The sequence below is a fragment of the Mytilus edulis genome, chromosome 2, assembly GCF_963676685.1.
Source record: "Mytilus edulis chromosome 2, xbMytEdul2.2, whole genome shotgun sequence".
Taxonomy (NCBI): Eukaryota; Metazoa; Mollusca; class Bivalvia; order Mytilida; family Mytilidae; genus Mytilus; species Mytilus edulis.
The window spans coordinates 93224853-93369031 of record NC_092345.1 but is presented as its reverse complement, the minus strand read 5'-3'; the positions used below and the strand labels follow the sequence as shown (position 1 = coordinate 93369031).

Below are 144179 nucleotides of genomic sequence, written 5' to 3'. Positions count from 1 at the left end.
TCTAATGTCAATTCCCTGTAAGATATATGCAGATATTCTTAACACACGTTTATCATCCTGGTTAGAAGAAAATAACATCTGAGCCGATGAACAAAATGGTTTTAGAAAAGATCGTGGTTGCATCGAACATTTATACGCTCTAACAAGTATTATAACTAATAGAAAAATTAAAAGACTTTCAACGTTTTCTTGTTTCATCGATGCCAAAAAAGCCTTTGATTCTGCAAATAGAGATATGATGTAGTTTAAACTGATGTCAATAGGCATAAATGGAAAGTTTCTGAAAGGACTACAGTTTCTATATGTAGATATTCGCTATGCTGTAAAATTAAACGGCCATATGACCGATATGTTTGGCGATAATATGGGTGTAAAACAAGGCTGCAAAATATCCCCTACATTATTCTCAGTGTATGTAAACGATCTTGTCGATGAAATAAACAATCTGAATCTTGGTATCCCGATCAATGAGTCGTACATTTTGTGTATCCTGTTATACGCTGATGACATTGTTTTACTAGCACCAGATGAAGAATCTCTTCAAATGATGTTAAATGTAATCAAAATTGGTGTTAAAAGTGGAGATTGAGTTTAAATTTAAAAAAAAACAAAAATAATACATTTTCGTTGTCCCGCAACCCCTCGTTCAAACTTAACTTTCTTTTTGGAGACACAACTATTGATTATTGCAGTAAATATCGATATTTAGGATTGTGGCTCGATGAACATCTAAATTGGAAATGTACAGTGAGGGAAATAAATAAGTCGGCAAGTAAAGCACTCTCCGCACTTTATACAAAGTTCATTTCCGTTGTGACATATTTACAAAACTATATGAAGCCTGTTTTATTATATGGGGCAAGTATTTGGGGCATATCAAAACACAAACAATAGAAACTGTTCAAAACAAATCGTGCCGATACTACCTAGGGGCTTTCAAGAACTCTTTAAACCTAGCTATACGTGGAGACATGGGATGGTCTACAATAAAGACTAAACAAAATATCGAAGTTTTGAGACTGTATCTGTTTATCTGATGTATAATATATTATGTACAATGTTAGATTGTGACACTGTTATAAACTAGTTACTTACTATTACTTACTGTAATACTGTATTTAGAATAGGTGGTCGTATTATACAGGAGGGAGCAGAAAATATTTACTTAAATGCTGTAACAATCGATATTTACGTAAAAATACATTTCACTCCATGGCCAGAGTTGTATTTCAGTATCAAAACGAATCGTCAAACGCCCACATGAGTTCCATAAAGGTTAAACGGGGACTAGAAAGATCTTTGACGTTGAATGATTCGAATACCAATCTTATGGCATGTTTACCTTTCGACAAGCCAACAAAACGGTTTGGGCCTTCTCGTTATTTCTTTGGAATTTCTGCGACTTCTTTCGAGACAAAACCTAGATTCGATTCCGTTTTCTGCAAATAGCACTGAACAAATTGTTCCTTTTTGGACCAGTTCTTATAAAAGGCTAAATCTGAAATTTCGTCTGTAGCCTATGGTCCGGTTATAAATGCCAAGCCTCGACATGGCAATAGTATTTACAACTATGAAACAATGTTTAGATATGTCAAAACGTGCTGGTCAACAATATGCTGTGCAAACAATTTATTGTATAATGTTGCCCAAATGTAAAATGGTCTATTCCAGACGTGTTCGAGGATGAACTTTGGTATATGTGGCTAGCTCTCATGACTCTTTTGTTTAATTTAAAAGCATTCTTCAATTGGTGTTAAGACGAAAATCGTTAATTAATATTGAACCAAATGTATGTCACAGTTCATTTGCTAAAACACCCAAAAGCGCTGAAGATATTGCACATTTCTTTTCTAATTTTCAAGAACATATGTTGCCATTGTTTGAGGAATTCAGAATAAATTCTTGTAAACTATCACCAGCCTTCGCATTTTGGGATTTGTTTCTTCGTGCAGTTGAGATATTGTTACAGAACATAAGGGCTGAACGGAATGGGTAGTGGCTTTAACATTTGTAGCTGAAATGTTGCGATGCTTTTTCATTACCAATAAACTCATCATAGATACCAGGACTAAATTTTATATATACGCCAGACGCGCGTTTCGTCTACAAAAGACTTATAAGTGACGCTCGAATCCAAAAAATTGAAAACAAAATCCCAATCGGACGAACTAAGCTAGGTGAACACCAGCCTACATATTGGATATGTTGAATATAACATGAGCAACACGACGGGTGCCACATGTGAAGCAGATCTGCCTACCCGTTCGGAGCACCTGAGATCACCCCTAGTTATTGGTAAGGTTCGTGTTGCTTATTCTTCAGTTTTCTATGTTGTGTCATGTGTACTATTGTTTGTCTGTTTGTCTTTTTCATTTTGAGCCATGGCGTTGTCAGTTTATTTTCCATTAATGAGTTTGACTGTCCCTCTGGTATCTTTCGTCCCTCTTTTTGAATCTGTCTATAACGGTAAAATCTGTCTTTATGTCAGGTGAGTTTTCAATCAGACATAAACATGGAGCTTTAAATAGTAGCTGGAGTGATATGGCTACAGAGAAAACTATTATTAAAGATTATAAAGGTTGTAGAGGCATCATATAGGACTGACAAGGAAAAAAACGCTGTACTTCGAAGGATGCTTACAAGAATCATCCTTGCGCATTTTAGTTCTGAAATGAGATCAAGATCGGGACTAGCCACAGATGCAGAAATTGAACACGAAGAAAACGAGCCAGTGGCAATACCACGAGACAAGAAGAATGTCTCTGATTTCATAGGGTACATACATTCAAATATGACCAATCCATTTAACGTTGCCGATCATCCTTAGCCATTGATACATACTAGTATTTCTACAGAAATGAAAGCCCAATAATATTCATGATTCTCTTCGTAAATCTCTTGAACGTGGCAACCAGATGGTAAAATATTTTTTGAAAGGCTGCTCTTATGAGTCTGAAACCCATGTCTTCTACAGTTCTGTGTCGAGGTCTCCTCTCTCAATACTTTCGATGATACGACCAAGACCTCAAAACTCAAGTGTAAATCAGGTGACTTTGACACAAAAATACTGATCTCCGAGGAAAATTCAATCGGAAAGTCCCTAATCACATGGCAAAGTCAAATGACAAAACACATCAGCAAACGAATGGACAACATTTGTCATATTCCTGACTTGGTACAGGCATTTTCATATGTAGAAAATGGTGAATTGAACCTTGTTTTATAGCGCTACACCTCTCACGTGTACTAACAATGTGATATAATTCATCTCCTTGAAGAGGAAATTTGTTCTTCTTTCAATCTTCCAAGTTATGATAATATTTATCAAAGGTATCAGGCTTATAACTTGATACAGTTATCAAAGGTACCAGGATTATAATTTAGTACGCCAGACGCGCGTTTCGTCTACATAAGACTCATCAGTGACGCTCATATCAAAATATTTATAAAAAATTCAAAGTTTTGTAAACAGGAAACTTATAAAAATGATCACATTATTGATATTCATGTCAACACCGAAGTGTTGACTACTGGGCTGGTGATTCCCTCGGGGACGAAACGTCCACCAGCAGTGGCATTGACCTAGTGGTGTAAACAGTTATCAAAGGTACCAGGATTATAATTTAGTACGCCAGACGCGCATTTCGTCTACATAAGACTCATCAGTGACGCTCATATCAAAATATTTATAAAGCCTAACAAGTACAAAGTTGAAGAGCATTGCGGATCAAAATTCCAAAAGGTTGTGCCAAATACGGCTAAGGTAATCTATGCCTGGGATAAGAAAATCCTTAGCTTTTCGAAAAATTCAAAGTTTTGTAAACAGGAAATTTATAAAAATGACCACATTATTGATATTCATGTCAACACCGAAGTGTTGACAACTGGGCTGGTGATAACCTCGGGGACGATACGCGAGACGCGCGTTTCGTCTACATAAGACTCACCAGTGACGCTCAGATGAAAATAGGTAGAAAGCCAAACAAGTACAAAGTTGAAGAGCATTGAGGATCCAAAATTCCAAAAGGTTGTGCCAAATACGGCTACGGTAATCTATGCCTGGGATAAGAAAATCCTTAGTTTTTCGAAAAATTCAAAGTTTTGTAAACAGGAAATTTATTAAAATGACCACATTATTGGTATTCATGTCAACACCGAAGTGTTGACTACTGGGCTGGTGATACCCTCGGGGACGAAACGTCCACCAGCAGTGGCATTGACCCAGTGGTGTAAACAGTTATCAAAGGTACCAGGATTATAATTTAGTACGCCAGACGTGCCTTTCGTCTACATAAGACTCATTAGTGACGCTCATATCAAAATATTTATAAAGCCAAACAAGTACAAAGTTGAAGAGCATTGAGGATCCAAAATTCCAAAAGGTTGTGCCAAATACGGCTAAGGTAATCTATGCCTGGGATAAGAAAATCCTTAGTTTTTCGAAAAATTCAAAGTTTTGTAAACAGGAAATTTATAAAAATGACCACATTATTGATATTCATGTCAATACCGAAGTTTTGACTACTGGGCTGGTGATACCCTCGGGGACGATACGCGAGACGCGCGTTTCGTCTACATAATACTCACCAGTGACGCTCAGATGAAAATAGTTAGAAAGCCAAACAAGTATAAAGTTGAAGAGCATTGATGATAAAATTCCAAAAAGTTGTGCCAAATCCGATAAGTTTTCAAACGGTAGATAAGGAATCGCCGTTAAAATTGGAAGTGCATTTATCGCCTCATTGTATGATGCAAAGGGAAAGTTCATGTATCTTCATGATGATCTAAAAAAGCTAAGGGTGAAGTTTGCCGCTAAAAAGGATGCCAGTCTTTTGAATATTCCCCCATGTGAAAACACGTTTTTACAGCACATTCCACGTGTAATGCTTCAAACGCAAGTTTGGATAAAATCTCATATTGCTTGACCAGTTATCATACTTTCCAAAGATTCTGGTTTGGTAATTGGGTAAAAATGGTTTGCTCTCTGTTTTCTTTGGGGGACCTATGTCAGTAGATTTCCTTCAAGACCTTGTTTGTACGTATACGGACAAGGGAAAACAGCTTGCAATAACAACTGTGTATGCAATCAACAGAAATCGGCGTATACCAATATTTGTTCATGTGAAGGGTGTGATGGTTGTAGAAATTATATAACTCACCGACCAATATTGGAAGAAGACGACGATGAAAACGATGACTGATGTCAGGTTTTCAAAAGTTGGCATGCTCATTGTTTGTTAAATTACCCCATACAACCACTCTTTCTAAGAGGTCCATGTGTGCTTTTGTAAAGCAAAGGCACATAAAAACTAAAAAGTTCATAGAGCTAGTATAAACGCTGAAACTTGAGTCCATCATTAAACTCATTTGATTTAATTGCCTTGTAAAATATCGTGATTGGCAATAAATATACATCAAACTAAACACATTTATTTAAAAAAAAAACAGTTGTTGGTATGACACGGGATATGTTCTTTTCGTATATTTTATGATAGAATGATACTAAACCCCTAACGGGAGGGATTGTGCATGATATGCATATGATTAAGATATAATCTTTTAATCAGTTTAATTGAGGACTTGGACTACTCTTGAACTGATTTTCATTGTGCGTATTGTTTAATATGCGTTTACTTTTCTACATTGGCTAGAGGTATATGGGGAGGGTTGAGATCACATAAACATGTTTAACCCCGCCGTAATTTTGCGCCTGTCCTAAGTTAGGAGCCTCTGGCCTTTGTTAGTCTTGTATGATTTTTAATTTTAGTATCTTGTGTATAATTCGGAGTTTAGTATGAGGTCCATTATCACTGGACTAGTATACATATTTTTAAGGGGCCAGCTGAAGGACGCCTCCGGGTGCGGAAGTTTCTCGTTACATTGCAGACCCATTGGCGTCCTTCGGCTGTTGTCTGCTCTATGGTCGGGTTGTTGTCGCTTCGACACATTCCCCATTTCCTTTCTCAATTTTATCAAAGCAAAAACCAAACTGACTTCGATTCTTTTTATAAATGCCGTAAAATTCAGAAATATATCTTTAGAAGTACATGCCATGTAAAAAAAATGAATTGAGATTCGGTTATTCCATCTTCTATTTTGTTGCTAGTCTGAATTCCCTTTATGTGCATTTGGTGGTTTCATCATTTCAAATTAAGTTGAAAATGAAGTGTCATAGTTTATTTCATTATGAATTTCTTGTTCAGTTTATTAAGGTTACCAATTGGATACGTGATATTTGGTTTTAACTATTTCGAGTCAGTTTTCTTGAATTTAACACAATATGCATGATATAAATTCATATAGCTGTAAGAAAAATCAGATATTCGTGTTTTGCTATCTATAATATAAGTAAAATTGAGAATGGAAATGGAGAATATGACAAATATCATACAACAGCCGAATGACAACAATGGGTCTTCAACGTAGAGAGAAAAACCTGCGTCCGGGGTGGTCCTCAGCTGGCCCCTTGTGCTAGTTCAGTGAAAATGGCCCGTCACACTAAAATCCAAAGCATATAAATTAATTTAGATTAAAAAAACCATTCAAGACAAACAAAGGCAAGAGGCTCCAGACTTGGGACAGGCGTAAACATGCGGCGGGATAAACATGTTTTGTTAGATCTTAACCCCCCCCCTTCTCTAGCCAAGTGTTTATAATTATTCTTTTGTATAGAATGAAATTCAAAACAGTGTAGCTGTGGCCATTGATTGACACATTAAAATCATCCATTGACTGGGACAATTTACGTGAACGTTTGTCTGTAACGACCAATATTCACGTACCTACGATAGATATTTAAACTGTGGGGTGACCAAAGGTTTCTTAACGCCTTTAATTATAAAATAATTCGAAAAATTAATCAGGAGTACCCTTTGTGTTTTGATTTATATAATTGATATAAATCAAAATATCGTGTTATTTCTGATTAATTTTTCGAATTACTTTATTTAGGTGTTGAGAACCTTTGGTGACCCCATAGTTTAAGTGTCTTTAAAAAGTACATAGTGATCATTGGTCGTTACATACAAACTTTCACCTAAATTGTCCCAGTCAATGGATGATTTTAATGTGTCAATCAATGGCCACAGCTACACTGTTTTGAATTTCATTCTATATGTTCCTTAAATGTTTTGATGAGTCGTGTATTGGTGTTTGGTGTGAACTGTTGCACCGTCCATGATTTGTTTTCCTGTTCCAGTTATCCTTTTGATGTCTTATGCATAAAATAAGAAGATGTGGTATGATTGCCAATGAGACAACTGTCCATCAGAGACTTTATTATTTATACCAGGGATATAAGTGATACATAGATTGCGTTCATGGAAATCTGTAACATCACTACACAGACAGGCATAGAAAACTAGTTGAAATAGATAAACATCGTAAGATAGCACCAAGGAACATAACTGTCCAAAAGAAATATACGCATAGAGAATGATAAATCGTCCTTTTGTCGTATTTTTTTGTGTGAAGTTTCCCGTTTAAAACTGAAGTATAAAATCTTGCTAAAGAGTAACTGCTTTTGTGTTTCCCATCAGCCACTAAGGTTGTGGGCAATTTTCACGAGACTGCTCGTTGGTTGTTCTTTTAATGATATATTTTCTAATCGATCTCATTATTGCACAGTTCACTGTCATCTATAAGAATTTATCAAGGATACAAGTTGTTTTTTTGGAAAAGCATTTGATCAAAATAACACTGATACTTATATAAGATATAACACGATATATCTGAGAAAGATAATAAGATAAATTAATATCTTTTAGTTATTTCACAAACTTCTAAGATTGTTTTAAAAGAGAAAACAAAAGTAAAAAGGGCCCACAACCCTCCCCAAAATGTTCTTCTCAAAAGTGGGGCGAAGGATACCAGAGAGACATTCAAATCTGTCCCTTTTATTTCGAATTCTGGTTGTTGAGTAAGTCAGTACTAGTGCCCTATACGGCTGACTAATCATAATGAAAGGTTAGATCTGTTTGTGATTTTGTTCCACCTTCTTCACACTTAATTTGACAAATTGCTTACATCACCTTATAAAATTGTCGTCATCCAATCTAGATGTCGGGACCGCAAATTCATTCAGTGTAAACTTTAGGAGATTTCGTATGTAAATAACACAAAATTCGTATATCTCTTTATGTTGACTGGGTCATAAATTATGTCAACGGATTTGAATTACTATTTGATATAGCTTTCCTGTATGGATGATGAATAGGAAAATATGTGCTAAATCGTGCATGTCAGTCTTAATATCACATTTATTTGTGTATTCGACGAGTTGTATCAACTGTAACCTATGCATAACAAGTTGACAATATATGCGTTTCATCTAATCTTAGAGTCATAAACTCCCGCCCTTTAAATGGGACGTTCATAAGATTGATTTGGGTGCATTCTATTTTATTTAGGACATTTTTCAATTCATGACTGTAACTGTCTGGAAAGAGGATTGACATTAAAAGGTTGACGACAAATTTAAAAAGGTAAGTTCCGGGATAACAAATAACGAATATTAACATGCATTTGCTGCTAACAAAGATTTCATGAAAATTTCCAATTAATTCACATTACATCGCTCTGTTAGCATTGCTTTTAAGTATTGTGGGGGTAATGTTTTAGTATTTTTATCCGGTCTTCATTTATAGTCTTTTTTGCTAGTTAGTATGCTACATCGACTTTTTATACACTGAGAAAAGGGAAAAAAAGGGGGGGGGGGGGGGTAATTCAGGTACTATGGATACCAGAAAAAGCATACACATAAAAGGTGGTGTAAATTTTCCATTACACGGGCTCGTTAGAAGCATAGTACCCGGTATGATATATGATATTATTTTAGAAAAGAACAATAAGGTACAATAGTTTGAACATCAATATGGTACAGTAAGTTATACAAGGCCCCGGGGATGACATGACTAGAGAGAAGAAACCCAGTAGCCTAAATTAAGCTCAATAGAACTTGATATGGTCGCCATACAAATAAGGACTATCACTAGAAACAGGATCCTGGCTTAGCACAGGCTCATTTAGGATGCGATGTGCTCTTTTAAGTATGTTTATGAGTGTGCAACCCTCTCCATAAATATAGGAGAGTGGGGCTTCACTACAAAATTGAAACAAACATCAGTTGAAAAGGGCTCGACTTATTAGATCGATACAATTAACAAAATGATTACGCATGCTCTTTTAGATGCAAATTAAAGCAGTTTGGTAACGGTAGTTCATCACTTCTTCAATCCAATATTTACATAAACATGCAGTTCTGAATAACATTTGATGATATGGACTTGTGTAAAAAAAAAGCTTATATATTATAGACTCTTCAACATATAAAGTTTATTATATTTCATCCAGTTAGTTTTGACCCAATGGGCCTCAGTAAAACAAATTCAGGGGAAGTTTGCATCTATGTCACTATTGATATTCTCATATGAAAAATATAATTACAGAAACTTGAGGTGACGGTTTAAATAATATATATATTTGTACTTTACATTGTTTTAATTAATGCACATGACTTTGTAAACTTACAGCTATTTCCAATTTGTCATTCTGTAGTCGGGGATGGCAACGCATTGTCTTCGGGACATAAACAAACGTAATTTATGTAATTTACTTGTTACGATAATTTATGTTTGGTTTATTTAGTGCAATAATGTTCTGAAAAAAATTTAAAGGTCATAATGCGCTATTTATAATGTCTAAAAAAGGAAAACATGAAACGCAAAAATACTATACAGTTACAATAACCACATCAGCCGCTGACATATAACTTCTCTGACTAAAACAGACACAGAAACAAGGTATCAAAACAACAATAAGACAAGTGTCCATCTTAATTAAGGTTCTGTGTAACCGCAAATGGTTCAGATAGCCCAATTCGGTACAGACACAAAAGTGTTGTGTTAAACCAGTTTTAAGTGATCACCGACGTAACCGTTTGCCTATCTAGACTTATAAGTTGTAAATCAAAGAAAGCAAAAGTATTCAAAGAATCTAAGAAATGTTGCTACAGTTAACTGTGGAGAAACAACAAACAGATAACAAAGTCTTTAGTTTAAATCGGAGATGAATATGCTATCATGAAACTCTCATGTAGGTCCTGAATATAGATTGGTATCTATTGAATTGTATCAATTTCTTAAATTTTATGTGATTTTCAAAAATGTATTCCAAACTTATGTTTAAGACCCCCTCACGGAACTTTTCAAGTAATTTGCGTACATGTTTTGGTTCTGCCCTTTCATTATACATATAAATGCAGAACACATATCTTCGAACTCTTTTTATTATTGTGTATTAATGGTATTTTATCGTTTCTATACGACAAGATAAAACTTACACCCATATTTTATTGCCGTTTTTAATACATGTATTGATTTTGACTATGTGTGCAATTCAGGTAGAAAGTTAAAATTTACTTTTAAATTAAAGTTTAGATCGGATTTAGCATTCCAACTACAACCAATTTCATTTTTTATCACGTGTTTAAATCTTCCTGATAATGTTATTTACTTTTATCAAATTAAACCTATAAATTTATAGTTTGACAAACATAGTAAGGCCATTGTGAAGTGATCAGTAAACAGCCAAATTAACCTGGAGACGCCCTCAACACGGAACCTAATTCAGGACGGAGATAGTCACTTGTCTTTGCAAAGACAAGAGTAAGGTCCGTTTTATGATCTTTTATTGAATAATTATATATGAATGATCTTAATACCGACGCCGGGTACTGACGTCACACGAAATTTGTCCTTAGGGAGCTACCATTTGATTTTTATGGGGGGGCTAGGATGAAAAATTTTGTCCTGCATTTTTTTTTAGTTGTAATCTCTGTCCTGCCTTTTTATTTTTCACTCTATTTGGTCCTGCCTTTTTTTTTATTAGTTTATCCTGACTTTTTTTACCTAAATTGTCATCCTGCCTTTTTTTTTTTGCAAAGTGTCTCATCCTGCCTTTTTTTTTACTCAAAACTCCTGTCCTGCCTATTTTTTTCAAATTTCATCCTAGCCCCCCCCCCCCCATAAAAATCAAATGGTAGCTCCCTTACCGTCTCGATTGGTTTTGTTTTAGTGTACACTTTTGTACTGACTTGTGAAGCTTTAAAGGTTTAAATTGAACATTGCTAAAAGTAAAATGTGTGCAAACGATTAAGTAAGGGTTATATGAGGCACATCTAATTTTTATCCAACTGAAAAGTAAAATAGATTAAAAAAAAAGTACTGAACTCCAAGAAACTCAAAACAAATGGCCGCAACATCTTAATTACACATCCAATGAATGAATGGACAACAACTGTCATGTTCTTGACATGGAACACACGGTACAGCCGAGGGGATTTAGGTTTGGGGGGGGGGGGGTAAACCCTGTTACATTTGTTTGACTGTATGTCTTTCTGTACGCACGAATGTCCCGAAATTTGTTGTACACAATTGTTATTACGTCAAACCACACATCAAATTTAAATTTTTGTCATTTTTACCGTTCTAGAGTTATAGATATTGTAAGCTTGCCGATGAGACAACGCTTCATCGTTTGTTTATGCGTTACATATTTGTTTTTCGTTCATTTTTTGTACATAAGGCCGTTAGTTTTCTTGTTTGAATTGTTTTACAAATTCATTTCGGGGCCTTTTATAGCTGACTATGAGATAAAGGCTTTGCTCGTTGATGATGGCCGTAATTTCTGTGTCATTTTGGTCTCTTGTGGAGAGTTGTCTCATTGGCAATCATATCACATCTTCTTTTTTATATGTAATATTTTGTACCTGTATAGCGTTATATGCAAGCGGGGCATCATCTGTGTCCCATGGACACATTCTTCATTCATTTATATACATGAGTGGCTCTTGTATGTTTTATGATGTTGTTTTATCAACTGTTTGTATGTTTTATATGATGAAGAGGTGCGACTTAAATAATAAAAAAAAAATATTGTCTATAAATATATATATATAAAGGAAATTTTTTAATTGCAATACAAATGTATACTAGTAACACTTTACTTGTATTGACCGTGTAAACGAATGATACATTATATCTTACTCATTGTTAATCGGTAATAAAAGATTTGTAAAATGTAAAATATTTGCCCGTGGTCTACTTTTTCGAATGACACATTTATTTATATATTTACATTTTTTTTTTATCTTCGTTTTGTTTTAGAATTAAATTCAATAATAGATGTACTATTCCATCTTTTTCAGAAGGGAGTTATCGATAACGTGTTACAAAGGTCATTGAATGTTATATTTAAAGAGTAAGTATTGAATACGGTGAAACAACTAAGAAATTCTTCAATTGCAAAAGTCGGTTATATTTCCTCAACACATTTCACTCACAGTGTTCAAGTTGGAAAGTTGGTAAGACCTACTAGTAGTAGAATTTATATATTCTATAAGAGTTTAAATTTAATACAGGCTGTGAGTAAAGGTGTACTAAAAATAAATTCATTAAATAAATACACTTATTCATAAAATGTTATTCAGTTTTACACGTTACATCTAATATTTTTGATAAACGCTTTGTGCAATCGAAGCACTTTTCTGGATATACCAACACCAGAAACGCTAAAACCAAAACTGTTAAAGCCGGGGTAAATATATTACTTCAAGTTGGATACTTGAAGAGCTTAGATCTGAAAAAAACCTACTTAGACAATAGCCAAATTCATCATAGGAAAATGCGGGTAAAATGGTTATACATGTAGCCTTAAAATACATCATTTGCTTTTTAATGTATTGATGTGTATGATGAACAAACCCGTTTTTTTTCTCGTTTAAATGTATTTACACTAGTAATTATTTGGGGCTCTTTATAGCTTGCTGTTCGGTGTATGCCAAGGCTCCGTGTTGAAGACCTTGACCTATAATGGTTTACTTTTATAAATTGTGACTTGGATGGAGAGTTGTCTCATTTGCAATCATACCACATCTTTCTATATCTATTGGGTACAATGGTCGATAAGTAAGCATACTTTTCTATGTATAATATATATTAGACGCATAAGTCTTTTCCTTTTGTTGGGTTGCTGCCTAATTTCATATCATGTACGACACATAAATAATCTTAAAATACGATTTTCAGAAAAAGCTCTATATTTAGAAGCCATGTACATACACTGACAAATGACGTGTCTAAAAAGTTGTCATTGACCCATCATCTATTAGCTGTAGTGACAGATTTTACTTTAGGTCATCTGAAGTTGTGTGTATCTTAAAGTTATATTTACTTAGTGTGTCAAGTTAAATGACTGGAACACCTGCGTTGTGACAACAAGTTTATATTTATTATAAAAAAGGGATTTGGTGTGTTAATAAATAATACACCTTTAATACACGAACTTGGCACGCAGTTAAAAGGGAACACTTCTTATTGCTAGGGTCATCGACATGAAACAAAACCTACACCTCACTACAGGTTGAAGATTACCCCCATGATAGATTGGAGCAAAATTCTCCTTATCTGCTCAATGCATCATGTTCATAGTGAAAGTCTATACAAGGGAAAATGGTAACAAATATTGTAAAAAGAATTGACTGACAATCTTATTGTAACATACAGTAATAAGACAGATCTGTAGAAAACATCTACAAGTGTCAGATTAAAAACCTTTTCATATTCAAGATTTAAAGTCATATTTTGTAAGGGTTTACGTGTACCTATACTTTTAATTAAGGTGTAATATATTCATTGTTTCTGGCTAATTAAAAAATCGAACATATAAAAGGATGTCCCTTGATCATTTATACATATTTATCTTATCTTATTCTTTACTTGGTGATGGGTCGCCTGCTATGATATGACATTGCTTTTTTGAGTCATTTCCCCCTTTTTTAAACCTGAGGATAAACAAAATACTATTTATACGTTTCCTGAAGAAGAAAAAAACTCTATCATCTAATTGATAATTGAATTTGATTGATGTTGTTTTAACTTTAATTTAAAAAGTTAGTTAAAATTAAATGCGAAATCTAGATATATGACACTTCCGCATTTATCTTTATTATGTATGCAGGACACGTTTTAATTTACAAAGCGGCTCCAGCTTACTGTAAATGTCACACTCCATCAACCCATATATGGTTTAAATAAAAATAAAAAGAAAATATTATATTTTCTTGACTATGTGTCATTTTTGAATAGGCGTCTGTATGTTGACTTAACTGATGGCATAATGAATTCGAATCTGTTGATTGTCAAAATCACCAAAAAACCTTGGTATTATAATCCATATAAGGATTTATAATCCATATGAAGATATGTAAGTAAGACTGCACTTTTTAATACTTGAGAACATAATAATAGAAACGACTTCAGTGATACATTTAGTGGTCTTTTTTTTTCATTCAAGCGGCAATCAATTCATTCATATTCTAACATTCCCCATTTTCATTTTCTATTTTAATACGTCTTTTTGGTTTAAATGAGATGGTGACGGTTCGCTTGAGTGGAGTGAATAACTTCAGTCAGGCAGAGTCGAGTTCGGGATGTAAAAACCCATACAAACATTTGTTAGGAAGTTTGAAGGTTGTTGTTTGCGATGTAAATTTGTTATATTCCTCATATTTCCCAGTGATAGTCCAACCTCATACAGTTCTTACCTAAGCCCACTTAAATTGCAGAAACTTCCTTTTTGATTTATTGTAAATTTGTTGTCGTCCTAATTATGTCTGAACTATTTGCCAACGGACGTTCAATGATTGACATATTGAAGTTAGTTTGCGTTTGAAAACGGTTTGATTAATTGATATTTTCTCATTTCTGTGTAAACTCATCAAAGAGTTGAAAAATTAGTCTTTCATAAAGTTATTGTTTTTCTTAGTAATATCTTATTATACTAACAATCTATATGCCTAATTACACATATCTTTTTCACGTGGTCTTGAAAACATATGAATCTGCAATTATTAGGCCTACTGGAAAAGTAATTATAGTTATGCAATTATATTTTCTAAATATTGCCAGGAGAAATTTGTAAACTAGTATTGTAGGGATTTTTATGTGGTAGAAACTTTCCAAAATGTCAGTAAGACGTCCAGAGAGGGTGAGTCTGTGAACTGTAATTTAGAAGAACTTACACTGACATTCAGTGTTTTGATTGAGACACTTAAGTTGAAATAGAATGACTTGCATGTTTTTTAACCAGAAATCCTTACACATGTGATAGAAACCTATGCTCTAATTAGATATGAAAATAATCTTTGTTGTCTGTTAGTCTTATGTCGTTATAATCAAGATATTTCACAGTTCTATATTAGCAGCCATTGGTGCCTATACAGAAATAAAGTTATCTACATAGGCGGATCCAAGGGACGGGGGTGGGGGAGGGCACCCACTTTTGTTGAAAAAATTTGGTTGATTCTATATGGAATCACTGAAGCATGACTGGAGTAGCCCCCTTAGGTCAGTCAGTGGACCCCCTTTATAAAAAGTTCTGGATCAGCCACTGATCTTTCAAAAGACGAAAGATCAAGGATGTAAATAGATATACACGTCACTGTACGGTATCAATTTCAACCTAATTAGAAGATACTTGAAGTAACCATATTTAAATTTTTGCATGTACAGCATATGTATGGTGAATTAAGTTATAGGATCAGAAATGGATAAAGGAACAAATTGACAATGCGGAACTCAATATGTTAAGCCTCAGAAGGACAAACACTAACTATTTGCAAACAAGAATGTGTCCATAGTACACCGATGCCCCATCCGCACTATAATTTTCTATGTTTAGTTGACCGTGAAAATGGGGTTCAATCTCTAATTTGGCATTAAAATGAGAAAGATCACATCATAGGGAACATGTGTAACAAGTTTCAAGTTGATTAGACTTCAACTTCATCAAAAACTACATCGACCAAAAACTTTAACCTGAAGCGAGACAGACGGACGGACGAACGGATGCACAGACCAGGAAACATAATGTCCATAAATGGGGCATAAATACAAGCATGTTATAAAATTCAAGGTGGTATTAATTGAAATTTCAGCATTTAACAGTACATATCCTCGAATAAAAGGTCTGTACCCGGTTAATCATCAAACGCCTTTAGGTTCATCATATGATATTCATCGGACGCCTTCATATTAAAATTTTCAATTCCGTAAATACAGTAGAGCAAAAATCATTGAAGTGTGGCTTCTGAATGATAAGTATATCCACGAGGAATCTGTGTCGTTGACCTGCTCGTGTAGATTTTCCCTTTTAAGCTCACCTGGCCCAATGGGCTAAGTAAGCTTTTCTCATCACTTGGCGCCCGTCGTCCGTCAACTTTTACATAAACCTTCTCCTCTGAAACTACTAGGCCAAATTAACCAAACTTGGCCACAAACATTATCGAGGCATATTCACTGATATAGGTAGTAGGTTGTCACCCTTTATGTGAGTGATTGATTATCCCCTGAAATACGGATTTAGTTTTATTGCCCTCTTTCGTGTTTTGAGCAAAAACCAATGAAAATAGAGAGAAACTAAACAGAATAAGTGATCAGGCTCAGCAATACAAAATCAACAAAACAGAAGGTTTGTATTGAATTCTATTCTTGTCTCCATTGGAGTGTGTCCTTTGATGAATATTAACATACAAAGTAGACCAAGGTGAGCGACACAGCCTCTAGTAGTTTGGTGCGCTATGATTGGTTCACAGCTAGAAAATTTGTGGAATCTCTTCATTTGATTTTCTGTCATCGTTACATACAATATGACATTAACTTGTGGCAAAGAAAAAAGATATTAATATCATTTTTTAGATGTTTTAAAATTCAAATTTGCATTTATAATAAATGATCCTTAATTGTTGCATTTTTAACATTTTCTAGAATAATTAATTAAAGGTAATATGCATTTCGATATATAATGGTGGTGATTTTATTCAGATTTGCAATACCTTCATGTAAATTATGTTTTTTTATAAATGATTACACTGCCGGAATGAATCATTTTAAAAACACATTAAAATTCAAATCACGCACAGTGTATCAAATTCTATTTGATTTAGGAAAATGTAGTTGTTGAAATTAACTGATCTTGTCAATAAAGAAATCTGGACATTTTGTCGTCTTGTCCTTTAAACAGAAAATGTGTCTATCTTCTTTATTATGTTTACAAATGCATTGGCTTTATTTAGAAATGACAAGAATAAAAACAAGTGTATTATAATTGATAATTTATAACTCCATATAGATATACGTCTAATAAAAGTCACTGAGAACATAAAACTGTCATTTATACCAGCCATGCAAAATACTTTAATATGAAGCTTTCCTGTCGTGTAAGAAACAATTCGTGTAAGAAACAATCTCCAGTGATAGAAACATGGGGCACGAATTTTAGATACAAGCGAATTACACGAGAATATAGAAAACGAGATTTTGTTATCTAATATCTGTTTTGTAAGATAACATTTTGTTTGTCTCTTAGATTAATCTCACTGCGAACATTCATTGCATACATACATTTTTTCACAATAATTTTATTTGTGATCAATGAAGTTCTGTAGTTAAAACCGTATCAGCCTCATTCAATTTGAGGTCATTTGTGTAAGTTCTTGGTTGTAGTCTGTTTCTTAGGTATATCTGATTTGGAATATCAGACCACTGGCTAATACAGTTATGGTTTAATATACCATAAGGAAGTGTTTTTTAATATAAAATACATTAGCAAAGTAGGAGTAACGTCTACACCATCTAAATAAAAACTGTACATACTATCACTATATATATATTCAATCTATAATTCCGAGTCAAAAATTGCTTCACTCTGCAAAACAATTTACCAACAACTAACTTTCCTCTCACAAATAATGAGTTTGTTAACAGTATATTATGAACGAAGAATGATATTTTTTTGAATTTTTATTTCAGATGTCTTCCTTCCGAGAAAAGAATCACACAACAATGGACACAAAGTCTAAATCTGACAATAAACACCTTGAAAATATCAGCAAGGGATTGAACAAAGCCAGACAATACATCATTATAGTGTTAACATATTTCTTCTACAAACTCACACAAACTATCGTTTTAACATTTCAAAAATTTACATGGGCTGTGACAGGGGTAGAGAAAACTCGAAAGGATGCAAAACATGGCCTGCAATTTAAGCAAAGCGTCCATGTTCAAAGTATATTTTGGCGCCGGAAGTTCATTAGTACGTCAATGGCAGATCCGTCAAATTTTATAACTACACACAAAGCGTTTAAACACCCAAATTATATACTAAAGCCAACAGTATCTTTATACTGTATGACGAAAGATGAAGTTATATTCGTAGAGGTTCCGGAAGGAGTTGACATTACTGGAACCCAGCAACCCAGAACGCCTATGTACATCCAGCAGTTTCAACGTGCTCATAGTTTAATAACAATGCCCTTGCCAGCTTTTCATAAAATTGCCCATGATCTCGGAAATCCGCGTGTTCCTATTATTTGGATCTCTAATACTGGACATTGTGGATCTACTATGCTTGTTCAAATGTTTGCCAAGCTTCCAGGTATGTTAGTAATGAATTCTCCTGATGTTTTAACAACGCTTGCTTTCCTAGAGAAAAATAATAATTTTGAAAAAGGAGAGTATGAACAGCTACTTCCAGGAGCAATTCGTATTTTGTGCAAACCGGACGAAAGAGCAAGAATGATTTGTGTAAAGACAAGACCTTGCTGTACAATTCAAATGGGAGACGTTTATAGGAATTTTCCGCATATCTACCAACTATATGTGTATCGAAACAGTTTAAAAACGATTGCATCATCTTTAAATATATTTGGTAACGAAGAATTCGATATGATATCTAGATATATATTAGACAGTGAAGTGTTGTCTACTGTATTCCCATGTTTTCGCAGGCTTTTGTATAACAAATACTGTTCTGTACTTGATAGAACACCGCCTATTGTAGACCAAAAGAATATGACAACAGTTTCAGCTTTCACAATAGCATGGGCTGCAAATATAGCTACATGCTTAGACTTTGTTGAAGCTGGCGTCCCACTCTTGCCACTACTGTTTGAAGATATGATGCGCAATCCACGACGCACGTGTTCAGTGTTATTTGATCATTTAGAAATTAGGCAGGATTTTGTTGACACTGCTATGGAAGGCTTTAAATTGGACACCTCTAAACATCCAAATAGCGGGCAAAGTTCGATATTACCAGAATCACGGAAAACTATTCCTCACGACTTTAGAACTGAAGCAGATGGTATTTTGAAAAAGTTTGGATTACCAAAACTCGGTGAAAGATATGAAATTCCCGGTTTAGCTGATTTTGAAACACCAAAATTTAACAGAGATCTTTCTCGTGACAGATTTTTATGAATAATAAAATAGTGTCTGCCAATATGTAATTATAGATTATCGTTGGTCATCTAAACGAGATTGATTTTCTCGCTTGAGCTGGTACAGCGAAAGTGAGAAAAGCAATCGAGTTGAGATGACCAATGATAATCTGTTTATCGCTATTTTACCTATGAGTACGTTGTTAATTTCATGTCAATTTCGTTAGCAACGCCACGTGGCCTCCTTAGTTTCTAGCGATAATTTTTCCATCTCAAGCGAGAAGCATGATATGAAAATTATCACAAAAAAAGATCAAAAGAAAAATGCACAAAATAGCGATAAATAACAATAACAAAACATTCTATACTCTATAGATAAGTACAATAAATATTTAAGATGAAGTATTCTATGAATTGATATATATAGGTATCATGAACCCACCTCTCTATTTTGCAATTGGACACAATCAAACGCAAATCCAAGGACGTATTTCTAACATTATATATCTAGTACCGTCTTTAAAACAAGCAAAAAAAAAAAAAACAACAATGGAAGTCAAAACTGTTTGGAAAAGATTAGATTTTTCATGCAATGCTAGTGTTATATCGAAAGAAGGTAAACAATTATAGGACAAAGCTTGTTTAAGTTGAGTATATCTAACCGTACCAACAAGAATAACATGTGTTACTAATAGGTTATATTTTGGTATACGTACTGTTATGACTGTAGAAACTCGGAATAGATGAAGCTGTTCCAGGATATAAGTTTAAATATATGAAATAATTCTTCTGAAAAATACATGACCAAGTTCTCGTGTTACAACCATGGTATATATTATAATATTCAAATATGTAACTGGGATTCTACCGTTTCTATGTTCAAGCTGCCCACTGTTCTATATCTAAGTTGATTATACTCACTACAAAATAAACGCTGCGGACTATTATACATCAAGAATTGTCTTTACAATGGTCTGGTTAGGTTGCTCATCCAATATAACAGATCTAAAAACAACTGTCGTATAAATAGGTTTAACTAGCTACAAAACCAGGTTTAACCCACCAATGTCTTCTGAAACTGTCTGTACCATGCCAGGAATATGATAGTTGTCTTCAATTTGTTCCGCTGGTTGATAAAGTCTAACGTTTGATTTTATTAGTTTGTATGGACTTCCCCCATATGAATCTGACTTGTAGTTCGGTATTTCTGTTATATGTTGTTTTTTTTTCAAAAAGAGTTAAGAGTAAAAGATAGAATGTAATAAATTAACAATTCATACATTTTTAAGATGAACAGGAAAATGAATAAGATATATGTTTCTTCAATGATTACAAGGAGGATCATGCTAGGTGACACAGGTTTCAGGCTTCAATGATTACAAGGAGGATTGTGCTAGGTTACACAGGTTTTAGGCTTCAATGTTTACAAGGAGGATTGTGTGCTAGGTTACACAGGTTTAAGGCTTCAATGATTACAAGGATGATCGTGCTAGGTTACACAGGTTTAAGGCTTCAATGATTACAAGGAGGATTGTGTGCTAGGTTACACAGGTTTAAGGCTTCAATGTTTACAAGGAGGATTGTGTGCTAGGTTACACAGGTTTAAGGCTTCAATGATTACAAGGATGATCGTGCTAGGTTACACAGGTTTTAGGCTTCAACGATTACAAGGAAGATTGTGCTATGTTACACAGGTTTTAGGCTTCAATGTTTACAAGGAGGATTGTGTGCTAGGTTACACAGGTTTAAGGCTTCAATGAATACAAGGATGATCGTGCTAGGTTACACAGGTTTTAGGCTTCAATGTTTACAAGGAGGATTGTGTGCTAGGTTACACAGGTTTAAGGCTTCAATGATTACAAGGATGATCGTGCTAGGTTACACAGGTTTAAGGCTTCAATGATTACAAGGAGGATTGTGTGCTAGGTTACACAAGTTTAAGGCTTCAATGTTTACAAGGAGGATTGTGTGCTAGGTTACACAGGTTTAAGGCTTCAATGATTACAAGGATGATCGTGCTAGGTTACACAGGTTTAAGGCTTCAATGATTACAAGGAATATTGTGCTAGGCTACACAGGGTTAAGGCTTCAATGATTACAAGGAGGATTGTGCTAGGTTATTCAGGTTTAAAGCTTCAATGATTACAAGGAGGATTGTGTGCTAGGTTACACAGGTTTAAGGCTTCAATGATTACAAGGAGGACTGTATGCTAGGTTACACAGGTTAAAGGCTTCAATGATTGCAAGGATGATTGTGCTAGGTTACACAGGTTTAAGGCTTCAATGATTACAAGGAGGATTGTGTGCTAGGTTACACAGGTTTAAGGCTTCAATGATTACAAGGAGGATTGTATTATTGGCAAATTAACGTAATTTCTTTAGATCTAAAGACAAGTTCTTAACAAATAATGTTTAAAAACATTCAAGTACCAATTGAAATATGGCGAGATGGTTCATAGTCAATACAATATTGGACACAACTGGTAAATGTCAATTGCTCGGTATGAAGTCAAATACGATAGAGATGAATCTGTAGATAAAAAAGAAAGGTAAATACTAATGACCAATAACAGATGAGCAACAATCAAAAGTAACACAGCACAAATAATAAGAATTGGGTATCATGAACCCACCTCTCTACACAGCTGATGTTGCATGTGTTCTTTATCAGTCAATCCACAAATCTATGGTTTATATGGAAAAAAGTAATATCACAAAAATACCGAACTCCGAGGAAAATTTAAAACGGAAAGTCCCTAATTCAAAAGCTCGACCACATCAAACGTCGAATGGATAACAACTGTCATATTTCTGACTTGGTACAGGAATGTTCTTCTATAGAAAAAAGGTGGATTAGACCACTTGTATGACAGTGGCATCAAATTCTATGATATTGACAACAATGTGTTAACAAAACATACACAATAGGTAAAAATGTCAAAAATTGGGTTACAGCAGTCAAAATTGTGTTATAATCTTCTTCTTCTTCTTCTTCGGAAGTCCACCCTATTTGCAGGGTCACCGCATTAAAAATATCCTAGTTTTAGGTAAATTTTTAAAAATGCGTAGTTATTTATAAAGCATTAAAATTGTTAGGTTTAAATATGTAGCTTAGTTTTAGTAAAACAAAATAAAAAGGATAAAAGGTAAAAAACTTGTATTTACACTGTACAAAGCATACTGTCACAAGATTAAAACACTGTTTAGATTTAAAATTTAAAAAATGGATAAAACCTAAAATTAATAAGTTTATAAGAGTCCACTTGTTAAAAGATAAAAATATGTTTAAGGTTCATCTATGGCAGTGATGATAAAGAGTTAAGATCAATCGGGGTTCCTCATTAGATCTAAAAAAGAACTATTAATTCATGTTATAAATTTATTTTAACATGTATTATAATTTTGTTACACTTATAACATTGAGGCTCATTTTAGATTTAATATTATCATCTAGCAACAGGTTTAATTCTCTATTTATTAAATTTATATGGTTGGAATGGAACAAATATATATGTCATTAATAAACCATGATGATGAGTTAAAATTTATACCCGTTCTCATGACCGACACTAGCTAATTTTTAGACGATGGGATGTACATCAGTAGGGAGTCAAGTACAATTGTGCATCATCCTTCACTGAATTCCTGAACTCTTACAGTTAATATGCAGAGTGTAATTGTTATGTATATTTCACAATAATTCTGCTCTCTTGGTGTGTAATGCAAATACCCAGTCTTTGCAGATTCTTTCTATATCTACTAATTGAGATTTTGGTATCCGAAGGTTGGTGGAACTGTCAATTAACAATTGGAGAAGATCCTCATCAGATTCAATGATGTAGTTGTAGTTGATTTGATTTCCAATCATCAAATTTTTGAGTCTGATATGGTGAATTTTCCTGACCGAGTTAAGGCTTTTGCAATTCACAAGAAAATGTTTATAGTCTTCTGTTTCTTCCGTACAAAGTTTGCACTGTGCAGATTTTGTTGAATCAAAGCGGTTATTTATACTTTGAGTTTTATACGTTCCAGTTAGTATTCTGGATTTATTTATGCCTTTAGCAACATCTCTCTTGTTGTCTCTGACACTACTCCAGCAATTATTAGGTCTTCGGAAATTCCATTTGCTTATTTCCATATGATTTAATGATGATTTGGTTTTAGCTATCTCAGACCATTTTGTTTTCCATGTTGAGTCTATCATATCATGGGTCAATCTTTTCCAATTTTTGTTTGGACTTAAGACTATCTCATGCGCAGAGGGTAATCCATATGACTTGAGAATATGATCCACTTTGATATACCAGCTGTTGGAGTTCTCATCTTTTGTTGCTAATTGTCTGATTCCTATTTTGTATTCAATGGAATTTGTATCTTTTGAAATTCTAAGGAATAGAGAAATCATTGCCTTGTGGATGAGTTGTTCGATGGCTTCTGCTCCAAGCAAAATATATATTGCAGCATCTGCAGTTCTTTGTGGTAGAGATAGCAGATGTTTAAATGTCTTTTTCTGGAAATTCTCTAATTTCAAAATATCAGTCTTAATAAAATTTCAAATTTCAAAACCGTACAGCATTCTTGGTATAACAAATGTTCTCCACAGTTTATATGATATCAACGGATTTACTCCATTTATTCCATGCAAGCCTGCTCCCATGAGAGAATACATGGTAGCTCTAGCAGTGGATATTCTGTTGACTACATTAGGGGTATTTCGGTCTTGTCTTTCAATACCCAGATGTTTTATGGTTTGTTTTTCACTAATTTTCTCGTTGAAAAGTTCAAGGTTTAATTCTTTGCTTTTTTTGTTGATCAATAAAATTTCGGTCTTTATACTATTGATTTTAACTCTATCATTCTTTGTACAGCTTTCAATTATACGGAGTTGAGTTGAAGCATCCTGTTCAGAAGTTGCACATAGCATAATATCGTCTGCACATGTTGGACAACCTAAGTAATTGGTTCCGATCTTAAATCCAATATTTGTCGCTTCAAGTGTATGTAGGATATTCTTATTGTATGATTTATAGAAGTTGGCAGATAAAATACCTCCCTGCTTTACTCCTTGCTCGTTTGTGAAAGCTTGCGAGATACATCCTTGAGATTTTACTTGGGTTGAAGTATTTTTATACAACTCTCTGATCAGTAACCAGGTAGGGCCTGTAATTCCTTGGTGATAAAGTTTCCAGAAAAGATGTATGTGATCTACCACATCAAAGGCTTTTTCTGCATCCAGAGTGATTAAAATTAATTTTTCATTATTATCCTTTGCTTCATTTATAGCTTCAGTGATTAAAAGGGCAATGTTTATTGAGGAAGCGCCTTTTGTGAAACCTTTCTGTAGTCTATTTTGTTGCTTATTTAAGGTACCTTCAATTCTAACTCGTAAACAGAGTTCTAAAACTTTGCAAATGACAGAGATGACAGTTATTCCTCTATAATTCGATGGATTTGATGGATCCTTGTCTTTTTTATGAACTGGAGTTAAAAGTCCCTTTTTTATAGCAGCAGGTACATGTTTTGTGTAGAATATGTTATTGATCAGGGTTGTCAAGTAGTCAATTAGAGCTATACCTCCGTATATAAGATGTTCTGAAGTTAGACCGTCTACATCTCCAGATTTCCGCTTCTTTAATTGTGAAATTAGTTTTGAAATTTCAGAGGAGGTAACCGGTTGAACAGTTATGTCATCATTTTCGCATAATTTAACAATTGTTTCTGCGTCTAATTTGACCAGGTTGTCATGTTCTTTATCGAAAAACGGATTCTCTTTTGTTTTAGCTAAACTTGCAAAATGTTCTTTAAAGAGTTCATTTATATCGTCCGGCGTAGAAGCTTCTTTATCTGGAGTTTGTAGCGTATGGGTGAATTGGGAGGAAGATGATCTTTGGGTTTTTATTAACCTAAAGAATAGTTCATTGTCTCTATCAGATGCATTCATGGTTTCTTCATGTAGCTGATTTCTTTTGTCAGCACTTTGTTGTCTTTGTATTGATCTTACTAACCGTTTAGAGTCAAGCCTGTGTATGGTATAGATGTTATCTTTTGATGGGGGAGATCCTGCTTTTTTCCAGAGGAAAAATGCTTTTTTGGATTTACTGACGGCATTGGCAAGTTTTGGTGACCAACTTATCTTTTTTCTTCTATTAAATTTTGATTTTCTTCTAGGGTAGCATGTATCCAAAGCGTTATTTAATCCAGTAAGTAATTGATTTGTAGCTTGGTCAATTCCATATGGTGTTCTAATGTTAAGGTATTTTCTATCTTTTAGTACTTCCTGAACTTTAAGAGCATAGTTATCCTTATTAACTTTTTCCCAGTTAATTTTTGTACGGACAACTTCTTTTTGCTGTTTCTGACTGGCACTTAGTTCTATACATAGATCGGCAGACACAGGATAATGGTCAGAGGTGTTGTGACCTTCACGTAGAATTTTAACCTGAATTAGTTCTTTTAAACGCATATTGTTCTCATTAACTTTTATCAATACGTAGTCAATCTGTGATCTAGATGTTCCTTGAAAATATGTGTGATCAGTAGGGTATTTTGCTGGAAGTTCTAATCCATTCTCTTTACAAAATTGTTTGAAGAGTTTATCTTGGGTGTCCTTGTAATGTCTAATAAATGAGGCGTTAAAGTCCCCTGCTATCATGATTGAGTGTGTATCTTGGTACTTGAGGATAATTTCTTTAAGAGTGTCTAAGGCTGCTCTATAAGCATCATGTCCACTATCAGTACCTCTAGAAGGAAGATATACATTAATAAGGCAAGTAGTATTTCCAGTTGTAGCTATTTCAATAGCTTGAACTCTATTGTTACCGTCAGGAAGTTGAGAAAACATTGAAGACATGGATTTTCTGTATAAGATTGCGATACCGCCATATCCCCTTGGACGACCTATTGGTGACATTGGTTCTTCATCGTCAACATGTCTTGAGAAGGTGAGAAAGTCTGTATGATGTTGTTTCAGATGTTCTTTTTCGTAATTAAAAATCCAATGTTCTTGCAAAAGTATGATGTCGTGTATATCTAGAAGTTCATTAAAGTAATTTTTGTTAGAATTGAAGCCTTTTATGTTGAATGTGACGATACGTAGTGGACTTGCTTTTTCCAAGATTACATCATTCGATTCACAGGGGGCGCTATATCCGGATCTAGGAGAATGATTTGTCCTTTGTCTAAAAAAGAGGTTCCATTTTTTATCCCACTGTGAACAGAATGATTTTGATGCGGTTGAACAGTCCTGGGACAATTGTCTGAAATCTTTATTTCGTTCATATGTTTAACAGCAAAACAGTTTTTACTATTAGTAGTAGCAGATGAGTCATTAATGGGATGAAATTTTGATGAGAATCATGCGGCAAGTTTGTAACTGTAGAGTGACGATCCTGTATAGAACTATTTGGTGCTTTCTCCATAGCATTTTCTATGCGGACAGCAAAACTGTTTTTACTATCCTTGTCCAATATGTTATATTTATCTTCATGAACATTAATTTCCAAGTCTTCTCTGACAGCAAAACTGTTTTTACTATCATTGCTGAGTGTGTTACTTTCATCTTCAGTAACTTTAAATTTCATATTTGATTCACCATTGCCTTTTCCTTGATTCCTGTGCAAAATTTGTTGAGACGATGTTTGGTCGACAGCAATACAGTTATTACTATCAGATGTTTGTAAATTAGTAACAACTATACTTGGTAGAGGATTGAACATTCTCTACCAAGTATAGTTGTTACTAATTTACAAACATCTTAATCACTATAGAAAACAAACAAATATGAAACAAAGAAACACAAAAAAAAGCTTATAAACAAAGCACATTAGCAACATGAAAGATAAGAATGCAAAAATTTACAATAACACAATGATGGAATGTTCAAGTGCAGAGTCACGTCATGTGAACAAAGAAACACAAAAAGGCACATCTAGACAAAGCACACAAACGAAAATGAAAGACAAAAATACAACAAATTTTCATAGCACAATAACACAATGACGACTGGATGTATAAGTACAGAACCACGTCAAACGGATATCACCAAAAGTAGTCTAAACAGTAAAATTAAAATATTAAAAAAACAAATAAAATAATACTAATAAAAAGGTCAGTGAACCGAATCTATTATTCAAGACCATCGTGTATAATTTGTGAAGTTTATACGGAATATTTATCAACTACATGTAGGTCTTGGTAAAAAATGTACCTTCCGATGAACCTTTTTAGAAAAAGGACGAGCGTTGACATAACCCTGGTTCATCAACTTTCTACTCAATCAATTGCCAGTGACGTTTTACAAAATCTGAGTAGCAGCTGCAAACTCTTGAATACCGAATAATTAGTACAGTAAACTAGTTTACCGGAAGCGCAAGTTTTGTGTTCTTTTGCGGCATGATTACACAACCGGGAAACAAATATAATACTCTACTTGTGGTTAAAAAGTGAATAGAAGTCGAAAAAAATGTCATCATTGCCAAAACAAAAAGAGACGAACAATAAAAAACATTATACAGAAAACTAAAAATTGAGCAACACGAACATGAAAGAAAATAAACTACAGTTGGATAGATGCGAATATATAGTATTCATAACACATTACAGTAACTTAACTTACCATAACCAGCCACGTAGTAATCACGGTGTTGACATGAATATCAATTTTTCGAAACGCTTCTGATTTTCTTATGATATCCCAGGCATAGATTACCTTAGCCGTTTTTTGCTCAATCTTTTCCGACCGTGCATGAGCTGTATAGTCATCATCATAAGGGAGCTACCATTTGATTTTTATGGGGGGCTAGGATGAAAAATTTTGTCCTGCATTTTTTTTTTAGCTGTAATCTCTGTCCTGCCTTTTTATTTTTTACTCTAATCGGTCCTGCCTTTTTTTTTTAGTTTATCCTGACTTTTTTTTACCTAAATTGTCGTCCTGACTTTTTTTTTTGCAAGTGTCACATCCTGCCTTTTTTTTTTACTAAAAACTCCTGCCCTGCCTATTTTTTTCAAATTTCATCCTAGCCCTCCCATAAAAATCAAATGGTAGCTCCCTAAATGATCTCTAAAAGAGGGACGAAAGATACCAGAGGGACAGTAAAACTCGAAAATAAACTGACAACGCCGTGGCTAAAAATGAAAAAGACAAACAGACAAACAACAGTACACATGACACAACATAGAAAAGTAAAGAATAAGCAACAAGAACCCCACCAAAAACTAGGGGTGATCTCAGGTGCTCCGGAAGGATAAGCAGATCTTGCTCCACATGTGGCACACCTCTAACTTTGTACTTGTTTGGCTTTATAACTATTTTGATCTGAGCGTCACCTGTGAGTCACAAGGAGACGAAACGTATGTCTGGCGTATTAAATTATAAGATCTTATAAGCCTGATACTTTTGATAACTATTTACACCACTGGGTCGATGTTACTGCTGGTGAACGTTTCGTCCCCGAGGGTATCACCAGCCCAGTAGTCAGCACTTCGGTGTTGACATGAATATCAATTATATGGTCATTGGTCATTTATATAAATCTACTAAGGCATACATGTAGATTACCGTAGTCGTATTTGGCACAACCTAAGGCTTTTGGATTTTGGGTCCTCACTGGATGATGTTCAACTTTGTACTTGTTTGGCTTTATAACTTTTTTTTATCTGAGAGTCACTGATGAGTCTTAGAGATGAAATGCGCTGGCATTTTAAATAATAAGCCTGGTACCTTTGATAACTATTCCATTAATTCGTGAAGGACATCAGGCTTTACAGAAAAAAGTTTTAAGGATATTTTTGTTTCACTTCCTTCTTCGTCAGAATCTCCTGTATAACTTTTTGTCTTTTATTATTCAAGGAATAAATCGGTGGTAAATTGTGCACACGTATACAAAAAAATAAAAATTATATCTAGATATATTTAAATAAAATCAATGGTTGAAACATCAAGTTCTTAATTTTGTAACAGGAACGATTCTGCTGGAGATTCGGGGATGCGCACCACAGCTAATGCTAACTTGTGAGCTGATTTATACAGAGACGATGTATGCCAAATGTAAAAGCGCTATAAAATATCTAAGTAAAAGAAAACCAAAAACCAAAAACAGTAAAAACAATATATTAAAATTTAATAAAAAAATATACAACTTTTATCATGTATAGCCAATAGTAGACATGGAGCTTTCATTAACTTCAACATTTCTAATTACAACAGAAAATAATGTGTTAGTTCTAATCTATAGCATTAAGGTATATAATTTTTTATTTCATATTTGATTTAATCAGGTAAAAAATAGTCTATATGGATTTTTTTTTATCAAAATGTAAATACGGGATCAAAACTGTATCGTATGCCCTTAAGCCCCTAATATACACAGGGAAAAGTCCCATAAAATCTAACTTAAGGAACAGTCAAAATCATCATTTTTAATTTCCTATGGAAATTAACATTGAAAGAGAAGATAACTCTTGCAAAAAATAGTTTTTTTCTTCTTTATTTTTTGGTTTATTTTCTTAAAACATTCATGAAAGCAATGATACTTTGATGGGGTTATAAGTTCAAATTTGACTATATTATGTCATATTCTGCTTATGAAATGTACAAAAACGAAGTGTTATGGTTAATTCTATTTTTTGGCGCATTTTTCATTTAAAAATTGCTAATTTGTGGCTTTGTGACCATTTTGAAAAAATAATGTGAAAATTTGAAAATTTGGTATTGTTTATATCTGTAAATTATATTTGTGTAGCATCTTTCTTGTTTAAATAAACACAAAAAGAAAAAAACTTGCTTAATTATTTTTTTTAAATTTAAGATTCTAAATTTGACATGTTGAAAAATTTAATAAATGGTCAACTAATGAATAACGAAATCTAGGTTGTAGCTTGATAAAAGATCTGAAAACACACGTAGAGTTGTTTGTTACGCTGCTGGATAACTCGGACTAAAACAAAATCGGCCTACAACAAAATCGGACTATAACAAGCTCGGCCTACCATTATTGATATGCAGAAATATATTAAACAAACTCGGACTACGATTAGTAGATCGATTTTTTTTACTTTAATAAAGAAAAAAAACTTAATATATTAAAATTATATACGAATTTAGGAGATTATAATAAATATTTTTGAAAAAAAAACAATATATAGAAATGTATTAAATATTTGTTATGTGAGTTGAATTTGATATGTTTAAATGAGGATAATTAACTTCTATTTGAACATGTTGAAATATTAGAACCTATTTGGTGTCTTCCCGATTGTCCCACTTTTTGAAATTGCAGGTAACAAGTAATGATGTTTTTGGTTGTGATAAATTTGTTTTTATAGTATGTTGAAGTTTATTAAAGGTTACTCATCAATGTAACTTATAAAAATGTATGATGGAAAAATTGAACAAATGATAATATTTACATATTCTATTTTGCACATAGTAAATTTAGAAATTATTGTGTATTGATTTTCTAGTTTTAGACTAAAATGGGATTTTATTTTTTGCAATATTGAGAAAAATCCTGTTTGCTTCTGTATAAAAACTTTCAAAAAACGAGTTTAAATTTTTGCTATTTTAACCCTGTCGCATTTTCGCAAAACTTTCTGAATTTTCCAGTATGTACTATTGAAGTAACATCAAACATGGAATATAATATAGTCATGCTGAAATTTATACTTCGGTGTATATTTTTTAACTAGCTGTCAGTAACTAAGAGTACGCTCAGAACTATCTTGTTGTGGTGAAGTATAAGTCCACTCTGTGTCAAGTTTTGTAAGATGTATTTCTGTATCCATCTGATGAGATAAAAGCCTTTTTCTACTCATTTTTATAGTTAATTCTTAAGTGTACTTTTTCAACACTGTCCCATGTTAATGGGAGGGTTGGCGACTTCAAATAAGTTTAACCTAGCCACGTTCTTTTGTGCCTGTCCCAAGTCAGGAGCCTGTAATTCAGTGGTTGTCTTAGTTGCTGAGTGACATATTTGTTTTTGTTCATTATTTTGTACATAAAATATGCCGTTAGTTTTCTCGTTTGAATTGTTTTATATTTGTCACGTTGGGCCTTTTATAGCTATGCATAATGGGCTTTGCTCATTGTTGAAGGTCGTATGGTGACCTATAGTGGTAAATGTTTTGGTCATTTCATCTCTTGAATAAGTTGTGAAATGATGCTTGTATGTTCAATACATCCTGAGAATCCTGGTATTCCGCCCTTCTGTACTGAAGTGTCTACATAGTTGTTATCTGTAGTATATGATGTCATCCTTCTAGCCATAATAGAGAAGAAGATCTTTCCTTCTACATTTAGGAGGGAAATTGTCCGAAATTGTGTGATGTCCTCCGATTTTTCTTCTTTTGGAATAAAACACCCCTCTGCTTTCTGCCAACATGATGGTATCTATATCATTATAAATTTGTGACGAAAAAAAGTTTGGTTGGTTAGTGTCTGAACGAAGTCTTGCAAGTTAACATAAACACAAAGTCGATTAAAAGTTCAATACTGTATTATTCAAAATCCAAAGTACATGTAACAGAAATACAAGTTTACAACATCTTAACTTAAAATCATGATGTTTTAGTCTTCCTGAAGTTATATTTTGTTGGACTTTTTTCTGTGTATACTTGAGGTATATAAATGCTAATGATTTAAACTTTATAATATTTTGTTGCAATTTCTTTAACGAAAGGGTCATATTTCAGCTAGAATGACTTGACTAAGGCATATGGCAAATGCACTAACCTCATGCAGTAATGGGTGGTTGGAAAGCAAGGCTTTCCTTGGTGGTGATTTTTGTTGCTTTCCTTGGTTGGACTGAATGTCAGACCTTAACGATTCTACTGAATAATTTCAAATCAGTTATCTAAAATATATGAGTTTTCCGAAGAAGGTAATCAAAGGTTTTGCGACGATGCAAATATTAAACTTTAGAATATAAATAAAAATCTTTAATAACTAATGAATTCAAAATACCAATATCTATTCATTTAACAGAATATGTACTGAATAAGCTTCATGTAAATTATTATATAAAGAAATATGAAATTTATAGTTTTAAACCAGGGAAATAACCATTACATAATAATCCTAACTGCCACAATTTATAGGAAGATTGAGACTTTTCTTGAACGTACTCTTATAACTATATATACCAATTTAAAATACTATGACAGACAGACAGAGTGCAAACCTAAATTCCCCATCGTTTTTATCGGAAGGGGAATTTAATACTAATAAGGCAATAATGATTTTCAATTTCATGAGAATGTATCAGGCTGAAGTCTTAAATCAAGGCAAGACATGAACAAAGAGAGACAACTCCACCATCATCATAACATGTTATGGTTTCATTTTTATAAATAAAATTGACAAACTTCAGCGTACAGTATCATGCAAATTTGTAATATAGAAACACGCTATATGCCTGAAGTACATCAAAATATTTAACTGAGACCAAGCATTTTTCTCCATTTTTAAATTTATTTAGTGTATTTGATAGGACGAGTTTTCAAAAGGGGCGATTTTTTCATATTTTATTTAACTCTTCTGTGTTGGAAATCAAAATAAGCCGCGGTAAATAAACAGGAAAAGTGGGAGTATGGAGCTCTGTCAATCAGTTTTAGACGGAGTTGCATTAGCAGGAGAGGCGACTCATATTCCTGATGTTTGCTTTCAACATTTTATCACAAAAACAATAGAGGGCGTTCTCGATAAATCGAGTAGAAACACGATAAAAGGTGAAAACGCCGAGTCGGTATTGTCAACATATTTTGTTCTGACAGCATGAAGTACTCAAATCACTACTTTCCTTTAAATTTCTGGACCCAAATTTTTTTACAGTGTGATTTCACCCCCTTACTTTAAGGACTATATTCAAATCAAGGGGCGATAATTGTGGTGGACAACAAAAATCAAGGGACGACAATTGTAGTCTCGGACTGGACAACGAAAATCAAGGGACGACAATTGTGGTCTCAGACCAGCACATATTGCTTTATTGGTGACTATTAAACATTGATTATTAAATAATATTGTATTATAAATGTATTTCATAACTTAAAAATGATATATAGAAAGCCGGTAAGTTCAAAAAGATCGTTAATATGAGGCAGGCATTACCTGTAAATGGGGACGAAGTCTGTATGAATTATTTTTATGTAACTTAAATATTTGTTAAAAAAAAGAAACGGAAATACCGTAACGTTTCCGAATTTGGTTCTGTTGTTAGGGATTTTAGTTATGATGTTATTTAAGTTATGACATCATATGCAATGTAAACAAAGAAACGCTATCATCAGGTAACATTTTTTCATATCAAGGAAATATTAAAAATGATATTGGTATTGCGTTCCTTCCTATTTTATACTAGACTGATAAATATATATTTTACTCAAAGTTTCATTTAAACGAGACCAGAAAAAGGAAGTACATTGTAGATTTCTGCGCAGATGCGGGAATTCAAAACATGACATCAAAAAAATTGAACGATTTTGAGTTCATTAGTCATGTAAGTACAATGAAAATTTTCCCGATTTTTTTTTTTTTTTTTTATTGATTTTTCTACTGTTATTGGGGACTTCGTCCCCATATAAATATTGTGTGTACATCCAACATGGCAACTAAAGAAATCACAATGGGCATATTTATAACACTCTTTGTGAACTTACCTGCTTTATGTAAATCATTTTCAAGTTATAAAATACATGTATATGTACACTTAAAATATAATGTTATTTAATAATAAATGTTTAGACGTCACCATATGTGCTAATATTAAAATTCCAAGTGTTATTCGGTCATTTTAGGTACCGGCTTACATCCACTTCATTTATTCATGTCTGACATTAAATATATGAAGTGGATGTAAGCCGGTACCTCAAATAAATGATGTGGATGTAAGCTGGTACCTCAAATGACCGAATAACACTTGAAATTTTTGAGTGTCGTCAGGAAATGCGGTCAATTTATTTCATCTCATTTCATTCATATATGCCTCTATATATTCTTTTAATTAAAAAAAATAGATGTCAATGTTGAAATCTTTGTTTATTTTGATCTTTCAAAGTCGCCATTTTGTAAAATTTATTAGACTGGTTCCGCGGAGTTACTTAAAACAACGGAAATAATTCATTCAGAAATAGTAAACCAGTCGATTGTCAATTTGTGTGATCTGAAGTGTGAAATAAGTGGGAAATTTGAAAAAATACGAAAAAAATATAGCGACCTGCTTGTGTTGGATTAGCACTGCAGTCAGTGCAATAGAACAGCGGGAAATTGTGATAGCGCTGAAAAGCGCAGCACTAAAACGGCCTGGGGAGAACATTGTATAAAATTTGCTGTATTGTTGTCTCAATGACAATCTTACCACATCACAATATTTTTTTTATATGGGAACAATAACTAATATCCATGATCACTAGTTTTCCATGTACATGTTAATGTAGCATAATAGTTAAAAATTTAGATGTAAATATTCCATAAACCCATGAGCAAATTATATTTTTATTATATTATATCTACAGGCACATGTTTCTATCCTAACGAAGGTCGACTATCCATATAAATAGAAGATGGATAGTCGACCTTCGTATGGATAGAAACAAGTGCCTGTGATTATAACCCAATCATCATGATCATAATCTACATGTACATGTATTGTATAGTGTGTGAAAAGCGTTTTTGATTTAAATTACAAAAGTAGTGTATGTAAATTTGTTGTTAATTTTTTTGCAGATGATAAAGTGTTCAACAAATTGGACAAATCCATTCTGAAAGAAGCGTATTCAGGTGTCCTTTCACTGTTATTAGAAGCAGCAAAATTTGATGCAGAGACAGCAACACTAAGGTTCTTAAAATCATTAATGTATGGGGGAAATCTTTTTATCAACATAAATTAATAAAATGTTTTGCCCACTAGTACAATGAACTTACAAATTCTTGTCAGAGTAAGGCCATAAAAAGAATATGTATGTTTGCCCTAACCCTACCTACCCAGAAAATAGAATATATATGTTTGCCCTAACCCTTCCTACCCAGAAAATAGCTGTCTACTCAAAATCTTTTAATACCTTGATTTGAAAAAGTTTTTTTTTTAATCAGACATGACTAAAAAACATCTGACACTCAAATTTCTCTTTGTCAATTTAAAAAAAAAATGCCTACCTACTAACCCACTGACTATACCTTTGGGTAGGGTTTGGGCAAACCAAAATATTTTTAAGTGTGGCCTGAAATGCTTAAATTCCTTATGCACCTATTATATAACATTCTTTAGACATTTATAAGACATTTGTTTCCCATACATGCATACCAGTAACTGGTAGTATTTTATATTTTGTAACTTTTTAAATACAATATTTTAACATTAAGTTAAAAACTGCTCAGATGAATGGAGTCTAATATGTTTTTTTGTCCAATGTACCCTTGTACTGATTAAACTTGAATAGACTGTCATGTCTTTTGTGTAAATACAAACTGTATCTATATTCATCAATTCCAAAACTTACTTCTTGAAGAGTTTGCTGCTTGAAAGGAAGACACTGTAACATTATTGAAAGATATTCCTTTCATAGCTGTATATATATATATAGACAGTGTATCTTTAGCTGTAAGGAGATTCTTAAGTGGAACCTGGTACTTGATAATGACTTTTTTTCAGTTGAAACACACTTTGGTATGTCATGTACATGTATGTCTAGCCAATACTTTATTTTTATTTTCCAGTGCAATATTAGAAGAATGTAAATTTACACAGGACAGGATAGATATTTTATTACAACTTTACCAGGTTTGTTGTGTAATTAAATTCTAATATGATGGGCTTCTTTCTCTTTGTGAATAAAGCCATGCTCTAAATCCAATAAAATTTGTTTGCACATGTGTATATTGACTACTGCAGAATAATGGGTAGGCACTACTGTAAACCAACTTATTTTCGCGAGCGATTTATTTTCGCGACTTTCGCGAGTAGAAAAATAACGCGAATTTTAATCGTGGCGAATATGTAATACTTGGATCATTTCTTATTGAACTTCAGAAAATCGCGAAATTAAATAGCCGCGAAATGGTATAAAAAGGGTAAAACGCGAAATTAAGTATCTGCGAAAATAAGTTGGTTTACAGTATCACTCTGGCAAAAATAATCACGAATATAATGCCTACCCATGTAAAAACTACAATAAAATATAGCTTGCATCAATTATTTCTTAAATTAACCACACTATATGTTTGAGCTTGAAAATTTAACAAGAAGTTATAAATTTTCTATTCCAACCTTAATCTCCTGTACTTGCATTCAATTTGTACTAGAATTCTAAGTTCAATTAAGAATTATAAAATGTATTTCAGTATGGCTTCTTCCAGTTAACATGGTTAATATATGTACAAACTAACAACTTTACAAATATGATGAATTACTGAATATTTAACAGTCCATAAGATCACAATAAAGTAAGGTATCTTGAACTAAATATTGCAATTGCCGGTAATTTAATTAAGCTCAAGATAAATTCAAAAAAGTAAATTGTACACATGACTGCATCCATAGTGAGCAAAATTCTATTTTTTATTTATTTTGTACTGCAATTTAAAGTTTGATACAGCATTTAAAAACCGAACAATTTCGTTCTGGGAAGTAATAGTTATTTATGTTTGGTACAATTTATTTGAAAATAGGACATAATTGCTACATTGTTGATAGATAGATGGGATTAAGTGTTCTTTAAATAGTTTTATTCTGTTTTTATAATGATTAATGATTGACTTCTTTATTTATAGGAGAAGAAGCTATTTATACAGATTTTATTAGGCAAGTAAGTACTTATTGTGTATAGTTAACAGCAGAGATAGACACTTTAGTTTAACAATAGAGAATCATGTAATTGCATGATTCTGAGTTGAGTTTTTTTTTTGAAATTTATACGCTATGTTTGGAGTTTTGTTATTGATAAGAAACATTACATAAAATGCCTATAATGAAAAACAAGGGGTGTTCCATTAAAATATACATTGCACTCACGAAAAGGCATTGTGTAAGTTTGGCAACCCGTTGTAGAATGGTAACGGACCTATCAGGGTTTTTTCTGTGTAATTATATAAACACAACCACTTACGACTTCTTATGGTTTACATTGCACATTGTGTGTCATGCTGTCTTGAATCAATACACCATAAGTTTGTTGCCTAACCAGACGTGCAGAAAAGCCAAAAACAACATGATAAATCTGTCACCATTCTACCTGGTGTATAAATTATAATATGTATAACATCTATAGATTTTAAGATTTTCTCTTTTTTCACTATACAAAATGGTCTTAACACCCATCCATAGTGGAGATTTCAAATTGCCTTTACTTGGTCCTGTGTACGATTTATGGAACTAAGTAAAAAATTTGCAAAAACATACTAAAAATATGAAAATTGATAAATTTATCATTTGTTGCTGATGTGAAATTTTCTGATATGACGTATATGAAAACCATTATTATAGAGAATAATACATGGCAAAATCCGTATCATATGCCGTATCATCCCGAGATATTACGGATATCAGCCAGAGGGCCTTTAGGCCTGAGTGATGATATTGGTCGAGGGTGATACGGCATGTGATACGGGTTTTGTCATGTTTAATACGCTTTATGATATATTTTAACAAGAAAGTATATATGAACTGCTTTCTGATCCATAGCACCTGGGTTACCTTCAGTTCTACTTTTGTCTTGTTTTAAAAGGTTTTATAGAACTGCTCGATTACTCATCCTAAGCACCTGGGTTACCTTACAATTTGCATGCTGTTGTTTTAAAAATATTTTGCTTATTGTATTTTTTTTGTGTGTTTTGTATGGTATTTCTTTGAGTTCTTTTTTTTAGTTTTTTTGGTAACCCATTTATCCTTTTCTATGCCAGGCAATGCATTACATTTTTTTTAGCAACCCTTTGTTGTCAAATTCTTATTATTTTTTACATATATTTATAATACAGTATTACATTACAGCTATTCATATATTACACTTAAAGATCTAGAGAAATAAGTTTGAACATATGCTTGTACATATATCTCATAAAAAAGCACATGCAAGTATCTTTATACACTTGTTGTATTACGGTTTAATTTTTGATTTATTAACATTATAAAATAATTATCTAATAAAGAAGGTGTCATTCTGGAACATTATTTATTTTTAATTTCTGTAGAAAACTTCTTTAATGATTTTTATTTTCAGTATTGGTACCTCCCCACCACATATAGTTGATGTTGACTGGAGATTAGATTATTATATCAAAGTAAGGTTTGATTTATGTCCTTCCTAATGAATACTATTATAATTAACTATAGTAACCACTGGTGAAAATGTCACCAAAATATTGTTTTTTTCCTGTAAGAATTTATAAAAATAAGATGATGTGGTATAATTGCCTATGAGACAATTATTCACCAAAATTTAAATCAAGTAGATGCCTTTTTATTCATCCCACATGAAAATATGTACATTTACAGACAGAATAAATTATCTTTAAGTAGAAACATTTAAAAATATGAGTATGCAATGACTAGGTCCAAGTGCAGCCTAAAATTGCTTGTTGGAATTTAGCAGAAGCTGAACGATTGGTCCTTTGTTATGTACTTATATTTGCTGGTATTTAAATTACGGCATGACTGTTTAGTGTTATTTTAGAACAAAATAAACAAGTGTTTTGGGAGATTTAAGACTCTGACTGTTTATCTATTTGAAATTATTACTGATTCCTTGTTATTTACAAGATGTTCTTAGTCATATACATGTTTAATGACCTTGACCTCCTATAAGGGCGTCACAAGGTCTGTCCAATCTCATACTACACAATAAAAGAGAAACCAAATATAAGATAATATTATAAATAAATTGTAAGGAAAGAGGAGGTATAATAATTCAGTACCAGAAATTGCAAATGAATCTTATTTGTTTTAGAGCAATCAGTTGGAAAAAGTCAACGAACCTGTTTATCTTATATCTTTGAAGACAGAGGTAATTTTATTTTACAACAGGGTGACTGTTTTATGTATTTATTCAAACCAATTTTTATACAACCGCAAAAAAAAATTTGCAGTCGTATATTGGTATGACGTTGGCGTTGTTGTCTGAAGACAAATTGGTTTTCGCACTATAACTTAAGTTTAAGTAAATAGAAATCTAAGAAATTTAAACACAAGGTTTATGACCACAAAAGGAAGGTTGGGGTTGATTTTGGGAGTTTTGGTCCCAATAGTTTAGGAATTAGGGGCCAAAAAAGGGCCAAAATAAGCATTTTTCTTGGTTTTCGCACAATAACTTTAGTATAAGTAAATAGAAATCTAAGAAATTTAAAAACAAGGTTTATGACCACAAAAGGAAGGTTGGGGTTGATTTTGGGAGTTTTGGTCCCAAAAGTTTAGGAATTGGGGGCCAAAGAAGGGCCAAAATAAGCATTTTTCTTGGTTTTCGCACAATAACTTTAGTATAAGTAAATAGAAATCTATGAAATTTAAACACAAGGTTTATGAACACAAAAGAAAGGTTGGGATTGATTTTTGGAGTTTTGGTCCCAACAGTTTAGGAATAAGGGGCCAAAAAGGGGCCCAAATAAGCATTTTTCTTGGTTTTCACACCATAACTTTAGTATAAGTAAATAGAAATCTATGGAATTTAAACACAAGGTTTATGACCATAAAAGGAAGGTTGGGATTGAATTGGGAGTTTTGGTCCCAACAGTTTAGGAATTAGGGGCCCAAAGGGTCCAAAATTAAACTTTGTTTGATTCCATCAAAAATTGAATAATTGGGGTTTTTTGATATGTGGAATCTAATTGTGTATGTAGATTCTTAATATTTGGTCCCGTTTTCAAATTTGTCTACATTAAGGTCCAAAGGGTCCAAAATTAAACTTAGTTTGATTTTAACAAAAACTGAATTCTTGGGGTTCTTTGATATGCTGAATCTAAACATGTGCTTAGATTTTTGATTATGGGCCCAGTTTTCAAGTTGGTCCAAATTGGGGTCCAAAATTAAACTTTGTTTGATATCAACAAAAATTGAATCCTTGGGGTTCTTTGATATGCTGAATCTAAACATGTATTTAGATTTTTGATTATAGGCCCAGTTTTCAAGTTGGTCCAAATCGTGGTCCAAAATTAAACTTTGTTTGATTTCAACAAAAATTGAATATATGGGGTTCTTTGATATATGCTGAATCTAACCATGTATTTGGATTTTTGATATTTGGGCCCGGTTATTAAATTGGTCCACATTGAAGTCTAAAGGGTCCAAAATTGAACTTTATTTGATTTCATCAAAAATTGAATACTTGGGGTTCTTTGATATGCTGAATCTAACCATGTATTTAAATTTTGGATATTGGACCATAATAGGTAAATGTCTAATTTAAAATTTTTAAGTTTTTAAGTTTAAGTTCTTAGACCACATTCATTCTGTTTCAGAAACCTATGTTGTGTCAACTATTTAATCACAGTCCAAATTCAGAGCTGTATCAAGCTTGAATGTTGTGTCCATACTTGCCCCAACTGTTCAGGCTTCAAACTCTGCGGTCGTATAAAGCTGCGCCCTGGGGAGCATCTGGTTTTGTTAAGTTAATAACTAGTAGAAGGAAATACAGTAAGATGTAAACGAGGAAATAATTTCCAAGGATATCCTAGTACTGTGGATTTTTTTTATTTTGGTGTTTATCAATTTTCATAGATTTAGGAAATTTGCGTTTTCGTGGGTATTTGACTATTGGTATTGCCAATTTCTGCACTCAAAGCCTATTTAAAGCGGGAAATTTATTGAACATTTGAATTTGTAATTCACCTGTACACACAAAAAACCACAAAATTGGTATCCAACGAATAATAATGAGTTTACATTAATTAATTATTGAAAGAGGTATAAGGTAATTATGTTTCTCAAGACTTTTGTTAATTATCTTTTTATAATGAAAAAAAGTCTCTATCATATTCAGAATTTGTGTGTGGGAAAACAGGTTTTCTCTATAACTGGTAGATTTGTATAAACAACAGAAACATAAAAATAGAATATTAACACAAACACTTTTTTGTACAGTTTGGGGTAATTTTTTAAGTTTAAGAAGCCTTAGTTGAATGCCACAGTTCTTGTGATTAGACTTATTAATATCACGTTTTGTGTGTTGTTCAACAATTCAATTAATCTACAGGCTAAGGCTAAATTATTTGTAACAATTTCATTTAGTATTTTCTATTTATTTGTACTACTGTAAATTTATAAATTGTTGCGAGGTTTTTCTTAATGCAAATAATGCGACTAGGTTAGGATCACAATAAATAGAACTCACATTCTGATACCTGATACACACATCTGTATGCAGATTTTCTAGAAATCACAATAATTAATTTCAATTAATTAATTTGTTTGTCTATTCATCAAAAATGGTGATAATAAATGTTTACAATTATTTCAAGGCTTAAAAAAAGGCTCTGTTAAAATGCTGTAAAAAGCAAAACTACAGACTTAAAAACTTTAGAAATTAATTTGTAATAATTTCGGCAGTCCCAGTTTTTAATTGAATTATTTCACTTTTTCTAGGTTCCTGGTAAGACTGATTTGGAAGAGGTGCAGTTTTCATGCTCTTTAGAACAATTACAGGTATATTTTGGGTTCATTTATTTATTTAATTCCATCATCCAAGGAGTTTTAATTTACTCTGTTTAATGATTTCCTGTGCATGAAGAAACATTATTATGTATAACTGAAAATGTTTCAAAAGAGATGTAAAAGATTCCAATGGAACATTCAAACTCATATAAGTTGAAAATGAACTTACAATGTCATGGCTAAAAAAGAAAAAGACAAACAGACAAACAAAAGCACACAAAAGGCACCATAGAAAACTAAAGACTGAGCAACAGAAACCCCACCAAAAGGTGTTGGTGATCTCAGGTGCTCCTCTCAGGTGCTCCTAAAGGGTTAGCATATCCTGCTCCACAGGTGGCTCATGTTAGCCATGGCTTTGCAAGTGTTCCAAAGTGAGGACTAATTATTTTGATGCCATCCTTAAAAGTAGATTAATGTCCTAGAAAAACCTGATTTTTTCCATAAAATGGATTAGGGCAAGGCACTCATAAAAACTATTTTAACCCTACTTGATGTGTAGTTCTTGTTGGCAGGAGATCTTGAGCAGTGTCTGTTAACTTCTTTTGAATCAATAGGAGCTTGACATATATATGGTATAGAAATTCTATATTTGTTTGAGGCTGCATGTGCTTGTCACAAGTGGGTAGCCTGTAGTCCTGTGATTATTGCTGTCTTATAATTAGGGCCCCGCCTTTAGGCGGGTCGCCCTATAGTGATCAGTCTGTCCGTCCGTCCGTCCGTAACACTTTAACTTTGTGTCTGCTCCATATCTAAAGAACCATTATGATTTCATACTTTATACTTTACATGTGTATTAACCAACACCAGATGGCGTGTCATGATGTATGTACAACTTATGACTAGGTCAAAGGTCAAGTTAAAAAAACTTTGGTTTCAGTTGACAACCCTGTGTCCTGTGGTGAAGATCGTGTCCGCTCTATATCTTGAGAACCGTTATGATTTCAAAGTTTATACTTGACATGTATATGAACCAACACCAGAAGGTGTGTCATAATTTATATGCAACTTCCTAGGTCAAGGGTCAAGGTCAAAAACTTTGGTTTCAGTTGACAACCCCATGTCCTATGGTAAAGATCGTGTCCGCTCTATATCTTGAGAACCGTTATCATTTCCAAGTTTATACTTGACATGTTTATAAACCAACACCAAAGGGTGTGTCATAATTTATTTACAACTTCCTAGGTCAAAGGTCAAGGTCAAAAACTTTGATTTCAGTTGACAAACCCATGTCCTTTGGTAAAGATACAATTTTTTAATGCACATTATTCACAGCGGGGCCCACAGAGATGGCTCCCATCTCAATGATATCTAGTTATTTTTCATTTTCTGTCATAAGGTTTCTAAATAAAAAAGTTTATCTCCTTGAATTCTTACACTTCTGGTATCCCTTTAGAGCAGTGTGAGCTACTGCTGTCATTTGATATGTCTCATCATAGTTGTTATTAGTAAAATTATTAAAATATCATCATCTCTGAAACCAATGTGCCAATCTGGTTTATACTTTGTCATAATCATCTTTAAGGTGCCTAGTTGTAAAATTACAAATGACTGGATAAAATGTAAACAACTCTTTAAAAATTTCACCAGATTTAAGTTCTCTTCTGGATTTCATTCCTCAGGAACACTCATAACAGAATATTTGAAAGCCAAGGATTTTAAAGTATTCAATCAAACCCTTAAAGGAGTTTATTACATAAATATCTACAAATAGGCCCCCCTTATGCAAATAACCCCATTTTCTGAATTCAATGATGCTTTTATTAAAGCATGGCTTCTATGTTTATTTGACAATTCTTATTTTATGTATATTTATGTATATTTTAAAGAATTTTATTTTTTTTAAATTTTAGGATTTTGTTGGGAAGCTTAAAGATGCCACAAAATGTTTAGAAAAGATTGGCCAAGTGTAGGCTGAAAAAAGTGATAGACTATTGTTATTTATTTGTAAATTGTTGATAATAAAAATTCTTCATTATTTTATGTATTTAAGTTTTTATTGTGATAGTAAGATCCTGCATTATGTCCACATCAGCGTTTAGGTCTGTATTTTTTTTTTTATAGAATTGTGTTAAAAGAGTAATCAACTATTTTTGGTATAATATGTATGAGAGTTTTTTTAGCACCGTTTTGATATATACCATCCTGATATACCGACTATAGGGTACAGTTTTCTTTCTCATTTCTGAGCGACTGGTTCATTGGGGCCTCTATTTCACTCTTAAGCTATTTCAAATTCCTCAAAACCATATAACTTTTTGAGAACATGAGCTATTAACACCTTGTCGGTTGTCATATTCATAAGAAAAGACCCCTAAAACCTCACACCAGTCAACATAATATTACGTATTTAGCTATATACTGAGCAAAATGAAATCGGATGCTTCAGAAAGTTAACCGCAAATCTTCACTAGTTGCATCAAGTTTCAGTCTTTTATCCCTTTGAGTGAAAGTTATCAATTTTAATCCGAAGCTATAGTTACACAGAACTAAATAATGTCCAGATTATGAAACGAGTCATGACTAATGTAGGATTTTATTATTAATGTTAAACATACATATACATAATATATCTGACAAATATATATGTGATAAATGCTGTAATGCGAAAACATGTAAAAAAAAAATACCCGTTTGATGAACATTAAATGAAATATCAATGTGATGATATAACACTTAATAATGTCATGTCTGCTTAATCCCTTGTTCTTTTCTTTTTCTATTTAATTTCTTTAAAGTTTGCATTTTTCGAATTTTCACTTTCTCAATTGGTTTTTCTAATTCAGCAGCAGGTTTTGACACACTTCCGTCAGTATTGTTCGGAGGGAACGGATCTTCTATGCTTTTCCTGAAAAAAGCCTTGTAACGACTTTCTATATTTTTGTTCAAATCTGGCTTCAGTTTAACCTTAGTTTTCACCATATCAAAGTTTTTATTAACATTGTCAGCGGGGACAGATACCTTTCCTTCATCAATTGTAGAAGTGGAATGTGTCTTTTTGTTTCGAGTTATTGACGACTTAGTCTTTCTTTTTTCTTTAATAGATGTGTTGCCCTCTTTTTCGTAGCTAATTGAATCCATTTTTGATAAGCCTGCATTTGTTGTTGACTCTACCTGTTCATTTTGACATTCTTTGTTGGTCTTTTCTGATGCAAATTGTCCTGACTTTTGTAATGCAAAGTTACTTGAAATATCATCTTCAATTATACTGTTTTGTAAAATTTCTTTGTGTTTATCTTGATTTCTTTTTATCAATTTTGTATATGAAGCAGCTATTGTTGTATCCTTCTCGTTTATTGCTTTCAACGTGGTTTTCCGAGCCTCTGATAATTTGCTGTGTATAATGTCATTTGATGTATACTGTGTTTGAGCAGTAGCTATTGGAGGTCTTGAAATTATGGAGTCTTCTTCCATCTTAAGAAAAATATTTTTTTGCTTCTTGTTTACAAATTTCGGAATAAAGATATGTCGAAAACTAGGTTTCTTTTGTACAGACGATACTTTTACAGTTTTCGGAACAGCATACATCTTACCGACGAAACACATAACGCAGCAAGCTATGACAGCGATAAGAATAACTCCTCCAACGGCTAACAGTACAGGCAAGATAACACAATTATTGAAATAACAGGAGTCGTCATCAGATGAGGTTTTTGAAGAACCTATGGAACAATATAAAAATAAACTTTGATAAGAATTGTATCACCCTATTGTTTTAATTGTTTTACATATACTGTGATTTATTTATTTGCGAAGAATAAAAAAAAAACAGTTTCGTACATTGAGTTGTAAATTGTAAAAGCATCTTATCAACAAATTTTGAATGCAAACCTATTCATATGCTTGTTGCTGGCTTAACGTCCAGAGGCTAATATTTCATGCATGTCCATGATGGAACAAATTAACAAAGAAAAAAATAAGTAGGCCGTGTAATAGAGTCGGGGAGACTAGAACTGGAAAATAAGGTTATATCTGATATGAACAGAAATTTAGCCTGACAATATGTTACAAACGAACCCCTTAAAGAGTTGTCACAAGAGTTCTTAAAGTGCACTGAATGTTTGCACCCTCTTTTCACGAGGCATCGGATTTGTACTTTATCGGGAGAGTGTAAATGAAATAATGTTTTACTATACTGCATATCAACTACAAGCACTTTTTGTTGTCCTTGTCATATTTATTAGTTTGTTGATTTGAAATTTTCAGTAAGTTGTTTTATATGTCTTATGTATATTTACACAGTTTTTGCTGCTGGATCCCAATAATTGGGAAAGTGTATATGTCTTTGTTTAAAATATTGTATATACTAACAACTACAAAACGTGATTTAGTTACAGGAAAGACCGGTTAATAATGGCTTTAAACATACTTTTCTTTATAAATATATTAATCTTCCTAGTCTTTTGTCAAAAACACCTTTATAGAATTTAAAGACTGGAATTTATAAGGTTAATATGTGAGGGCATCTTGCTGGCCAATTACATTTCATTCTTTGAAAAGAAATAGTTTGGAATGATTTGGTGCAAAGATTTGTTTGATATGAATGTAGACGAAAATTAGAGAAATACATCGATATATATATGGACATAAAAAATGCACAGATTCTTGACATTTATTGCAATTACATGCAGTTATTTTCACGTCCAAAATCACAATACGTTTTTACTCATCGTATTATTATAACTTTAACATTACAATTAAGATTGAGTTTTCTACAATAAAGCAATACACCGATTTTTTGTTTATAAGTATCTTACTTTGTATCTGATAAGCCAGTAAAAATCCTCTATGTTCTGAACTGATGTCACTATGGAACATCACAGTAACGTTTCCTTTTGTAGTGTATTTCTGACTTGGAAACCACTCATCTCTGCCACATGATGTTATAATTGTTGTTCCCGTTGCATCTATTTAATAGATATCACAGCAAATGAGCTCTAGTATAAATTTAAAGTATTCTGTTATGATGCATATTTTTTGTTGTTCATTTATTCTTAATTTAAATATGTTTAGATATTTAAGAATTCATTCTAATTTTCTGAGAAATAAAATTATTTCCCCAAGTTTTATTCATGCGACTAGGGATGATTACTTGTGGTAATGAGTTGTCTGATTTAGTAGGAGAAAATCAAAACATGTATGACTGCAGTATTATTATTCTGATAATTTCACGCTGCAAGTTAATGAATATATTGAATACATTGTAAAATTGTAAAAAAAAATGAGTACCCAAATTGTACCGGTCTTTGAAAAGCATCCAAGATATTGTTTTGATGAATATGTTTTTTTTTATCTGCCATATTACTATTTAATCCAACGTTACGTAGCGTACGTAACATTATATATGTCTAATAAATATTAAACCACAAAATACATTTACATCAAAAATTTAATACAATGTATAAGGGAGAATTAAAGAAAAGGAAAAAAAGGCGAGCCCGGATTTAATTTTTCAAACATCTGTTAAAAGTCATCTTTTGTAAACCGTACTGAATGTATCACCTTGATATATACACTAAGAATCATTACGTACAACGATTTATATGGTATACAATGTAGTTGTTGGAGACTCTCTTGTTTATATGTAATCAAATTGTTTTACGGCAGAATTTGAATTTGTAAACATAATTGTGTAGGTATTAATATAAATATTATCATATATGAACACAAACATACCATCAATAATTTTGACATAATCATATCGACACATTTTATCATCAGCCTCTATATCTATAAATCTAAAAGACAATTCTAATGGCTCTTGGTCTCCTATTCTCTCTATCCTCCATGAACACTCGCTATTTCTGTAAAATAAATAGCAAATAATTGCTTTGTTTATTTCTATTATTCAATCGAAGATTTATATTTATGGTTAAGTCTCGATGACATTTTGTTTATAATCCCTTTTACGTCAGTCTTGTCCACTTATTTTGAACTGTTGAGTATTGTACTAAGCAATTGAATCCAAGGTATTTTGCATTTCATAGATACTTTGTTATGCATGATGTCAAATTGATATAAATACTGTCAATTTAAGTCGGTTTCTTTGCTTTACGAAACCGCTTTCGACAAATTTTATCAAGAATTATTTTGTATTATTATATATATCTCGAAACGTTTAGTCTTAGTGATATCATATGAATGTTGTTCGTATACAAACTCTTGCTTGAATAAAAATTAGCAGTTAACTAAAAGAAAATTACTATGTCAAGGCATTTCATGCCGACATAAATTTGTTGATTTCTATGATATTTTGATATCCTGCGGATCGAAAGCACACCAGCAGTTGCTCGAACACAGTAGTTCAAGGATCTAATCAAGATATCGGAATAGGACAATTAAAAATTAATTAAGTTATGTTTAAAAACAGTTTCTTAAACAGTTGTTCTAAAGCCATAGGCTATCTATGTATAGAGGTCAAAATGACTTGGTCAGTCAATTTATTCAGTAGATTTATGAGCGGTATTTATACAGAAAATGAACGTAAATATGATATTTCTTGCTAGCAAAATAATGCTAAGCTTATGAGAAATAAAGGCGACAGTAGTTCGAAAGTCTTAAATCGATTGAGAGAAAACAAATCCGGGTTACAAACTAAAACCGAGAGAAACACATCAACTATAAGAGGAAAACAACGAAATAACAGAAACACTGAAGTGTAACAAAAAACAAACGACAATGCAACACATACAGAAACGATCTATACGATAACAACTGCAATTTCCTGACTTGGTACAGGAATTTAAAAACAAATTTGGTGAATTGAAACTAGTTTTTTTTAGGCTAGCCAAAACCACGCGCTTTTATGGCAATGTTTAATATTACACTAAAATAACAACATTACATGACAGGACTACATGATAATTTTTGGATGAAAAGTGGCAGCGATTCAATGGTTGTAAAAACTCATCTAAAACACCAAGTGAATAATTCAACATGTATCGACAGAAGACTTATCGTCAAATCTGGATAAGACTTTATATGCCTGGGTGGAAGCCTTGCATCTCTAGGGTGACTTTGTGTTTAAAATGATTTAGGTATTTTATAATCATGAAAGAAACGACTCTTAAATTGGAAAATATTTCACTTGGGTAATTGTAAAGTATTTGATTCTATTGACTTGCAAAAATTAGAATCACAAAAATACTGACCTTCGTGGAAATATCAAAAAGGAAAGTCCCTAATCAAATGGCAAAATCAAAAGCTCGAATGCATCAGACGAATAGATAACAACCCTCATATTCCTGACTTTGTACAGGCATTATCTTATTTAAATACTCTGTGAAAGGTTTTCGAAATGAGCTAGTTTGAGATATTTTTATTATTTCAGGAAAACTAACCGAGGTGCTTGCGCTGTAATGAATTTAAAATCATAAACAGATATGACTGCGCATGAATCTTATATAACTAAACACAGTGTTTTTAAATGTTCTGTTAATATAGCTGAATTAAAAAAAGATGAAGATTTTGTTTTACTAGAATACCTACGCTGGATAATCGTTAGGAAACATTGGACTACTGATATATTGTACTGTAGTGGACGCCACTATTGTTTGAATAGAAGAACATGCAGAATCAGCTGAAATTTAAATAATTAAATAAATATATGTGTGTTTTATAAAAAGGAAACTCAGAGAGAAAACAATATTTTTGCATTAGCCCACTGAAAATGGAAAAAAATGGTGGATATATTACGATATTGTAAGTAGTTTATTTCGATAGATACAACATCTCCTTTTGTACATGCATTAATCATTCTAAACATGGACGTGAAAAGTTCTCGAAGAGTAAACATATTTAGTAAAAATAGAATGGAGCCAGTCAAATGTTAATAGTCTTAATATTGGCATTGTGACATTTGACTTACTGACTATAATTCAGGAATTCTTCTTTCAAAATTGCATTCTCTTGCTAATTATTGTGAAAGTTTGACTTTTGATTCAGATAAATGAGAAAAGCCAATGTTGCCATTCTTTTAGTTTTTGACCTAGTGACATCAAAACAAAAAGGTGTGTGTCGTCTGATTGGATAAATATGGTAACGGTTGTACATACGATTCAAAAGACAACATGTGGAAACGATATAGCTGGTATAACCTTGAAATTTTAGCTATTGATCCAAAATCAAAAGGGCTAAAAAAAATGTATCCTGAGCAAATCAGATTTTGTTAAATTTAGACAAATCGCCAAAAGATAACAAGTAGAAACTTAAATTTTCAATTTAAGTATCAAGTCGAAGATGGTACGATATGGCTAGGAAGATATGTCTACGAGAACCGTAAACCTGGACCAAAATTATTATATCATAAGCTGACTTCCAGCTCGTCCCAACTCGGTTCAAAACAAAGTATTTGCAACGATCTTTATTCACTAATCAATTGATTTCTCGATTATACAATGTTAAGTTTTGTGACATCGGTGGAAGTGGAAATAAGATTTATTTCGTCAGATCAACACCACATCTCTGCAAATACAAGCACAATACCATTTAATGTTATAAAAAATTGCACATATTCAATAAGGCATTAATTTAAAATCTAATATTAATTGAGGATCATACAAAAGTACATACAAAAATCTTTAGCTGATATAACGTTGTATGAAAATCCCTTTTCCTCTGCATTGGACATGCTGTCAGTGATGAACGATGTATATATATAACCAGTCGAAGCTATGAAATATCTAGGATATCCCTTTGTTAAGCAAGTGTGCAAATTTAAACCAGTGGTGTTTGTGCCTAAAAATATAAATATCAATGTAATTAGTAATGTAACAGTTACCAATTCAAACTTTAACGATGCGACTAAGGTTACCATTTTATTGTTTATGCATGTGTTAAGATGAATTAAAATATTACATTGTATTTTAAACCATGGGAATATTAGCCGTGAATAATATCACATCATTGTGCAGACAGGTTCAATAAACCAGAGTAATTTGACAAACAACAGTTTTCAAACTACGGATAAACACATAATTCTAACCGATGTTCTTGAGATATTTTAAAACTGCACTCAACTCAACCTGTCACATTTCGAAAGTCCAGTTTGATATATAGCTTCTAACATTTCTTTGCATTTAAACATCATTGGCTTAGAGCGTTCCCGATGAAGGTAAATCAAGAAAAAGCGTTTCGGAAATACCAAATTTATAAATATAAGTCAGTAAATTCATTACAACTGTTTAAGATATAAAAAGTTTACAAATTAAACATATTCAGACACTTTATGGAAGTGGTATTTGGTCTATTCGTAACAGCTTGTAACATTTAGGATTCTTTTTATTTGTATTCTTTGACATGTATTTAAACAAAGACAAACGACAGTTTAACTAGTCTTAGTTTTTTATCTGCTGTAAGAAACAAAATACTTGATTCACTTTCTACTATTCTTCTACTATCATTTTTTTTGTAACTTATATCTTTCAACAAAATTCTCCAAACTTGTGGGTAAATGTTAATCCGTTGGAGAAATAATCACCTTGTAATTTCTAGGTATAGACAAACTTACACATTAATGCAAAAGTGTTAAAAGCACAAAATCAACATGTATCAACAAAAATTGATTTATTCCAAAACTCAAGAATTCAATAAAATGTATAAAATCTAGGAGACACTAGTAAAATACTTCATTAAAACACACCAAGCTTTGGCACATTTTATATTTTCCTGACTATTCAACATAAAACAGTCTGATTTCAGGCAAAATATCTGCATTTATAGATAAAAACGTAACCATAACACCAGTCCTTACCCTAACAAGAAATATTTTCGTAGCACAATCGCGGTGGCAAGATAGAATTATATGCATTACTACAGGAATAAGTCGTATCAAATTTGATCATTAGATGAATAATACAGAGGTTTTAAAAGCTTAAGTATCTGAAAGATGTTGTCTTAGAAATCCTTTAGTGTCTAAATATATGTTATAGTTTATTTTCGATAAACATAGATTACTTAGTAAATAAACTCATCATAGATACCAGGACTAAATTTGTATATACGCCAGACGCTCGTTTCGTCTACAAAAGACTCATCAGTGACGCTCGAATCCAAAAAAGTTTAAAAGGGCCAAATAAAGTACGAAGTTGAAAAGCATTGAGGACCAAAATTCCTCAACGTTTTGCCAATTACAGCCAAGGTAATCTATGCCTGAGGTAGAAAAGCCTTAGTATTTCAAAATTCAAAATTTTGTAAACAGTTAATTTATAAATATAACCATACCAATGATAATTCATGTCAGTAATACGTACAATGTATATAGGCATATTGATAATTATATATAACACTTTTATCATAAAACCATGGTAATGGATGATAAAAGATATCTAGAAGGAAAAAAAACACATAAACTCGCTATCATAAACTAAAACACTTTACTGAGGACAATATATGTTACATACCGTCATATATGTTAATTGTATCCCCCGTGCAGTCTATAGATGCATTGATTTGGACCAAAAGTGATGATCCTCTTATTGATGTGGAGTGTTTCCACGAACATGTTATGTCACTGTAAATGTGATGAAAATTTACGTATTAAAAACTTAGGTTTGCTTTTTTTAATATGAACACATAACATATTTGTTTATTTTACCATTTCAAATTCGGTTTATTAAAACAACTTTAACGATAATTCTCTTACTTTTAAAGTTTTAATTATATATCAAATTTGATTTCAAGAAGGCTTTTATCAAAAGAATAACATTAATTGAAGATGTACACATAAAAGATTCACTGGTACATAAAATGGTTCGTTAATTGCATGCATAAAAATATAAAATTATCTGTACAGGCAGAATTATATGATAACATTAGATGAGATATATGACATTTAATTTTAGATAAAAAAAAAAACCCATCTAGAAAACCTTAAAATGATACGGCAGTGAAAGATGTTCGAAAAATGTTTCCTATATCATATATTGTAATATGAACACATGCACTATGGTTTAACTAAAAAACATCATATCAGTGCAATGTGATAAAAATATTTGAAATTTGAAATAATAAATGACGACGATTTTCAGAATTGTTAAAGTTGGCGTTATTGCTTGTCCTTTAATCCCATGTTGACAAATTAAACAAAAAGTAAGGCTGCCTCTAGTATATTAAATGATGCTTACGTTGAGTATCCATTGTCATAGTTAGGACTCTGTACAGTGGCGGCCGAATATCCAACTGGTAAAACACTAGTTCGTCCACTACACTGACAACATACTACAACAATAAAATATTATACTCTAAATGCCAGTATATATATGCTAAACTTTTGAAATTTTCTTATGCACTAGAAGCTTAGAAATAACTTAAATCAAGAATTTCATAAATATACTTTTAGAATCGTTGATATCGAAATCATTTTTTTGAATCATTCAACTGTTAATCCGCTGTATTGGGTGTTTATTTTGTTGATAAAAAGTTAGAATGCAAGAAACCTTTCTTCCAGAAATTCCTTGCCAAAGTTATGATTAAAACAACACACTAAAATTACAAAATTCTTACCTTTCGAAATGCACATCAAAAGACATATCCACCAAAAAATGTACATTACTCGTATAGACAACAAATCTGCATCTGGACTTTTCTTGAAATCAATTCCAAAGTGAATTGAGTCACAGACAAAAACTTGAACTTCATTCAAAATTCCAGTGGTCTACATTGAAAGTAACGCCAAATATTTTGATGAATCTTCGCTGTCAATTAAAAATCAAAATTGTTTATAACAAGTCATTTGCAAGATCAGATAAACTTTCCCTATATGTAAAATATTTAGAGCAAACCTAAAACAAAAGATTAATATACGTAAATCATAAAACTGTTCTTTAATAGGCGCGTTTAAATTTCAGCTAGTATAGGCCACGAATGAATAACATGCACAGTAGCGAAATTAAGTTTATGTACTTGACAGAAACAAATGTTTTTATCTATTTAATTATAAAAAAATAATCATCGATGTGTTTGTGCCATAAGAAATGAAGATGATTGATTAATATATATGAAGCGATGAAATCGATATTATTGAAATTTGAATTAAATTGTTACAATCACTGAATTGAGTAATTGTTTCAAATAACAAGATTGATTGATTGCTGCGATGTTTTACGCCCCGTTTCCAAGATTGTATGTACAGATAATTTGTAGTTATACATTAAAGACGTATTAAACAAAGAAAATAAACCATTTTAAGTAACAGGATTGTTCATTAACTGAAAACCCGAGTTGAACAAATCACAAACATAACTTCGGCCTGAACATTTAACAATGAAGTATCAGCATATCACAACAAAACGGCAGCTCGAATCCGAACAAAGTAAGTGATATTTAATGTATCGAACCGGAAATAATGCATTGTAGCATGGGTAGATAACTATCTTTAAAGTAACTTCCGACTATTTTATAAAATATCAGCTGACAATGCATTTCTTTGTCAAAAGGCGTGGTCAAATATTTGAAGGATGATTATCATGTAGATAACATTACAATAGATGATTCAATAAACAATCAATTCCACAATCAATTTATTAAGGCATTTGGTGCGTTTGTTACCAGTATATACATAAAACACTTTAAAACAAACTCACATGTTAAACCAAAACAACTTGTAGTCTAAAACAATACTGTCACGATGAAGTAACAACTAATTTCCATGATTTGTAATATTTTTAATTAGTATAAGTTTAAAGTCAATCTTTCCGAAAAACAAAAGGTAACCCAAATAAGATAAAGTTAACGGCTACCGACATTCACATGACAGCCATACTGGTAAATGATGTGAATTTGAATTTGAATGCAAATTATCATATAAATATTCTTGTGTACAAAAACTAACTAATTTTTTGTATATGGCATAAGCAACACTTTTGGTACCGTTACTGAAGCAGGAACAGCTGACCTTCCAGATCCAGATTTTCGTGGGTTTTTTGTTGCTCAAATCGCAGTTTTCTGTGTATTGTATTTTGGACTTATTTATTGCCTATTTTGGTCTATTAATCCAATGTGTTGTCTATTTAATTCGACTATTCTTTGTCTTAGTTACTTGTAAGCTTTTCTGTTTCATAATATTTACGTACCTATAAATGAACAGTTGTGGTTAGGTAGAACTTTTTTTATATTACCTTATTCTCTTTTATTTTTGTGTTCTTCTTTACCAGATAACAGATGAAAAATTTAAAATCACAAAAATACAGAACTCCGAGAAAAATTGAAAGACGGAAAGTCCCTAATCAAATGGCAAAATCAAAGGCTCAAACAAACGAATGGACAGCAACTGTCATATTCCTGACTTGGTACAGACATTTATTTATGTACAAAATGGTGGATTGCACCAAGTTTTGAAGCTAGCTAAACCTTATCACTTGTTTGACAGTCGCATACAATTCCATTATATTGACTACAATGTGTGAACAAAACAAACAGACATAATATATAAAATTGTCAATAATAAGGGTACAGGAGTCGACATTGTGCTTTTTTATAAAACCAATTTTATTTGCTAATTAAGAAGCGGAATAAAATAATTTAAGACAGCAGGGAAGATTAACATTGTAGTTTTATAGCTTTAACTGATAAAAAGAATGAGAACTTTATATTGTAAATTTTACGATGTCTCTGAAGTGACCAGTGGGTCAGATTTGTTTAACATTGCTATTTGATTAATTGTCTAAATTGTATAACACTTTTTCACGTGTAGAAAACCATGTGAGGGGATTCCTTACTTCTTATTGGTCAATGATCTTGCGGGGTCAACACAAGTTTACGTGCCATGTGTGCACTTCCTTTTATCATTAAATTTCGTCTTGATAACTTGTGATTCTAAAACATTGCGTGAAATTTAAATTTCCCACCCGCAAACCTCCCTTTATTTATCTTTACAAGTAGTTTTGTAAATAGATTTTTTTAGTTGGGCAGATTTTTCTCCCCACCTTTGCTATTATTTGTCATTTATTCAATTGATATGATTTTAGTTGATGTAATTTCGTATTAATTATGTATTATAATTGCATATTAATTATGAACTTTTATGTCAAATGTTTTATTTGCAAATTGTATTTTTTTGCATTTTATGATTTTGAATAAATGACCTTTTTTCGTCAATCTTGTTTTTATAGATATAGCAAAACAAGCTCAAACTCTGGCTGACATATTTATATGTCAATAAGTTTATGGTATCTGTCTGTCTGTCTTAAATCACTATACAACAAAAAAGCATACATTTTCCATGGCAAAATAACAGAATGACCGGATGTATAAGTACAGAGCTCCGTCATATGTATGAAAGAAACACAAAAAGGCATATAGACAAAGCGTATAAGCAAAAATGAAAGACAAGAATACAAATGAAAAGATAGAAAGAATTTGCAGAATACCGTAAATATAGATGTTTTACGTATTTTTTTTTAAATAACAAAATGTTTAGGAAATTTTAAGAACTTTGTTGCGACTCCTCGTCTTTTTTGACGGCTCAAGGCTTACATAAATCCTGGTATACCACTCTGACATTATTCATTTATTTATTCATCTATTTGATTTTGTTACGTTAGGTGTAATGATATCGCCTACCCCACGCCTCATTTGTGTTTGTTACTACATACACCTTTTTCAAAACCAACATTTCTGTTTTAAGTTATTGCGCTTTGATCGGCAACAAGAAAGAAAGAAAATGGTTAAAGTTTAAAAGTAATCCAATTTCCGTTGTTAAATCTCTAAAAATGCCAACATGATGACATATCGATATACAACCACTCGCATCATTTTTCTTAATCTTTTGTAGTAGTGAGCATTATTTTTAAAACTACAATGTATAGAAGAACACATTTCTAACTCATGTGTTAATAATTACACTGCATGTTTCATTATGATACTTTATGTTGATTGGCTACCAGCAATCTCGTGTCCTTCTGGAATTAACATTCATTACACAGTGAAATGTAACATTCATATTGACACGAGCTCCAACAATAAAGTGCACAGGTAAATTGAAGAAAAACTTGATAGAAATCGCTGTTTGTAATTTCATAGGGTTGTAAAAGCGTTGACCGTGCGCACATTTTTAGAATTTACAAAAAGAGGCATTCAATTCTTTTTTTTCAAGTCAGTTGTGGAAAAAATGCTACATTAAAAAAATAGAAGACTCCAAAAGAAGCAACCATTCCAAAACTTGAAAACATTGCCAGAACAACCGCACTTGAATTCTGAAATGTTAAAATACACAAGACTTATAGGCAGTTTTATAAAAAAAAGTCGCATAAAATTCCATTATATTGACACCAGTGTGTGAACAAAACAAATAGAAATAACAGGTAAAAATGTCAAAAATAAGGGGTACAACAGCCGACATGGTGTTATAATCTTAATAGCTATAACACAAACTATTCTGTAACAAAGAAACACAAAAAGGCATATAGAAAACAAACCATAACAAAACTCCATCAAGAAGAATTAGTTAACAAAAATTTATTTCCCGCTCCTAAATAATTCCAAAAAAAAGAAAGAAAGAAAAATCACTGTACGTATGTGTTGTCTGGAGAGGCTTTTTATAAAGTTTCATTTCAAAACAGGTACCAAAATCTAGAGAAGCAATGTTAAAAAGGGGATGTTGGGTTAGTTTAGCTTGGAAAATTAACGAAATTAGAGATATATATATATATATAAAGTAAAATACTCCAATGATAACGCAAATCGGACGGCCCTTACTCGAATGGCAACATTGTTTAACCTTTAAACAAATGACATGACAACAACTTTAGTTGATGAAAAATTGTCTTATTCATAACTAAAAAAATGTTGTCTAAAGGAGGGACAAAAGATACCAGAGGGACAGTCAAACTCATAAATCGAAAATAAACTGACAACACCATGGCTAAAAATGAACATCTGGTTTATCATTACTTAAAATATTGCTCATAACATTTATTTCCAGTAATTAACTGAACGTCTAAATAAAGGCAACAGTAGTATACCGCTGTTCAAAACTCATAAATCCATGGACAAAAAACAAAATCGGGGTAACAAACTAAAACCGAGGGAAACGCATTAAATATACGAGGAGAACAACGACATAACACTAAAATGTAACACACATAGACAAAATCCCACGAGAATAACAAATATAACATATATATATAACATCAAAACCAAATACACGAATTTGGGATAGACAAGTAAAATGGTAGGATTTTTAATTGTCTGTAAAATAAAGGCAACAGTAGTATACCGCTCTTCGAAATTCATAAATCGATAGAGAAAAAACAAATCCGGGTTACAAACTAAAACTGAGGGAAACGTATCAACTATAAGAGAACCACGACACAACAGAAACTCAACATTAAAATGTAACACACACAGAAACGAACAATAATATAACAATGGCCATTTTCCTGACTTGGTACAGGGCATTTTAAGAAAAATTATTAATTATAAGTAACTTATACTAGCTTAATGGTTAATTTCGTTTATTATCCCAACTTATATTATTCTGATGTGTACAGACATTTATATCTAATTCTCTAAATTTGCAACTTCTTACCTTAAACGTGCACATTATCATATAAACAATATTTTACATTAAATTGACATGCAACGAATGGTTTATTTCTCAGAGCTCTATAATTCTAATTATTTAGAAAATTCATTCCCAAAAGCTTATTTTTAGTGTTTGGTTTTTTAACTAACTGTTATTTATGATGCCCGAGGTTTAAAATAATGATTACATTTTGTGTGTATTCATACACGTATAACTATAGTTGATTTATCTATTTCAGAATAGAATTAATCATAATTTATCGATGAGAATAGAGTTAAGTATAATTTAAACTGTTTAAAAATAAGCTGATGTTGTATGATATATATAATGAGGCAATTGTCATTCCGAGTCCAAATGACGAAAATGCAATCAATTATAGTCTTTCAACAATTAAAAAAAAAATGTAATTAACTATCAAGAAGACCCGACATGAAGAATGTGAAATAATTCACTTTTAAAAAATAGCAACCTATATTATATCAATACAATTTACGAAAATACAAACATGTCATGGGTGCAATTCTGTAAATATAGACAATGCAATTTCCTTTAGGAATCCCCTTTTCGGCTAAATCGGTGTCACTTTTACTATGAAATTTCGCGAAAAATTATATCCCAGATCGGAAAGTTGATATGTACTACTATTTTATTCAAAGGTCAAATTTAGGGCTGTGCAGCATATTTTCAACATGTATATGAACCTGAACCTCTAAGAATTTTAAACTTATACTAACATACCATACTACCCCTACCTCCACTATTGGACTACCTAAGAATTAAATTAGCTTGTTTTTCTTTACTGGTAACATTCCCAAGGTATATCTCTAAGAGATAAAATACAGAAATCATATTTGGAACCAGTACGTTAAAAAATTAACATATTCTATGAATATTATATATCTCCCCAAATGAGGCGTGGCTTGTGCAACAGCTATTTACAAAGTGCAACCTAAACAAGGATTTACCGTTTTGAATTTCCTTTGGTAGTTTTTATCCAACTTTTTGACCCTACGACAACATTGAGTTAAAGTCTCCTGACTTGCGGTACATAGAGTATGTGGCGCGGTTGATAAGATATGTAAGTGAACGCTCATACCCTCCTTATGTTGGTGTGACAGCACAACAAAAGACAACTGTAAAAAACATTTACAAATGGTTCAGCTTGATATATAGGTATGAACCACAAAACATCTAACATGACAACAAAAGATGAGCAGCACTGACATAAAATCACTTGCAGTGACTGAAAGCCACTACTTACCCTTCCGGTGCACCTGAAATTACCCCCAGTTTTTGGTAGAGTTCGTGTTGTTTAGTCTTTAGTTTTCTATGTTGTGTCTTGTGTACTATTATTTGTCTGTTTGTCTTTGTTAGCCATGACGTTGTATTTTTGATCTATGAGTTTGACTGTCCCTTTAATATTTTTTGCCCCTCTTTTGCAATTAGTGAATCATATTTTTTCCAACAATCAAGTATCAATCAATACACAATAGCATATCAAGTGAAAATACATAATAGAAACACACGATCCTGTGCAATTGTAAATTATAAGTTACCATTATCGACAGAGTTCTTATAACTGTACATATATGGCAATATATAGTTAGTAAGTTTTCCAAAACAGAATAAATATGGGTCCGATAAAATCAACATTTAAAGACTTTACTACGTTGATAATCTTGGATAAACTTCATTTAAGGATCTATGAGTTTACATTGACCGTATTTAAATTAACATACTCTGTTAACCACATCACTATAAAATTCATGGTTTTGATGTCTTAGTTTTAATAAGTACTCTACATGTACTGCCAGACTTTTAAATTGAATTCGTTGTATTCATTAAATAAAACTTTTTAATGTTAGTTTGTGATATTAAAATTGTGATGAAATTATTTGTAGAAAATATATGAAGTTTTTTCTTTTAAATCATTGGATCGATATACCGCTGCTGTTAGAGTATCAGTCCCCGAGTGTATTTTTAGCACAGTGGTCAGCATTTCTGTACTGGGATGATTTATTAAAAAAAATCTGCAATTGTTTGTTTATGAATTAAGAAATTTATTACAAAACTTAGATTTCAACTTCCTCAGTCAAAGGTGACCTAAAATGGGTTTTGGCTATCATTTTTATGTCTTTTGTATTTATATTGCTCTTCAAATGTTTCTGTTCTATACAGTCTTTGCTATTCTATATTCGACTTGGACTGTTCCTAGTGATTGTTAATCCAAGAGAGAAAAGCTTGAGATGCAAGAAATATTAAAAGTTTTGTTTTAATAATTTATACCACTAGGTTGATACTGCTGCTGTTGGACTATCAGTCCCCGCGGGTATCAGTAGTCAGTACTTCGGAACTGGCAGGATTTATAACAAACTTTATAAAATTTACTGTAAATGAATTTAGAAATAATTACAAAACTTAATTATGATTCACATCCTTTAGGCAATTGAAAGTTGACCAAAGATAGATTTGACTATTACTATTTATTGAAGGTAAATCCAATAAAAAGCTTCAGCCGGATGCAATTTACTGTGGATTCATTTTTTTTCGTGGGTATTAATATCGTGGATTGTTGAAAACTTGCGTGGCTATTTAACTTCGTGGTTTTGCCAAAGTCAGTATACGTTCCTTTTAAAAATATGAAATTCATTGAACGTTTAAATTCGTGGTTCACCTGTACCAACGAATTCTACGAAAATTAGTGTCCAACAAATATAAATGAATCCATACCTTGATCTTTCCCTCAACATTGACACAGATGGACGACATCGCACGAAAATCTATGATAAACGGGACGATTTCAACTCCCTAATTATCAATTCCCCATTTCTCAGCAGTAACATACCCTCTGCCCCTTCACTTCATATGGTGTTTACATATCTCAATTAATACGTTATTCTCGTGTATGTTCACACTATACTTCATATACAGGAGTGTGCTCCTAACGCAGAAACTGCTCCAACAAAGTTATGAGTAGGACAGATTTAAATGACACTCCGTAAATTTTACGGACAACATCATGAATTGGTTGATCCATACGATGTGTCTTTGTCCAAACTAACTAAGAACATTTTTACCTCGTGTTAGATTGTGGTTTGTCATCACGTCGTCTGATCTTTTTACTACCATATGTGACTTATTCCCGATTGTGACTGTTTTGCTGAGTGTGAATTCGCTTTGCTATAAGACGTATCACGGTACTTTTCCATCCAAAATTGATGTATTTAGTTTTGATGTTATATGTTATTCTTATCGGATTTTGTCAAATGTCTTAACGTTTGAAGTTGTCAATCTTATTTTTTTCTGTTGTATTCGTGTGTTATGGTAAAGATAATTCATCATCCAGTTCATTTATTAGATTTAAGTTTGGAGCTACGAAATTTATACGATATATTTGGTTTACAGTTTGATTCAGAAGAAACACCGACATAGCTAGATAATACAATTAATTATCTAATTACTTCCACAATTTGATATAATAAAATTAACGGTACCAATTTTCTTGCACCAGATGCGCATTTCGACAATACATGTCTCTTCAGTGATGCTCGTGACCAAAATATTTGAAATTCAAAGCTTATATAAAAGATGAAGAGCTATAATCCAAAAGGTCCAAAAAGTATAGCCAAATCCGTGAAAGGAATCAGAGCTTTTCATAAGGGAGATACATTCCTTAATTTATAATAATTTCTAATATTTTGTAACAGCAAATTTTAACAACACAAAACATCCGTATTTTCATGCCAGTACCGAAGTACTGGCTACTGGGCTGGTGATACCCTCGGGGACTAATAGTCCACCAGCAGAGGCATCGACCCAGTGGTAGTAATAAAATTAACGGTACCAATTTTCTTACACCAGATGCGCATTTCGACAATACATGTCTCTTCAGTGATGCTCGTGGCCAAAATATTTGAAATCCAAATCTTATATAAAAGATGAAGAGCTATATTAGTAGTGTAATTTGCATTGTTATTAATAAATGTTATATAAGTCTTACAAATCTAATCTTGAATTCTATCCAAATTCTTTCTTATCGTTTTAGAAATTCGAATGTGACGTCACTTTGTTCGTTGAACTGGCTTTGCCTAACTCGGCTGTTTATTTTTATTTGCTGGTATTTAGGCTGATTTATATAATGTATAAGTTTTTATTCTGTAGTTAGTCACCACTTTGATATTATCATGTATATCTATTATATAGTCATTTTATAAAATTTACTATTTGCAAAAGTATGAATTATTCTAAATAATAAGGATGATCTTATCCCAGGCAAATAACACTGGCCGTATTAATGGTCACAACTTTTTGGAACTTTTGGTCTTCGATGCTCTTCAACTTTGTACTTGTTTTGGCTTTCAAACGTTTTTCATCCAAGCGTCACTGGTTTGTCTTGCACAGACAAAACGCACATGCGGCATATCCAATTTTCAACCTTGTACCTTTTGCTGGCTATTATTCGTGTGTTTTTCTATCCTATCTTTTCTCCCATTTATTTGTATTGTAGTCCTGGTATGTTATATTGTCATTTCAATGTTATATATAACATTGCAATTAAAGCGGGAGGTTTGACATGCCACAAAACCAGGTTCAACCCACGATTTGTTTTCTTAGAATGTCCTGTACCAAGTCAGGAAAATGGCTATTGTTATATTATAGTTCGTTTCTGTGTGTGTTACATTTTAATGTTGTGTTTCTGTTGTGTCGTAGTTCTCTTATATTTGATGCGTTTTCCTCGGTTTTAGTTTGTATTCAGGATTTGTTTTTTCTCCTCAATCGATTTATGAATTTCGAACAGCGGTATACTACTGTTGCCTTTATTTACAGAAATGTTAGCCAATCGACAATCTATAAATACGTTCAAATGAACACTATCGTCAAGCATGGATTGCTTATAGGAATTATTGTTTTGGAAAAAGGTTATTAATTTTGTCAACAGGTGGTTTTGGTTAGTCTTGAGTTTCACAAAGGATAAACAAGTTTATGCATTAATACAGTTTTTTGTAACCATATACGATTCTGCTGTTTTGTTTCCGGCAGATCGGATTCCATTTTTGTCCTAAAAACAAATATAAATATCGCTGGTACTTTATATTTCTTTACATAACGACCTAGAGAAATCAAGTAAGTAAAAACATATAATAATTTTCTGTTGCATCCATGGAATGTATTTTGTTGTTGATAATTGTAAGTAATACTATGATACTCAGGTGTGTTTCAACACTGCTTTTGTACGATTCTAATTTCTTTATAAAAATACATATTTTATTGCAACTTGTTAACAAAACACACCTGCACCTTATAAGATATAACTTTTAGATTTATTATGTAATGCTCAATAAATCTTAAAAAATTGAAGGAGCTTTCAAAGCAATAAGATTTAATGTTTTTTGACTGCAAAGAAACATATTTTGACATAACAAATAGCTCAAATAACTACAATAATGTCGTAATTGATATTGTTGACATATATTCTTAGTATTAAATGTTATGCGAAAATTACCAAAAAAATATAAATGACGTCGCTGAAAAGTTCAATGACTCTGTAATTGGGGTTTCGAGGTAGTGTACTAGCCCCGATTACTGTTCCACGGCGACAGGATCCGACCAAAGACTTCGAGCTGTTATTTCTTGCTTCTAACGAGAACATGATTATTTAGAACAATGAACAACGGCTTGAAAGCAGAACTATTTATTCCGTTTATATGAATGATTTTAATCCGAGGTAATACTTTGTGAGCTGACATGTACAATTGTCTTTGCGTATATGTCTTAGACAACTTATGATATACTCATGTCACAATCACTTGTTATATTTCCTATGCAGCATGCAGTAGATGACGATGGATTTAAAGCGTCCATAATAACTCAATATAAAACATGGTTGAAAATAGCAACAATATAGCCATTTGATTCAAAATGAGGTTTTGAATCTAAAAATGCTTCTCACAATTATGTTGTAAACGTCAGCTTTGGTCTATTAGAATCTTAAAGTTGAGAAAAATATGCAATGCTGTAGTTGATAATCACATATTTTATTGATATTTTGTACCCACCGTGACTTGCTAAATTTTTTTCCGGTTTGATTAAGAGTAAGGAATAATGGTTGTACTACTGTTAGAAAAGGCAAACACTATATTGTAATTGTTTGCATGATGAATTGAACTTTGATGTATATTTTATTAGCACTCAGGTATTCACACATACAAAAACATATAATTTGACAAGGATGAGATTTTGGCGAATCATAAGTCCCTCATGGCTTCAATGAGCATAACAACAACAAATCGCATGACTAACCTTGTTTGTATTAGATACTTAAACTTCAAAGCATTCCTTGCAAACAACACTGTATTGCCTCATCTGCATGTTCGACTAAAGAATTGTCCATTAGATTGACTAAAATTCTGTCCGCTGTGGATGAGGGTCTTCAGAAATTCCGTGAAACTGTTAACTCGAGAAGTATTATTATATGTATGTGGATTCTAAAAAAACTGTGTAAAGAACATCTGTAAAATTTTTAATCTTGATCTTGTTCTGCGATTAGCTTTATCAAAACTTTAGATTTTTAAACCCTGTAAACCACATTCCAAATGTTAAATTGAAAATCGTTTGAAAGAAATAATCCACAATGCTTTTCCATATATAAATAGTAGCTTACGGCATAGTTTGTTAAAAGTGAACAAAAAGTTAAAACAGGATCCACAGCGGAACAAGTGATCAGTATGCTGGAGTTTCTTATTAAAAACATATTTGTTGAATTTAGAGGTAAACTTTTCAATAAATTGTCTTTCCTGGCCCACCTCATCTTATTTTCATATGGATTGGAGTTCCTTCAGGAATTGTAAAAAAAACAACAAAATCAAAAAGCTGTAATTTAATTTCACATTCTAAGATATTAATGATGTTCTTTCCATTAACAGTCCAATATTTTCTGATTGGGTTGCATTAAAATATTCCCCTGAAACAACAAATACGGCTTCCTGTGCCTCATTTTAATCTTATACCTCGAATTTGTTATACACGGTCATTTCACTACCAGAATCTATGACAACGCAGCGATTTTAATTTTGAGATTATCAACTTCCCCCTCCTTAGTAGTAATATAAACTTCACCTGCATATGGGATAAATATTTACCAACTAAATCGATTTCAAGAGCTGAGACTTTGTAAAACGTCACCAGTATCTGAGCAGAAAGTTGATGAACCAGGGGTATGTCAAAGAAGGTCTTGTCCTTTTTGTACAAAAGTTCTTCAGAAGGACCAATATTTTGTTGATACATATTTCGTATCAACTTCACAAAAAATACAGGATGGAGTAAATGAAGTATAGATTCTGGGTACTGATGTTGTTTATGATCTTAAAACTTAATAACGTGTTGTAGTATTCCTCTACTGCCTTTAACAATATTACTTTTACTGTTTGGTCTGTTTTTTTGTGGTATCAATTTGACGTGACTCTGTACTGATACATCCCGTTATTGCTCTATGATACATTTTGTATTCGTGTCTTTCGTTTTTGCTAATGTGCTTTGTCTGTATGCCCTTTTGTGTTTCTTTGATACATATGACGTGAATCTGTACTTATACATTTCATCATTGTGTAGTTGTGCTATCGTAAATTTTTGTATTATTGTCTTTTCATTTTTGCTAATGTGCTTTAACTACTGTACCCCTATTTTTGACATTTTTACCTATTATGTATGTTTGTTTTGGTCACACATCGTTGTCAATATAATGGTATTTGTTGCGACTGTCATACAAGTGAGAGGTTTAGTGAGCTATAAAACCAGGTTTTGATTTTGTCATTTGATTAGGAACTTTCTGTTTTCAGTTCAGTATTTCTGTGATTTAATTTTTTATGGATATTTCAAGAATCAAAACATCAGTAACAGCTAAACCTATAACATATGCAAGTTTCTTAAAGTTCAATATGAATATAATCATTCCAGTACTTGTATCGTTTTTTGATAACAGTACATTTGGAATTATGAAACAAGTGTTTAGGCATACAAATAAATTTGAAGAAGTATATTGATTGAAATAACAAATGTAAATTATAACTAACATCCTAAAAATAAGCATAACAATTATAGAATGATCTGAGGCAAAGTATAGAATCAGCAGATCATGTGAAATATATAATTTTAGTCTATAACTATAGTTAACGGGTGGTCCTGCCGGATTGAGATGATTTATGTACCTTCGTATTATAAGTAATTTACATGGATCTATTAAAAGTTTATTATCCATAACGTATGAGTTAATTGTAGTCAGTCAGTCTGGGTATTCTTTCTTTCCAAGGGTAACGTTTTTATTTATCAAAATTTATTATAGATAATGCTGTTTGACTATAGCATGTCCGGTATTGGTCAAATGTGTTACCTTTTGTTCAACAATACTTATTCAGATGTACAACATGCAACTTTTATAATAGTTGCCAATGAATACATTATACTACTTACTAGTAATACTATTAAAAAGCAATGTTTGCGAAAATTAAATAGTCGCTCTTGTAAAAAATATCCACAAACTAGCTAGTGCCTCCCCGTGCTTAAGGTTTATGCTCTTATATTATACTAGATTATGGAGTGTGTGTCCGAGCGAGAACTTCTCTATGTTCACTACTTTAGGATTATTTATCAAAAAGTAGTATTTTAATATTCAGCCCCATTTATCTATTTAGTCAGACGTCAGTCGCTACCTTATATACCCTATCTTTTGTTAAATTTGTCGGGTTATTTATGACAAAAAGCGTTTGACGTCTTTAGCCGAACAGTTTTTTCATTTTTACACAATTCAATTTATTGTGTGCTGGTTCATATTCTGGACGCCCGTCTTTGCTCCTTTGTAATAAAATCTACATACCAAAATCAAATATGAAGCTTAAAAATGGAAAAATATTAAATACTAAACTCGTTCAAAGGGTATCTACACGTCTAAATCTTCAAAATCGCTTATCTAAAAATACTACCATCGCTAACATTTTTAACAATAAAAATCGTGGTTACCCTTCTATCGATAAGTGTCATGCCAAAAAATGACTTACATGTCCCCGTCTTTCCACCAACAATACGGTAAGGTCCACGTTTAATGGTCGCACATTTTCTTTAAATTTTGAAAATGATACTACTTGAAAAACAAACAGTATTATTTATTTACTCACATGAAACAAACCGGGATGTGGTATTCAGTACGTAGGAGAAACTGGACGATATTTATCTAAGCGCACTCAAGAACATCTGTTTCGTTTTAAAAGACCCAATAAATTCAAAAGTATCATTTACCAACACCTTAAGAAGCACAACTATCCTTTTAAATATTTAACAGTTCAACCTTTAGAAGTAGTAAATAAGCAGCCTGGTGAATCTCATTCAAAGTTTGTACGATCACGACAATAATTGAATTAAATTGGATTAAAAAATTACAGACAGTCTATCCTCTCGGTCTTAATGATACTATCATGGGAATTGGCAAAATATCAAGTACCGATTCTGTTAACATTTTGGACATAGTTTCTAAAACTGCTAGTTATAATCGTTCTCATGGACGCAGAAAAAATCGCAATCAAAGAAAATTTCGAACCAACCATAAAAATATTTCGGACCTAATTTCTATTTCAAAAAACAACGGCAGACATTATCTGTTAACCAAGCTTTGTTCTTTACCTATAAATAAATTAAATAAAACTTTAGATGATTGCAACACAATTTCATATTACAGTCCTAAGTATGAAATTGTTCAAATTGTAATGGCATATTGATTCCAAAAATTGACCGCCCTGAAGATCATAAAAAACATTTTATTGAAATAAAGTATGTCAATAAAGGTTTTGATTTTGTAAATATTGCCGGTATTTTTAACGACCATTCTGTTAAAGACCAAATTTCTGGATATTTTGATAATACTGAACTCCCTCTTTTTTGTTATATTTACAGGAAATCTACCCGGAAATATGTGTTTAATTATAGCCAATTGTGTAAAGATATAAATATCATTGAAAATACACCTATGTCATGTAATTGCAGAAATTCCGAATACACCTATGGCCCCATTTCCCATGTCATAACAGGAGACTTTAACATCGTTCGCGACCGAGAGTTAAAATCATTCCTCAGTAAAGGACCTAAATATTGTCCCCCGTCAATTATTTATTTGAATGAGTGTCGTAATATCATCAACGACTCACTCCATACCTACTGTTTGAAATGGGTAAAACGGGAAAAAGCTGACAAAAAATCTTTGGACTCTTTTTTTAATTCAGTAATGAAGATAGTTGATATTCGAATACAACATTTTAAAGAACATTTAACTCTTAACAACAACCAAAAAACCCTATTTCGCGTATCAAACATAAACTAAAAGAACTAGCCAAGGAATTTGTTTTTGTCCCGGCTGATAAAGCTGCTAATAATATCATTATTGTTTGACGTAAATTTTATATAGAGGTTCTGCAAAAGGAAATCACGAATTCACCAACATTCCAACTGACTTCATTTTCAAAAACGACATCTGTAACAAACACAAACTTTTAGCTACTTCTTTACAAGCAGAACCAATTACAATGGAAGTCCCAACTATGTACTGGCTTCCGAAGCTACACAAAAAAACCTTACAGATATAGATTTATTTCATCTTCAAGCCATTGTTCCATTACTAAATTGTCTGTTTTACTTACAAGTACACTTGGTACAATAAAAAACCTGATCATAAATTGTTCAAATAAAGCCTTTAAAAATAGTGGAATTAATTACTTTTGGAGTTTCAAAAACTCGTTGGAAGTACTTGATAATTTGCATGCATATATTGGTGATTTTGAATCTGTTCAAAGTTTGGATTTTTCTACCCTTTATACCACTTTGCCTCATATTCTTATTAAGAAAAATTCACATTTCTTATTAACTGGGCATTTAAAAAGTCAGAATGCGAGTATATATGTTCAAATATATTCAGTTGTTGTCGTTTGTTTATGTGTTACATATTTGATTTTCGTTCATTTTTTTACATAAATAAGGCCGTTAGTTTTCTCGTTTGAATTGTTTTACATTGTCTTATCGGGGCCTTTTATAGCTGACTATGCGGTATGGGCTTTGCTCATTGTTGAAGGCCGTACGGCGACCTATAGTTGTTAATGTCTGTGTCATTTTGTGGATAGTTGTCTCATTGGCAATCATACCACATCTTCTTTTTTATAAACTCTTTTAGGTCATTTTTAAGTAGTAATAAACAAAAGAACTATGTCCATTGGATATGCTTTGATACTATATATGCGCTTGAATTTTTACTTGATAACATTTTTGTTTGCTTTGGAGATTCCGTTTATCGTCAAGTTATTGGAATTCCAATGGGGACTAACTGTGCACCACTTATTGCGGACCTGTTTTTGTATTGTTATGAGTTATTATTTATGACTAAAATTAACAAAGACCCATCGAAACAACATTTGATACAAAAATTTAACAATACTTTTAGATATTTGGATGATATATTGGCTCTTTCAGTCAGTTTAATTGAAGTCTGGAGCTGGCATGTCAGTTAACTGCTAGTAGTCTGTTGTTATTTATGTATTATTGTCATTTTGTTTATTTTCTTTTGTTACATCTTTTGACATCAGACTCGGACTTCTCTTGAACTGAATTTTAATGTGCGTATTGTTATGCGTTTACTTTTCTACATTGGCTAGAGGTATAGGGGAAGGGTTGAGATCTCACAAACATGTTTAACCCCGCCGCATTTTTGCGCCTGTCCCAAGTCAGGAACCTCTGGCCTCTGTTAGTCTTGAATTATTTTAATTTTAGTTTCTTGTGTACAATTTGGAAATTAGTATGGCGTTCATTATCACTGAACTAGTATATATTTGTTTAGGGGCCAGTTGAAGGACGCCTCCGGGTGCGGAAATTTCTCGCTACATTGAAGACCTTTAGGTGGCCTTCTGCTGTTGTTTTTTTCTGTGGTCGAGTTGTTGTCTCTTTGACACATTCCCCATGTCCATTCCCAATACTATTTTTTACAGAGTTTGTCTTTAGTGCCGTGTGGAGGCAGTAAAGTGCCTCCCCGTGCTTCAGGTTTATGCTCTTATAATATACTAGATTATGGAGTGTGTGTCCGAGCGAGAACTGCTCTAGTTCATTACTTTAGGAATATTTATCAAAAAGTAGTATTTCAATATTCAGCCCCATTCTACTATTTAGTCAGCCATCAGTCCTACCCTGATATACCCTATCTTTTTCGGGTAATTAATACTGATAACGTTTGACATTTTTAGCCGAACAGATTTATCAATTTTACATAACTTAAATGATTGTATGCTGGTTCATATTCTGGACGCCAGTCTTTGCTCCTTTATAATGTAATTCACTAACAAAAAACAATTATGAAGCTTAGAAATGGAAAATTATTACATACTCAACTTGTTCAAAGGGTATCCACACGTCTCAATCTTCAAAATCGGTTATCTAAAAATATTACCATCGCTAACATTTTTAACAATAAAAATCGTGGTTACCCTTCTATCGATAAGTGTCATGCCAAAAAATGACTTACATGTCCCCGTCTTTCCACCAACAATACGGTTAGGTCCACGTTTAATGGTCGCACATTTTCTTTGAATTTTGAAACTGATATAACTTGAATAACAAACAGTATTATTTATTTACTCACATGAAACAAACCGGGATGTGGTATTCAGTACGTAGGAGAAACTGGACGATATTTATCTAAACGCACTCAAGAACATCTGTATCGTTTTAAAAGACCCAATAAATTCAAAAGTATCATTTACCAACACCATAAGAAGCACAACCATCCTTTTAAATATTTAGCAGTTCAACCTTTAGAAGTAGTAAATAAGCAGCCTGGTGAATCTCATTCAAAGTTTGTCAAAAAGCTGACAAAAAATCTTTGGACTCTTTTTTTAATTCAGTAATGAAGATAGTTGATATACGTATTCAACATTTTAAAGAACATTTTACTATAAACAATAACCACAAAAAACCTATTTCTCGGATCAAACATAAACTAAAAGAACTAGCCAAGAAATTTGTTTTTGTCCCGGCCGATAAAGCTGCTAATAATATTATTATTGTTTGACGTAAATTTTACATTGAGGTTCTGAAAAAAGAAATCACCAATTCACCAACATTCCAGCTGACTCCATTTTCAGAAAACGACATCTGTAACAAACATAAACTTTTAGCTACCGCTTTACAAGCAGAGCCAAATACAATGAAAGTCCCAACTATGTACTGGCTTCCGAAGCTACACAAAACACATTACAAATATAGATTTATTTCGTCTTCAAGCCATTGTTCCACTACTAAATTGTCTATTTTTCTTACCAGCACACTTGGTACAATTCAAAACCAGATAATAAATTGTTCAAAAAAGGCCTTCGAAAATAGTGGAATTAATTACTTTTGGAGTGTCAAGAACTCGTTGGAAGTACTTGATAAATTGCATGCTTATATTGGTGATTTTAAATCTGTTCAAAGTTTTGATTTTTCTACCCTGTGTACCCCATTGCCTAACATTCTCATTAAGAAAAAATTCACACACCTAATTAAATGGGCATTTAAAAAGTCAGAATGTGAATATATATGTTCAAACTCTTTGAGGTCATTTTTTAGTAGCAATAAACAAAAAAACTATGTCAATTGGACATGCTTTGATACTATATTTGCCCTTGAATTCTTACTAGATAACATTTTTGTTCGCTTTGGGGATTCCGTATATCGTCAGATTATCGGAATTCCAATGGGGACTAACTGTGCACCACTTATTGCGGACCTGATTTTGTATTGCTATGAGTTACAATTTATGACAAAAATAAGCAAAGACCCATCGAAAAAACATCTGATAAACAAATTTAATAATACTTTTAGATATTTGGATGATATTTTGGCTCTTTCAGTCAGTTTAATTGAAGTCTGGAGCTGGCATGTCAGTTAACTGCTAGTAGTCTGTTGTTATTTATGTATTATTGTCATTTTGTTTATTTTCTTTTGTTACATCTTTTGACATCAGACTCGGACTTCTCTTGAACTGAATTTTAATGTGCGTATTGTTATGCGTTTACTTTTCTACATTGGCTAGAGGTAGTTGGGAGGGAGGGTTGAGATCTCATAAACATGTTTAACCCCGCCGCAATTTTGCGCCTGTCCCAAGTCAGGAGCCTCGGGCCTTTGTTAGTCTTGTATGATTTTTAATTTTAGTTTCTTGTGTATATTCGGAGTTTAGTATGACGTCCATTATCACTTTACTAGTATACATATTTTTAGGGGCCAGCTGAAGGACACCTACGGGTGCGGGAATTCTCGCTACATTGAAGACCCATTGGTGGCCTTCGGCTGTTGTCAGCTCTATGGTCGGGCATATACATATCCTACTGTACAAATAATACATGATTATCAATATCCTTAAATGCACTGTATAAATAATAGCTGTCAACCATAATCATTCACAAACAAAATTATTTTGAGCAATCATACTAATTGTTAAAAAGCACTTATGGTTCTTCTTTATACAAAGATTTAATAGTTTTACACCAAATGATAAAAACAGTTTAGTCATAGTATCATAATGTTCAAAAAAGAAACTAAAAAAATGTAGACGCTAGTATACATCAATAATGTTAAATTGGCTATCTAATGGTACCGTTTCATCAGTCAAGCAGGTCTACCAAAAGAAAGTATCCTGCAATGATTAAAACCAAATTACAGTTTAAATGTATAAACTTCCAACGTATACAAAGATATTATGAATTCAATAGTGAATTTCAAATTGCAATTAAGCGTAATAACTTATAGAAATTAAGGGTCGTGCCTTTTGGAGTGCCAATTGGGACTAACTGTGCACCACTTATTGCGGACCTGATTTTGTATTGCTATGAGTTACAATTTATGACAAAAATAAGCAAAGACCCATCGAAACAACATCTGATAAACAAATTTAATAATACTTTTATATATTTGGATGATATTTTGGCTCTCAATAATGACGACTTCAGTATGTATATTAAAGAAATTTATCCTGTTGAACTTACTTTAAATAAAGCTACAACTAACAATGACCACTGCCCTTTCCTCGATCTTGATATCTATATCATTAACGGGAAGCTTAATACAAACATTTATGATAAAAAAGATGATTTTTCATTTCCTATCGTTAATTATCCATTTTTAGATGGTGACGTTCCCTTGTCACCATCTTATGGTGTATATATATCTCAACTTGTACGATTCGCTCGTGTATGTAACAACGTATTAGATTTTAGCGAGAGAATTTTTGTATTACTGAAAAATTATTACACCAGGGTTTTTTATATCACAAACTGGTCAAAGCATTTACTAAATTTTATCACCGGTATAAAGAAATAATTCGTAAATATCACTCAACATGCAGACATCTTAAACGTTCAGGTATTTCACATCCAATCTTTTATGGTAATATTCTTTACAAAGCACAAAAATGTCAGTATTCACCTCAAAAGCTTATAAAACCTTTAAACAGACTTATTAAGAAGGGATATAGTTACGATACTGTTGTCAGGTCATTAAAGATTGCATATTTTGGCTTTAATATTGATTCACTTATAGGGTCTTTGCATCGGAACTTAACACATTTTTTTATTTTTAAACAGTTATTGGCATGACACGGGTTATGTTCTTCTCATATACTTTATGATAGTATGATACTAAACCCCTAACGGGAGGGATTGTGCCTGATATTCATATGATGAAGACATAATCTTTCAATCAGTTTAATTGAGGTCTGTAACTGGCATGTCAGTTAACTGCTAGTAGTCTGTTGTTATGTTTGTATTATTGTCATTTTATTTATTTTCTTTTGTTACATCTTTTGACATCGGACTCGGACTTCTCTTGAACTGAATTTTAATGTGCGTATTGTTATGCGTTTACTTTACTACATTGGCTAGAGGTATAAGGGAGGGAGGGTTGAGATCTCATAAACATGTTTAACCCCGCTGCAATTTTGCGCCTGTCCCAAGTCAGGAGCCTCGGGCCTTTGTTAGTCTTGTATGATTTTTAATTTTAGTTTCTTGTGTATAATTCGAAGTTTAGTATGACGTCCATTATCACTTTACTGGTATACATATTTTTAGGGGCCAGCTGAAGGACACCTACGGGTGCGGGAATTCTCGCTACATTGAAGACCCATTGGTGGCCTTCGGCTGTTGTCAGCTCTATGGTCGGGCATATACATATCCTACTGTACAAATAATACATGATTATCAATGTCCTTATATGCACTGTATAAATAATAGCTGTCAACCATAATCATTCACAAACAAAATTATTTTGAGCAATCATACTAATTGTTAAAAAGCACTTATGGTTCTTCTTTATACAAAGATTTAATAGTTTTACACCAAATGATAAAAACAGTTTAGTCATAGTATCATAATGTTCAAAAAAGAAACTAAAAAAATGAGACGCTAGTATACATCAATAATGTTAAATTGACTATCTAATGGTATCGTTTCATCAGTCAAGCAGGTCTACCAAAAGAAAGTATCCTGCTATGATTAAAACCAAATTACAGTTTAAATGTATAAACTTCCAACGTTTACAAAGATATTATGAATTCAATAGTGAATTTCAAATTGCAATTAAGTGTAATAACTTATAGAAATTAAGGGTCGTGCCTTTTGGAGTGCCTTCATAATTTTAAATGTTTAAATGGAAGCTCATAATAAATGTTTAATGCTGCATTTTATATATGTATGTAATTGTCAAACAAACTTAGGAAAATATTCGACTTTTTTATGTTCGTTATAAGACACATTTTTACATATATATTGAAATTGCACGAAAGTAATACAACATTACACGGAATTTTTTGTCGTTTGAAGGTAGGGTCTAAATTCATGTTATACTTTTATAATAACACAAATATTTTGACTCATAAAATGTGGTATATTTATCGGCATAATTAAAAATTACTATTACTATTAATTAAAAGGGAAAACGATTAAATTCTCCCAGAACACTTGCACTGGTGTTCTCCTTTGTTTTGGTGAGTTCTTGCTGATCAACTTTTAGTTTTTAGTGAAGCGATTTGTGTGGTATCTGATGTCTTTTCGTTTTTGAGCAGATGTTAAAGAAAAGAGATTTGACTTTGTACTTGTTTGATTTTATAAATATTTTGAAATGAGCGTCACTGATGAGTCTTATGTAGACGAAACGCGCGTCTGACGTACTAAATTATAATCCTGGTAACTATTGACCTTAGTTTATACCGTTAATCATTTCGATAGACAAATGTAAATTGCATAAAATGAAGCTATGGAAATATGGTATGACTTCCAATCATACCCTTACGTACTCCTTATTTTCTTAAATAATCACTTTAAGTTAATGTGACACAGATGCTACAGAAACTGATCCTGTCTTAAGGCCAGTATTATACGCTCTAAGACAATTCATGACAAAGACAAGTTTGGAGGGACGCGCGACAGGGTCTTGGTAAAAAAAAATATGCAATAAAGTTTACTTTTGTCTAAATGATATAATTTTTGTCTAATCGTTTTTTGTTTTATTTTATCATGAACTAACATTAAACCATTCAAACTGTTTGTTTCTAATCTTGAACATTTAAATGTTCGTCAATGCATTGACAATCAGACACACCAATTACAGGCAAAACATAACAATGATAACAATAATAAACATAACATTTGATTATCATAACATGAATAACAAAAAAAAAGTAAGGAAAATACAAATAAATGTATAACATACAAGTATAATTAGGTCTTTCCACTTTTCGTGGAAAGACCTTTTGTTTTTCTTCTGCCGTCTGAGATGCTTTTTTTATTTTACAAAATATCGAACGGATTTTTAGCCAATGATGTTGTACGGTAATAGGGGTTTAAAACTCACCCTGTGAGACCGAACACTTATTCTTATAGGAGTTATCTCCCAGCTACCATTTTTCTTGTTATCTTTATATCTCTGAAACCGTAAAAGATTTCAACAAAATGTTTTCACCAAATTGTTTGTCTACTGTTAAGAATGATTCGGTTAGTTTTAACTGGAGTGAGGAGTGATCGGATGACATCTTATGGGAGTTATTTCCCTTTCCAAATTAAGATAGGTGATATGTTGGATAAATTCATACATTATAAGTCGTAGAGGCCTAAAGTCTTTTGATATGGAGTCCTTGGTCCATTTGGAGGAAATTGAGGTCAAGATCAAAGGTCAAGGTCATGTTCTAAAATTTGAAATTTGCTTGTTATCCTTATTCAAAAGAAACCGTAACAGTTAATGATATGATATGTTTGCCAAATAACTGTTTACGATAGGGCGCAACTTCAACCCATTTAAGTCGAAGTGTTTTGGTCAACCCTTATAGGAGTTTTCTCCCCTTATGTATTTGAAATTAGTATTATACCACAACCATACAAATGATTGACCTGGGTTCTTATGATTTGAGATCACTGACCTATGACCTTGAAATGGAGTTAAAGGTCAAAGGTCAATTTGACGTTCTAGATTTTGACCTTGGCTATAAAATTCTTACTGGTTCATTATAAAACAATTAAGTTTTCTGCATTTGATTGTAGACATTTCATCATGTACCATGTCAACCGGAAATGACCGTATTTTAACTGGAAGTAGCCTATTTCAGACTATTCATATGAAAAAGTACATATAATTATATTTTTTTTTTATATCAGTTTGAAGTAACAAATAACATGAACCAGGAGTGACATTTTCCAACACTGTTTTTTAAATTGCATTCTTATTATCGAGGTGGAAAGACCTTCAATTGTTCTCTGAAGAATTGGTTTTTAATATTATATTTGATATTATGATCACTGGCTTTGTCAATGTCAACACATATATATACATATTATATATACAAAATCGATGTTTTGACATTGACAAAGGCAGTGATCCAAAAAATAAAAATAAACTGAATACTGAATTAAATATTCTGTGTTTTCGAAGGCTTGAATATACATTAACTCATAATCGCATTTGTCAATAAATAAATCAATCAAATTAATGTGGCTGTATATGGTATTAACTCGTACGCAGGAAAAAGTAGAATTAAAAAAAAACACGACATTCGAAATGAGAATCAATCTCAACATTATTCATATGGTCCAAGAAAATTGAATATAATTTAAACCCAATTCCGATGTTCGGTATCCTTCTTGAATTGTGACTTGTTTAAAGCTAACATTATATTTGATCCAACATGTAAATGTGGTTTGGATATTGAGGACATGCATCATTTTTCTTTGATTGTCCTTTCTATCTAAATAAAAGGGTTGTTCTGTTTAATAGTCTCAGCTGGTTTACCGAAGGCTGTCATTTGGACTTACAACTATTGGTTTTCGGAAAAGAAACCGTTTTCTAAAATCAAAATGTGCAAATTGATAATCAAGTATTCAATTTCATAAAGAGAACAAAAAGATTCCTCGTTTTATAGTATCACCATAGGTAAAACGCAACTCACCATCATCATCATCATCCTAATCTCTGTCGTTCTTTCTTCATTCCATCTCCTTTTTTCAATATAGTTTAGTAATGTTTATGATATTTATATTATATAATGCATGATCACGTTCATTTTGTATTGGTATGTATATTGTATTTTAGAGAAGACTTTATAAGTATGTATTACTTGTGTCTGATCCTTTTTGCTTTGAGCAAATAAGATATTTTTAAATTAAGCAGAAAAGTTTCCTGTTGGTTTACCACAGATATATATACCAATAAATAAAATAAATAAAAGGTAATGATCATACAGTTGTTGTTAAACTATTCGGTACCTTAACGGAATTATTACTTGCGGCTTTACACTGATCTCGTCTTTCCTGATTTTTCATGACAAATTGTTTTTCTAACACAGTGCGATAACTGTTAATTGTAAATTATCTGCATTAATCCGTTATAGATTATCTGTTACACATATGAAGATGTGAACGTAAGCACAATCCCGCCCCCTTTCCAAAAATGTTACAACACCAAATTAGTCTTGTCAATGAATATGTACATACATTATTACACAAAGCGAATGCCGAATGTACATTCGTATCCATGGTTTGTATAGTATAGTCTTTATTTTTTTTTAATTAGCTATCTGTACACTTAAAAGAGTCACTAAATCCTGGCATGTGTTTTAGTTGATTACGTTTATGATACATGATTTTAACTAGCTCTCAATAATTGCGAGTACTCTTAAATCGTACTTTAGTGTCAATTTGACCTGTTGACACAATTGATAATGCATTTTTTATTCAATGTTTACTAATTTTGTGTTTTATATCGTTTCACTATTTTTAATATTTACTTTAAAGAATTTAGTATGTCGATTTCAATTCTGTCCTCGTACTATCAATATAAAATTTTAATATATATGAAATATTTCCGTACTTCATGCACCCATGGCAGAAACAATATTTACCCGTGTACATTCCTTTATTCAACGCCATTTTGTACAAGGTTAAAGTTGTCTATCTGAGATTGTCTTACTTATCCCTTTTTTCAGTAATACTGTATTCATATTGATCTATAGACCAAATTTATTCGTTCCGTGTATGTTTACTTGTTGTGTTAATGTTAATTTTAATTGATATTTTATAGCTGGTAATTCTGTGTTGTAATGTTCCGTTACAACTTCATATTAGGTTGACGGTTGGTGCTTATGAAATCATTCAAACCCGCTGCATTTGTTTGCACATGTTAAGGAATTTGTTGTGAGTGGTTGTCGTTTTTTTTAATTTGGTTTATATGTGTTTCTCGTTTCCTTTTTTATATATAGATTATACCGTTGGTTTTCCTGTTTGAAAGGTTTTACACTAGTCTTTTTTTGCCCTTTATAGCTTGCTGTTTGGTGTGAGACAAGGCTCCGTGTTAAAGGCTTTTTTTCCCCACCTATAACTGTTTACTTTTTACACATTGTGACTTATATCAAATGTTGTCTCATTGGTACTCATGTCACATCTTCTTATTACTATAAATAAAAACAAAGAAGATGTGGTATGATAAAAGTATTAAACAGAGACACAATAACGTGAATTTAAGCAATGAAAGGTTTGGCATTTTACAAATAATATAATCCATACCGTAATCAGTTATGAAAGGTTTGATAAAAGACTTGGAATAGGCACATACAATAAATGTTTCTAAACAAATATGCTCAACTCCTTGCTTACCTTGGTAAATAATGTATTAGTTCATATAGGCACATAACGAACGGCAAAGGGTACTAAAGATATATTCAAACCTGTAAATAGCAAAGCCGTGGTTAGAAAAGAAAAAGATCACAATACAAATATCAGAATAAAAAATACAACAGAGAAAACTCAATACTGGACAACTCAAACACGTCCAAAAGCCAGAGATGATCTCATGTGCTCCACCAGGGTAATATTAAGCAGATTCTGTCCTACATCTGCTCCACCAGGGTAATATTAAGCAGATTCTGCCCTACATCTGCTCCACCAGGGTAATATTAAGCAGATTCTGTCCTACATCTGCTCCACCAGGGTAATAATAGGCAGATCCTGCCCTACATCTGCTCCACCAGGGTAATATTAAGCAGATTCTGTCCTACATCTGCTCCACCAGGGTAATAATAGGCAGATCCTGCCCTACATCTGCTCCACCAATGTAATATTATTAAACAGATTCTGCCCTACATCTGCTCCACCAGGGTAATATAAAGCAGATTCTGCCCTACATCTGGAAACCGGCGTGTTGCTCATGTAAGTACAAATCCAATGATAATTTCAATTCAGTAAGTCACTTTTGAGAAGAGGATTGGATTGTTGTTATCACTCTTTGAACATACCTGCATCATGTGTGAACATATAAACCATGTTATGTTATGATGGCGTCAGTGTCATTTTTAGAAGTGGTGTCTTCAAAATCACCACTTGGAACTCTTGGTTTAATATCTTCCTTGTAAGCAGCAAACCTCTATCAAGGAAAATATGAAAGGAAATGCAACCTCTGAATTATCGTTATAACTAGGAGATATGCATATGCATGCCCTGCTAAAATGTTGCTACTTCACACTTAGAATCCTGAAATCATATCTTTTGTCGTGAAGCTGTGTTGGGAACAGGTTTACTCACAATATCGACACGAAGCAGAAAAACAACTGACATAAACACATATAGAACCGATGTAAGAATACTCCCAGACACTAGAAGTTTATTCAGAGACAATACACACTAATAGATAAATAATGTTTAAATTTTCTTGATGATATCATCAATCGGTACACAATCAACGTATTTAAAGACGCCAAACACATTTACAGATAATAAGTATAAGCTTATTTCAAAGTAATTCCCTTTCGGTAAATTTTTGAAGTAAAATAAGAGAATTATTACTATTTACAGCAAAAATAGTATTAAGGTAACGGATATCGTCAGAAATATAGACGGATAATACTGAGTTTTGTAATAAACTGTGATTCAAAGCAATACAGCACCGATTACACAACAAATGGGAGTTTTTAGCGACCTTGACTGGCTATACGGCCCTTGCAAGGTCGGTCCAGCACCGAATATGACATGCAATGGCGCTATTGGTACCAATCGGAACACATAATCCTTTCGATGAACGTTCTAATCATAAATTTGACGAAACCAGCTTGCCATATTGGAGCAAATTTTATTTCAGGCTTGCTACTTAACCATTCTAAAAAATTCTAAAAATGAAATTCACCAAGCATTGAACCTAATAGAAATATTTGGAACGCTTTCTGTTTTAAAACTGAATAAATCTAAAACAGAAGGTATATGGTTGGGTAGACTTAAACATTGTAAAGAAAAAATTGAAAATATACACTGGAGCAAGGAACCAATTAAAAGTCTAGGTGTTTACTTTGGATTAAATAAAAGTGAATGTGACAAATTAAATATTGAAAAAAACAATGAAACAGTCAAAAAAATTAATACTTGATTGGGAAAAAAGAAATTTAACAATGATAGGTCGAATAACAGTTGTTAAGTCGCTTATTTTACCTAATCTTACTTTTTTAGCTTCGGTTGTTTCAATACCCCAAATATACATAAAAGATTTTTAAAAACTCATATACAATTTTATATGGAATAATAAACAAGAAAAGGTAAAACGTTCAACACTTACCAAAGATTACACAAATGGAGGTCTAAAAATGACAGACATTGATTACTTTTTGAATGCATTACAAATTTCATGGGTTAAACGATTAACCGCAAAAGAATTTGCTAATTGGAAAGTCATTCCAACATATTATTTCAATAAATTTGGTAAAAACAACCTTATATTTCATATGATGCCTGACAACATAAAATCATTACCTAATTTAAGTAATATACTACCCTCATTTTACTTGAACATGTTAAAGAGCTGGTACGAAGCAAATAATACACTATCAAGTAATACACCTATCATAAATTTTAGAAATATTAGTCAGCAAATGTTGTGGGGTAATAAAAACATAAAATTTAAAGGAAAATGTTTAGTTTATCTAAATTGGATAAAAGATGGTATTATTTTCATTAATGATATAATTTATCAAAAAGGTCACATATCACAAAAAGTTATATTGGAGAAACTAACCTCACAAACTAATTGGATCTCCGAACTTTTAAAATTGAAAAATTGTATTCCAAAAGAATGGGTTAGTACATTAAAATCTGACAAATTTTTGAAAACTTCTATAAAAACAAAATTAAACTTGTCCTTGACTGTTAACAAAAAATCAAAATTAATTGAAAATATGTCATCCAAAGATATTTACAACCATTTAAATAACAAAAATGATGAGAGACCACTAGGATTTTCCAAATGGAAAAACATCTTCAATCTAGAATCAATCACTCCAATAAATAATGTGCTTCAATTTACTTTTACCTATTTAATAAATAACAAATATAAAATGTTAAGATGGAAATTACTCCATTACATCCTCCCATGTAAACAATTATTACTACAATGGCACATACAAGAAACAAGTATGTGTGACTTGTGTAACTTGACTGAAGATTACGAACACTTTTTTCTCAAATGTCAATTCATTCATGAATTTTGGAAGAAAATATATGTACTTGTAAGCAAAATCAAAATTGGGTCACATGTTTTTAATTTTAAAACTTTAGTACTGGGCTATAAAATACATGATCCTATGTATAATGATATAAATCTCTTCCTAACTGTCTTAATATATTCAGTTCATAAAAGTACTCATATATCAAATTATAAACAAAAAGGCATAGACACTTATGCAGTTTTTAGAAATGAATTTTTAAACACATACGAAATTAACAAATATATTAATGCTAAAAACAGCAAATTTTTAAATGATGTAAAAAGATACATATGATCATGAATAGCTAGATTTAATATATATTTTCATGTATAAAATTTGTGTAGCAAAAGTTGACAATATATCTGAACACGTGGTAATAAACCGAAACAGCATGCTTCGTGAAAATGTACAGAATTTTGTCTCAAAACGCATTTATTACACACTTTATCACTTAATCAAATGAATTACATTTACAATGTCGAAACTTACCACATATAATTTTTAACTTAAGTTTAAGTTGTTCGTGAGTATCAATAGAGAATTTTAGGTTTTTGACGTACTTAGACGTAACACACCTTAACATTTCAACAAAAAATGGTCTTTGTTATCTCCCGTTGACCATTTAACTTGTGAATTAAACACAAATCGTATATTTTAACGTATGAAGTACACCTTAACTTGGTCGTTGTGAAATTGTGTTTGTCTCCCTTTCTCCATTTAGTTCAAATCTATTTGAAATAGCGTATTCCAAGAGCGAGAGTTTACACTTGTCTTATATCTGAACATACGAAAAGGCAAATATTGTTCGCAATGAACACAGATATATTTTGAATTATATCCATGTACAGTTAACATTTGTCCTATTTTCATACAAAAAGAGTTTCTTTTAAACTAATATGTAAATATGCGTGCCGAGTTCAAAGAGTATACGGGATAATGAGTTTTTGAAATCTATATAAAATCTAATAGGGTAAAGTCCATCGAAGATTAAGGACCTTGTACAAGTTTAGTAATCTAGGTAAATATATACATGAAGGTTTTAATGTTTTTCTAATATTTAGGCATATCAAAATACCTGGATTATTTAGGAGTTCTTTTATTTTATTGGCTTTAACATAAGTAAGGCCTTTTGTTAATATATGTCAGATTACCATATCTTATTGATAACTCAAGTTTTCTTTTTTTAAATGAGTGATCCGTGTCGTGTGTTCAATGATCTATCAAGAAAAGCAGTTTGAAAACTTTTATCTGGAAAATTCATTATGGCAAGTGAAAAAAAAACATATCGCGGTTTGATAAATTTTCCATGTATAGAATCCCTTCATGCAGATTCAAGAGTGTCAACAGAGGTCTTATACGAACGGACGGTCCGACGGACAGGCAAAGGGATTGACGGTACTATTGTGTTACTATTACCCTTCGAATCATCGCTGGGGAAAGGTAATTACTCTGAAAAAAATGCTGTCACGGGGAGAAAAAATTTCGGCATGTCGACAAAAAACTCCAAGGCGACATGTAAGTTATCCAAGGCGAGATACGGTACGCAGAATGGGAAATAATATCTTACCATTGATGTCAACGAAACATGATTTGATTCTAAGATTATTGGACACTTGTACCACGATCAGCGTATTAATTTTAGAAATTGACTGTCACATGGCTATGTTGTTCTAAAAAAATGTAGATAAGCTGTCAATCAAACCAATACATTACCATAACAGGTGAGCCATGCCGACTAGGGTTTTTCGGAAAATAATGCTTTTTTTTCATGTTGCATTGCCTTAAATATTGCAGCCAAATTTGGCATAAGCGACAATCAAAGCTGATAAAGCAGCATATTTGATTTGTTTAAAATTCGTGTATATGCTCAAAGGAGGTCCTATAGTAAAGACTTAGTATACCAATCTCTGAAATTACTTTTTGTATTGATTTCTGACAAATGCATTTGTATTTCTATCAATCAAAGGAAAACATATGATAGTATTTTTAAATCAAGAGTAATACATCAATAGCAAGAAATCAATATTTAAAGTATGTAAAATAACTTTTAAAAAGATTTATCCATTTGTAAATATACGACATAAATTTCTAACGTTTCCTATAGTGAGAATTTAATTTATATTGTTTAATTCGGGTAGTTACCAGACTATATCTGCTTCATGATAATCAAGACTACAACAAACTCGCATATATAGCAAACCCGTGGTTCTAAAGTGGTAAAGTAGTAACAGGGGCGGATCAAGACATTTCAAAGAGAGTGGTTCTAGAATAAAAGAAAAAAAAAACAATTGTTGTCTCCTGTTTCGTAATATTCACGTAATTTTCTAATTTTCCGAGAAAAAAAAGGTAGGATCCAATCACAGACCCCACCCCTGGTACAGCTACTGAGTAAATTTTTTGTAACTTTTCACTGTAGTACATGGTAAGCTTGCATGGTCTGCAGGGAAACATCGAATATTACCAATTGCAACGATATTGGACTTGCATGTGATCAACTGAAATTGATGCGCAGAATTCAATAAATGATGACCTGACATTTGACATAAATTTTAATTTGTTTGTATAGTTTGTAAAGTTCATTTTATTTTCCGAGTCCTCTGTGTTTTTTAATAAATAATATAGCATTATTGTTCAGTGTATCTCTTTTACTCGATATATTTGAAAATTATTGTGTTTCAAATCATATAATCATGAGACAAACGTTTAGGTTATTTAATTTTTTTTTTAAATTAAACTTGATGAGAAAAATGTTTTCGTAGTGACGACGTAACACTCAATAATCAGACTGAAATGGCCAAATCGAACTAAAAAGTTAATTTTAAATGACTGAGAAAAAATGTTTTGATTTTTCAGTTTTTACAGTCAAATTTTCAGATCACAGTCCTTGCTGTAATGTATATCAGTTGAGTTTGTTTTTAAAAGTCTCAATCACCAACACGACTTGGTATGATAAAATGAAAAGAACTCATCCAATCTTAATTGACCGCAAGGACTGGAATTTAAAAAATGGACTGAAAAGGTTTTTAAATCTTGATAATTTTATCTTGTAAGAACGAGGAAAAAAATGTATCTTGCATCGCCTTATTCTGGAACTGTACTTAATCAATATAAAAAAAAGAAGATGTGGTATAATTGTCAATGAGATAACTATCCACAATAGACCAAAATGACACAGAAACTAACAACTAACAACTATAGGTCACTGTACGGTTTTCAACAACGAGCAAAGCCAATACCGCACAGTCAGCTATAAAAGGCCCCGAAATGCGGAATATTTGTTTTGAAAATTATCAAATGGGTAAAATGTAGACCTTTTTTAACTCAAGGTGCTGGCCAACTGTGAAATCAATTTCATTCAGTCAAAATCAGGGCCAGAAATATCTTCATTTTAAATTCACACGCCCCCCCCCCCCCGAAAATCGAATGGTCTGTGCATGTTACATGAATGTTATTTTAGCATTAAAACAATATAATAACTATCCGACTGAAGTGCTGAAACCGGCGAAGGGAGACAACCACAATTTATATTATGTCTTATAAGTCCATATAATTATAAGCCTAAGATACTTGCGTTAAGGTACGTAAGTTTCGGTGGAAACTTAAAATTCTCTAATAAAACGTATAAATTAATCCGCACAATTGATCAACCAGCTTCAGATTGAAATAAACAATTAATTTCCCCATAGGCGACAATGGTAGCCTTTTTCGAGATACAGACTTTAGAAAGTTGATTTTTTTTAACAAAACCTTGCTAGAAACAAAGAAAAGTTATTAGGACAGTATTTTTTGGTCCAAAAAATATAGGTTCGCGTTGCTTTTCTTAGCGTATTTTGTACTTATGTCCCATGCCTATCAATTTTGCCCTTAAAAATACGTGTCTTGTCCTAGCGTTGAAAAGTCATCTCAGTGCCTTTAGGGCTACGGATTAATTTTTATTCTGCCTGTTGTATAAAGCAGAGTGCACGAAGTCTCTAATGATAAAAAATAACGGGCGCACATATCGACCAATCAGGATTCGCCATACCCTTAATTCTGAATACCATGTTATGCTCATACAATGGCTGCGCCCATAAAATCTAATGGTGTATTGTAACCTTCAACGGTTTTCATCAATAAGGTTAAAGGTCAATGATCATAAAGTTTTAATCTTTAGAAACAAAACCGGACAAAACTGTACACTTTCCGTAATCATGAAACAATATAGTTTGTAAAATGTTTGTAATAACCATGAACTGTAAAACTAACAAACTATCTATAAATATGAATTCACTGCATATATTCCCTGGTTATCCAGTGACTAATTTACAGGGATACTCTGTCAACTGCTGTAGGTCGAGTAATTTGTAACAACAGCAAAGAAAAGTGCAATAAAGATATTGTTTTATAAAAAAAAAAAAAAAAAAAAAAAATAACAGTCATGTGATACATTAATCATTTCAAGTAATCGAATATGTCGTATGGACCTATTGATGACAGATGTTAACATAAACCTAATTCGATCTCTGGTGCAATTGAAAAATCTGACCCAATCACTTTAAATTATATTGATCAATATAATATATTTTGACAAATACAGATACATGTTTTTATGGCCCCGCAACGAAGTTGTCGGTGCCATATAGTTTTACCCTTGTTCGAAATTCCGTCATTCCGTCATTCCGCAACAAACCATTATACGGAGGGTTTTTTTTCTAAATGCCTTCAGATAATGGACTGAATTTTGGTATATGAGTTTACCATGATGAGTTACAGATCAAGGTTTAAGTTTTGTTCCGCTCTGCTAATTTTTACCGAAATGACGGCATTTGTACTTTGATAAATTGTTGAAAATCACAGTTATACGGACTTTTTTCTAAATGCTTTCAGATTTTGGGCTGATATTTGGTATGTGAGTTATCCATGATGAGTTACAGATCAAGTTTATGTTTTGTTCCGCTCGGCTAATTTTTGCTGTAGTTTTGGGGTTTTTGACTTTTATAAATATTTGAAAATCACTGTTATACGGACCTTTTTTTCTAAATGCTTTCAGATATTGTGCTGATTTTTGGTATGTGAGCTAACCATAATGAGATACAGATCAAGTTTAAGATTGGTTCCGCTCCGCTAATTTTTACCAAAATTTAGGGTGTACAATTATAAAAAAATTGTAGAAATCACAGTTATACAGACTTTTTTTCTATATGCCTTCAGATTTTGAGCAGATTTTTTATATTCGAGACTACCATCATGTCTGTGTCCACATGTGTTATTGAAATTGCAGATTTTTCAAATTTTTGAGACGGGGCCATTCGTGTCGCTTTGACACATCTAGTTATTAATATTTATCTAATTTTAATATAGTATTTTCTACTTTCAATTCTCCTATACCACTGAACGTTAAGCAATCAATCAATCAATCAATCAATCAATTAATTATCATATATGTATGTGTTGTATCTACCGGTTTCAGTTTTATCTATCCATTGTCTTGAATAATCATGTTTTCATGCATTCGACGGTACCTCATAAATTTTGTGATGTCTGATAGTTAAAATAGAGGCATATACAAATATGCTCAGGTATGATGTCTTAAGTAATTTACCTGCGTAACACAGCAAATTAAACTATAGAAGAGTAGGACATGTTAATCGAACCGGAGAACGTAAATCTACCTCAAGTATTTAATGCCATGTGCATTGCGCATTCTTTGTTGTATGTGGAGTGTTTTGTGGTCTATTGTTTATATTTCGCCATTTTCTGGGTTTTCTCGAAACAAAAACGCTCTTTATTTCAGAAAATATACATTAGAAAATAGAAAAGTGTTCTGAGCTAAATTGAATCGTCGGATGAGTGGGTTTCTTCATAGTGAAGAATTAAAGTAAAACATGCTCTTAGTAAGGGATGTTCCTATCGTTAAAGCCTATTTACAGCTTTATAAATGAGTTGCAAATGACGAAGCACATTTGTTAGCTTTAAAGCCCTTATAATTGATTGGACTAAAAGATTTTTTTAAATTTTAAAACAAATATAATTTCAATTTTACAAAAAAAAAAATTATGTCAAAGCGATGCAAAAAAAAAAGAAAAAAAGAATAAAGTTTTAAATTAAATTAAATTTGAATCTTTAGCTAATACGCATACTACAAAACTCAGATTACTGGACCACCTGTTGGTAAGAACAGTAGTTTCCTAGTTCATTTATATGAATTTTACTTAAAGCAACTATATGCACAGGAATTATTTCACAGTTTGATTTAGAAGATAAACTGACATGGTTATGAAATACAAATAATTAAACCATTACTTACACAATTCTATATTAAAATCATAATTTCTTAATGTTAAAAAGTACATCAATTAACACCTGTACAAACCTAATACCAATTTCATATTCTATTCAGAGAAATTAACCTTTGAAGTCACCGTTTTAGCGTCGATACATTCTTGTGACGCATAGTTCATCATTATAGTTATATTGTGCTGTATTGGTGTACTGTCGTGAATTAATTTTAGTTGTTCTTTGGTATTCTGTGGTTTACATTTTGAAATGTACTATTATATTATTTATTTGTGTATTTCTCTGTCCTCAGTGTTCTTGCGTTTATTTGTACTGTATTCCTGTCACGTAAAGTCGTAATGTTAGCATTACAATTTAGGCGGGAGGTTTGACAAACAACAAGTTCAGGTTAACCCCACTATATTTTTAAAAATGTCCTGTACTATTTCAGGAATATGGCAGTTGTTATCAAATAGTCCGTTTCGATGTATGATGGCGTTTGATTTTGAAGCAGCACAGATTTTCTGGTGGTCCCTTTCCCCCCTCTTATAGTTGATAGGTGTCCATCAGGTTCGGTGTGTGATCCGGATTTGTTTCAGTAATAATGATTTATGACTACTAGACCTCGGTGTACTGAAACTGTCGTTATATACTAGAACATTACTCACGTGCATCGATTGAAAATGCTTTTGGTGTCACACCACCAATTACTCCCTCCAATTCAGAACGTATGTGAGAGTAGCCCTACTCTGACACAAAAAAGTGCCTTTGATGTCCTTGTTTACATAAACTAACCAACAAATTTGCAGAAATGAAACTTTTGGTGAAAGAGAATCAAATATATCTTGACCATTTTGAGCCAAAATTTACTTGTCAATGAGTTTGCATTAAAAATTGAGGATTAATACGCTCCATAGTATCCAAATTAAGATTTCCAGAAAACCAGGGGTTATTTTTGGGGTACCTCTGTATGAAGGTCAGTTATTTTGTTAGAAGGCTTTAAAGGTATGGTGAAAATTGGCATGTAGAAAGCTGATACATGTTCAATTCAGGATATACCGGTTTCTATGAAGTTAAACTTAAGGTAAAATATTTAGAAAGCTGTGAAAATTGGCAAAATTTGGTTGAACAGATAGGGACTTTTAATTGGTGGTATGACACCTTTATATCAGTAGAATAGTGGATAATTAGTATCACTACTTTTATTATATCATACAGAGAAATGCCATTAGGTAATATAAATGGAGTCCCATGATAAAGCTTTTGATATGTCAAGCAAATTATAGTTTAAAAGGTTAACACTTCCAACTTATAAAACGTATTCATATTACAATTGAGTGTAAGAAGATATAGAAATTAAGGGTTGTCCCGTTCCGAGTGTCATTTTTTAAGTGTTTAAATGGAAGCTCATGATACATGTTTAATGCTGCATTTTATATAATGTTTATTATTGTCAAGCAATTATGGGAGAGGAGTCGACGCTATTTATATTCGTTATACAAGACAAATTATACGTATTTATTGATATTACATTATTAACAAAATAGTATACCACGGAAGTTAAGTCGTTTTGAAGGTAAGATCTAAATTCATGTTATACTTCTAAAATAACAAAAAATAATTTTACTTATAAAATAAAGATTATTTCTGAGTTCTTGTTGGTCAATCTTTTTGCAGTGATTTTTAAACAGGTTTTTGTTTCCTTTATTTGATTGTGTTTTGTGCTTATCATTTCTTTTGTCTATTTTGTCTGCTTTAACAGTTTTTATTTATTTCTTGTCCCAAAAAAATCTGTTGTCATTCCAAACTTTCTATCTCCAGAAAGTGTAAGAACCAGAGACTATATAGTTCATAAATGTGGTGATGCTGTACGGTTAGAGAAAAGACGTCTACAAACCTACTTTATGTATGTATTATGACATATACCTGGATGTGACTCACGCATTTTACATGAGTAACACAGTGTGTGTAACTATAGAAGTACAGGACATTTTGATCATTTCGGAGAACCTAAATTTAACGCCAGTTTTAATGCGATTTGAACTGCTCAATCTTCGTTTTCAGTGAATTGTTGTGGTCTAGTATTCATATTTTCCGCTTATATCCGTAATTAAGAACTCTTTATTTCAGAAAACACTCATTAAACGTAACCCTCAGATTGTTAATAAATGGATAATTTATATATTTGTTATCAGTATCACATTAGCCATTTGTTCTACAGTGAGTGAAGTTCAAAGTTAAAGCTCTTTTATATTTCACATGTTCATTTTACGAGTAAAAAAATAAAGATTGGCAACAACGCTTGCCTTCTGTGATTCACAACGCACGCAATACAATTATTTTTTATTCGGGATCCTTTATACGTATTTCTCCTGAGACGACGTACAAAGGAGATATAGACCACTTATTGGTACATGTACTATGAGCTAATATCCTCTTTGAATACCGAATAACATTTATAGCATACAGGATGTCCAGATTTCAACACTCATTACCATTTCCCCCTTTAGGTAACCAATCAAATTACAGGATTAACCGAGATGTATTTAATGCATGTATAATATAAGAATATATAGGATGGTGATCCTTAATTGGGCAATGCTTATTATGAAATACGCATGATGTATCTTTTATGAAAAATGACATATCCCTGTCTTAATAAATATACCAGGCATGTTTTACATGATTTAATTCCTTATTTAATTAGAAAAAAAAACCAAAGATTCATTAATTAAAATGTATATGTTATTTGTTTGAAAAACAGGCGGAGTTAAAACAGTTTCCCTCTTATTTATAAGTTGCTTATTTGCGTACATACATTGTATAAACAACGCATTTATTAATTTACGCAATATAAGAAAAAAGTTCTTCAAATTTTAATGTAATTAGAAGGCGTTTTAACATTAGAATAACATTAAGGGAAAATTGCATATCATTCATTCAAAAGTGTTCAATATGCTGTAATTCGTAAACCCAGCAGGACCTCGTCTCATTTTGTCCCGTGTTTTATATACAATTCAATTTTAAAATTTACGCTGTTTTAAGTTTTAATGCAACAGTTACTTTCAACCCATCTTTATCATTAGTTTTCATTTGACGGATATTTGAATTTATCCAAACATTGGGCAAACCGCAATCATATACAAATAAATTAATAAAGCGTTGGAGCATCAATGCGACTGTATGTATGTCTGCTTTATTCGTACATATTCTTGTTGTAATTTGAATAAAAGTAACATTTTTCAAAAAGTTTGTTTAAAAGTGAATGTATGGTATCAGTCAAAAAATTGTGATACGTCCGTGTTATCTTCATTGGTTAATTAAGACATCGTAGAACAATTCAGTTTGGATCGGATTCCTAAACACGGTTATAGTTTGACTTTAACATCATATTGAAGTGTAAAGATGTAAGCATATGGTAACTGATAACGAAGCAGTGTTCAAGACATGATAGAACAACACACTGAATGAAATAGATCGTTATTACAATGTATCAAAATATTTAATAGTTTATTACCATGTGCATATGGTCCAACAATTCATCCTTTATTGTAGGAATTCGAAACTAGTGAAATTTAAGTGCATATCATAACAGACGTTAGACGATATATTTAATAGATGAACAAAAAATCACAGTTAATGGTTGCCGCCTTGTAAACGTACTAAGAACTGAAGATGATATCAGTACGATATCTGCTGCTTTGTGTGCTTCTTTCACTTACCATATATCAAGGTAAATGAAGGAACTATATATTTTTTCTAATCTTAAAAATATTTTTTGCACTGATCAAGTATTGGCATTTTGTACACTTTTACTTTTTGAGTCCATATCAAGTAATTTTTTTTTTTTAAGTATGCCTTATGTTCTCTTTCAATGTACTATAATAGGCGATTATGTTTTGTTATAGATGTTTTCGTATTGTATAATTACCTGTGATTTTATTTGTTGTTTGATGCATTCTAAGTACACATTCTCTATTTCCCTATGTTTGCATCAGAATAAACAATTCAGTTGTCATCTGTCAGACGCTTTGCTACAACAAGTAATGCAAAATGATGTATTAGAATAACGATGTGTAAACAATTTATAGTTCGCTATGATAATAAATAAAACTGAAATTGGTTTTCCATTCTCCTTATAAATAGTAAATTTTATTGATGATTTGTTTGCAATAAACAATTAATGTATATAAAAAACCACCATATTCAGTTTTCAATTGAACAGTGTTTTGAAAAATTTGAAGCACAGCAGATGTGCAAAATTTCAATAACTTTTATTATTTATCATGACAAGATTGAACTTTAATTTTATTTCTCTACCTACCTTTTTAAATTGATATCCGAACATTGAATATGATCAATGTTAGAAATATAAACATTATAATTTATTCTACACATTACAGTAGCAGCACAATGTAGTGGTACACCAGCTGAAATGATTGTAGGATATAGCATTACTAGCATCACACCTCCTGGATATCCTAACGGATATGCTGGGTGAGTATCATAAAATAGTATATTAGTTTAAACATTTTTTATTCACTCAAAGCAAAAAGGGTCAGACACTTATAAAAAGGTATAAGAAGATGAGGTATGAGTGAGAATGAGACAACTCTCCATCCAAGTCACAATTTGTACAAGTGCACCATTATAGGTCAAATTACAGAAAACACGAAGCCTTGGCTCACACCGAATAGTGACATGTTTAAGAAGTCTTATCTACAATACAATATCGTCTCCACAATACAATACGTTTAACAAATCAAATTGAATGTGAGCATGCATTACATAATATAAACAACATAAAAATTACTAAACTATACTGAAAAGGGAATAAAGGATAAAGAGAGAACGACACAACAAATCAGGATACTGATGATACATATTGAATATAATGCTAGACCCTAACGTGTAGGCTGGGTGAGTATATAATGCTATAGATAACGAGTATGGATTGCATTATTTTCGATCTGGTTTAGCATTAATCTCTCGAACAATGTTTAATTGAAACGACGCATAGTCCTGACTTAATAAAATTGCATATTAAAGATTATAAATGGTGATTATGACTATAGTTTTACACACAATGTTATCATTGCCATACTTCGTATTGCAGAGATCTAAATTGTTCTTGGATTGCTAGAACTCAAGTACAAGGTGATGTTCTGTTAATAATGAGCACAGAGAACACTGTTTCATGTAGTGGTGACACAGTCAACGTTCATGACGGTAACTATTGTTTAAATATATACAAGTTTATATATAAACATAAAAAGTGTAGAGTATTTTTAATTTTACAATTTGTTTTATAAAATAAAATCAAAAGAAAAAAAAATATAAAGCGTGGATTTTTTTTTCTTTTTTAAAGGAACATTTCATATTTATTTGTGATTGTTCTATAAGCTGTACACGTTGTTCTCTTCTAATTCCTCCTCCATTCACGAAAAGTGCTCCAATTTTCTTTTTATATATAATAGTTTTACTGATTTAGAATGTGTGCTACTGGTGTATTCCCCTTGATTGTTTTTCTATCTTTTAGCATGGTATATGTGGCTTTGATAAAACTCTCAACTCTTGTTTCCTTTACTAGGACATGCTTAAATAGATATAAGAAGTAAGAAGATGTGGTATGAGTGCCAATGAAACAACTCTCCATCCAAGTCACAATTTGTAAAAGAAAAACCATTGTAGGTCAAAGTACGGCCTTCATCACGGCGCATTTGCACTCACCGAACAGCAAGCTATAACGGGCCCCCAAAAATGACTATTGTAAGACCATACAAAGGTTTGAATTACTTGACTATATTCTCATCCAAACTGATTATTTTGATAGTTTACTAAATGGTACCTAGTTTAAGAGAGAACCGCAAAAAAAATTGATGGAGTTATAATATATATATAAAAAAAAACACAGTAATTCACTGCATTAATATTAAAAAAAACTGAAAATGGTTTCTCATGCTCAATGGTTTTCGTTTACCGATGAGAAGTAGATAAACCAATAGAGAAAATCAATACGATTTACTCAATTTATATCTTTCTCTTTACACATTCACATATGCAAACTCTTTGTCATTTAAGGTCAGAACAGTTCCGCTAATACTCTGGGAGATAACCATTGTTCAGATAATGGAAATGTCAAAACAAGTGGATTCATGGTAACAACAGCGGAATCGGCATATATTGAATTTGTATCAGACGGTATATCAGCAGCTACTGAAAAAGGGTTTGATATGAAAATAATCAGTGGTCATGATTTTGGTAAGCATAATTAATTTCTTGATATTCTTATGTTAAAATAAAATATGCAATGTATCGCGCAATTTTGCTGCATAACGATATTTGATTTCTGATCATGAGTATTATTTGTCTCTGTTTAGGTCCTTTACCGTTTGTCCAGAAAATGCAGTAAAAACAAAATACTTTGATTAATTAAACCCTGTAAAGTTTAAACTTAAAGCATGCAGTCAACATATCAACAGACTTTTTTCTTTTTACAATTTTTTTTAATCTGAATTATCTCAACATTCATTGTTATCTTTTTACAGCAGGATCAGCATGTAGCTCACCGGTCACTCTCTCTGCAACCAGCAATCTACAATATATTACTTCCCCTTCTTTCCCTGAATCGTATACTACGTAAGTTTCAATATATATGCACGACATGAAACATACTAGACATTACTAAAATAAATGTGGACAGTTATTTTAATATGAGGATTCGAGCTTCGCTATCACCTCATATGGAATTAACTGACCACATATATTTTGTATTAGGTCTCTAGCACACTATGTAAATAATAACATTGACAGTATATATCTTTTTTTTTCTTTATGAATATTCCGTATTCAAATGAATGTCAACCGAGAATTAAAGCATTAACGAGTAGACAGAAGCTGTTAAATTTTTTTGGCATGATCTGTAGGATAGTATTTTATATAAGAAATGAAGTATGCATTATTGTGAACGATACAGCTTTTTAATGGACGAAATAAAAAGATTAACTTATCTTTGATTTCTAAAAAAATATACTAGCATTTTTGCTTGAAGATGAGGATCAGAGTTTAACTTCTAGATTTTAAATGACCATTACTCTCATATGACCAATCGTAATTTTATATTCCATTGAATGAATGATTGGTTTCCTACACGCGTGTGTACATTCACCTGTAACACGCTATTCAAATACTTAGAGACGAAATATAAAAAAGCTACAAACTAAGAAGATCATAGGTAGGATTATTTGCCATGGTATTTTCGATATACAAACAAGGAGATGGGGTATGATTTCCAATTAGACAACTGTCAGCCGAAGTTGGAATGAAATGTATCTAAGCAATTAAAGGCACCTGTACAGCCTTAAAAACCACGAAAACCCTATTCTTTATAGTTGGCTATAATAAGCCCCGAAATAAAAATATATAAAACAATTAGATTACAAATACTAACGACCTAATTTATAGCAAAACAATTTAAGAAAAAATCCTATGAAAGACACGAACCAACAACAACCACTAAAATACAAGCTCTTGCATTGAGGTAGGCACATATATAATATGGCGGGTTCAACATGTTTGTGATCGCTCAACCCCCTCACTTACTTATTATGTTTTGCTTCCACACCACAAAGGAACTTTTTATATGTAAATTATTTGATACTATTATACCAAAGGATTCCTTATTGAATAGATTTTTCTGTCGTTCTCTGTATTTCATCCTGATAATTTTACCTCATTTTTTGAGTTGACAATGTAATATATATGTACGTATCATGGTGACATATTGCAACATACGCAATGGCCCCATGTGACAGGAATGTTCCAGATACCACGTCAGAATCCTGTCCTGTACAATATAGTCGATCGCCATACTATGCACTTAATCATTATATTACTCAATTGTTTACTTAATTTGATCATTCAGTTGGAGGTATGGTACTGACCTTCTTTGGTCTACTTAGTACTATAATGATCCCTTGTGACACTAACTTTTCTTCTTAATAGAATTGATTGTCCCTAATATTTAGTTGATCTATACACAGTGACTAGGAACCTTAATATGGGTTAAGTAGTGTTTCAAGCACCTCCGGGTGTGGGAATTTGTCGCTACATTGAAGACCTGTTGGTGACCCTCTGCTGTTGTTTTTTATTTGGTCGGGTTGTTGTCTCTTTGACACATTCCCCATTTCCATTCTCAATTTTATTTCAAAACACAGTAGGTTGGTGTATCGATTTTAATTCCCACAAAGAGGAACAGTTATCCTAACCTCTATCGATAAGTCCGTCATGCCAATTAACTAAAAGATCATTCTTATACAAATAATATAAACATAATATCTTCGATTTTCAATACCACTTCAACACATATTTGGAGTGTAATCAAACATGGGGGTTAACGGGTTTATATATAAGACCACTGGATGACACCCTACAAAAATAAGCAAGAAAAATGTTGCCGAGATCTGACATCACCATTACCTAATGTAAACGTTTCGGGTTGATGCAGGTTTTATTATTTTATTATGTAGCATCCTCAGTGTTTACAGGCTTTTGGGATGTTAATGTAGCTTTAGTGATTGTTGTTACCAAACGCTTCCTCTATTATTCTGATGTTGAAAAACGTTCAATTTTCTAGTAGTATTAAAGGCATTCATTCCTCAATGGATATATTATAGGAACCACGAATACTTTGACAATAAAACAGCAGTCTTCTAAATTAATTAATATTTATATAATAATGTTGTGTTTAACATTGACTATGCGAAAATAGTAGCCAGGGTGAGAGACAGTAGTGCACGACCCGAAGGGGAGTGCACTATTGTCTCAAACCCTGGCTACTATTTTCCATAGTCAATGTTAAACACAACATTAATATCATTATTATACTGACTGTTTACTATTTTGAATAGTGACAGTAGTGTATTTCAGTGTTAAAAAAATGCGCTTTATGTAACTCTGCATATAGATGTATTTATACTGCAACTAGTTGTGTTAATTTCCTAAATATAGAACCATAGCTTTATTTTGTATAATGTCAATTTCATCATGGAACACTTTCTCCACAATCAGAGATCAATTAAGGGATACAAAAGGGTTTTTTACGATTAAAAAAGCTATGATTTTATAAATTTAAGTTGCAGTATAAAAACAATACTCATATAACTCAATAACTTACAAAAAAAAACAATGATAGCAGATCATAACTATTTATCTGTAAACAAATTACTTCTAAAGTATTCAAACAATTTTGGCTTCAACGGCAGTAAGCAGAAGTAAACAAAGAACAAAAACGTTCTAACAGAAACTACAGTAATTTAAAGTCTCTTAAAATGTCAGAGCAATTTAAATGAATATATCTTCTATTTCCCCCTGATTGTTCAATTGTAATAGTTTATTAATTGCCATGCTTATAAATCCAACCCACTTGTCTGTCAAAGCAACTAAGCTCCGCCTTTGCACGTGTAATTGACAATGATTGACATGAAAATCAATAGTCTGTTGCAACAGCAAGGCATACTATTTTCGCATAGTGCAGTTAACGCTATATATTTCTTTAAAAAACTATGCAAAAATGGAGCAATTTTTCTATAGAAGGACATTCTTACAGGAAGTATAATAATAAATTATAATTCGACGATGGTGGTAATATAAAATATTTGACCTCTACATATATATAAACTCATAATACACCAATATTGTTCTTATATTCAGAGATAAAGACTGCCAATGGGTAATACAGACTACATTAGGAAGAGTTATATTAAACCTTATGTTCATGGACATTGAATTTGATGCATCTTGTCAGTATGATCACCTTAAAGTTACAGATGGTTAGCTATTTAATTTTATTTCCTCTTCCTCCTCCTCGTCCTTGTCATCATCATCATCATCATCATCATCATCATCATCATCATCATCATCATCATCATCATCATCATCATCATCATCATCATCATCATCATCATCATCATCATCATCATCATCATCATCATCATCATCATCATCATCATCATCATCATCATCATCATCATCATCATCATCATCATCATCATCATCATCATCATCATCATCATCATCATCATCATCATCGTCATCATCGTCATCGTCATCGTCGTCATCGTCATCGTCATCGTCATCATCGTCATCGTCATCATCATCATCATCATCATCATCATCATCGTCATCATCATCATCGTCATCATCATCATCATCATCATCATCATCGTCGTCGTCGTCATCGTCGTCGTCGTCGTCGTCATCATCGTCATCGTCGTCATCATCATCATCGTCATCGCCATTATATCATCAACATCATCATCGTCAAAGTCATCATCAAAATCATCATCATCATCATCGTCATCATCATTATCATCACCAGTTACCGTCACTGTCACCGTGTCACCGTCACCATCATCGTCATCACCATTTCAGTTACCGTCACCGTCACTGTGTCACCGTCATCATCCTCATCTGTTTAATCTTATGTGGGTTTTTTCCTGAATTAGACTTTAACCGACAATATAGGTTTAACAGCACCATTTCCAATTGCAAATGACTGAAATATCAGAAGTGTCAGTTGCTATTCAATATTGTTGGTGGCCTCTGTTGTTTCTTCTTGCAAATATCTTAACTATTAGAAAAGTGTCAGTTGCTTTTCATTAGTTTTTGAAGCCTCATATGTTAAATTTTCAAGTGTTATGGTTCATTTGACTGCAGTTAATGTTTAATCTCATTTTTAAAAAGTAAAATCCTAAAAAAGTCTCTTATCAAATGACAAAATCAAAAGCTCAAACACTTCAAACGAATGGATAGCAACTGTCATATTCCTGACTTGGTGCAAGCATTTATATGTGACATATGATGTATAAATAAACAAATGATATAATGTTAATTCATAAGGGATGAGTCCATAAAAACTAACAAAATCAAATGCACGACTGTATAAACCAACGGCAATAGAAATAAACTATCATGTTTTTGACTCGGTTAATATAAATGCATTTATCTGGTGGATAAATTCTGGTTTTATAGTTAGCTTAGCATTCAACTTGTATGACAGTTGTTTATAATCCGTTATATTGACAAAGTTGGGTGAACAACAACAACTTTTTTTATGTTTCAGCTATTTTGATTTGTTTTACCATTCAGTACACTTGAGAACGATTTTACTACCTCTAAACTACCGGTACAAAATATGGGGCGTTGCTTATAGTATATATGCTGTGTACAAGATGTAAGTTTATACAAATGGTTTTTCGAAGTGTAAACTTAGAGAAAAATTCTAATTGACCAATCCAATTCAAGTATTGAAAGATATGCAAATCATATAAGAATTATTATAGGATTAAACACATTTTTTCTAGAGGTTATTGATATGTAAACCGCGGCGATTAACTTACAAACTGAATAAAAGTCCTTATGTTGAGTTTGTGAGTATGAGCCCCGGTTTACACATCAATAACCTCTAGAAAAAATGTGTTTAATCCTTATAATTCTTCAGCCAAACATTTTTTTTGTTGATGGCTACTATATATATTTACCAATCAAAAGCACAATGGCAAGTCGTAACTAAGGAGTACGCCGCCATCTTGACTTTCTAAAAACCATAAATGTCCGATAAATACAACGGAATCTTAAATGAAATAGCACCTACCTCAAAAACTTCATTTTAATTAAATTTTATCCGAATTTGAAACGTGCACCTAACGAAATAATCTTTCCCTTGAAAATTTTCATTCGTATGACGTCGTGTTTTACCATGACGTAAATTCGCCAAATCCTTCATGAAATTTCGCGGAATTTTATTAAATTTAATTTTTGTACATTTTCGAAGCTTTAGTGCAACAAATTTATTTATTTTTTTGTTATTTATGCACTAGAATAGTCACAACTGTTATGCAATTGTTTTTTAATCTCAATTTGCTGAAAATCCCGGGATCACTGCAAGATTGTGTATCGCGCATGAATAGATTACAAAAGTAGTTTCGGAAACATGGTTTATCGAAGTGTAAACTTAGAGAAAAATTCTAATTGACCAATCCAATTCAAGTATTTATAGATATGCAAATCATATAAGAATTATTCTTTTATATTCACATTTATATACTTCAGCCTAACATTAAGTGCTATTCTTTGTTCTCAAACTGGAAATTAGAACACCTGAATGGTTTAAATTCTAATTTTATTTTTGTCCGTTTTCCAAAATCATATCCATAAAAAAATCTTTTTGTGTTCTTATAATGTTTTTTTTTAATCAATGCTCAGTATAAGACTATATCACTTAGTTGTGAAAATATTGACAGAAATATATGTAACAAAAATCTGTGCTTGCATCATCCATTTGTGTTAAGCTGTTCATAAAACACTGATTACTTGTACAAAAATATGTACAAATTATAATTTGTACAACATTACAACTTGTACACAACATATATATCCATATTCGATATCCTCGAGTCAGTTGTATTCATACTATCAAAGTTAATTCCATTTTTTTGGTATTTGATACATTGTTTTACTCTTTGTTAGAGGGATATAGTCTAATGTTATGTAAGGAAAAATTTTGGTCAGAGATAACATATATCTCGAATGGGACGTCCATAACAGTCGATTTCCACAGCGATAATGAGCAAACAAAACATGGATTTATATTATCGTACCAACAAACAGGTAAGTATAGTGGCGTTTTAAAAATAATTCTTTTATGAATCGCTTAAAATTTACAATTTTAAACTACGCGTATGTGCTGTAATATTAAAACAAACTAACCTTTTTTAAAACTATAAATACACAATAATGATTTTAAATAGTTTTTTATCAAGAAAAGAATATTCAGCGTAAGCCAAAAACCAAAAATGCTAGGAAATAGCAATTGTATTGTTGTTTTCAAAGTCACGATGAGGACTTAAACACGTAGCAATGATTTTTGTCTCACTGCAAGTTTAAGACGGCTTCTAGTTGCGGTATGAGCGGAATCCTTTGCTAGCTGACAATCACGCCACAATTTTGAATTGAAGAATAAAATCATTGAATAATATCAATAAAACAAATTTGACAAAGAAATAATATATACCACCTTCATTTTATAATAGAACGGTTACATGCTTAGTTTTGTGATTAGATTGTCTATGCAAATATTATAATTTAATTATGAATATAATAAAGGCAACAGTAGTATACTGCTGTTCGAAAGTCATAAATCGATTGAAAGAAAACAAATCCAGATTACAAACTAAAACTGAGAGAAACACTTCAAATATAACAGTAAAACAACAACACTATAGAAACACGAAAGCGCAACAAAAAAACTACAATGCAACACACACAGAAACAAACTATAAGATAGCAATTGCCATTTTCCTGACTTGGTACAGAACATTTTAAGTAAAAAATTGGTGGGTTGAACCTGGTTTTGTGGCTATCCAAACCTCCCACATTTATGGCAATGTTAAATATAACACTAACATGACAACATTACTTGACAGGACTACAATACAAATAAATGACAGAACATTCAGGACAGAGAAATACACAATTAAACAATTGATAGAACATAACGACATGCTAATAGTTAAAGGTACCAGGCTTATCATTTAATAGCATTTTCCATTAATTTATTAGTGAAATAAAATTTGTATATATTCTATAAAATCAAAATACTGTGTTAGCAACTCATTTTGAATGTATCAGTTTAGACACTTACTGAATGCGTAATCTGAACAAAAACATGAGAACTAATAATTCCTTGGAAAGTATTGTGAAAAAAGATGGGAGTTATTTATTCTGCACTAAAAAGCAGATACAAGCAAATGTACAAATTGTAGACCAGGCAAATATGTGCTTCAAAATACGTTCATAACTCGGAAAAAAAGTCACTCAGACTTTAAAACAGCTTTCAGTTATGAAAACACGAACAAAAATATAATAATCCAAAAGCGAAATCATAATATAAAAAAAAGGAAAGTAAAAAGAACCATGACAAATACAGTTTAAAAAAAAAAAGAAAAAAAGCTACGAACGATCACGACTACACCTGAGCAACTTTATTAACAACGTATTTGATTTCAGCGAAAGACTTCTCTGTATGACTGAAAAAAATTACACCAGCTTTTTGATATCACAAACTAGTCGAAACATTTACTAAATTTTGTCATCGGTACAAGGACATAATTCGTAAATATAAATCAACATCGAACATATGATACATTCAGGTATTTTACATCCAATATTGTATGGTAATAGTCTTTAAAAAGCACAAAACTGTCGGCATTCACTTCAAAAGCTAACCAAACTTTTTAGCAGACTTATTCGGAAGGGACATAGTTACGGTACTGTTGTCAGGTTATGAAGGATTGCGTATTTTGGTATTGATATTTATCTTTTGATTCGAAAATAAAACATTTATGAAACATACTCTTCCCATCTGTTTAATAGTAGTTCTTTGTTGATTTAAGTATCATTGTCATTTTGCTTAGTTTCTTTTTTTCTATTTCAGATTTGCCATGCTCATATTGCTCAGCAAATATTACAAAACCATTTTATATTTTAACATTCATCTTGTCATTTTGTCTCAGCTGAAAATATAACAAACTATGATCATACCTTCAATTAAAAAATATATTTGAATTTCATATATAATTCATTTTCTGTCATGGCCAGAATTAATGTATGATGCGAAAGAATTTTAGTATAGAATCAAAAGGAGAACACATGTTGAGTTGAGAGTCTAGATGTCTGATATTTTTTTTCCATTAATGTTATTTCCACCATCTTAAAATCAAATCTAGTCACTTTACAAACAAACAAAATCAGATGTTCAACAACAGCGTTCCTTTGAAACATCAGTTGGGAATGTTTTAATCGACCAAATCCGTAGACGTTTTACTTACCTATCAACAATAGGGTTCATCGGGAGTTCAATGCAATCCCTATATTGCATCATTAGAACTTTTTAATCAAAATTGATTCTCTGATGTAGGAATATACCATTCTTTGAACACGTCACAAAAATACAATTGCTCAAAATACCTTTAAAATTACTTAACAATAAAAAAAAATATATAACGCCGAAATAAATTGTTAGAGAATTTGTTTGAAATGGTTTTTCCAGATGTAAACTTCTTTTGACACTGTGGGTCAAAGAAAAATCAAAATTTGGTACTAACATTTCCACAATGCTTCCTATAACAGACATAAAGCGTTACTTTCTTACAATCAAATTAAAGACATAGAAATATGTTACTGCAGCCAAATCAGAAACAGTAGTTTGGTAAACTGTCATACTTCTTACAAAAGGGATAGTCTTTGTTAGTATTTAAACAATTTAATTCATTAGCAGCTTGTAATTTTAGATGGGTGGATGAAGAAAGAATTGCATATTAAAGTGTTTTTAATATTATATATGTTGATATGAATTGGACAGCTAGGAACATTTGACATTAAGTGATATCCAATGACCTACTAAAAAATCAAACCCCAAAACACATAGAGTGTAGATAACAACTGTCATATTCCTGACTTGGTATGGGACATTTTTAGAAAAAATGTTGTGTTTAACTTGGTTTTAGGGCTAGCCAAACCTCCCGTTTTAAACGAAACGTAATCCTTCTATCTCAAAAAAGCTATACAGAGTAACTCGGTCAAAATATACAAATATCAATATCAAACACAATATAATTATCAAGAACTGAAAAAGTTTAAACAATTAATCAAGTTGGTAGGGCAAGTCGACGAGCCAATTATAATAAGAGGATATGTGGAGGTAGAGTCATCAATCTGGCACTACAACAAGACACGTAAAATGTAAAATACTCCAGTAATTGCTGCAAAAATTCCATTACATGCAAACTATCATCATTATGATATGTCGATGAAAAACTGACAACGACATTGCAAAAACAGAGACAAAAACACAAACACCAGTCTAGAAACAAAACACTACATAGAAAGATAAATACTTATCAATGACATACAAAAATGATTGATTGATGATTACACAAATGGACAAGATGTCTTGATGAATTACTGTAACTTATGAAATTACTCTCAGTAGCCATTTTGTTTTGTTAAGCGAATACGACACAGCATCGTTGTTAAATATTGGAATCTGAGAACGGATTGACCTTATGTTTCGTGTATTGTTGTTTTCTTGAATTTGTTTTCTGGGTTTTTGTCATGACACTTGTCAGTTTGTTTTCGAGTCATGAGTTTGACTTTCCCTATGAGATCCAACCAAATACTCTCTTTACGTACTTGTAAATAATCATGGAGTTTATTCCCCTCTATAGTAAATAATAAGAATACAAGAATTATTCAATATTGAATAGTTTAGCATGTTTCTCTATTGTCATAAAAATTCATAATATCTAATAAAATTAATAGATTTAGCTAACAAAGTCCTTATATTTCAATAAGGTAACTTTTTTTGTAAATGGAAAATTGTTTTAATGTTAATTAGGCTTAAATTAAAAATTGTTTGCTTTCCCCTCTCTGTGATTAAAGTAAGATAACTCTGGTCAATTTTCCTAACATTCAATCATTATAGGAAGATGATATAGTTCTGTTTTCATTTATAGTCTTTTTTCAGAAAAGTTCTAATTGTTTTGGGTAGGTCCCAATTACAATTTTACACTCTAGCATTCGGCATCAGTTAGAAGCTTCTGGAATAAAATGGTGGCTATGGTGTACTGTTTTGTGTTTGTGTTAGGCGTTATTACACTACTTTCATGTATTTGTCTTAAGGGATCGAGTAAAGCAGATAAGTTACATCAGCTTTCTGCTTCATTTGAGTTCTGGCATAATGGTATACACCATACCGATCTTAGAAACAAATGCCTTTACGAGTAGAATGACGAATGCTGTTGGACAGTTTTTGATGCATACCACAACTTGAAACAGTGTATTCTTGACAGCACAATTAATGTTTTTCACCGGCATATTGTACCTCAAAAAGTAGGAAAAACGTGGGTTTTTTAATAATTAAATTTACAGGATATGGCTTTAATAGAGAGCAATTTCATGAATAACGGGAAGATGCTTTTTCTGTGACATATTGACTTGTTTCAGAATATTTCCCCCTATATACCTTAATGGTATATTAAGGTTATAACAAAGGAAAGTTTTCTTCTGTGATCTGTGATTGACATCAGTTTCTCATCGCTCTAAGAAAGTTAGTGATGATGAAGGCAGATTTGACCTTGTTTATTTATTTACGTATAAACACGATATGAATACTTACAGATAACAAAAAAAAATATTTATAAGATAACAAAATAATTCTTTATATTGGTATATATTAATTTTAAACATTTCAAAACAAATAAAAGAAATTATAGATATACATAAATGTCTTTGATAAACTATTGAAAAATACGAGTATCCAGTACATTACAGATTTTGTAATGATTTTAAATTCAATAAAAAAAACTATATTTATAAGATATAATTATAACCCTGTTTAAGGTAGACAATCAACATATTGACGTTATGAAATTAAACATAGACTCATAGTTCAAAGGAATATAACTCTTGTATACAAATGACACATCAATCGAGTTATTTAGCTGAGAATTCGTGCACCACCTTCAAGGAAGATTCTAAATTATCTTTTTTTTTTTTTTTTTTTTTTTTTTTTTTTTTTTTTTCAACTTCAGATACTTTATTTTACTATAATAGTTGTTAACAAATCTCCTTAATGTTACAACAATGGCATTAAGGTTCTGCCCTGTATGGTTAATTACCAATAAAACCAGGGGATTTTATTGGTAAACTTTTTATAATTTTACATACATGTAGTATTGCGTGTTAGTTACAATTAACAGAGTAATAGCTGTCTACAACATGTACTTTACTTCACAATGAAAAGAAAAACGGAACTTTGACCGTCTTTTGTTTAGCTTTTAGTTTTGGATTAATCGAAAGTGAAAGAGCATGGTTTCGATCGGATTAAGAGGTCAGTATAATTGAATTATGGTAGTTTTTAGATAGTGTCTTATCTTTCAAGTACGCTGAACATTGAATGATATACTATATATGATAATCAAACAAAAAAAAATAAAAAGCAATTTCGTTAGAAATTTGTCTTCTTTTTATTTCAATGACATTTTTGTGATTCTCAAAAATGTAGGTCAATCAACTATAAATATGACAGCCAAAGAATCAATTTTCTAAAATTTTTCTTTGAAATTTTCTCAAAAAGGAATTTTCCGGATGATATAAAATTTGTGTATCAATTTCGTTTTTTAGGACTGACATTATATTCACATATTTGGTTCTCTTTTCGGATAAATAAAAACATTTATAAATCACAAAGCAAACAATTGTTATAATATGATTAAGTACATGATAATCCACATCTTCAATTTTGTACCCTACTACAAGATTTTGTAGACAAAAAACATGTTGCCCAATATTAAGATACATAAATATTTTGTGTAGAAATGTCCAATAATTTTTTACCCATGTGCATTCAAAGAAAAAATGATTATAGCTATCAGATTTAGAACATAGTTCACAGTTTTCACTATTAACTACCTTCCAGCGATACAAATTATGGTTAATAGCTAAAATATTATGCAGTAATTTCCATCTAAACATTTTTAATCTATTATCTTTTAAAAAAAGAAAGGTGAAAGATAAATTTTTCTTAATGAAATATATAACATTTTCACCTGATAGTTGGTTTTTCCATGAGCAAAAACCTACTGGAAGCTCTTTATTTGACCTGATAATAATATTATAAATTTCTTTAAACTTAATTTTGTCTAGATCGTAATACAATCCATTACTTAACATTTTAATGTCTTGTGTAATGTTGATTTTAGTATGTTTTGATATATTGCTCTTTAATTTTTGGATCCAACTTTTGGGTAAAGCTTTCCGAAGGGAACATATTTCGGAAATCCAATTTTGTTTCTTTTTAAGTTTATCTAATATTTTATGAGAAATTTCTCCTTTATCATCAATTACATCATTTACAAAAATTATGTTTTCCTTTACCCAATTACTATAATATAAACTTTTACCACCTGTTTTTATATATTGGTTTCCCCAAATAACTTGCTTTCTTATATCTCTATAATTATCAGGTACTTTCGTCTTTCCACCTCCATTTTTAATCCAGCATTTCAAAATTTCAAAGTAAAATGTAGGTAAGTTTTTAAGGTTTTCTAGTGACTTATGAGTATTAAGATTCATTTTAAATATTAAATTATTTTCCCCAAACTCTCTAAAATAAAAAGTAGGTATGATTTTCCAGTTAGCACAAGTTTCATCAGTTAATCTTTTAACCCAATTTATTTTAATAGCCTCAATGTATGCGTCAATATCTGTCATTTTTAATCCCCCTTCAATATAATCTTTTCTTAACACTGAGCGTTTAACTTTCTCGCTACCACCCTCCCATAAAAAATTAAATAAGATTTTCTGAAAACGTCTTGTATTTTGTAAACATTAGCATTGTCATTTACTGTAATTTTGATAGCGCGGGTGGTTCTTTTGTATTTACAACTTTTATATTTTTTTACAGATATGGAATTAATCGTGTCACAGAATGTTGTTAGCCAAATGACTTTACTAGAAGTGCTTAATTCTGGAAATATGTGCACAACAAAGAAGTGTGTGATATCTAAGTTCAAGAACAGTTGGATATTTTTGGCTGTTTCGTTAATGTTAATTCTAAATTATCAATATAACCACAAGTTGTTAATCTATAGATACTGACGACTAAGTAATGCTAACCACAGTAAAGAATATTTGTTTCACTTACTCAGAAAAATGCTCGAACTACTTGACTTTCAAAGCTCATAATTAACGTGTTTACACACTGATATAATATGGTTGTTAAACATTACAAACCTGTAATCGTATAAGACACTATACACCTCGTGTGCTTGCATTAACTTATCCAAAAATATATTTATTTCAAACCTAAATATTTCGACATGTTGTTGACATTTGATAAATTTTAGAATCACAATTTCCGGTTAAGATTTGACCAAATAACAAATTCTTGATATCGTCAGGTAATTATTCAAAATAGTTCAACAAACCACCGATACCACAAAATATGGTTGAACAATGAGACACAATGTAGTCCCTAGTGTAAACAGTGTTTAACTTGCCATTTTTCTTTTTTATACCGTTACTCAATTCATTTCTTGATATTTCATGCATAAAATATTAAGTAAGGGGATGAAACTACATGTTAAAAAACTTTGAGTGCTGAATCTCTATGTTAAGTAGTGGTTTTGTCTAGTTTGAAAAAGTAAGAAATTATCATGTCTGAAACTGTAAACCTGAATTTTAAACCCCATTAATATAACATCGTCCATATTTTGAGTTAACTATGGTAGACTTTTCAATAATTTGACAGTTCTTGTCCATTCGTTTTTCATGCGTTTTGTTTGATTTTGCCATGTGATTATGGACTTTCCCAATTGATCTTCCTCTAAGTTCAGTATTTTTGTGATTTTACTTTTTGATATTATTTGCCCCAATAGTAAAACACTACTGTAACACTGAAAAACTCTTTTTGAGTTATCAGGTGCGTTTTTTGTTTAATTTAAATTCATTGTCCAAAAGAAATACACTGCGAAATAATTGTGTTTTCGGGCCACATGATCCATGGCCTAGTTATACACTATGTTGTAAACACTATAACAACCAGCAATGTCCAGCCACTGATTGGTCAGATTTTTATATAGCAGCTGAAATTTGTTTTATCGATAAAATTTGTACGTTGTTGTTGTAAGATTCTTTAAAAATTGTTCGGTTGGAATTTGGACACAATGACAGCCACTGAGACAAATATCCAAAAAGTTATCAAAGAACAATGGTGTTATTAACTACAGGTTACCCACAAACCTTTTAACAATGAGCAAATACCATACCATATAGAAAGATAAAAAATGGTAGTTAAACAAATGTAAAAATAAATCAAAGGTCATAAAGGTCATAAAGCATATCTAAGGATAACATTTTAGACATTTTCATTTTACAGGCTTCTGTTTTTATCTTTTCCTTTAGATAAATTACAACTGATAGTTATCTCGATCAACATACAAATTGTATTTTTTATACCTTTAAATGTCAATCAATAAAATCTACAGACACATACTGACCGTTATTGATTGTAGATATGTCACTCGAATATTTTTAACAACAGGGGTAGTGTCTGACTAATATAAGTTCAGCCATTCTTTGACGACGTTGTGGTTTTTTTTTAAAGAAAATATTTAGGAACAAAAGATTCATGTAAGTAAAGTTTTGTTTCACAATTGACGCCTATCTGTTAAATTGTGTACTTAAATATATGAATGTTTTTAGCTTTACATGTATTTTATATATTTTTTCACACACACAAAACTAAATAAGACAAAACTGTTCTAAATTAATATGAATTGAAAAATTAAATGTTTTCAATCAATTACATGATGATACATCAATCTTGTCAAATTTCGGGATTTGTACAAGTATTTGCCATCTACTACTTGATTTTGATTTATTTTTTATAGTATGAAATTGAGAATGGAAATGGGAAATGTGTCAAAGAGACAACAGCCCGACAAAAAAAGCGGAAAACAGCCGAAGGATACCAATAGGTCTTCAATACAGCGAAAAAAATCCCGCACCGGAGGCGTGCTTCAGCTAGCCCCTAAACAAAATGGATACTTGTTCAGTGATATTGGACGTCATACTAGTTTCCGAAATTTTTAATATATAAATGAACTAAAATTAAAAATCATATATAATTGAAAAAGGCCAGAGGCTCCTGACTTGGGATAGGCGCAAAAATGCAGTGGGATTAAAAAAAAGTTTTGTTTTTGATGAAAAATACATGTCTATTTAGTTTGGCAGTTTATTTGATTTAGATTGATGACTCAATGACTTATGATTTGTGATAAAATAAGATTTTGAAATATCTTTCCAAACTTAACTTGTAGTTTAATCAACTGTGTGTTTTTTTAAGTCCTTATTGAAATAAATTTCTAGACAAAGCACGAAATATGATACCCCATTCAATTCTTCGCTACTTTGAACAATATAGTTCATCGGTCTAGCATGAATGCTTAATGATTATATAAATTATAACTTACAAGTTGTATAGCGTTAAAAAAAACAATCAAAAATATCAGTCATATCATTATTAAAATTTTGATTAGAAATACTATTGATAGGGGCCAGCTGAAGGACGCCACCGAGCGCGGGAGTTTCTCGCTGCATTGAAAACCTATTGGTTACCTTCTGCTGTTGTCTGTTCTATGGTCGGATTGTTGTCTCTTTGGCACATTCCCCATTTCCATTCTCAATTTCAAATCCTTGGTCTCATATTCAACGTTGAAACATATAATACTGTCTAGAATAAATACTTCAACGATTTATAAAGGACAAAACAATGTCTTTAAATTTGTTATATATGAGATACATTTATTCTTTTTTTCAAAATGCATTTCTCACAATCAACATCATCGACAAATTTAAGAAAGGAAAATTAGTAGAAATGTGCCCGTCTACTTTGCAGAACAAGTTGTTCGCTATATGCTTATCTAAAACAAAGAGTTCGGTATAACATTGAAAAATAAAGGAAAGGTAGATGCATGAGATGAGGGGTAGGATTTAAAATCTGACGAAAATAAATCCTATATGCATAACATTTCAGACCAATTCAAAAAAACAAAAGTAAATCACAAAAATACTGAACTCCGAGGAAAATTCAAAAAGGAAAGTCCCTAATCAAATGCCAAAATCAAAAGCCTTAAACACGAATGGGAAACAACTGTCATAGTTCTGACTTGGTACAGGCATTTTCTTATGTAGATTAAGGTGGATTAAACCTGGTTTAGGCAAGTATAAAATAAAATTGGCAAGGCAACTATTTTGTCATTATATCGCTCCTGTATTGGTAAAAGAGAGGGAAAAGATACCAAAGGGTTATTCACTCTCATAAGCCGAAAATAACTGACAACGCCATGGCTAAAAACAAAAAAGACAACTCACAGACAAACAGCAGAACACAAAACATAGCAGAATATAAAACTACAGACTGAACAACACGAACCCCACTAAAACTTTGGTCTATCCAAGGTACACCGAAAAGGTAAGCAGATCCCGCTAATAATTCTTGTTTTTGATTGTACATTTGCTAATGGCTGTATGCAAATGCTTGAAATTCAAGAATTCTAATATGACTGATTGTTCAAAATATATTTAATTTAACTCAAATACACCTTCATATGCATGTTCCATATCATAAATCTCACTTATATCGTTAATTTGCTACCGCATTGACGTCACTCCTTAATGCTTAATGTATTTGAATTTGTAATTGACTTGGACCTTTTGGTCAAACTTAGGATCCAATTTTGGTAAATATTTTGCACTAAAATTACAGGAATTTCTAGTTTTCCTAATTACGGTTCTTCAACTGCTTTTATGATTCTAAGTATAAATGATTCCAATTCCACTGATGATGAAAAGATATTATCGTACTTGCACTATTAACAGTTGAACTCATATAAGACTTTTTAAGAAAATTGTAAAACTCAATCCAAATCTAGCGGGAGGAAAATACAAAACAAAATCAGGTTATATATAAATCAACACTTATAATTGAACCCTAGCAGTGCGGTATCTGATCAGATCGGATCCGTGAAGAAATGGTATATGCTGTTCAGAAATCTCACAGCAATTAAAAACTTAAAGATATACATTTCCATCCTGTGAGCGTATCGTACTGTAAAAAGACATATTGACAGGTAAAAAAAGTAACGTAATGTAATACTTCCTGCGATATATCCTCCTCTTTCAAAAGCGAAATTTGGTAATTAGAAATTATTACTTTCTATGCTAATAAAGCAGTTTAGATAGTGCTAAATACTTTTCCCTAGTCGTTTAAGCATCAAAATGTGCATTTTAAATTCAGAGAATGATTTATTTGAGATCACCCCTAGTTTATGGTGGGGTTCGTGTTGTTTATTCTTTAGTTTTCTACGTTGTGCCATGTGTACTATTGTTTGTCTTTTTGTCTTTTTCATTTTTAGCCATGGCGTTGTCAGTTTATTTTCGATTTATGAGTTGGACTGTACCTCTGGTATCTTTCGTCCCTCTTTTATTAAAATAATGTTATTGCATATATTGAAAATGCACCAGAAATAAGGCCATTTAGTATTTTTTTGATATAAAGAATTTGAAGATAACATTCCTCGAAATGCAAAATAATAAATCATGACAGACGTGATTAATAATGGAAATCAAATGTCCTATTGGCAAATGTAAATAAGCTTAGGATTACAGAAGTATTTAAATTACAAACTTCTGAACGGTTCAATAAAAGATAAGTATCCCTTTATGTAAATACTTAGTGTCAGTATTTATTTTCCCGTGACTTGAGACAAATGAGTTTGAACAACCACATATAATTATACCACAAATTACATTTACATTTTCTAATTGAAGAAGTATTTCGTCTCTTCTTTATTGTAAATATTGAAGGTTACGGCACTAAATATAGTATCAAATAGCACTTCAGATTATACAAACACGAATGTATATTCATAAGTCGACAACATACATGAAGTACATGCCAAGATCACATGATTGTCTCGATCAAAGTTACGGATGCCAAATGGTTCTATCTACCGGCTGAACATTCCTGTCCACATTACATATTTTTCCTCAAATATGTTGTCCAATATGTTGAATAGGATCTTTGTAATGTCCGGAGCATTTAAAATCAAACTCAGTTTTTGTGGATGAGGCTTCTATGTAGTGTTTTGCATTTGTTTTCGTAGCTTTTAATTTTTTTTGGCATTGCTTTGTCAGTGTTTTTTTTTCAATTTTCAATTTTGAATGTCCAGTTGGTATCTTTTGTCTCTTCTATATAAAAAGAGTGGCGAAAGATACCAGAGCGGCATTCAACCTCATAAATCAAAAAACTGACAACGTCTTGGCTAAAAAAAAAAAAAAACCAAACTGACAGACAGACAGACAAATAATACTACACGAGACACAACATATAAAACTACAGACTAAGTAATACGAATCACATATTAAGTTATATCAAGTTTGTCTTATGTAATGAGAAGTTACGGACACAGTCGGACAAAGGTACCATACGAATGTATAAAATCAAAGTTGTAAACACCGTCTAAAAGATGTGTCACTGCAAAAACTCTGAATCTGTAATTGGATAACCTGTCCTTCTTTTTATGCCAAGAATATCGTTTGTAAGTATCTTTAAAATTTACTTCATAACAGCCTGTAATTCAGATGGGTGGATGTTGAAAGAATTGCATATAAAGTGTTATACACTTACTTTACTTTATTTCTCGGTCTCATGTATTGAACTATGTTTTATTGGGGTTATTTGTTATTTCATATAATTTATGTGAGTCGTTATTGGAGAAAAAAAAAGTAATGTTATGTGATGAATTAGAAATAGAAATTTAAATAAAATCAGTCTTTTACACTTATATGTTGAATGAATTTTTTATTCGTTGTTTCTTTTAAACCAACCTTTAAAAATACTAAATTATACTTAAATTATTTTTATTGTAAATATTTAGGTGTTCTCAAACACTTGAATACTCGTAAAGCGTATATTTATATTCATTTATTTTGAAGTATTTACATTGAAAGGTAATTGACTATTTTATCAAATAACAACAAATAGAATTGTCCCAAATGTTTTCAAATAAGAAGTCAATTGGTGTGTCAACTACATTCGCGTGATAACAAGTTAGATCGTATGTGATGGTAACTGTCACTACTTATTATAGTTTTAAGTAGTTACCAATTGCGCGATTTAAATGCACAGACTTTAATTTTAAGGTGTTGAAATAAAAAGAAATTTTACAGCACTTGTAACTTTGACGTCATATATAAGACTCGTAACCACAAGTATCAACTGAGATACTTAGAAAAGAATTAGGGTGAAGTAAAATTGCATTGTAAATTTAGAAGAAAAGATAGAAGTTGTCACAAAAACCAGAGCTATCCAGTAATTCGTTGCCCTTCAATTGTTTAATGGAAACTTTTTTGGATTCGAGCGTCACTGATGAGTCTTTTATAGACGAAACGCGCGTCTGGCGTATATATAAAAGTTATTCCTGGTATCTATGATGATCTATGATGAGTTTATTTATATTCAAAGGCAATAAATTGACGTTCAATGATAAAATAAGTATGATTATTTTACTCTTATCAGCTCAATATATTGTTTGTTTTCGCTAAAGAGTTAAGGGAAGAGACCCAAACAAATATATGGTCCATTTTAAAATCATGAATTAAAAAAATAAATAAAATAAAGTAGCATATAGTTTAAACAGATCAGCTGTGACGGCAAGGTTAAAATAGTTCAGTTAATTAACCGTCCAGACAACGACTTTTCTGATATCTTAAGTTATAAGAATTTGTACATTTTCCCTTAGATCTTACTGACTAATATTTTTCAGATCATGAAGAAGACTTGATACTTGAAAATATTAGGCAATGCCATCATGTAAAAGTATAGCGACGTCGCGTACTCAAGCCTCAATTCCGTCTGGGTCAATTTATTAATGAAATGCAGATACAGGCTCGCATGATATTCTTTCCGATAAAGTCAGTATCAAAAACAAAAATGCTATGATTCTACATGTATATATCTAAGACAGCAATAACCTGTAAATCGTGAGTTCATGGTAATCGTAAATCTTGTGTAAAGTCGATTTCAATCAGTCGATCGGTATCGCTCGTGGTTAATCTTTAAGACGAAGATTGTGATATTCTTTCGTGTACATAGTTATCTCAAATAACACGTTAATTAATAATTAATCATGCGCTTATGTAAAGTTTTCTTTGATAACATTTTAATGGATTTTAGATTATTTGTACTGCATCAAGACATCAGGTAATATGTACATGATACTGATAAAACCTTTGTGTACACATGTATTTTTTTATTTGTCCCCACTGTACATTATTAAAAATACATTATCACAAACTAGCCAAAACATTTACTTAATTTTATCATCGGTACAAGGACATCCTTCGTAAATATAACTCAACATGTAGACATCTTATACGATATATTTCCCTTTTAGTTTTTTTTCTTCAATTATTCAAGTTCATTGGTGTGTTATTTTAAAAAAAAGTGTCTTTCATGATGGTTTATATATCATTCCAGTACTGTTCAACGTCTTACTTCGTTTTGCATGCTGATGTACTATCTGAGTTGCATAAAATTCTGTTTTTCAAGTACCAGAAAGCTTTCTGAAATTTGTCTTGAATTGCTGATAATATAGAAAACTTTCAAAATGCTTTAAAGTATTAGGAATTCTCATTTTCCATTTGTTTTCTTATATACTTATTTGTATTTACTTTCTGTCGTGTTAGAATTTGCCCTCATAATTAAGAAAAATAATTGTGTTCCTGATCCAAGAAAACTTTAATCGAAGCCGGTAATAATGTAATGTTATTTCATATGATGATTTTAACTTTCTGGCATCGATTTCAATAAAGATGCAGAGTTAAATTAAGTTATAATACATCTGATTTGAAAAATAACATGTTGTGATCTTTTTATCATATGCTTCAACAATGGAAAAAATTACAGTTTTTTTTTTTAAATATATTAATCCTTTTTAGTGGTTTTCACGTAGAAATTCAAAAAGTGAAAAGTTTACGGACGTCGGACGCCAATTGTAGTACATTCGATATGAAATCTTTCTGTCATATGCCTCGACAGAGGAAAAGAACAACAGCATGATATAGTTTTATATTGACGATAAAAAAAATCATAAAAAGCGCAATGAACACTGTTTGGAAAAGTTAACATTTGTAAAGTAACTTTCTAAATTATGCCGGAAACTTTTTAAAAGGCATTTATGTATCATTTTTTTAAATATTGTTTTTTGCATTTTACAAATATACATTATCCTGTATCGCAATAATTGTTTTGTATCCTACTTAATTGAAATGTTTTCACTGAAAACGTACCGTCCAAGTGTATTTTTATGAATTTGCCGAGTATCGCCGGAATGATATGTGATGCATGTGATACTATTTAAAGCATGTGATAAATATTTCATATCAGCCCGCTAAACGCCATTTCGGAAAAATATGGAATTCACGTAAATTTTATACTATTATCATACTGTAAATATTAGGTTATTATCATATTAATTGACAACTTTCTTTGGTGGAGGTGTGCAATTGCGAATTACGTGATAAACAGTTTGGAAATAAAATGGGCGTGAGACACGTGTAGGTGAATAGATAATTTAATAAATAGCGGTATTATATTGAAAGGTCTTAATGCAATAACTCTAGATCTATTAACCAGGATAATCCATATTTTTACAAGGTTAGTTGTTATACGTTCTTTAATACTGTAAATGTGAAGTGTTTTTTTGTTTGTTTTTTAAACATCCAAAAATTACGAAAAAAATATTCTTGAATATCTTTTTATGTTAACATTTTTTCTTCAGTTTTTGTTCTTGTAATTTCTTTTTTGATTTACCAACGAATAGATAATCAATTGTTTGCCTTTATAATTTTCTGATAACTTCATAAAATTGGGAATATATACAGTTTTTGTTCATTTAGTGATACTATTTTGATCAGAGCGTCACTCATGAGTCTAATATAGACGAAACGCGCGTCTGGCGTATTAAATTATATAAGCCTGGTACCTTTGATAACTATTTATTTATTTAATGGTAGGGCCGAGCAACTCAGATATGTCTTGGAATGGTCCTATATGTTATGATTTTTATACAATTTGACGTAAAATTGGGAAAGATACAAATGTGTTTTGTGATGGCCTTGGTAGAAAACTTAAGATGTCCTACGTCAAAATATGAAAATAAAGTATGGCATATGTGTAATTTAAACACTGATACAGTCAAAATAATTTGAAGATGCTTATAATATACGTTAATGAACTGATTCTATACCAACGGACCTTGGTAGACGATGTAACTGTTATAGAAAGAGTATATGTTGCGTGTATCTCTGAACAGAAATACTTTCCCGTGTTTTCATTTTAGCATTGTCCGTTGTTTCACAACATATTCCCTAACATAGTGGTTTAACGTGTTTACAGGGTCACAATTACCTGCTACGGGGCATGTCATGTACTGTCCCCCTCCCAATGAACATTGGAAGCGCATTTTAGATCCGGCTTGGCAAAACGGAAGCCCCGCTTCAACAATAACTCAAATGGTTCAGCGGCCACTATCGGTCAGAGTCCTTTCGAGGTAAATGTAGCGATCGATAGTGAGTCCGAATAAAACACCTTGAGATGTCAGACGGGAGAAGTATATAATTGACCATATTTGTAAACCTCAGACAACCCTTAGGGTTCATTACAAAGACCATCCTAATGTTTTACGTGGATATCTTAAGAATTTTTTGTTGACATTTATCAATGATTATCCGCTAAAGCATACATATATTAGCATTTTTGTTATAACAAATCAAATGTCTTGATCTAAAGAGGTCTATTTAACACTTGTGTTTTAAAAACAAGTAGGAATCCGTTTTCGGAAAGGAGAACTTATGATTTAGATTTTATAACTGGACAATTTAATTCATTTCGATCAATTAAAAATCAAGTTATTAAATTGTAAAATGGTTGTATTATTTAAATGAAAATTTAATTGCAAATATTGAACGCTATCTATAAATGTATAACTTATATTTATTTACTGCACTTCGAGTTTATGTTCAAATATATGAATTTAAAGATTTCTAAAGATTTTTTCTATACACAAAAAAAGTATCACAAAGGTTTTAAAAGCTATTAAATAAATGAAGCACATGATCATTGTATTTTTTTGCAATTAAGGGTGTTCTTAAGATATCGTGAATCTGTTTTATCTTTTTATGATTGAGATTTTTATTTTAAAAAATACATTTGTAATTTGCCATGTTAATTCCATTTAGCTTACTCTAATGGTTATTTGAAAGGCAATCATCAATCATTATACAAGTAAATGCGATATTTTGTCATAAAATGGTTGGGTTTTTTTCACAACTGTATAGTTAGGAAATTGTTTTGATTGTTTATATTTATTGAACAATGAGCACTTTTATTACAAATTATGGTTCCGATTCAAGGTCCGGTAAATTTGATCTAAACGAAAAAAACTTCCTTAATTTAAGTGTCTTTTTACGATATACGAGCCAAGCTATGCATCTAATAACAATAATCTTTAGTTAGTAGTTTTACTACACCAGGTGTGTATATCAACGCTAAATGTCTGTTCGGGGCAAAATTCTTGCAAACACTATAGACATGCACATACACGTAATCCATTTATTATTTTATTTTTGAATAATTTAAGACGGCTATTTTTCAAAAACAGAACAATCCTGGTATAAGTATGAAAGGATTGAGTTTTTACGGAGTTTCTGTACATTAAAACACTTATGTTTGTAAGTATGTTTCTAGTAGTTCTATCATCGACTATTTTTTTACAGAAATTTCTTAATATCAAGCGTATGTACATGATGTAAGCAGCCATGCAACTGCGCAATTTATTATTTTGAAGATTTGTCAAGATTGAATCATGGGAGCTCGAATAAAGATTATTAGAACCATGGATCATATACATGTGTACCTTTTGATTTTTTTTTATCATTTATTTGATCATGTGATCTAGAACTTAAAGATATAAAACATGAAAGGGGATGTTTGTGCCATCCCGAATATGTGACTGGACCTAGTCAAGATATCTCAACCATGTGTTGTTCGTTATGCATGTTACGTGATTGTTTGAATGTTTGTTTTTGGTTGGTGATCTATTACGGTTTGTTGTATACTGGATGATTCCTGTTGCCAAAAATGGCTTTATATTATGTATTGTAACATTATAAGAGGTCAATTGTTATTTGTTAATTATAGTTTTGTTGTTCTTCCTATGTTTAGTTGTGCGGAGTTTTCTAAACAGTTGATAACAATCAAACCTCAAACAAGGATTTTTTTTATTTCATTTTTTCTTAAATAATATACCCTCTAAATTTAAATAGATATTTTTAATTTAATAGAGAACAATCCGTGGTTTGTCGAAGGAATACTGAAGCTGGTATCCATTTACAGAAGGCTAGAGTACTTTTAACTCAGATCTGCTTAAAAGAAAGACGATATAAATGTTCATATTTATGACTTACTTATTTAAACGTGTACTGATCAAGCTCATATGGGTTTCAAGCAACAAACAATCATTTCACGATTACATCTCATTAAAGGGGACAAATTCTTTTAAATATGTAAAATTATGCACTTTGGTTTGAATTGTGTACACATTTAAAGAAATCTTTTTTTAAGCTTCATATATTGGTATTTTCAGAAACACAACTGAGTGTATCCGACGGCCTTTTCTGGATTTACCTTAATCACCACAACCTAAACAATATGAAGGCAAGTTTGTTACAATGTAACTTTCATTTGAAAACAGATAAACAACGTTCAATATAAATAAAGGCAACAGTAGTATACCGCTGATCAAATCTCGTTAATCGATAGAAAAAAAACAAAATCGGGGTAACAAACTAAAAGTGAGGGAAACGCATTAAAAATAAGAGGAGAACAACGACACAACATTAAAATGTAACCAAACAGAAACGACCTAAGCATTAGACAAAATCCGATGAGAATAACAAATATAACATCAAAACCAAATACGTGTATTTGGGATAGAAAAGTACCTCGACACGTCTTATAGTAATGTGAATACACACTCAAATATAAGAGAAAACAAACGACACAACAGAAACACAACGTTAAAATGTAACACACACAGAAACGAACTATAATATAACAATGGCCATATTCCTGACATGGTACAGAACATTTTTGTTAAAAAAGAAATATAAATGTTATCCCAAATATGAGGCTTACACCTACGTCATTAACTCTCTGATATATCGTTGTTTAATTGGTAGTCATATTTGAGATGGAGAACAGCAACGAAAGCGCTGTGCTTTTGCTTTTTGTGTGTTTTTTGTATGTATGTTCTAATTTTGTTTCTAAATAGATACCACATATTCTTTGTTTTTCTATTATACCACATCTTCTTCTTTTTTTATTTAATTGGGGTTTACGGAATACAGAATAATGGGCAAAAATTGCAGAATAAAATGCAAAAAAGAAAAAAAAAGAAAAAGTGTATAATGAGGTGCTTAAATATAAAGAATAAAGAATATTTGTAATACTAAATAAAAATTTATGATAATTATCCAGACTCTTATGATAAAAATAATCTGTTAATACGAAACACATAATCATCGTGCATAATCAACACGAAGAACGTTGGAAATTATTAGCATGATAAATTGACGTTATGTAATAAAAATTACGACGTCACGAATTTTGATTGTTTTTTTTTTTTTGTCAAAATGTTGGGTTTGCGTCGCTTCTACAGGGAAAACGAAGCTGGTGACCATAATTTTTTTTAATATCATCTAATTCGTAAGACAAAGAGAAAAAAAATATTAATTTAAAAAAAAAATCTATGGAGCGGTTCTCGTGATTTATACCAGAAACCGAAAATTGTAGAAGAAAAATATAGATTTACCCTATATATTCAATGTAATTTAGTACCCTCTCGGACCATTTTAAAAATGGATTTTTCTTGAAAACGAAGTCGGTGACATATACTTTTTTTTACATTTTCTGATGTATATTTTCAATATCTAATTGAGTTTTAAGTTTTAAAAAAATCTATGGACTAGTTTATTTACTGATCCTTGACCTTAAGGTAAAATATTTAGAAAGCTGTGAAAATTGCAAAATTTGGTTGAACAGATAGGGACTTGTAATTGGTGGTATGACACCTTTATATCAGTAGAATAGTAGATAATTAGTATCACTACTTTTATTATATCATACAGAGAAATGCCATGAAGGTAATATAAATGGAGTCCCATGATAAAGCTTTTGATATGTCAAGCAAATTATAGTTTAAATGTTAACACTTCCAACTTTCACAACGTATTCATATTACAATTGAGTGTAAAAAGATATAAAAATTAAGGGTTGTCCCGTTCCGAGTGTCATTTTTTAAGTGTTTAAATGGAAGCTCATGATATATGTTTAATGCTGCATTTTATATAATGTTTATTATTGTCAAACAAATATTGGAAAGGAGTCGACACTTTTTTTTTACATACGTTATACAAGACAAATTATACGTATATATTGATATTACATTATTAACAAAATAGTACACCACGGAAGTTAAGTCGTTTGAAGGTAAGATCTAAATTCTTATTTTACTTCTAAAATAACAAAACAAAAATTGACTTATAAAATATAGATTATTTCTAAGTTCTTGTTTGTCAATCTTTAGTTTTGTGCTGTGATTTGTAAACTAGTTTTTGTTTTCTTTTATTTGATTGTGCTTTGTGTTAATCATTTCTTTTGTCTATTTTTCTGCTTTAACAGTTTTTATTTATTTCTTGTCCGCAAAAATTCTGTTGTCATTCCAAACTTTCTATCTCCAGAAAGTGTAAGAACCAGAGACTATATAGTTCATAAATGTGGTGATGCTGTACGGTTAGAGAAAAGATGTCTACAAACCTACTTTATGTATGTATGATGACATATACCTGGATGTGACTCACGCATTTTACATGAGTAACACAGTGTGTGTAACTATAGAAGTACAGGACATTTTGATCATTTCGGAGAACCCAAATTTAACGCCAGTTTTAATGCGATTTGAACTGCTCAATCTTCGTTTTCAGTGAATTGTTGTGGTCTAGTATTCATATTTTCCGCTTATATCCGTAATTAAGAACTCTTTATTTCAGAAAACACTCATTAAACATAACCCTCAGATTGTTAATAAATTGATATGGATATTTTATATATTTGTTATCAGTATCACATTAGCCATTTGTTCTACAGTGAGTGAAGTTCAAAGTTAAAGCTCTTTTATATTTCACATGTTCATTTTACGAGTAAAAAAATAAAGATTGGCAACAACGCTTGCCTTCTGTGATTCACAACGCACGCAATACAATTACTTGTTATTCGGGATCCTTTATACGTATTTCTCCTGAGACGACGTACAAAGGGGATATAGACCACTTATCGGTACATGGACTATGAGCTAATATCCTCTTTGAATACCGAATAACAATTATAGCATACAGGATGTCCAGATTTCAACACTCATTACCGTTTCCCCCTTTAGGTAACCAATCAAATTACAGGATTAACCGAGATATATTTAATGCATGTATAATATACGAATTAATTACACCTTATGTAAGAATCCGGTGTTTTGATTGGTTAATAGCCAGTGTATTTTTCACCAATTTACTGTTATCAAATGAAAATCGTTCATTTTTAACGCCGACGGGGTATTTGCTAAAAGGATATGCCTTTTTTACCCTCTCTGCCGTGGTATTTGCCAAAAAATACTCTATCCGACTGGACGCTTGCAACGTCATGATCATCAATGCGTTTTAGTACATTAACATTCGGTGTAATTAAACAGATATATCATGTTATTGAGGGGTATTTGCGAAAAATACCAGTCTTGAGAATGAATTTCCCTCGCCTTACGGCTCGTGAAATTTAACATTCTCTCGACTGGTATTTTTCGCAAATACCCCTCCTTAACATGATATATCTGTTCAATATAGGATGGTGATCCTTAATAGGGCAATGCTTATTATGAAATACGCATGATGTATCTTTTATGAAAAATGACATATCCCTGTCTTAATATATATACCAGGCATGTTTTACATGATTTAATTCCTTATTTAATTAGAAAAAAAATACAAAGATTCATTAATTAAAATGTATATGTTATTTGTTTGAAATACAGGCGGAGTTAAAACAGTTTCCCTTTTATTTATAAGTTGCTTATTTGCGTATATACATTGTATAAACAACGCAAGAAGGAAATTACAATTATTCTATAATATTCAGCATAATAATGCACCAGCCTATCTTTGCAATTTAATTCCACCAACAATCCAAAGTACAGCTGTTTATCCATTACGTAATGGGAATGATTTAATATACCCTTTTTGTAGACTTTCATTAACCCAAGAGTCCTTCATACCTTCAACAATACGACTGTGGAATAACCTTAATGTGGTGACACGTAACATTGACTCTTTAGGTAAATTTAAAACCGAACTAAAAAATCTTAAATTAAATTCAAAAGCCCAAGTACCAAAACATTATGACTTTGGCAATCGTAAACTCAATATTATATTGACACAACTTAGGTGCTCAGCTTCTTTTTTGAACTATGATCTTAACAGAGTCAACATTATTTCAGATCCGTCTTGTAGTTGTGGTGCTAAGTTCGAAGATTCACGTCACTTCTTTTTTTATTGTCCTAAATATTCGAATATAAGAACCAAATTATTTAATAATCTAAATTGGTTACCAGACAACTCTCTACTAAATTTGAACACCTTAACCTCCGGCGATAAGTCTTTAACTAATGTTGAAAATGAAAGAATTATAAAGAATGTATATGAATTTATTAAAGAGTCTAAGAGGTTTCTAATTGTGTAATGTAACATATTATAAAGTGCAAATACATGCATATTGTGTATTACCACTCACATCACCACACACCACCTTTTCAGAGTTCAAATAATTTATATATATATACATAATGTATTGTTTGTATGCATGCTTTGTAAATATTCTAATGTTATAAATTGTTATGGGAGAAGACTTTATAAGTTTGATTAACTTGTGTCTCATCCCTTTTGCACATTTACGCAAATAAAATATGTTTAAACTATAAACAACGCATTTATTAATTTACGCAATATAAGAAAAAAGTTCTTCAAATTTTAATGTAATTAGAAGGCGTTTTAACATTTGTATTATTTCCTTATTTTGTTGTCATACTATTAGGACGAATCAATGGTTATCTATTCTAAGATAAATTGGAACTCTAATTGAAAATCAAGCTTTAAGGAATTATATTACAATTACGCTTACTACTTCAATGTAGTACATAACTTAAATGCAGAAACTACATGTATTTTCCTATTTTGAATCTATTTTCTTATTTTGAACATTTTTGTGTCTATACTTAAATTACGATGTCCAATTTGTCAGCCGTCATCACGTAAAAACGATGAATCTAAGATTCAACTTTATACATAACTAATATAGTACAATGCTGTTGATTAAAAATTACACCTCTCCAGACCCTTTTGTTTTCCACATAATTAGTATTGCCAATAATTAAGAAGTTCCGGGTCGAATCCGATACCGATACTAATAGTATATTCACCTGTTACCTATTACCTTATCTGTACGTTCCGCATCTGACAGGCACACCACCAAACGCTGTATTTAGGATTTTGGTAAATACACGGGTCTTAATCACAGGATTAACACTACTAAATTCAATCATTGTCACATTGTTCCAGATTTAATTATTTTAATCAGTATGACTTTCTAAGATGACAATACGAATAATAAAATCTGGAAATAAAATAAGGCGTATAGGTACAGCATGTACAGTTTTCAATTTGTTAGCCGGAATGACGTAACTGAACAGCGAATCAAATAATTCAACTTTATTTATAACTTATAAAGGACAATGCTGTTGATTAAAAAATACTCCTTTCCACGCCCTTTTGTTTTCCAAATAAAATTAATAAAATCTGGACTTAAAATAAGGCGTATAGGTACAGCATGTACAGTTTTCAATTTGTTAGCCGGAATGACGTAACTGAACAGCGAATCAAATAATTCAACTTTATTTATAACTCATAAAGGACAATGCTGTTGATTAAAAAATACTCCTTTCCACGCCCTTTTGTTTTCCAAATAAAATTAATAATACCAATAATTGATAAGTTCCAGGTCGACGGGTTCAAACAGAAAGATGTTGAAAGCAGAGACAACTGTGCATCTTATAATCGGCACGACTTTATCAGATGACAATGCCAATACTAAAATAATGCTTACGCATAGTTATATTCTTTAAGTCAGTCACAGACCCGCGATATAACGGGTGTGTTCTAGTATTATATAAAAGGTCTAGAAGTATTTACAAACATTGAAATCGCTTATTTCAAAAGCTGGAAATATAGTAAAATTTGTAAGGAGATCTGGTTAATCCAAAGGGAGATAGATCTAAGGTATATGATAAACTCTCAAGTAATAATGATACACTTTATTTCATCAATACTATAAACTGATGAATATATGCATTTTTCTATTTTCTTTAAATTATAGGTTTTAATTTATCAAACTATTTTACTAAAGTAATCGAAATGTAATCGAAAGTAATCGATGATAACATCATAATTTATGCTGTAATCGATTTAATTACGATTACATGTAATCGAAAATATGGTCGATTACAGATTACTGTCGATTACTTGAAAAAAATGTAATCAATTACAATCGATTATGATTACAGGTTACGATTACCCCATCCCTACTTCATACTATGCCATATGCTAGTGCTCGTTAAATAGCTTGTGAATCACCGCCTCTCCCTGGGTAATATTCATTTTCACCTTGCAATGTGTCCATACACTGGAGTTAGGCTCTCCTATGGAACCGTTATTTTATCGTATAAGTACGTTAATCCTGAATTTCATGACATATTAGCCACTGAACATTGAGTAACCACTATGCGCCTCTCTTCCAAGCATATTTACTGTTTAATCTTCATTATGACAATATATATGATGCAAAATTGTAGATTTATTTTCTTGATATACATTAAGGTGCTAATATGTGTATGCGTTGGCCCTTGAATTGGAAAACGGTATCGGTTTATTATCTCGGCATCTGTATACATATCTAGTGGGGTCGTACGGTCTCTACATATGGTTTCTCTAGGTAAGTGGTGTATAAAGAAAAAAATTGGCAATGCTGCAATCATTTTATAAATACTTAAGATAATCGTAAGAGTGGTCGTAAGTATTTCTTAGACACTTAATTGTGGATAGAGGCACTCTTATATTTACGATCAAAGTTGGTCGTAAGTTTTGACGTAAGTTCTTTTGTGAAATCGGTTTTTGACTTAAGACTTGACGTAAGTGTAATCTTAGACTTACGATGTTTTGTGAAATTGGCCCCTGGAATGCATGTATTTTTTTTATTAATACTTTAAAACGCAAACAGCAGGTTTGATTTTTAATAATGATATAGTGTTTGCTAATGAAAGCATTTGTGTTGCAAGCGAAAGCAAGTTGTGCTGTTTTAATGTAAATAATATTTTAAATATTTCAAATAGTGTTTTGGCTTTTGTTTTTTCAAGATCTTTTATTCAGGTTTTGGGGTTGGTTTGTAAAACATCAGAGAAAAATATAGATATTATTCTATTTACATGGAGAAAAAAATCAAAACATTCAGTCGAATGATACCGATCCGCGTCATCACTAAAACTGCACTGACTTTTGCCAATTCCACATTACTCAAAACCAAATACTTGAGTTTCTTACTTTCATTTGAATGAATGTAAAAAAATAATAATGTAATAAATTTAGTGCTGTATAAATTCTTGTATAGTTTCCTTATTTAAACTCTAAAGACCATAATTAATTAATAAGCTAAGTAGTTAAATTATGCATTCATCGATATTATTGTATGATTTATTCATTTATTCTCCTCTATCAAAACCGAAGAAATCTATAAATGAATATCAATTAATTGCATTCAGTTCAATTGAAATCCAAAAGTGCATTTTTTGAATGAATTTGAGATATTATATAATTTACCAGCAGAGATTGTCATACATTATGAATGGTGCATAACCCTATCATCGTAATTACATTGAAGATTAGCGATGAAATTGAACACAACACGCGACTTTGTCAATTTTTATTTATACCTTACAAAAAATTCATATTAAGGATTTTGAAAGTTCAATATGTTGAAGGAAGAACAGGTTAAGCAATATGTATATGATAATTAAAATTCATACTCTTATAAACTTCGAAATGAAAGTACATAGTTATTGACATGCTATTTGAGTATATGTCTCATACGTACATACAAATTAAACAGACTGCCGAACATTTTTCATTTTATGTTTTGGACTTATTACTAACATTTTTATGTTAGGTGTGAGACAATGCTCCGTGTTGAAGGCCATACTTAATTACCTATTATGGTTTACTTTTGCAAATTGTGACTTGGATGTAGAGTTGTATAACGTTGGCACTCTTACCACATGTTTTTATATCTATTTACTAAGTTACTTGGTGGGGTAAAAGTCATATGGATATTAAAGAGTTTAAAAGTATTTAAATATATACTGTTCTAAGTCTAAATTTTATGTTTAGTAGTTGTCGTTTGTTGATGTTGTTCATAAGTGTTTCTCGTTTCTCGTTTTTTATATAGATTAGACCATTGTTTTTCCCGTTTGAATGGTTTTACACTAGTAATTTTTGAGGTCCTTTATAGCTTGCTGTTCGGTGTGAGCCAAGGCTCCATGTTGAATACCGTGCTGTGACCTATACTGGTTTACTTTTATAAATTGTGACTTAGATGGAGAGTTGTCTCATTGCCACTCATACCACACCTTCTTATATCTATTTATTAAGTATTACTTACTTTTGCAGAAAAGCGCATCACCCATATGACATGACCTCGAACCTACGAGACCCCTGTTTGCTATATCCAATGAGAGATTATAAAAGAAGAAGGTTTGGTATGATTGCCAATGAGACAACTCTCAACAAGAGACCAAAATGAATCAGAAATTAACAAATATATGTCACAATGAGCAAAGCCCATGACGCATAGTCAGCTATAAAAGACCCCGAAATGACAATGTAAAACAATTTAAACGTGAAAACTAACGGCCTAATTTGTTTTAAAAAATGAACGAAAAACAAGTATGTAACACATAAACAAACGACAACCACTGAATTACAATATGTTTATATTTGCATACCTATTTGACAAAATTGTCATTGTTTTTGTCATGACAAAAACCGAAATGTGTCTATAAAAAAGAATTTAGTCAGTACAAAATTAAAGTTCTCATAAAATAAGTCTGTATCACATAGTTTTGTAAGACAAAAATGAGTTTGTTATAACAGAATTGAATTGTGTGTATATACAAAATTGATTTTGATTACAAAAAGTTCAAGTCCCATCCGGCGCCCCGTAATAAGCTGCAAGCACATATACTTAAGATGGGGTCACACATTCACGATTTTTACTGCCGTCCTTGACAGGATCATTCCCGATTAAAATTTATTAAAAGTCTGATCAAGATCCTATGAATCGTGGATGGAAATTCAAACTTCAATTAAAATTTGTAAAAAAAATAATTTAATCACGACAACAATCAGATATTGTTCAGGAAGCGTCGATATTCAATCGTTTCCAAGCGAATTTATCCCGATAATCCCGTTCTAAATCCGCTTCTTATCTGATTTGTATCTTTCGCCAGGTAAAATTCGACCGAGTCTGTCACGACTGCATCCCGATTCTACCGAATGTAATCCGACTGAGATTAGATAGTGACAAGACAGTGAACCGACGCTGACGGAAGTTATCCGTTCGAAAACTGTCGGCATACTCGGGATGATCAAGTTCTGTCGGAACGTAATCATATCACGGTCCGCTCTATCGCATTGCAAACGGCTTTGTCTGGTCTCAGTCGTATTTTATTCTGTAATTGTCGGGACTCTGACGTGGGTATCATTGACGAATTTAGAATTAATAACGGGACTGTTTCGGAACGGTTTCGGCAAAAACGGTTCGCAATCGACAAGATCTGGACGCAATCTGGACTCAATCGACAGAAAACAGCAATGAAAAATTTCTTCAGATCATTCCCGTTCCACAGGACACCGTCCCGAATACACAGAACATTGTTAGGAATTCGATCCAATACAGCAGAATCTGTCACGACATAGGCACGATTGTAATCCGACTAGACAAAATCGGCTGAGTTTCACCAAATGTTACGGGACGCACCTAACTCTCGGGGTGCTTTGTCGAACTATTCGGACCCTTCCCGACCAGTCTGAATCTGTTACGAACTAAAACGACTGCGTTCTGACAATAATAGGACATTCCAGATAATTGAGAATACTAATCCGACTTTTTCACTTTTCGTGTCGTATCGCTGTCTGATCTCAAACGGGAGCAATAATCGGCAATGTGTGAACCCCGCATTACTTGCATCATTGGCACTTCTATTATTTCTCTTATTTTTTCTAATTTTTTTTATTTTTTTTTTTTATTAAAATGAATTCGGTAAGTTGTAAAAGTGATTTGATTTTGATGATATTTAGTATTCGTCATGTTAACATTGTTTTACAAAATATAAAAAGAAGAGTACAAAGACAGTGTGTTGCAGGAGTCCTGGAAAATATTATTATTTTGTATATAGTATATCAAATTATTTCTAAATGAAATTTAAGTGTAATAAACGTATTCAAGCGATAAAATCATTACTTTATTGCAATTGTAATAAAAATTAAGAAATTCAACTTGCATTTCACTATTATGTTTTGTAATTATGTTAAACAGGTAAAGGTTTGTGTCACGAATCTAATACTTTCTACATGACAAAGCTTTTGGTAAACAACATAACATATAATGTGAAATTCAAGGGCGATGTACAATGGCATCATACTTACTAAGCGCAGTCAATATTTTCAACTTGAATTTTCAATAAGTAAATTAAATATTTCGACTAAGTTTTTAATTTTCAAAACTAAATATTTTTCATAATTAGTTATGGAAAAATTACTATTCGGAGTAATTAATCCTGATAAATATCGGTGTATTAGATTGCTGATAGAAATATACGGATTTAATCTTGACAGTATTTTCTATAATCTCTAGGTATAAATGCTAATTACCGTCTATGCATTTACAATGCAGTTTTAACTTTTAAGGGAGTATTCTCCATAACTGACATCAAGGTACAGTAAGTGTATGGAAGTTTTGATGTTAACATTATTGTTCTTAATTAGTCAATCTATGTAATATAAGGTTATCATGTCAATGATATACAGAGTCAAAGTAAGAAAATCGACGAAATGTTGTTCAACTAAACAAATTATGTTTTTGAAATGTCATAATAAGAACAAGAACTTGATATGAAGATAGAATACATATATCGAAAGGCCTTTGTAAGGTACAAACATGACGGGCAAGGTGCCAAGCGGGCTATGAAAATCACAAAGGTTCAAAGGCAAGCAGACAAACATCAGTTCTTAATATACTTCACATACAACTCTGTAGTAATATATTGCAGCACGAATCCCACTATAAAACGGAGTTTAATCAAGGAACAATTTAACTTACATTCGGAATTGCATGGAACCCAAATGGAGTGTGACGAGGTGCGTTGTAAAGTAAAAAATATAATCGCCAAAAAACTGAATTCCGAGGAAAATTCAAAAAGGAAAGTACTTAATCAAATGGCAAAAATCAAAATCTAAAACACATCAAATGAATGGACACCAACTGTGATATTCATATGTGTTTTCTTTACGAAAAATTAACCAGAAATATTGTTTTCTTTGATATTAGTTTTACCAATTGTATTAAGAAGTGTCCGGAATTGTTTGATTTAAAATTGTTGAAAAAAAAATGAGATTGCAACAGGATTGAATAAAATAAATATGATCTTCTTCACGTAACAAACGCCGATGGGATCTGAAGACAAGGTATTTATTATACAGTTTTCAAACAGTCGGGCTTAATTACTTTTTCTTGGGTAGCATTTAAACAAGATATTTTAATGACAAGAAGGTTATTGTAAATTAAGTTTCATCTATTTCATTTCAGATGTGAATCCATGGTATTTTAACAGAAAACTACTTGATCAATTGAATATTTTAAAGCAATATACATGGACGCAACTATGCAGCATTATGTAGCAAAATGAATGGTGCTTTTGTTTTTTTATTGGTATCAACATTTGTTATCTGGAAAGTGTCTGGACAATGTTCTGGTACTGCTGAAAGTAAGACTGTCGGATACACAACAGTTAAAGTGTCTCCACCAGGATATCCATCGCCTGGCTATGCTATGTATGTACTGTTTCTCCTAAATATAAATGATATCAGAATCAAATTATTAAAATTTCTCTGCTAGTTACCGAAGCTTCTAAGTAGACTTAAATATAATAATGTCTAGGAAAGTTAAACTAATAAATACAAAAAAGTGCAGTTTGTTTGACAAGTCTGTGATCATATAAAGAAAAATCACAAAAAAAACTGGACTCCGAAGAAATTTCAAAACGGAAAGTCTCTTATCAAACGGCAAAAGCTCAAACACATCAAACGAATGGACAACAGCTGTCATATTCCTGACTTGGTACTTCTAAAAGATTTCGTGTTGTGTAATGTTCTTTCAAAACCTTACACAGTTACATCAGATAACACATTCCTTTTTTCCTTTCTTTTATCATTCTTTTCTTCTTTATCTTCACTTTTATTTTCTCACAATTCTTCAGAATTTGTTTTAATTTAATTTCATACAATCTGCAAGAATTATAAAGATGACTTTATTTCAGCAAACAAAATATTTTTGATTTAGTGTTCACCCTACCTTTTATACCTTTTGATTTAAAAAAGAAAGAAAAGAAAAATAAAACTACTAAAAGGAAAAGAAAAGTAGATTAAATCGAAAAATAAATAATTAAATTCAGGTACTTTCACAATATAAGTTCATAACTTTTAAAAAATAGCTCCAACAAAGCTTTCTTCAGCTTCTTTTTATTTGTAGAAACTCGAACTGTGCTTGGTTAGGATCGACCTCTATATCTGGATCCGTCCTTCTGTTCAGAGTTACTGACATCACTTTAAGTTGTGCAGGAGACGCCATTAATGTTTATGATGGTAAGATATTTGTTTTTACACTTTTAAAACTTTTTAAGTGTATTATAAAAAAATCATACATCCATCAACATTCGAATTATTGTGAACCAAATATAATACTTGCATGCATAGGGTAATCTTATGCTCATACATGACATGTAGTAACTCTGGAAATGCTTTGGGGGTTGAAAATTGTGTTTTATACTAGATACAGTAAAGGTATAAATAATGATACTCTTACAATAAGTCATTAAGGTAGCACTACAGTCAGAATTTTCTGACTCCAACCAACAGTCTTTAACGATTAATTTCTCCAAAACTACTCAATGGATTTTTAAAACCTTTAGCTCATTATAAAGGTGAAATATTAATTCTTCTTAATATGTAGATAAATTAATTTTTGGTATGATTAATCTCAAAGTATAGCTCCTTAATTGCCAAAAAAGTGGTCATCCAACTTGGATGAAAATGACACATTCAGGTCAAATGGTAGTAAAAATTTGTTTTCATCCCTTTAATCAACCATACACTATAAACATAACCGTGTCTCAGATTTTTTATATACGCCTCCAGTAAGAAGATATATTGATTTAACTGCTGGGTACCAAACCTCATTTCACCTTTCATCTTTGGACAACTATAAATTCATTTAGAAACAAATCATCCAAAAACTGGGACACGGTATTGTAGAAAATACTGCTTTTAATCACATATATTAAAGTCAAACCAAAACGGGTACCAATGAAGTTTCTGATTTCATTTTTTGCTAACAATTCTCATGAAAAATTGTTCAGAGAAATGACCTAAAAACTGATTTTCCCCCTTAGAACCCCTATAAATGCATCATTAGTACAAAAGTTCCACTGAGAACACCCCAGGAGTGTTCTGACACCATTATTTTATCAATATAACCACACACTTTGTGTCTTTGATGCTCTAACACTTTAAATTTTGAATTATATGTGCACTAACCAACACTAACTTAGCATTTGGCGGGAGTTTGACGTCACAGATTTGACCAACATCTGTGATGTAGTAATTAAATATAGACAAAGCTCCGCCTCTATCCAGACAGTCTAAGATAAGAGAATAACAGGAATGACCAGCTGCATATAAACAATTTTTAATATCATTATATTCACTATAAAGAATGATTTCATTTGTATTTTAAAAAGAAATATACTATGAAATTAGCTAGAACATTAAAATTGTGCAATAAAAGACATGTTCCAAAAAAGATCAAGACCATCCCCTTGCTGAAAATAGACTGCCTCACATGATTCTTTAGTTTTATGGAATTTAAAAATTTCACATACACTTAAAATTGGTTTAAGTGCCTGAAACTCCTAACAAAAGACAGATTCGGAGACATATACTTCTTGTTTGTAGTAAGAACTATAAAAGTTTAAAGTTTGTTAGAGGCTTTCAAGATACTTTCACACTCTTATCCTTAAAAATACGGTATATAGTTTAGTTCATTTTGGTAAGATTTCTTCCCTTTAGATTTTCTCCTTTTTAATAACTTTCCCTTTTCTCTGTTCACTTCAAAGTTATATAAATTACTTGTGCTGCAATACACATGATACAATGAGATAAGATCACACTATTTATCTTGTGGTCAGTGATTAACAGCTGGACACTGGCATCAACAGATGATTGACATATTAGCCCCTCCTAAATGCCTATATATTTAGATTAATTACCATGTGCCTTTATTTACATAAGTTCATTATCAATTTACTCCCTGTTGTGATATGATAATGATTTTGGGATTTTTACAAACTGTGCAGAATAATACTTTAAGTTACTTTAAAATTATGTGATAAAAAAAATATCTTAAAAATATCACTGTTAGACTGTAGTGCTACCTTAATTGTGCTACAACCGGTACACAAGTCAATATATGATCGGCTAAATAGATATTCTGATTTAAACCCGATCGTAAATGACATCACTTCATATGTGCTACCAAAGCTTTAAATAAAAATATGGACTGATGCGTTGTTTCATTGATAAATGATCATGAATAAATATGGATCATACGCAGACTATCTGGTCCCTGAAATATCTGCTATTACAATGTCACCGGGGTGGACAAAAATAAAGAATTAAAATCAAGAAAAAGACTAAATTGAGCGAAAGAACGTATTTTGAGACAACTACATTGTATCCACCGAAGTTCAAATGAAAATGGTTTAAGCAATTATAGAAAACCGTGCTACATTCAAAATGAGAAAAAAGCCGTATAGTTGGCCAGAAAGGGCCATGACCTGAAAAATACGAAACAATTCAATTGAAAAAACAAACGGTCTGATGAAAAAGGAAATAATTTACCAAAAGCACATATGACAGATATGAATCAAAGACAACCACTGAAATAGAGGCTCCTGACTTTAGACATGCACATAAAAAATGTGCCAGTGTTAAAATTAGTTGAGCGTTTAACCTTTCCCTAGCCAGGGACAGTGATGTAATCGCCTAACACAAAACAAACTATCAAAAGTAGTTGGGACAGACTTAACTCACAAGATCGACACAAGACAGATGCAAAATCAAAAACAAACACACACCATACGTGGCAGAGTACTTTACCATTCCTCGTGCATAACAACCCTAACAACAAAAAATGACAGACGTGAGATACGCATAGCTATTGACAGATATTTCAAAGCAAAGACCAACCGATAAAATGTATTCAAGACTCAAAAATCAATCAGTAAACCAACCTAAAAAATGTAGGTAAAGAAATCATATACAGAGAAAACATGATCTTTTACAATGCCAAATGTAGATGTAGACAAATTGTAATACCGTGAAAGTACATATTTGTATAACAATAATGTTTTGTATAATTTTAATTTACTGATAACCAAATCAATATACATAACACTAATAAGTCTATCCTGATCGTATACCAATTTCCGGGTTCCGTCATCAACATCAACACACAACACAAAGATTTGCTATAGCGTTTAAAATAAGTTGTCTACAGGTATAGCCAAACTTCCAAACCAATTATTTGTATCAATGGAAGAATTTAGTAAAGGTTTTAAGTAATTTGTGGTAATGAAATTATTGGCTATTTTCTAGAAATCTATAGATTACGCTCATTGAAGTCCAAATCGTCACAAAAAACACCGGCATAGCGAACAAGTTCGAATGTAGAAACACCGCAATACGGTGTCAACTGAACATCACCTTCAAAAAAGGAAAGTTAATCATGGGAAAGAAAAATTGTCCCTTCTGTCGTAAATTCTTGTGTTGAATTTCTGGTGTAACACTGAAATAGCTAAATCTAGCTATTTAGTGTAGTGTAAATTTAGAAAAACTGTAAATTAGAGAAATAATTTGAAAATCTTACCGAAATTCCGAATTTGCTGGATGTACATGTTATCTTTAATTTACAAAGGCTCATTATATTGATCTGCTTCTTATGAACACAAAAAGTAGCTATTGAATTGAAGCAAATGTATACACAATACTCTTTTATTATCATAGAATCCAATTAGCTATTACTGACTTTGGATGTATGTCATGGGGAAGGGGATACAGTAATTGTACTCAGATATATTGTAATGTGCGTATTCTACGTGAATTGTTGTAAATATTTTGTTCGTTGTGAATAAAGTAAAATTACAACAAGACTGAACTCCGAGGAAACGGAAAGTCCCTAATCAAATTGCAAAATCAATAGCTCAAACTCATCAAACGAATGATAACAACTGTCATTAAACTGACTTGGTGCAGGTTTTTTCGTATGTCAAAATGGCGGATTGAACCTAGTTTTATAGCTAGCTAAACCTCTCAACTGTATGACAGTCGCATCAAATTTTATTATATTGACAACGATGCGTGAACAAAACAAACAGACATAATAGGTAAAAATGTTAAAAATAGGGATACAACAGTCAGCATTTTGTTATAATCTTAATCACTATAAAAAAAAATTAACAAAGAAGCACAAAAAGGCATAAATCAAATTAACCAACCTCATTCATTGCTTTTTTTATTTTTTTATTTTATTTATCACTGTTTAATCCACCCATGAAGGATAAATAAAATAAAGTACGGGGACCGAAGTCTTACCCTGACAGACACAAGGTTAGGTTAACATTTACTCTGAGGTAGAATCGAGCCTACATCAGTTGATGAGAATTTAAACGTCACACAGGTAGAGATATAAAATAAAGATGCAGTTTTGGAAAATTGTCCATCTTCTTAAATGTATTTTGTTTATTGCGTATGTTTACTTTTTAATCCGTTTCCCATTTTTAACTTATCCACTATATATTCTCTTTATTTTTTTTATATTTTATCAGGAACATCAACTTCTGGGACCCAAAAACACACAAATGAATGCTCATCAAGTTCTGGTGCAAGAACTCTTGGATATCAGACCGCTTCAACTGGAAGTGTTTACACGACCTTTACATCAGACTCAACTTCTTCAGCTTCTGAGCTAGGATTTCTTATGTATATGATCAGTGCTAATGATTTTTGTAAGTACAAACACAACTTTACATAATTTTCGCAAGGTTTTTTTAACAATTGACTTGCTTGCTTACATTCACCTTACTTTTTGTCAACAACTACTTTTTAATATTAACACTATATTTGAAGGGGTCAATTAGAAATTTCAGTGAAAACTTTTCAATTAATGTACTTAAATTGATAGTGCAAGAGCTGATTTTAGAGTTTTATAATGCATTGCTTGTTTTAAAACCCTGTTAAACTGTATGGGTTGCTTCCAGTAATTGTCAACAAATAATCGACGAAAATTAAAGTATCTGAAACAATCAAAAGTTCTTTTTTTATATAGCATGGAGCAAGTTTTAATAGGTATGAAAAAACAACGTGTATTTTTTTTTCAAAGCTGGAACAGGGTGTATATCAGCACAAAATTTGATTGCCACAAGTACAGAGCAGTATTTATCAAGTCCCAGCTTTCCGAGTACTTACCCACTGTATGTATCTTAACATATTTTCCTTTATATTTTAGTTCTTTGTATAAGATTGTGTTTGCGTTGTATTAAGGTTTACTTTTAAACGTTCATTGATTTTCTGCAATATACAGACAAATTGTGCTGAACAGGGGCATTTGCATATAGAAGTTATTTCATTATAAACTACAACTCATAATAACGCCTTACTAAAAGTAAAATAAAAAAATACTGAAATCCAAGGAAAATTCAAAAATGGAAAGTCCGTTGTCAAATGAAAAAATCAGAAGCTCAAAAATTAGACTAAATCTGGGTTTATAACTAGATCAATCTCTCAATTCTTCTAATGCACTCTCGTCGGATATAATAGAAATTGCATCTTCGGTGGCGCCTTTTATTCATAAACATTCAATATTGGTTTGTTTTTCTTTTTATATTTTACGAAATGTCTTTGCATCCAAACCTTTTCTTTTTCACACTAGCAGAGTTATACCAATGATTGAGTATGCTATTTTATTCTGTTTCCGTTGCTGACGCGATGATACGAAGAATAATCATTGCATCTGAACTTAAGCGTGATATTTGTTTTCGTAATTTCAGAAACAAAGATTGCACATGGGATATCACAACAACAGATTCAAACGCCAATGTTATTTTGAAGATATTATTTATGGATATTGAAAATGAAGCATCGTGTGGGTATGATTACATAGCAATAACTGAATCGGGTATGTGTTTGATTATTTTGCTTAAAACAAGAACATAATCTTTGAAAAAAGAGACACACTAACACAAGAGACATTAAGCTCAATAAAAGCAAAAGGGAAAATTTGTCTATTTTTAATCTCCACCCACATTGCACATAAAGAAAAAAATCAATGATGTATCCGTCAACAGCCAGGTTGCAAATTTCGTAATTGACCATATTATTGAAGATACATTTTGTATAAAATGTTCACTTAGGAGGGACATACATTTTTACTGACAATGACAAAACCTCAGAAAGAGCCTTTTATTTTGGCGAAATGTGTGTGAACATGTAGTCTTTAAACACATTTGTATTGCATTTTTTTTTATATCACTATATATTTTTGTTTAAAAGTCGCTTATTACGCCTATATACCTCTAATCATGGTTTGCATGAGCAGGTAATATTGTTCGGTATAGCGGAACAAGTATATAATTGTCAAAGAAAACGACCTATACCAAACGTGTTTAAAAACAGAATGCAATTAGTGACTGGCAAATAAACTATTGAAAAATGAAAATGCACTAAGTCCCTGACATTTCCGGACGTGTCGTTGTTTCTTCTTGTTAACATCTTGTACTATTCATTTTATGATGATACAAATAAAATTAGCAATTAATTTACTTAAACAATTTGTAATATAAAGCACTGTATTAACTGTATATTCTCGATGCGCTAAAATGAGTATTTCTTTTACATGTTTTATTAATGTTAACTGCATTAACAAATAAGTGTTGGCCTTGTTTGTGTTTTATTTTTGTTAAAATGCATGTAATGAGATATTAGTGAGTTAGATCCAAATGTAAAAACGCGCGTCTGGCGTAACAAATTATAATAGATATAGGAAGATGTGGTGTGAGTGCCAATGAGACAACTCTCCATACAAATAACAATTTAAAAAGTAAACCATTATAGGTTAAAGTACGGCCTTTAACACGGAGCCTTGGCTCACACCGAACAACAAGCTATAAAGGGCCCCAAAATTACTAGTGTAAAACCATTCAAACGGGAAAACCAACGGTCTAATCTATATAAACAAAACGAGAAACGAGAAACACGTATATATTACATAAACAAACGACAACTACTGTACATCAGATTCCTGACTTAGGACAAGTGCAAACATTTGCAGCGGGATTAAACGTTTTAATGGATCCAAACCTTCTCCCTTTTTCTGAAACAATAGCATAACATCACAACAAAGAAAAACATACGATAAAATATCAATTGGCAGACTTAACTCAATCAAAAAACCTATGATTAAACAATGAACGAATAAATTTGATCTGCGATATCTGAATACAAATGCACAGTTAATTAAATATTAGAGACAAACATTCATGACCAAAAAGCTAACAAACAAATTCAAACACAGGACATGACTGAGAAATATTTAACCAATCAATGTTCACTTTAGAAAAAAACCGAAATCTTGAAGTTTATACAAATGTTGTAAGAATAAGTGAAAAATTGAAGATATTACAAATAATCAAAGCTGGTGTACAGACAAGATCCATATAAATAAAAAAAAACAAAAAAGCATTATAAACAGTATCAACAGGTCGAATTAACAAGAAAATAAGCTTGGCTTTTTTGCATTTCGAAATGTATTATTGTATTGTTTATTTGTGTATTTCTCTGTCCTGAATGTTCTTAGACATAGGAAGATATTTATTCCTACTTATTCCTATTTATTCTAACTGTAGTCCTGTCATGTAATATTGTCCTTTTAGTGTTATATTTAACATTGCCATAAAAGCGCGAGGTTTGGCTAGCCACAAATCAAGGTTAAACTCACCATTTGTTTTTAAAATGTCCTGTACCAAGTCAAGAAAATGGCAGTTGTTATCTTATATTTCGTATATGTTTGTGTTACATTCTCGTTTGTTTTTTTTTGTTGCACTTAAGTGGTTCAGTTGTTTCGTTTCCTCTTGAAGTTGATGTGTTTCCCTCAATCTTAGTTTTTAATTCGAATTTGTTTTCTCCTAATCGATTTATGACTTTCGGACAGCGGTATACTACTGTTGCCTTTATTTGTCCATTAGGGCGACCTAAGTTTACCGATGTTAAAATCTCATATAATTCAACGAAATTGTGTGAATCGCGTGCACCACTTCAAAAGGAGCGAAACCGAATGGGTCGACAGGATAAGTGTCTCCTGGGGAAAATGTAACATTCGGGAATATCTCATCGGTAAGATTACAGATTAAACGACTTTTCTACTATCTTAGATCTAAGACCGCGAAAGCATGTCGCCAGTGAGTTAAGACAAAGAAACATTTAACCGGGTTTGTAACTACATGATCAACACGACGGGTGCAACATGTGAAGCAGGATCTGTTTACCCTTCCGAAGCACCTGATATCACCCAAAGTTTTTGGTGGGATTCGTGTTGCTTAGTTTTTAATTTTCTATGTTGTTTCTTGTGTAATATTATTTGTCTGTTTGTCTTTTTTATTTTTTTAGCCATGGTGGCATGATGGCATCATACAAGTAATTACTTGTACAAAATGTATGTTTGTACAGGTAATAACGTGTACAATGTAATAACATGTACACGAAATATACAGTAATTTAAAAGTAAACGATTAGAACAGCAAGAGCAATCTTGAAATGACGATTTTTTTATGTCATGGTATACAAAAAATATATAAATGATTGTCTTTCCGGAATGAGAGAGAATATTTTTGTTTGCCGAATCAAATGCCAAAAGCGGTTAGCCGGCTGACTTAAAACAGACTGTAAATAAAGCAATCGCATTTCAATATCAAGCATTTGTACGATTTCGAAACATTTTTGTGTCTAAAGCGTAGCTCAAGTCCTTAAAATTTAAGATTTGTTCGTATGCATTAAAACAAATTATGTTCACATAGGCAGATGCTATGATGGTCCTTAAATTTTTGTTTTGTTAAGATGTCAAAATTTTGTCTAAATCAGGATCAACAACAATAAAACTCTGCACGCAAGATTTGTGGGAACCTACTCACACATATACTAGTTCAGGAAACAGTTTTCATATTGAATTCAAGTCTGATGATGCAAGTGCAAAGAGAGGATTTTTGTTATCATATGTTCAATCAGGTACGTTTTTCTTTATTTAATAAATTGATAAATTTTAAGAAGCATTAAGGGTACTATCAAAGCAGTCTGATACTTTGTGTGTGATGGACATAAAACTAAAAGCCTGAGAGATAATCCTGTAAACATCATCTATTGCATCCATATTTCATTATGCAAATAACAAAGATAAAGGTATTTTGATAAGTGTCATATATTTTGATACTCCATATTGATTTAGATGTTTATTATTCCCAAGTTGTTTCTCACTGAGAGAATTATGAAGTAGACGAGCATACGTACAATGTATAAACGCGTTAATAAATCATATCCAAGTACTAGTAGAACTTTACACTCAACATTTAACATGAATTAAAGAAAAGCACTTGTGTTTTTCCTTGATTTTGGTTTGTGAGCTATTAAACAGCGGTATATACAATTGGCTTTCTTTATTAACTGTCGTGCAAAATGTCAAAAAAATATTTCGAGTGGTCACATCAGCTACGACATGTTCACGATGGTTCCACGATAGGTACAAGACAGAAAAAAAAGAATTGTAATTGTACTGTCGTGGATTTGTCGCAGGTTGGTTGTGTGACAGTCGTGCGACAGTCGCGCGATAATCGTACGACAATCGGAAGTTGTGTGGGGCTATTTTCAGGTTTTCATGTCATGGGATGCGCGTGTCACTGTCGTGTCACTGTCATGTCACTGTCGTATGACTGTTGTGCCATTGTGATGCGACTCTCAGAGAAAGCTCTTGAAATATGCCAGGCTCCATCTGTATGAATCCAACGAAATCACCGGCAGATTCTCGCTCTAACTCTTGCATTAGTGTACTATACTGCCCAAACATCAGGCGCCGTTCGATTCATGGCTTACCAACCAACGTCAGGCGTTTCGCAGGTTCCTTTACTGTTCACAGGCTCGAATCAACCCTTCCGAACCATATTTTGGCCTTGTTGGAGTCCGGGAATGCGCCTATTCAGCAGGGCCAATCATAATCGTTCTGATGTTAAACGGTAGACGGTAAGTTTTTCTAAACATTCCTTCCCGCCGAATTGTATTCATCTAAAAAAAAAAACGAAAATATGTTGTCCGACGAACGTACCACTGTCGTACGACAGACGATCAATGTTGTGCGAGCATCGTACGAGATTTGGTATTCATGAGACAATCGTGCGACTGTATCACGAGTGTCTTGTGACAGTCGTGTGACGATTTTTTGATTAAAATGGTTTATGTTGATACTCACGACAATGTGTTTATCGCACGACAATCGCACGACGGTTGTAAGACATTTCCACGACAGCCACAAGACAGTGACACGACAAAAAAATCGTAGAGCAAAAAAGATGCATGTCCAATTTTCGTCCCACGACACACGACAGCGACACGATGCTCAAAATATCGTGGGACTGTCGTGCGATTGTCATACGACGAACACAGATGACCCGCGATTTGACAAAATTTCACGTCGTGGCGCTGCATAGATGTGTCGTGGGTTCGTTGTGACCAGGGCTATAAGGCCTGGTAATTTTCGATTATCTGATTTTCTGTTTATTGATACGCTAAAATATTAATTGCAAGTTGTAATTTAAAGTTTGCGCATACTGCTTTTTGATCATATCAATATGATGGAAATCTGATAACTTATTAGTCTAAGATTTTATCACGTAGTTGTGGGGACATTTGTTCCATTGAACATATGTTATACAATCGTAATTAAGCAGACATACTCACATTACAATGGACCATAAGCTTCTATGTAGTCCTTATTGGGCTTGGTATTGTGTATATAGGGTACTTGTGATCTCAATTGGGTCCTATATCCAAACTTGTCAAATATAATGACATCGGTAATAAACGAATTTATACCAAAACAAGCATATTTGACATTAAAAGCATTGATATAAAATTCTATAAAGAGCTGGGCATATTATAAACTTATCTGTTCCTATTTTCTGCATGTTGAGGTTGTAAAGTATAAGCTGCAAGTCACAATTCTGAAGATTTTCGTCGAGTGAGCGCAGTGAACCAGATAAAACAAAGTCAAAAATATTAACCTTGCTACGCACACTTGTAGAAATATAGTAATATCATATGACAAGTTATTTATTGAAAGCATATAATAAGACATATATTAAATAGTTATCAAAAGTACCAGGATTATAATTTTATACGCCAGACGCGCGTTTCGTCTACATAAGACTCATCAGTGACGCTCAGATCAAAATAGTCAAAAAGCCAAATCAATACAAAGTTGAAGAGCATTGAGGCCGTGTAAGGTTGAAATTTTCATTTTTCTGTTTTAATTTGTTTCAGAGACTTCAACAGCTCAGTCATCTGGACAATCAGATTCAATAGTTGGACTTGTATGTGGAGTACTTGCAGCATTTTTACTGGTAGCCACTGCAGTAGTGGTTGCTATTCTTTTATACAAGAAATACACTAAACAGCAAAAAATACATGATAATAAAATACGACCTACGTTATCATCCAATGATCAGTATGATAATAATAAAAATGTCTCGTATACTGATAGCATAATTTTTGCCTTACCAGAGTGTACTAAATTTATGTCTCAAAAAGCTGTTTTTTCAGATCAAAATAGTCAAAAAGCCAAATCAATACAAAGTTGAAGAGCATTGAGGCCGTGTAAGGTTGAAATTTTCATTTTTCTGTTTTAATTTGTTTCAGAGACTTCAACAGCTCAGTCATCTGGACAATCAGATTCAATAGTTGGACTTGTATGTGGAGTACTTGCAGCATTTTTACTGGTAGCCACTGCAGTAGTGGTTGCTATTCTTTTATACAAGAAATACACTAAACAGCAAAAAATACATGATAATAAAATACGTCCTACGGTATCATCCCATGATCAGTATGATAATAATAAAAATGTCT

The 144179-nt window shown here is 31.9% G+C and overlaps 5 protein-coding genes across 10 annotated transcripts; 4 read left to right on the top strand and 1 right to left on the bottom strand.

The window, feature by feature from the left end:
• Window positions 1-7995: 7995 nt before the first annotated feature.
• LOC139513470 (uncharacterized) lies at window positions 7996-19346 on the top strand. 3 transcript variants are annotated; one of them, XM_071302018.1, is made up of 3 exons: window positions 7997-8483; window positions 12206-12258; window positions 17868-19346. In XM_071302018.1, exon 3 carries the CDS (start codon window positions 17868-17870, stop codon window positions 19317-19319), a length of 1452 nt encoding a protein of 483 aa, XP_071158119.1. In that variant the 5' UTR covers window positions 7997-8483; window positions 12206-12258; the 3' UTR covers window positions 19320-19346. The 3 variants fall into 3 exon arrangements, with proteins under 3 accessions (XP_071158120.1, XP_071158119.1, XP_071158121.1); XM_071302019.1 differs by lacking the exon at window positions 12206-12258 and having other exon boundaries at window positions 7996-8483; XM_071302020.1 differs by lacking the exons at window positions 7997-8483; window positions 12206-12258 and adding an exon at window positions 14133-14262.
• A 13467-nt stretch (window positions 19347-32813) lies between these two features.
• On the top strand, window positions 32814-43882 carry LOC139513469 (COMM domain-containing protein 3-like). The gene is made up of 8 exons (XM_071302017.1): window positions 32814-33001; window positions 34998-35109; window positions 35988-36051; window positions 37041-37075; window positions 38486-38546; window positions 39212-39268; window positions 41839-41898; window positions 43758-43882. Exons 1-8 carry the CDS (start codon window positions 32863-32865, stop codon window positions 43815-43817), a joined length of 588 nt encoding a protein of 195 aa, XP_071158118.1. The 5' UTR covers window positions 32814-32862; the 3' UTR covers window positions 43818-43882.
• A 542-nt stretch (window positions 43883-44424) lies between these two features.
• Window positions 44425-54235, bottom strand: LOC139513468 (cubilin-like). Of its 2 annotated transcripts, XM_071302015.1 has the most exons (9): window positions 54083-54235; window positions 53407-53597; window positions 53028-53121; window positions 52305-52414; window positions 50476-50640; window positions 49393-49483; window positions 47581-47708; window positions 46662-46811; window positions 44425-45566 (listed from the first exon to the last, which is right to left on the bottom strand). In XM_071302015.1, the coding sequence occupies exons 2-9, from the start codon at window positions 53450-53452 to the stop codon at window positions 44590-44592; spliced, it is 1761 nt and encodes a 586-aa protein (XP_071158116.1). In that variant the 5' UTR covers window positions 53453-53597; window positions 54083-54235; the 3' UTR covers window positions 44425-44589. The 2 variants fall into 2 exon arrangements, with proteins under 2 accessions (XP_071158116.1, XP_071158117.1); XM_071302016.1 differs by lacking the exon at window positions 54083-54235 and having other exon boundaries at window positions 53407-53807.
• Window positions 54236-75192: 20957 nt separating this feature from the next.
• LOC139513467 (embryonic protein UVS.2-like) lies at window positions 75193-103376 on the top strand. Of its 3 annotated transcripts, none has more exons than XM_071302014.1 (9): window positions 75193-75297; window positions 92295-92472; window positions 93143-93236; window positions 93856-93968; window positions 94821-95000; window positions 95291-95378; window positions 98451-98569; window positions 101268-101408; window positions 103234-103376. In XM_071302014.1, the coding sequence occupies exons 2-9, from the start codon at window positions 92415-92417 to the stop codon at window positions 103314-103316; spliced, it is 876 nt and encodes a 291-aa protein (XP_071158115.1). In that variant the 5' UTR covers window positions 75193-75297; window positions 92295-92414; the 3' UTR covers window positions 103317-103376. The 3 variants fall into 3 exon arrangements, with proteins under 3 accessions (XP_071158115.1, XP_071158112.1, XP_071158113.1); XM_071302011.1 differs by having other exon boundaries at window positions 75204-75297; window positions 95288-95378; XM_071302012.1 differs by lacking the exon at window positions 75193-75297 and adding an exon at window positions 90129-90315 and having other exon boundaries at window positions 95288-95378.
• LOC139511085 (embryonic protein UVS.2-like) lies at window positions 90567-143914 on the top strand. Its single transcript, XM_071297657.1, has 8 exons — window positions 90567-90645; window positions 131494-131738; window positions 132436-132548; window positions 136847-137026; window positions 137401-137491; window positions 138068-138195; window positions 141153-141296; window positions 143598-143914. The coding sequence occupies exons 2-8, from the start codon at window positions 131590-131592 to the stop codon at window positions 143912-143914; spliced, it is 1122 nt and encodes a 373-aa protein (XP_071153758.1). The 5' UTR covers window positions 90567-90645; window positions 131494-131589.
• The last annotated feature ends 265 nt before the right edge of the window (window positions 143915-144179 follow it).

Excerpts from the sequence above, each read along its gene's own strand:
- LOC139513470 (XM_071302019.1), top strand. The coding sequence starts at position 17,868 with ATGTCTTCCTTCCGAGAAAAGAATCACACAACAATGGACACAAAGTCT.
- LOC139511085 (XM_071297657.1), top strand. The coding sequence starts at position 131,590 with ATGAATGGTGCTTTTGTTTTTTTATTGGTATCAACATTTGTTATCTGG. Across the intron at positions 131,739-132,435 it reads CCATCGCCTGGCTATGCTAT|AAACTCGAACTGTGCTTGGT; the intron begins GTATGTACTGTT and ends TTTTATTTGTAG. Across the intron at positions 138,196-141,152 it reads CATAGCAATAACTGAATCGG|GATCAACAACAATAAAACTC; the intron begins GTATGTGTTTGA and ends TGTCTAAATCAG.
- LOC139513469 (XM_071302017.1), top strand. The coding sequence starts at position 32,863 with ATGGAGCTCTGTCAATCAGTTTTAGACGGAGTTGCATTAGCAGGAGAG. Across the intron at positions 36,052-37,040 it reads TTTTATTACAACTTTACCAG|GAGAAGAAGCTATTTATACA; the intron begins GTTTGTTGTGTA and ends CTTTATTTATAG. Across the intron at positions 37,076-38,485 it reads ATACAGATTTTATTAGGCAA|TATTGGTACCTCCCCACCAC; the intron begins GTAAGTACTTAT and ends TTTTATTTTCAG.
- LOC139513468 (XM_071302015.1), bottom strand. The coding sequence starts at position 53,452 with ATGTACATTTTTTGGTGGATATGTCTTTTGATGTGCATTTCGAAAG. Across the intron at positions 49,484-50,475 it reads TATATCAGCTAAAGATTTTT|CTGATTCTGCATGTTCTTCT; the intron begins GTATGTACTTTT and ends TTTAAATTTCAG. Across the intron at positions 46,812-47,580 it reads TTATGTCAAAATTATTGATG|ATGCAACGGGAACAACAATT; the intron begins GTATGTTTGTGT and ends TCTATTAAATAG.
- LOC139513467 (XM_071302011.1), top strand. The coding sequence starts at position 92,415 with ATGATATCAGTACGATATCTGCTGCTTTGTGTGCTTCTTTCACTTACC. Across the intron at positions 95,001-95,287 it reads AATCAGTGGTCATGATTTTG|CAGGATCAGCATGTAGCTCA; the intron begins GTAAGCATAATT and ends ATCTTTTTACAG. Across the intron at positions 101,409-103,233 it reads ATTATCGTACCAACAAACAG|ATTTGCCATGCTCATATTGC; the intron begins GTAAGTATAGTG and ends TTTCTATTTCAG.